This window comes from Hirundo rustica, chromosome 6 (assembly GCF_015227805.2).
Source record: "Hirundo rustica isolate bHirRus1 chromosome 6, bHirRus1.pri.v3, whole genome shotgun sequence".
Classification (NCBI taxonomy): Eukaryota; Metazoa; Chordata; class Aves; order Passeriformes; family Hirundinidae; genus Hirundo; species Hirundo rustica.
In genome coordinates, this window is record NC_053455.1 from 4,986,882 (window position 1) to 5,126,475 (window position 139,594).

Consider the following 139,594-nt stretch of genomic DNA (forward strand, 5'->3'; position numbering starts at 1 on the left):
GCCTCAGATTGTGCTAGGGGAGGTTTAGATTGGGTATTAGGGAAAAATTTATCCTCTGAAAGGGTTGTCAAGGCTGCCTGTGGAATTAGTGGTAGTGTCATGCCTGGAGGTTCTTTAGGAATGTGTGGATGTGGCACCTGGGGACATGATTTCGAGGTAGACTTGTCAGTGTCAGGTTTGTGGTTAGACTCTCTGCAGTCTTAGAGATCTTTTTTGACCTAAACAATTCCATATTACTGTGATGGGGAGCCGGTTTTAACCAAAAGCGTATTCTGTAAGGTCATTTCATAAAGTGATTAATAGCAACTTCACTCTAGTGCACAACCTTATGCAGCTGCTTTTCCCTGTGCTCTCCTCATCTTCACTTCTACCTTCAGCCTTGCGACAGAATTGGATTTGGTGGGGTCAGTGGTAGTGGCAAAGCCTCATGCCAGGGTGTTGTAGGTTGGTTTATTTCTGCCAAGGTGGGAGTTGCCTCCACAAAAGGCTGTGATACCTTTAGTCCCTATTGACATTCTTTAACTGCTCTGAGAGGAGTTACAGGCTGCAAGAGATGTTGGTCAAGCTGAAGGCTGATCACAGGAAGCACTGATCTGAAAGCTGGCTGAACCAAGCAATAGGTAAACTCTCTTAGCCACATCAATCCCAGCCTGTATTGGCCAAGCACATGAGAATGAAATGAACACAAAACACGTAGGAAATGGTGGGAAAGTGACTCATTTCCAAACAGATGCTTCTAGAATCAGGCATGTAACAATGAATGGAAGAAGTTGGTGTGCCAGCGTTATGATCCTGTGTTGTTTCAATTTATCATAGGGTTATTACAGTATTATTACAGTGCTATTTATATATATTTAAGAGTATTGCAATATTTTTTAAGAGGTTTTTTTGCATTCAGGCAAGGCTTTGCCCAGCTGCCTATGGGAGCAGAAGACGATAGAAAGAGCCAACGCATGAAGGAGACTTGATTTGCTGGAGTCCCTTTAGGTTCCCCCCTGCCATAATGCTGCAGTCCTCTACAATAATGCTGCAGCCCTCTACATAATGCTGCAGCATCCTGATAGCAGGATGAATGTGGGACACAACCCAGATGCTGGCAGCTGTGAGCTGACTCAAGCTGTACACGAGCCTTCCACATTGGGCTAGCACCGATGCTGGCAACTGAGCCACTGGCAATGTTGCCTTATCCAACTGCAGAACCCTTTTAGGGTCAAGATGGGGTGAGAGAGGGGGGTCAGTGGATCTCCCAGCTCCTGAGCACAAGGTGAGAAAAGAGAAATGCTGTTACCCACCAACTGCTTAAAGTGACACACCCTAACACAGGAAAGAGAGGGGCAAAGGCACAATTTTGAGATCAATCTACACAGCACTGTGAGGGGACCGTTCAAATTCAGGTCTCCAGCATGGAAAATGCCACAGCTTTTCCTGGTGCTAAAAACTCCAAACAAAACACAAAACCCAAACAGTAATGTTTGAATTTTCTCTGACTGGTGGCTGAGAGAAGCTGCTGTGCAGTGCTGGTGGTCTCCTCTCTGCACACTCCTCGTCTTTGCTCATCTCAGGGCTCCACAAAGCCAGGTGAGGGTTTGTTCCTGCTCTTGCCTGTACTGAGATCAAACAGCCTTGAGGTGCCCAGTGCTGTTAGCAGGAGAGCTGGTGAAAGTCACTGCAAACCATGCAGCCTTCTTCTCCAAGGCTTCAAAAATGCAAGGGCAGAAAGCTGTAGCCCAAGCTGGATTTCACCTGAGATCCTATTGTCACAGTCTTGCCCTGCAGGTTAGCAAAACCCACACAGACATCCAGGGACATTCTACACTGATTTCACTCCAAACTTTACCATTTTCTACAAGGAAAATTCTGATTTTTCCTTCTTCTTGGAAAAAGATGGATTCCCTTGGCTGATGGATTTGGCACAAATCTTCTCCTCACGTGGGAACGCTTCCAGGCAACCTGAAACTCTGGTGCCTACTGACAACCCTTTTTGTCCCACTGGATCACAGGAAGTACAGCGGAAAAGCAGCACCTTTCTCTCCTCTGGGAGGAGCTGGCTTCACAGCCCAACCCCCTTTTCCCTCAATACTGCAAAAATCAGGCAGTTCCCATGTGGCCAAATTGTGTTCCTACCCAAGTTTTGCAGTGGGATGCTTCAGGACATGTAGTCTTCCAAGGTGTCCTGCCCCTAGGAAGGGGGTTGGACTCTGCGAGGTGGCTGTGGAAGGTCAGTTGAAGAAATACTGTCAAATGATCTTAAGCTCCTTTAAAAAGGAAATGTGTGCTGTTCAGTGGCATTCTGTGGTTTAGAGCTAAGGAACCAAAGTACAACAGCTAAATGGGACTCTCCCTAACAGAAATGTGCAATATTTTAGCAGAAGAAAGATTTTTCATTTTGAGAATTATGTCTTCCAGAGAGAACTCTTATCATGACATATCCCTTGCTCAGTTTCAACTTGCTTTGATTGTTTTCTCCCTTCTTCCCTCTTCTGTGGCATGATGGCAACACAGCTGCTGGATGGGATGGAAATTGCTTGGTAGCCTCAGTGCTCCTGGTGAAATGCTTCCTTTAGGTTGGAAAGGGCTTTGCACTACAGCTGTGGTCCAGAGCATCAGCACCTGAGTTTAGCATTCTGCTCTGACTGTGGCCTTTGTAGAAAAATGTCACTCCTGAGCACTTGAGATTCATCTTCAGCCAGCCTCAGCCAGTGGCTTCCGAGGTCGGCTGCCCAGCTTTGCCAGCTGGCAATTTTCTCCTCTGAGCCTACATGTTTCTCCATGTCTCAGAGGCACGAGTGTTTCTAGACACACTCCAAAAGCAGCTCTGAGCTGGACACAGAGCCTACTACAGTATTCACCACTAAGCAAACACTGAGTGCAGGGCTGTAAGGCACTTAACTTTCAGTCAGACAGACATTAGGTTTATGAAATCTGGGCTGTGAAAACACTAGTGGTTTTCTAACAAAACCCCCAAGTTCATTGCCCAAGACTCCACCCTCTAAATCAGGATCTCTGCAGACCCAGTCCCAATTTTCCCACTGCCTCCACATACAGCAGTTTTGGCTGAACAAATGCAGTACTATTCCCCAGATTGGTGAGACAGCAGCTCCCCTCCTCTTTTCAGCTAAATTCCCATTGCCAGACAGGTTTTCAACCCCCTCCTTTGGCCAAAGCATCCACATGTATTTGTATTTTGTGACTTTGAAGAAAATGTAAAAGGACTTATTTTATTAACAGCCAACAGACACTTCAAAGCAAAAATGTAGTTGAGAAATTAATCATTCTGCACTTCCAAAGTGAGATTTATTATGACTCCTAAAATAAGTTTAAAATGAACCAAAAAGCTAAATGCATGAATCACTCTGTTAAAATAAAGTCATAACTTCAATGGAACATATGTGTACTGGTAAAATTAAATGCAAGGACATCTAATTTTCTTAATTTAAGATAATATTAAAGTAATGTGTTGTCCCTTAGCATCTCAATGACTCAGAGAAGGTGTTTCCCTTTAGCAGAAAAGGTTTTATTTGATAATACTTTTCCAGATTATTGAAAAGGATGTTTTTGGTTTTGTTTTTTTTTCTCACTCTTCCTTTTTTTGGTGTGTGTGGAGGGGTTGTCTAAAAAGCTAAATTAACTTCCTCTGAGAAAATGCCTACTTTCTGTATTTACCAGGGCAAAGAAAGCCATTGTCTGGGGAAAATGGGAATTTCAATTCAGGGACAGGGCATTAACCTTTGCTGAGCTGGATAATAAGTGGGACAGAGTTTCATCTAAGGGGTTATATTCACAGATTCTTGGTGGATTTTTTCCCATAGTTCTTATAAGGACACAGTTTGCCAAAAATTGGCAGGAAAATGTGGCCAGTTCCAGGTGCAGCTCCAAGAGTGTATTTTTTAATAACCATCACTGCCAGTGGCTGCTTTGGGAGCTGGTTCCCAGAAGCTCCTGGGAAGAGGATGAGATACACCCTGCTTGCTCCTGTGATCACAGGCTGTGAACAGACAGAACCCATTTCACAGGTAGGACTGTGACCAGAGGAGCTCCCTTAATAAGCCTTCCATGTTTTCTCAGCCCATTCTCTTGCTTGTGTGCCTGGCTGAGCAAGGATGCTGCTTTCCCAGCTGTGCCCACGCATTCTGCATTGGCCTCGCACCCCATCAGCTCCTTCTAAGTTATTCTCACTGTGTTGTAACTTTGTTTCCACTTATGAGTACATTCTGTGTTTTCCTCAAACTGTATAGAACCAAAAATCTCACTAGGCAGAACAGCTTTGCCTTTTTCCGAATTATTTGTACGCAAGATACGCTTCGCCCCAAGGGCTGGAAAGACTCAGCTCCCCCTAATTAACATTTGTCTAATGCACTAAAGTGTCTTGAAATACTTTTATTTTCTGTCCGCCTTGGCTTTAATTTCAAAAGCACAATATCCCTAACTACAAATAAATGACAGCTTAGCGCTGCAGGGATAAACTGCCTGGACAAAAATGCTGCAGCGATATGAAAGGGAAATTCAAACATCAACACCAACTCCTTAGACACTTTTGAAAGGGTTTCCTGTTTTGCCGATCCTTTAGGGCCAGGCGGTGAGTTCATGCAGAGCTTGCTCAGAGCTTACTGACACGAGCAGGCCAGCTCACGGTGGGGACAGCACGTATGCCAGTGGCACCTCACTGCTGCAGACAGCCAGCTGAGTTTACAGCAGAAACCCACCCCAAAACAGGCTTCTTGCTTCGAATCTCTCGCCGAAATTGCGCGAGAGCTTCAGTCACCTCAGCTTCCAGAAGATGGGGCTGTCCTTCCTCTCAGTATCATCCTGCCTGGTGGGATACTCACCTCACTCATTCTCACTCATCGTGCTCAGCAAAAAATTTAGAAGCACATAATTGTTTAGGTTGGAAAATACGTCTGAGATCATTGAGTCCAACTGTTATCCCAGCACTGTTAAGCCCACCACAAAACCATGTCCCTAAATGCCACACCCACACACCTTTTGAACACCTCCAGGGATAGTGACTCAATCACTGCCCTGAACAGCATGTTTCAATGCCTGACTACCCTTCTAGTGAAGAAATTTCACCTAATACTCAATCTAAAGCTCCTGTTACACAACTTGAGGCCATTTCCTCTGTTACTTGTTATGTGAGGGAAGACATTCACCTCACCTGGCTCCACCCTGCTGTCAGGGAGTTGTGGAGAGTGAGAAGGTGCCCCCTTGAGCCTCCTTTTCTTCAGGCTGAATCCCTCCAGCTCCCTCAGCTGCTTCTCATCAGACTTGTTCTCCAGACCCTTCCCCAGCTCCATTGCCCTTCCCTGGACAAACTCCAGCCCCTTAATATCTTTCTTGAAGTAAGAAGTTCAAAACTGAGCACAAGACTTGAGGGGTACTTTGGTACAGAGATTGTTTGCTCGTGATTGTCCTTTCCTAGCCCAAAAATCACTGTGTCATGTTTGCACATGTTGCTGCTCTGGAGCTGGGCTGAGGAAAGATGGTGGTGTCAGCCCAAAGAGAGATTAAATGATTGTGGAGGAATTTCTTTATCACCATCCTGTGTAAATAGAGATTAGAGACAGAATATTTTCCTTACAGCTGTGCTTCTGCAAACAGGAGGGAATACAGACCCAGGCAGTATGACAGAGCCAGCTTCAAGTGTGTTGTTGTGAATCCAAGAGGACATGGACTCATCATAGTACCCAGATAAAGTGAGAATGGCAGTGCCACTCTGCCTGTAGTGCCTTCCTCCATTGGCAGTGCCTTGGAGAGCAGCAAAGCACCGAGTTCACATGGCCAGGTTTGTGTTAGTCCTGGCTGAGCTTCAGTGACCTGCTCCTTGAAGGGAGGCAGGAAAAGGGAAAGGTCTCTGTAGGCAGTGGAGTTGCAGGATCCTGGATGAGGTTCCTAACATTTTTCTCCCTGGCAGTGTTCCAGGCCAGGCTGGATGGGGCTCTGAGCCTCCTGGTCTAATGGAAGGGGTCCCTGCTCATGGCAGGGGGATTTGAACAAAATGGTCTTGAAGGTCCCTTCCAAGCCAAAACATTCTATGATTCTATGACATACAGATGAGAGCAAGCAGGAGCTCAAGTTGGAAGTTCAGTATTTGAAGTGTTAGTTGTGATTGCTTTCTCAGATAAATTGCTTTCCTTTGGGGTGGGTGGCTAATTCTGTGCACCAAGCACTCAATTCTGATCAGAAGAGGTGAGCTGTGTGTGTTATGGGAGAGTATATAATGTAGCTTTCCATGTTCCAGTGGCTGCCCCCTTCCTTGCAAGCTGGCCTTGGAAAGCATAGAGGGCAGAGTAAAAATAAAATAGTATTCATCATTGGTAATGAAAAGTACTCCTACCCCAAAAGAGAGAGGAGTAACATTTTTCACAGTTCGAGGTGCGGGCATTCACCGGAGCAGGTCCTGCTGTGTGCTTGGATGGCACCCAGCCCACATCTCATTGCTGTTTACTCTGTAAATATTGATTTCCCAATGGGAACAACTGTTATGCAGTACAGCCAGAGTTAAACAACAGCTCTGGAAAAAAAAAAAAAAAGTCAGCCACATGCATGCCTCACTCCTGCAGCATTCCTGAGACAAGGCTGTATTTTTATCATCTGCAAAACCAGCTACATCTGCTGTGCTGAGCTATAACTGGAATCCTGACTCCCTCATTATGACCTCTGTCAGAGAAGCGAGCCAGCTTCTCTGGGGTATAATTTAAATTCTACCCGGTTCCATGGCTTTCCCAAGAAAAAGATAACACCCTGGTGCATGAAGTCAGATGAGAGACTAGCACGGCTCAGCTGCTGCAAGAGGACATGCTGTATGCACAACTTCATCTTTCCTAAAACTCCTTCCAGGCCACAGGTGTCCATTGCTGCTACGGATGAACCTTTTTGAAAGCCATCTCCCACATTTTAGCCTCCTCCTGCACACAGCAGCTTTGAAGCATGGAGCTTTCTCCCTCCACCTGCTTCCAGTGGCTATGGGTTTGCTGCTCTCTTGGGTGCTGAGCAAACGCTGCCCCTTTGCAGCACTGCAGCCACGCAGGCAAAGTGGGATCTCCTGCAGCGCTCCCAGCTTCCTGCAGGCCTGTCAGAAATGCCTGGATTCCTCCCTTGCATCTGCTGGAGCTCTTGTGCTGCAAAGCTGTTCCCAGAACACTCACAGGCCAGGCGGGATGCCCTGGCTGCCTCAGTTATCTGAGGTTTTGCTCAACTGGTCTGAAAAGCTTCAAAACTCCCAAGAGGAGGGCAAGGCTCCAAGTTGGACCTAAGCCCAAGTCCTCTGCATGCTGAATGAGGGATGCCTCACTCCACAGGGCAAAACTGCAGCAACTCCCCAAGGGTCCCTTCTTACCACCCATCATGGGAGGTTGTTCTCCTGCCAAGGTGTCCTAAAATCAATTATGAAGACAATATACCACTCTGGTGGCATTTTCTTTTTAGGAAGATCATCTCTGCACCCTCTGACTTCAAAGAAGAATTCCTGAAAACAGGGAAATAATGCCAACACCATCTTCGCTTTGCTCCGATGAGGACTCCTAGGAGGAGAAACGTCTCTCAGTTTTTTTGCATCTGTTAACAGGATTCAATTAAGCTGCCAGAAATGATAAGCATTTAGAGGGACATCGGCCATCACTCCACGCTACCAGACAAAATCTTTGTCATGTCAGCGGTCATAAATCATTGTGATTGTACTTGGGAAGTGTTAGACACTGTAACTCATCACCAGGGCCTGCTCAGCTTCCCTCAGGGCACTGTTTTACCTGGTCTGCCAAGGTAAATGCTTTGTGTTGTTGGGACGCAAGAAAGAAGTATTCGGCTGGTGTAGAAATTGTCTGTTTGCACTCAAAAAAAAAAAAAAAAAAAAAAAATCCTTCTAAAAAAGATTAAGGATTGCAAGAAGTAGGTTGGATAAAAATCAAACTTTCCATCCCTAGAGAAAAGTCAGGCTTTTTAAACACTTGGTTTGATACCAAATCAAGGCAATAAAAAGAGAAAATATTCCTATTTTTCACAGGACAGTATTTGTTGCAAAGTTCTGGGAACATTTAAGCCTCCCATCCCTGCTCAGTTTGCAGCATACAGATCACTGTGATGCTGGTCCCAAGGAGCTTTGGCCCCCGTTTTTCACCCAGGCTTAGATAATACCTCTCATAATGCACCCAGGACAGTGTTGTGATGGTAGATAAACACAGACCAAGGGGACATCTCTCTACACCCAGAGTGCCAGAAGATTTAAGTGCAGAGGCAATAGTGAATGGAGATGAACGGAGAGAAAACCACAAGAATACAGGAGAGTCCACTCCTCATGAAGGTCAAAGCCCTGGGTGCCAGACCCAGCTTCAATATCTGCAGCCATCACCAGGCAGGACTAAAAGAGGGTGATGAGGTATTAATGGGGAGAGTAAAAGGCAGCACAGGAGGAAATATGAAGGTGGTGGGATTGAAAGTGGAGCAAGATGATTATGATTGACCAAATCCATGCTTGGCCAGAACAGCATCTACCAGGCCATGGAGAGGAAGCTCTGGAGAGGCAGAAGACAGCTGTAGAGATATAAGTTGGGTGGGTAAATTGGTGGGGTGGGAAACATCACCTCTCCATGCCACTTTTGAGAATTTGTGCTCATGGTGAGGACGACACAGGCTCAGGTGTTGGCTTTGCTGCATGGACGGGCTGGCAAAGAGATGCTAAGAGGGGGAGAGACAGTGGCTTGGGCCAAGATGGGAAGCTTCACCAAGAGCTCTCTGATGTGGCGAGCCTCAGGTTTCCTCAGCATCCTCCTGGTGGGACTTGTCCACCACCTCTTGAATTTCCCAAATTGCCAGGCACTTTTCAAACTTCTGTCAGGAGACGCCAAGCTATGACCCACTCACAGGTGCTTTTTTTCCCCCTTAGTCTCCTAAGAGGTTGCAAATTGCTTCCTGAAGTCAGGCTCTTTCCTTGCACACTGGCAGGCCAAAACAGACCCCTGAGCTGATGGAGGCTCTGGAAAATGTTGTTTCACGCTCGGCTCTTTCAGCACCCTGCACCAGGCACAGGAGGCGGTTTGGTCCTTGTGCTTCATTTCAACACCACCAATATTGACCTTTTCTTTCCTTAATGAGAAGGGATTCAGGGAGGTAGGAGGGACAGGAAGGGAGGTTTGTTCTTTGTTCCTGCTTTGTGAGCCAAGCAGAGGAAAGAGACACTCAGGGTTCACTTGGAGGGATTTTCACCTTGATGTTGCTGGAAAATAGAAGTACTGGGAAGGAGGGTTTGCCTGCTTTCTGCACTCTGGGAATGGGTTTTGTCACAAGGAAGAGGAGAGGCCACATCGAAAATCAGCTGCTCTTTGGGGTTTTTTCCTCCTCAGTCTGCAGATCAAATAATGGGTGCTCAGCAATGGCAGGTTCAGAGTCCACTGCTCAGAGATCAGGGTAAAAAGAGCTTGATCCCTATGAACCGAAATGTCTATCCCTACCTACACTGCCCACATTCTTAAGATCTCACTGGGGTCTTTAGGAAGGGGATGATTTTGCAAATTTCTGTTTCTGGGGTTAGAATTGCTGCTGCAGGTGGGGGGAAAAAAGCCATGTCATGTCCTGAAAGCACAAAACCTCAATAAAAAGAGACAACTTCTCTTAGAAAGAAACAAATAAGAAACAAATAAAAAATTCATGATCTTGGGAACCTTAATTTACAATTTGTGAAGTCTGAGATTAACAGCACTTCACGTCCATGAAACTTGAACAGCTGTAAGTGATTTCCCTGGCTTCATTCAGCACCAAAAAAAGGAACAAGACCTAAATAAATAAATAAATAAATAAACTATTTGGCCTCCTCCTCATGTAAGTTCAGTCTCAGGTGGAACTCCCAGTGAGGATTTCTAAAGGAATTCCCAGTGAGGCAGGTAGGAAAGCCAAAGCACACATCCAGCCTTGAGCCAGTGATTTCCAACCCGTTTCACCAGTTGTGTGTGCCACAGGCAGTGCAGGATGAGGCTCTCAGCAGGTTCTGGCCCCTGCCCCATGGCAGCCAGTGGCTCTGGTGCCCTCCTTCCATCCTGCTCCTAATGGAAGTCATGACTCAGGCTTAATTAAGGAGCACACCTTCCTCAGAGTGCGAGCAAGCTCCGTGTCATCTTTGCTTTACCATGGCTGGTGATGCATCAGCCTCCAGGCTCAGCCAATATCAATTCTCTTATTTTGTAAACAGAATATAAAAATAATTTGCTTGAAAATTACCAACAGGTTAACAAGCTGCTGCTGTAACTTTGATGACTAACTCGACCTGATCTAACTCAGCTGTGCCAAAGTTCTCATTTGTATAATTTGACATTTTCCTACAGGTTCTGCACAAGGAAGATGGAGAGGAAATGGGTTTTCAGATGAAGCTGAAGGTTTGTTTGAGGTTTGTTTTGAGACTGTGCACTCGATGGGGTGTAAAGATTGTGCACATCATGTTAGAATAACATGCCTCAGACCTGTCTGGAAGGAGAAGCAGAAAGGGCTGATCAAGAAATCGGAGAGACATTTTTGCAAAGCTGGAGGCCTGCTTTTGCAAAGCACTGAATTCAGTAGCACACTCACAAAAAGAAATCTACATACAAGTTAAACACTTTTAAGATCTAAGTTGATTCCAGCCTGTTTTCAGCATGGAGGCATGTATAAGGTTTTGTATCAGAAAAAAAGCAGGATAAAAAATTAAAATGTGCATCTGTATTTCTAATGGCCTTCAGATTCTTTGTTTCTCTCCCAAGCTGATTTACTGTGTTACTGTGAATTCATTCAGCCTAAGAGGGTCAGCACTTCAGGAATAACAGATAGATAAGCCAAAAATGCCCAATCCAATGCCATCCATTTTCAGCATTAATTCAGAAGCAAGCTCACAGATTGGGCATGGGTGAGTAGATCCTGGTTGAAGCTAAAAGCAGCTAATTCACTGTATGAGCTCAGGGTACCTTTCACCACACTCTCCTCTGCATCACAAAAAGCTGTAATATTCAAGAAGATTTGCCCTCTGCCTTTCTCGTGGCTGAGTTCCTATATAAGATCAAGTTGTAAAGATACTTTTTGACCGTGCGGAGTGCATCTCTTTGCAGGGAAGGGAGAGAGGAGGCTGAGGAACAGCCCAGACACATGAACAAAGGGAACAAAAGGAACTATTCTGCAGGCAGAGGCTGCTGCATTCTTGAACACATTCACATGGATAAAGGAGATCAAATAGGAGCTTCCAAAGCTGCACGATGATAAGAGAAAAATATTACAGTGCTGTTCTGCAGGCTGAACTGTGCAGTGATTATACAGCAGTTTGTCCAACACAGCTCCCCAGGGCCAAAATGCAATCAGTAACCCTTCCCTTAGAATCCTGGCTTCTCTGCAGAGCCACAAGAGCATCTGATAAATCCCTGGCAGCCCCAGCCATGGCCGGCCTCGTGCAAAGACACGGTAAGTTGAATGTCCGGTTTGTGCGCTTTTCACACACAGCGGGGCTGAGCTGGAGGCACAGCACGGGGAGAGATGTCCACATCCCTCCTCTGACCCTCATCCACTCTTTGGACTTGGGCAGCACATCTAGTTGCAGTCCGAGTCCCGGGAGCTGCAGCTGCAGGAGGCATAGAGGGAACCAGGACTTTGTGCTGGACATCTGCACCCAGGGGAGGAGGTATGTCCCAAAGGAAAGGGGTGGGTATGGGAGAGAGGTGGAGCAGATGGAGTTGGGCAGTGGCTGTTTGATAGAAGAGCCCAAGCTGGGATGTAGGTGGGTGAACCACAGGTGGGGAGGGGGATGGAGATTCCCCTTCTATGCTTCAAAAGAAGGAACAAATTCATCCCTTCTTGGCTGACTAGAGCTTCAGTTAGAGGCAGTGCCCGGGCAGTACCTTGCTAGCAGCTCCAGCAAGCTGGAGCTGTGATTTTGAAGAGGAACACACAAGCAAATATTATCCAGAGCTTCTTCCAGACAGCTGTGGTTGCTGTGGAGTACAAAGAGCAAGCAAACGAGCAGTTTGTGTTGTAGCTCCATTAGGGCTTCGTGCCTGTGTTCTGGGGCTGGCAGGCTGCCCCTGGGCTGGGCCGGGAATGGAGAGGTGCGTCTCCCAGATCCCCTGTTTCTCTGCTAGGGCGTTTCCAAGCAGCTACAAATTGCACCACTTCTGACGCAGGACATCTCGTAACTGCACTGCCTGCCCCGCTCTGTCTCACTCTGAACTCCAGTGTTTATACCAAACCCCAGAAATGTGGCAGTGCTGTGAGAGGCTTGAAAGATGGATGATGTTAAACATCTCTAAAAGGAGTCCTGGACGTGGGGATGATTTCTGAGCCCATCCAAAGGAACCGCTTCACCTCCGCTTCCCGCCAGCAGAATCACTCAGGGCATCTGTGTTATAAACAGATGGACGGTAGCCCAATAAAAACAACGGCAGCTTTTATACACAGCCTCCAGTTCAAGCCCTTCCAGGAAAGACCGTTTCAAATAGCAAAGAAATACACATCAAAGCTGGCCCCCAGCATCTCCCAGGTTTGTTGGGGAGCCACAGCATCTTTGTGGTGGGTACTTCACAAGCAGTCACTCCCCAATCTTCTTCCAGGAGAGAACTGGGGAGAGCAGGCCCATTTGGGGCTATCAAGAATGTGCATGTTCAGCTCTGCATTTGCACCTGCTGAACTCAGGTGGGTGATGTGACATTCCTGGAGCATCCTCCCTAGGGAGTGTGTCAGGTATCACGTGGGGCTGTGCTCAGCTCTGGAAGCAATGGGTACCAAGAGCTCATAGGGAGAATGTGGGCCAAAAAAAGCCCAGCATCCTGTGGGACCCTTTAATCCAGGCTGGGTGGTGTGCCTGTAGGATGGTCAGCAGCTCTGATTGCAAAGACAGTCACTTGGAAAGAAATGGAGAAAGTCAAGCACCCTGTGCCAGAAAAGGTCCTTTGCATCCCAGGGAGGAGCTGGTTGTCTGGAGGGTCAGGTTGTCAGCTCCTGTTTTCCATGACAAGGTCATTAAGGATAGGGCAAAGGTGAATGGATACTCAGCTGCTGTCATCCCCTACAGTCATTGTCTGCAGTGACACCGAGTCAGAGGAAAATCTGGCCTTGGTTGCATCATCAGCACACGGTGCAGGACCTCCCAGACAGCCCTTCCTGGGGCCACTCCTTGTACCCAGGACTGGTTCTCTGGGTTACCACAGCTTTGCAGTGTCCCAGGTCCTGTCTTGGCTGATGAGCAAGGCCAAAGCCAAGAGCCCATGCATTTATCATGGAATCAGCCTAATCCCTTTTTCAGGAGAGAGGGAGGGAGAATGCAATCTTGTTCCAGCCAGGAGGGTTGGTGCCAACCTGTGCTGGGACAGGATGAATGGCTGGAAGTAGACAGGTCGTGGGAGCTCGAGAAAAATCCCTGGTGAGCCAGGAACAGCCCTGGCAGAGCCAGCACAGCAGGTAACGGGATGCAAGAGTCCATTGCCTGTGCTGAAATTCTAGAGAATGACCTTTCCACACTATTAGCATCTGGTGGGGCATGAATAACACCTACATCTTCCTTGGGCCAAAAAGATCTCACTGGCAAGGGCACTTTTGTCTTTCCACACAGGATCTTTGCTCCTGTAAAAAGCACAGCGTAAAATGTTGTCTGATGAACTGGTGTTACCATTTCAGTGAAAGCTTCGAGTGTTCTTGACTCAGTGTAAATAAATAATGTAGAAAGAATAATACAGAGCTAATAAAGCTATTATCTGAGAATATTGCAGCCTAATCTCCAGCTCAATGAAGATAATGAGTGTTGAATCATGCCTGTAGCATCCTAAGTAAGCGGCAGTGGTTTTGATACAGGATAGGAGTGGATTTTTGGTCTCAGCCTGTTGCTTGCCTAGAGATTTCTGGAGTGATCTGTGTGGGTCCCTTAGCTGCCTATGGTTCCACATTTCCTCCCGGTGGCAGAGCTGGCTCAGTCTCCCATCGCCTCCATCCCGGGCTGGCCCAGGCATCTGGCTGGCTTGGCCACAGCAGTGTGAGCAAGCAAGTGGCACACGGCTCTGGAGCAGGATGGGGGTGCCACCCCCAAAGACAATGCCAAGTCACAGCAGCCTCTGCTAGACCCGCCTGTGTGTCCCCAAACGGGATCAGCCTTCCCCATAGAACTGATGCCATGAGGAAGGGACTCCACCTGTATCCCACAGCTGTGCGGGCTGCAGCTGGGGCTTGGGAAGGACACTGGCCTTGGCTGTTCAGCCACAGTGAAACACCTTTCCCTCACTTGTAAAATCCTTTATCCTCGCAGAAAGTGCAAAGGGTTTGCAGGGGCCGGGCCCAGTGGTGCTTCGGAGCTTACATTGTCGCTGGCAGGGAGCAGATTGGGGCAGGAATGGGCTGCTGAATGCACAGCTTTGCAGCAAGCAGCCGTCCCAAAATAAAACAAAACACCCCCGGATAAGTTGAGGATACACAAAGGAACTGACAGCCTCTGAATCTGGCTCCACATCAAGGAGTCGTAACTTGAAAGCTTTATTTAGACTACTAAGAAAAACAGCTGCAGAAGAGTCCTGATGACGTGCTTTACAGGGGGATTTCTGCAAGGAGAGAAGCGCTGGACTCCTGCTGGACGTGGAGCACCTAGCCCTTTCAAAAAACCCAGCATCACACTGGAGGGCATCGCAGAAGGGCAGGATTTGTATTACCTGAAGAAAATAAAAACACTTCTGGAAAAAACAAACAAACAAACAAACAAACCACACAACAATTTAAAAAGAATACAAACCTACCTGGAGGAGAGTTTAGGGGAGTCGTGAGCGAGGGATGGGAGTCGGGGAGTGGATGCAGTGCTTGGCAAGCTTTTGGTTTGCCTCTCCTCCACACCAAGTCGAGATTCCCGGTGCTGGGCGGTGGCGGTGCTGGCGGGAGCAGCCCGTGCGCACGGACCTGTGCGGTGTTGGAGAAAAAATATTTGCAGCTGTCAAACAGGGCGAGCTTGTTACGGTACCCAGCAGGGCTCCATCGCCGAACCCCTTTCTGCACAGCCATAAAAAGAGGGGAGGGGGAGATAACTCCAAGGCGAGATTCTTGTGAGCTCATAAATCTCCGCGAGCTGTGTCCCGGGACTGATGAAATCGCCGGGAAGAAGCCCAGTGGCCTGGTTTCCGCAGCGCTGCCCTCCCTGCCTCCACTAGCGACGGTATCACCGGGAAAAAAATGGGAGCCAAGCTTTTGGGAGAGGGGTGGCTTTTTCCGAGCAACAGGGAAGCTGTTACAGCCCAAGGCTTTCTTAGGATGAAATGATTTAAACACCTCTCCGACATCCTGCTGATCTTTTGGAGGCGGGGAGCCTGATAGCTGAAACTCCTCGGGATGATAATTGTGGTGTATTTGTAGAATCAAAGGTTTCCCCTTGGAGCGGGGCCAGCAAGCTTTGGGAAGAAGAATGGATCCAATACAAAGGGGTTTTTTAAAAGCCCATTAAGTCGCCTAGGGGCTGAGCTCAGATTCCCACCGCCTCAGCAGTCAGGGCTGAGGGAACGAGGTTTCGTTCCCATCGGCTTTGCCCAAGTGGGAAAGATCTTCCCCATTCCTCCCTTTCCCAGGTCTCCACAGACAGGGGAATCACCCCTCTTACCGTGTCCCAAATACAATCTCTGCAGGGACTGAGATGTTGCAGATAGTGTGGAAAAGGCTGAACGGTGCATGCCCATCCCCTCCCAGTGACACTGCCCTGGGGGATGCTTGGGGCAGTCCTCAACATCCCCGGGTTGGCTCTGTCCTGCACTCAAGTCACCATCGCACTCCTTGCACAACCGCTCAACATCCCACATGAGGGATGAAAAGCCGAGCCTGATAGTGCCATCAGCATTTCACTCCTTGAGGGTTTCTGGAGGCAACAGACATCCCTAGGAGTCAGCTCTTACTCATGCCGCCCCCATGGAAAATATAAGAACAGGGTTGGCAATCCAGCTGTGACTAAGGAGGTTGCAACTGGGGAGGTCCCACTTGTTGTGAGCATGGTTTCCCTCTCTGCCAGTTAAGCAACACCCTTTTGTCACCAGTAATCCGAGGCAGTGAGGGCATTCTCAGGGTTCCATCCACCGCGGGGGCAGTGATACAGGGAGGCTGCTGTTCCTGCCACATCTCCTCATGCCCCCAGCTGCTCATCCCTGCACTCCCAGGGGCTCCTCCTGTGCCAGGGAGATGCTGCTCTCCCAAGGCTGCAACCTGAGTCTGAGACATATGAGCACCACCAGCCATGGGCAGCTTTTAGATACTGAGGAGATCCTGCCAGGATATCAGCCAGAGTCTTGTGCCTGGACCTAAAAGTGCAAGGCAGATGGAGAAGGAGAGGTTTGTGTGCTTGGGCAAAGAAAAGGCTTGAGCAGAGGAAAGAGGAGATCTTTCCTGCAGAATCCAACCCCATGCCAAGCCAGGAAAACTTTCCAGCAGGGCTGTTGCTGTGGGTACAGCCTGGATCAGCCAGAGGTGGCTGCAATATCTCCCCATCACAAACATTCCCAGCACAGGGGCTCTGACAGCTGATGGAGCCACAGCTGCATGGAGACCCTGGGGTGGAGCAACATCTGGGCAACAAGGAAAAGGGAATGCGAGCCTGCAGGAGTCCTCGCAGCAGAGAAACTGCAACCGGAGTGTAACCAGAAGCCCTCCAGGGAAAACCTGTAAGAAAATATAGCCAGTTAAGAGAGATGATCTCATGGTTCTGATGTCACCCCAGGAGTGCCCAGGGATGGAGCCGGGAGGCTGGAGCAGTACTGTGCTCGCTCCATCCATGCAGGTTGTGATCTCTTGGCAGGGATGCAACAGGACTCTGCTGCTCTGCTGACTCCAACATCGCTGTTCAAGTCCTGTAACAGATCTGTCCTGAATTCTGCTGATTAGAAAGAAATGCAGCACCAGGTCCTGTAAAAGCCACACTGATGCTCTGAAAGATACCAGGAGCATGTATGTCCAGTTACACAGCTGTCAGGGATGGGAGAAATTTTCCTGCCTGTGCTGGGCGCTGAGTCTTCACATTCCAGCCCGTGTGCTGGGAGGAACAAAACCTCTTAGCTCTGCAGTTACTGGAGACAGCAGGCACAAACTTTAAGTCATCTGGAGTCAGGCGCTGTAAAAATTTAATGATGCAGGACAAATCAGGGGGACCAAAATAGTGAGTGGGATGGAGAGGGTTTGGTGATTTATTGGACTCGGGGTATCTGTGAGCCATTCCCAGGTCGATCACAGACTCTAAGAGTGACCTTGGCTGAGTCACTTTGGACAAATTCTGCCAAGAATTGGCTTAGGCATCTTGCAAAAGTAAGACAGGTATATAATATTGAATCACGTCAAAAATCATGAGGATGAAGATATTCCAAATGCAGGTAGGCCTTTGATGAGGGCTCCTAATTCCTTTGGATAAGCTGCTTTCCTTAATGGATGGCAGAACTGCGTTGGGACCCACCTGCTCACCTAGGGGTTAACTGTTTCATGCTCCAGTAAGAGGCTGGAGGCTCATCCTGAGTGTAAGGTGACTGGGCACTTCCTCACTGGGGCTGCTACAGGTCTGGAGCAGAGGATGCTCCACTGATAAAACAACAGCCTCACTTGTCCCTCTGGTGTTGTAGCCCTGTGGATTTGTAGCCCACTCCCCCAAGCAATGGAGCCAGATCTGGCCAGGCCATTTCCACCTCCCTGTCTTCCCTTCCTGCAAAGCCGTAATCTGAGGTTTTAAATGGGATTTAAGTGATGCTCTGGCTTTTTGCTGGCCCCTCTGCAAAGGCAATAAATTCAACCCCTGCTAGATGTGAACAAATAAAAGCAGCTCTCCCTGTAGGCTATGTGTGCACACATCCCTGTTAAACCCTTCTCTGACAGCTCCAGCAACAGCTGGTAGAAATCTGCAGCAGTCTCTGGCCTGGAGAGGGAGGCACTGATTTAAACCCCTCTCCCATCCCTTCACTCCTCTTCCTCCTGCCTCACCTCTTCCCTGGATGCCACCCCTCATCTCACCTCCTTCCCTTCTCTCAGGAGATAAATAACTATGGATGTGAGGAAGAAATCAGGGGATTCACCTATAATCCATTGAGAATTTGCTCTGGGTTTTTTTGTTATTTTTGTTTGTTTGGTACCTTTTACATCAATTCAGTGCAACTCATCTCTGGGAATAGGGAAGAGAAAAGAGGCCCGGGCGAAGTTACAGATCCCTAATCAGGAATTGCTCATTTTCTAGTCGTGTTGGGGAGTCCAGGGGGGAAGAGATAGAGCCCTCCAGCCACTCTGAACAATACATGTTCATCCAGCATCCGAGGCTGGCACAAGGCTGTGGGTGAAGCCTGGCACTGGCAGGACAATCCAGAGAGGAAGATTGACCCTTGGCTTTGTGAGCAATCAGGAGCTGAGCGTCAGGAGTCTGCCAAAGACCCAGCAAGATGATCCAAACCAGGGCATGGCCACACCAGCAGCACCTCCCAGGAGACAGCCAGGAGAATGCATGGCAAGGGAAGCACAAGGGGCTTCAGGCAGCTGCAGGGACCAGAGGAGAGGGGAGGAAGGCAATGACAGGAGCATAGAGAGGGGTGGGGTGGAGGGTCCTGGCCAAGGCACTGAGATAATTTAGGGCTCCCCGCACCCCCAGCACACTTACAAGTTCTTCATATCTCTCTGCCACTCATCTGAGTCATCTGTTTCCCACAGGGCATGGTGATCTTTCAGGTGAAGCAGCCAGGAGAGGCTGGGCTCTCCCAGCATCTCCCAGGCGCAGAGTGGGTTTAGACAGGGCAGGGCTGGAGCAAGACTTTGTTATAGCTGTTTGCAATAAGTCTCACAATCTTCTCTCCAATGATTTTTTTATTTCTTAGAAAGACCGGCTCGGTGGGGCCCTGAGCAACCTGGTCTAGTGGAAGGTGTCCTTCCCCATGACAGGGGGGTTGGAACTAAATTATCTTTAAGATCCCTTCCCATTCTATGATTCTGTAATATGATCCCATGATTTTACCCTTCTCTGAACACACTGGAAAAGAATTCGGTTGCTCAGGCTCCCGATATCCCCACCTCCACCAAGGTACAACTCCCTGGTACGCCATAAGGCACTTATGTGCATGTGATTAAATGCCACTGAAGCGGATGGGAATTTGCTTACAAGCAAATTACAAATTCCTTACAAGCTTAAGGACTTTGCAGAATCAGGGCCTAAATCCACTGAGTCTTTGCTAACGCTCCCAGCCGGCTGAGCCCTGCCTTGGGAATGCATTTATTTTCCCTTTTGAGGCTGTGAAATGTTACTCCAAAGCTTTGCCTCCCCCTGCCAGCTGCAGGGAGCTGATTTAAATCCTGGGGTGAGATTGGGCTCCGCGCTCTCGGAGATAACATTGGTTTAGGGTGTGGTTTGTTTTCACACGGAACATCCCAGCCCAGATACAGAACCACTAAAGATCCTCTATGTACTCTAAAAACCTCCTATCAAAGAACAAAAAGCACGATGCTGTCTCCTACCTTTGAGCCCAAACCAGCCCTGATTGCTGTGATGGAAATCTTCCCGTAAGCTCCAATGGACTGGGATGGTGGTTTTGCTCTTCTGGTGCAAGTCTTTGGTTTAGACCAGAACAACAATTAAATAAAAGCTGTGGCCTGTTTTTCTGCTGAGCGTATCATCTGTGCAGCGTGAAAGACTATAACCTCGAGCGGGCTTTTTTTTTCCCTCCAAAATCAATTTTATTTAATTTTTGTGAGGGGATAGGTTCCATATTCCATTATTGTCAGCTGAATCAAGAGTGTCCTTTTAAGTTTCACTGGAACAGACACATAAAAACTCTCCCCCAGGGATAAGACAGTATTGATCTGACATGGATTGGTCTCAGAGAACATTTACTAGGGTCTAGAGAGCATCTAACCATGAACACTACCGAGTATATTCTTACAGATTTAGAACAAGGAACCCATTTTCTTTCCCTCAGCTCTGAGAAAGTCCTGGTTTAGTTTTTCATCCAATGAGCAAACCCTGCCAACCCCCTCCTGTTACAGGGCATGACAGGGATTTATTTTCCAAGCAGGCTTGGTACCCCTGCTCTCCCCTTCTCGGGGTCGGATGCTCATCAGTCTTACACGATGACTATTGCATGTGTCCTACTTATCCAGAGAGGCTCTGGGCAGCTGGTTATTGGGTTTTCCTGTCTGAATACAGGAGCTTAATTTAATAGGCGGCTGTTGGAAAAACAAGCAGGAAAGCAACACAATGGGGCTTGATAAGCAGCGTCCAAACAAGCTCCGAGGAGGCAATTACAAGAAGATGGCTGAGCCGTTTCGATGAGGAAGATGCAATTCCAGATGCCAACCATTAAGCACATACTTACCCAGGCTGGGAGCTTCCAGATCAAACCATCACTGCACGGTTAATGAAAGTCCTTGAGGAGGAGAAGAGTGGGAAAGCATTTTATGGAGGAAATAAAGATGATTGGAAGAGCGAAAGAAAAGCTGTGCTGGGTCAGAGGCAGGGACCATCCTGCCCAGCAACCTCTCATAGCCAATGGTGTATGATAAGCCAGGGGTATGAGAAGTGTTCAGGGATATTTTCCCATAAACTCTCCAAGCCCGCAGCAGGCTGCAGGCAGCTCCAGGACTTCCTGAGCCTGAGGCTTGTATAGAAATACTGTGTTGAATAGTCGTGGCCTAACCCTTTACCTCAGTGAAAAAGGCTCCCTATCTTTGATCACTAGTTCTTTGGTGAGAACAGAGGCCAGAGCTGCTCCCAGCATTCAAGAGGAGAGCAAACCAGGAATTTGTACAGCAGTTTTTCCTCTTACCTCATTGACTCCTATCCATCTATTTGCTTTCTTGGGTACTGCTCAGCAATGAGTTGATGCTTTCATCAAATTCCTTGTTATAACTCGGGATCCTTTTCCTGAGGGGTTGCAGTCAGTTCAGAGCCCTGTTGCCATGTGCATGATGTTAGGAGTGCTCCCTGTGAGGCTCATCACTCGCATTTTTCTCCACTGAATTTCATCTGTCATTTTGTCACTGAGCGTCCCGAGGTCCTGCTGCGGCTTGGTGCTGTCCTAGGGTGACTTCATGATGCTTGTATCCCCAATTGTCTGCTCTGTTTATGCTGGATATAAAGTGCTGCACCTTTAAGATTGGTTCTGAGAGCGAAGAGGGAAGAAGAAGCGTGGAGTTTGTTTGCAGAAACTGCACTCACTCCTCCACATCCTTCTCCTGGGCTGTGTTGTCTGCAGCACGGACAGCAGGAGAGAGTTCTCCTTGGCTTTTCAGTTAGTTTTTAACTTGCTGAAGCAGAGAAGTTCCCCAGACTGTGGTTTTTCTTTTTCTTGGAACTGATCAGTCCCGCTCTGGACTGAAAACCCAGAAGAACACTGGGAGCTCACACCTGTGGCCCACTGGGGCCAGGACATGGCATTTTCCAGTGCAGGAGGGACTGATGAGAGATTTGAGTGAGCTGAGCTACACCCCACAACAAGAACTTTCTGAACTGACCATCTCTTTACAACAGCGAGAAGTTTTATTTTTCAATATTATTCATTATTTATGCTCGTGAATACTTTACTCATTAAATAAACAGTTTTTTTCCACTTTTCTCCAAGGAAATATTTTCCAAAACCAGTTGAGGAAAGGGCTGCTTGAATCTCCTTTCCAGAAGGACCCTTTTAAAAGCTTCCTCCCAAATTTGCCCTAAACCAGAACAGCTGCCAGTGGCCTTTCCAAGCAGTTCAGTGTCACCAGAAATCCTCACCATGTCCCCCCTACCCACTCCCACTGATGAAGATGCTGAGCACAGATTGAGATCTCTGTGAAATTCCCCATCTCATAGCTCCAGTGCAGACTGAGCACCCCAGTCTGGCCTTTGTGGTTTCTGTCTATAAACCACTGAGGTTTTTTTCATGGCTCCTTACTCCCCTCAGGATGTTTTGATGAAGGATTTTGTCAGAGCCTTTAGGAAATCAATATCTCTTATACCTATTAGATCTCCGTTTTTCCACCACATATTTGGCTCCATCAAGGACTGCGGTAGATTTTGCCAGTTATAATTTCTCTTGCCAAAACCTGTGCCCCGTACAGATGTTTATCCTCTTTTCTCGCCAGTTTCACAACACCATCATTGGGTTTGCTGCTCCAGATAACCTGCCCTTGACACCATTTATCCCAAAACTGCCTCCGTGATTGTCGCCTCCCATTTGCTTCAACACCTGAGGGGCAAGAAATCAAGCAAGGCAGGGTGGAGACCAGCATGGCCGAGCAAAGACCTGCTCCTCAAACTGAGGAGTGAGAAGGAAATGCACAGCCAATGGAAGCAGGGACAGGTGACCTAGGAGAGTACAGGGATACGATTTTGGTGTTTAGGGATGGGTCAGGAAGGCTAAGGCACAGATGGAAAAGGCCAATGAGAACCTGATCTAGTGGAAGGTGTCCCTACCCATGGCACAGGGGTTGGAACATGAACTTGAAGGTCCCTTCCAATCCAAGCCCTCCTGTGATTCTATGATTTTACTCCATGTTTTGATATCAACTCCTCTAAGGATGCTCTTTCTTTACGTTCCCAACACTGGCTTTTCCTTTGCCTCTGTATCAATTTTTGTGCGGACTCCATATGAAACACAATCACAGTAAATCCCTTTCTGCCTTTCAGACCTTCCCATATAGTTGTTGCCAAAAAAGGCAAAAAAAACCCCAACCCCCCCCCAAAAAAACCCCACACCAAAAAAAAAAAAAAAAAAAAAAAGGCAAAAAACCAACACACCACAAGATGTAAATAGCTTGACCCCTTATCCAGAAAAAAAAAGTTTACTTAAGGTAAAATGTTCCACGCTATTAATTTGATCTGAGTTTTGATTCGCACCAAGAACACTAACTGCTCCTTCTGCCATCTCATGTAGCGAGGTTATTCCCATGCATGTGGGAATCCAACCGTGTATCCAATTGCTGCTCTGATTCACGTGAAATGGAGACCCCTGGAAAACCGATTTCTTAAATCCAAGCGGAGACTGCCGCATCTTGGGAGGCCTCCGCCGGGCAGCCGCGACGCACATCCCGCGTGTCCGTGTCACCCACGTCGCCAGACGGGTGAAACTTTATCTCCTCCGCCCGGCGGCAGCGGGACCCTCCCGCCTGCCCTCCGCCTCCTCCGCAGCGCCGGGACCCGCAGCGCACCCGGGTGCGGTGCCCTTGGTGCGGTACCCGCGGCGCCGTTCGCCCTTTGCAGCATCCTTAGTACGGAACCCTCGGTGCGGCACCCCCGGCGGACCCTCCGGCGGTACCCCCAGCTCGGCACCCCGGCGGCGGAGCCCCCGCCCCGCGCGTCACCACCAGTCCCGGCGGCGGGCGGGCGGTGACGCCAGCGCGCCGGCCCGGGCGGGGCGGGGCGGGCGCGGCCCATTGTGGGCAGGGGCCGGGCGGGCTCCGCGCCGCGCAGCGCAGCGCCGCGCCGGCAGGTACGGCGGGCGGACCGCGGGCAGCGAGCCCTCCGCCCCGGGCAGGAACGGCGGGCGGACCGCGGACAGCGAGCCCTCCGCCCCGGCAGGAACGGCGGGCGGACCGCGGACAGCGAGCCCTCCGCCCCGGGCAGGAACGGCGGCCGCGCTGCGGTGAGTCCTCCGAGCCCCTCGGCGCTCCTCCCCTTTGGGTTCGGGGGGCTTTTGGCGGAGTGTGCTGCCCTTCTCCCGTACCCCGCGGCCGAGCTGGGGAGGGGTTCGGGAGCGGCGGGGCGGGGGCCGGCGCTTTTCTGCCTTTTCCCCGCCGTGTGAGGGAGGCGAGCCCGCGTCCCACCCCGCCCCGGGCGCTGCGTGGAGCTGTTGCCCCGGGGGGAGCGCCGGGGCCCCGCGGTGCCAACCCTGCTGCCGGCGCCCCGCAGCGTGGCGTGTCCCCCGGAGCGTGGCGTGTCCCCCGGTCCCGGCGTGTCCCGGGCGGTGCCCAGCCCCGTGGGCGCCGGGCAGGGGGCGCCCACGCGGGGGCGTGGGATGCGGGATGCTGCTGCTGCGCTGCCTTCTCCATGGCAACGCCTCCGGAGGCTGCTGCAGCCCCGGCGCCGGCTGGCACGGCGGCTCCCACCCCTGCGGCGACTCCCACACCACCGATGTGACCCCCCCACCGATGGGGCTCCCGCGGGCTTTGGGGGGTCTCAGCCCCCTGAGTGCTTCCCCATAGGCGCAACAGTTTGAGGCTGCCCCATCGTCTGTGCGTGCCAAGCCTCTGGTGCTGGTGTCACACATTTTGCTGCAGGCGTGCTCTGGTCCAGCCGATGCTTTGATGTGGGAGCTGGGGTGGGAGTACGCTTTTGGCATGTGCCGGTGTTGGGCTGTGTGGCTTGGCTACAAGCAGGTGTGTTGCTCAGGCACCAGGTGGGGAGCTCGGGTCTGTCACTGGCTGCACCTGCCCAAAAATTCTGGGAGGGAGGATTCCGGTCAGGGGTCTACCAGGAGGAGGGACAATGCCCTTGCTGCGTGGAGCCTTGCGGGTTGGCACCCACTGCCTTTGGTGTGCGATGGCTGTGGTCAGATCCTGGTCTTTTGCTTGGCACAAATTCTTCAGTGTGAACGGTGGGGTGTCTTCCCTGGGGTCTGCAGCTCTCGTGGCTTTCACACCACACTGCCTCTTGCATTGGTGCTGGTGTGAGACAGTCTTTCTGTATCTTTAAGTGATCAAGGTTAATTTAAGGCAAAGACAGATGATAATAAAAGCCACGTGAACTGACAGGGCTGTGCTGCCAAACTGGGGGTCAGGGGAAACCAGGGGCAGGTGCAAGATCATGGGGTGCAGCCAAGTCCCCTTTTCCAGGTGGTGGGGAGCAGGCAGCCGATGGCACAGGCTGCCCTGGTGGTTTTGACCAAGCCTGAGCATTGCAGATGCCTGGCATTGTACAGCCAGCCAGCTTCTCCCAGCAGCACAGAGAGGGAGAAGCCGGCAGTTTCCTCTTTTTTCCCTCTCTAGAGGTTGATTGTGATACTGCGTACAAAATCAGGTGCTGGTGTATATTAATGCTTCTGTGGTGAACCGTGGTGCAACCTCGTTATCCTCCCTTGCCACAAACAATGTATTCCAAAGCTGTCTGCGTTCCCTGCCTGCCCCTCTTTGAGTCTCATTAGGAGCTGATGGGTCCTGCAGCATCTGGACCTTTTTCCACAAGCGCTGGAGTTTGTTTTGGCATTCATTTCCCCCCAGACTCTGCAGGTCAGACTTCCACCTTGCTGCTCCTGGATTAATGAGTGACTCGCCCCGCTCTCCTCATGGCCGTATGCCGGGACCTGCCCTTGCTCTGTCAGGAGCAGGAAGCAAAAGCCAAAGTCCACGCTCTCCGACCGCCCAACGTTGTGTGACACCGGGACAGGAGGAAGCAGTGACGCTTCCTGGCTCTGGCCAGTGCTCAGCTGGTGTGTGGCTGTGCCGGTGGTGCCCTGACACGGCCCTGGGATTTTTGGGTCCAGCCAGCCAGGCGTGCACCCTGCTCCGTGTACTGGCCTCTGCCCCAGGGAGGCAAACAGGATGGGTGAGGTGTAAAACCAGCGCTGAATCCGCTCCCCTGGGCTTGAAACGGAGTCAAACCGGTCTTGACCTGAGCTGGCTCCTTATCTGACCCTTTGTTTGTGGCAGGGGTGCAGGAGGGAGCAGGAAAGGGACAGCCATGGTGGGCTGGCTCCTCCGGTGAGGACAGGCAAGACCTGGGGACAGCCGGTCTAACTGGATCGTGTTTATCTCCCTTTGCTTCTGTGCTTTGTTTTGGTTCCTTCCTCCTCTTTTTCCCGCGCTGTCATGTCACCGCTGAGGAACCCAAGGCAATGGGGACACGGAGCTGTTGGGCAGCTGGGCTTCCCACAAATTCTGTTTGGGCTCCTCTCGCTCCATCTTCCTGCTCTGAGGTTCCCATGTGCTGACCATCCCTGCTGGGTCCATCCCTGAAGGCCTTTGGCTGGTGCACTTGGAGCAGCCCACCAGGTGCCCAGGTTGCAGACGTACCTGGTGCGTTTATAACCTGAATTGGCTGCGTGGGGATCCTGGCAGATGCACCGCCCAGAGCGGGTGGTCTGCCTGTCCTCCTCCTGCACAGACACCCACTGAGCCAGTCCTACACGGCCACTTTTATCTCTGAAGTATTAATAAATGAAGCCTGCCTATTTCTGTGAGCCCTTTTGAGAGGCTGGCGGGGCTGCCTCGAAGGCTTGCTCGGCACTGCAACTATTCAGAGCTTTTTTCCGCGTGTGCTCTAGCAGTCGATAAGCCAGGGCATCCAGCTGTCAGCTTTGGAGATTGCCAAAGCCTGCTCAACGACATTTCTGCAGGCTTCACTCACAAATGAGGATTTTGTTGGACGCTTTGGTTTCTGACTTGATGCTGGTAATTAAATATCTTAACTTGGCTTCAGAAGGCTGCCACTGCTGTGGAGTGACTGGTGAGGCCATGTGAAGCAGGATGTGCTTGTTCTGCTGGAATTGAGTGTGACCTAACTATGATTCTTCAACCTGCAATTTATTTTCTTATAAAAATATACTTTTTTTTTAATAAGTAAAACCCTTTTAAAGGGGAAGAAAACCCTTGTGGTTTACTGCTGTGCTGTTAAGCTTGCATGGACCTACTGGGACAGCTGTTTATTTGCAAGTCATGGCAGCCGAATGCCATAAAATTCAAATCATGTCCACATTGATTCCTCCCCCCCCCTTTTTAAGGTAATCATATATGTACTTTTCACTCATGCAGCACAACAGATGTCAGTGCCATGCTGAAAAAAAAGGAGCTGATCTGAGCAAAGGGCCGTAAATTGGGGCAGAAATACTGAATGCCTGATCCTGACTCGTGTGTTGGTTAATTTTGATGCTAAGTCACATAGATTTACTCGCTCTATGTGCTTACCATACTAGGGGATGAGAGAAACATCTAGTTAAGGGTTGGAAAGTCATTAAATATTCCAACAGAAGCTCTTCTGAGTATTGCATTAGTTCCCTCACCCTTCATGACATATTCTTTGCGCAACCTAATCTAGAGGAAGGGAGGTGGAACTTTAAGGTCCATCCTGATCCAAACCATTCTGTGATCCTGTGATTTCCAACTTTCTATTTAATGCAAAAATTAGAGGCTCCACAGCCCCTTGACAGAAGCATGTTGTAATTTGCTGCTTGCCTTTGATTCTTCTTTCCTTTCTTCCTTAATTGGGAGGAAAAGCTGTGCCGGTGCCTGCTTACCCTCCTGCCCTATCAGGAAACCATTTGCACTTGGTATCTTCTGTCCTTTTGCCATATCACAACATTCAGGATTACACTGAGGAATCAGGAGTTCTGGGGTAGCACAGAAAATCTCAGCTCAGTGAGTCATAAAGCTTTCAGATCTTTGTGGCCACTGAGAAGAAAACCAAAGGAGATGGAAATGAGAGAAGCGGCCTTGGCACACCATGAGAACGTGGTTAGTTGACTGAAGAGTTTCAGGATCTGAGCTGACAGCGCTTTGTTTCGTGATTGGTGTGGCCTGAACACCAGCCACCTGAGTGATAGCAAATTAAACAAATTAACACCTGAAGTTGTCTGAACATCTGGCCTGTGTTTTCCTCAAGGTGGGGTTGGCTGGGATCACTCCCAAGGACATCTGTCCCATGCTGTATCCAGGTCTGGAGCAAACTCCGTGCCCTCACATGAGTCTCTGATTATCCCATCCTGTTCGTGCTCCTTCCTGTGTTCACCCCCAGCCGTTTGGGGGCAGTTTATTGTGAATGCATTAAATGGAGGAGGTTTGTGCTGCCTGGAGCACCTGGGCGAGGAGGTTGCTCATGGTCCCTTCCTGAGTCAGCCAAACTGGATGGGGTGGCCCAGGCTGGAGACGCTCACTGGTGAGTCAGTGTGACCGTGACTCAGAAAGTTTCTCGATGTTCTGCTCCTCATGACTTGAGTTGCCTTGAGAAACTCTGTTCAAAACATTGCCTCGACCCACTGGAAGGGCGGTGTTGGACAGGCTCGTTCTCACCCACCAGCTCATCGTGCCAGTGCTGACGGGTGCTAATGTTGGTTGCTCTTCCAACCTCTTCTCCTCCCGCAGCACATGCCGCTTGCTCCGCTGCCGCTTGGATTTTTATTGTTTGTGTTTGGAGCTCACGTACAGACGCGGAGGAAGCGCAGCAGCGCGCCGTGGTGCCCTTGGTGTGAGAGCTGATGCGTGGCTGGCTGGAGACATCCTCTCTTTCCCAACCCAGCCAGCTCCCCGGCAGGGCCTGGCGGATGATTGAAGGGTTATTTGCCGTGCCAGACAAGTGGCTTCATGTTTCCCTTCTGCATTCCTGGGGCTGAGCACACTGCATAGCGATGTGCTGCTTACCTGAATCATGTCTCCTCCTTGCACGCAGCTCGCCTGGAAGTCGGGGCTCTCCCTGTCCTTCTCTGTCCCTGTGCCGCCGAGTGCTTTTATGAGAGGGAAATGAAATAAGGTGTGCAGGGCGTGGTGGAGTGTCCCACAGGAGTGTCCGGCTCTGTCTGCGGCAGTGAAGGCGGCCGTGCCTGCTTTAACCACACCTCCTGAAGGAATGGTTTTCGGAAGCTGAACCCAGTGACCCAATTACCGACCTCTGGGTTTGGACTGCTGCCAGGAATTCTGAGGCTGAGGCTCCTCATCCCCTTTTTGTGCAGGCCCCGGGTGGAAAGCAGCCGTGCCAGAGCTCAAAACAACTTGGCAACAGCCAGAGATCGGCGAGATAAAGACAGGGGAAGGACCACAGTTAATCCACCTGACCTGTGCCCATCCCTAGGAGAACACACTGGGATCTCCTGGTGTTCCTTGCTCCCTGCTGCTTGTCTTTCACATGGGGCTTTCATCCTGCTTCCCATGGTGATGGGCTGGGCTGCTGGCAGATCCTGTCCTGAGGCGGTGTGGCAGGAGGAAGCAATTCCAGAACTGTGCCATTCAGAGGCAGGCTCTGGGGGGTGGTGTGTGAAACGCCAGCAGCTGGGCTCCCTACCAATATGCAAAACTGAGCTGGGAGCTTGGCAGCGTTTGGGGAAGGCTCTGCAGGGTGTTGGTTCCTCCGATGCTCTGCAGGAGTGAGGATCAACTTGCATCCTCAGAGGTTGTAGGGTCGAGCATTTGGGGGCAGACTGTCACCAAGCAGGGAAGTCCTCACACTCTTTTTTTGGGTAGGAACACAAATGGTACGCAGGGGCTGTGCTCTGCACCTGGGAGCCAGCTTTGCACTGCTTGGGCTGGGAGGAGAGGACAGCACTTGTCATTAAAATAAATTAAAAAGAAAAAAAAACCCAAAAAACCCCACAAAAAACCAGGAGTATGAAAATGGGGGATGCAGAGGGGCATTGTTCAGAGGTCTGAGGTGTGAGAAGGAGAGTGCAGTGTGTTTACAGGGCGGTGTGGAAAGATGGTTTACATTGCTCAGGTGATTTTCTAGCAGTTCAGTGCCTGTTACAGGCAAACTCTGTTGGCAGGCTTTCCTCCCAGCTCCAGCAGGGAGGAGGAGGAGGATTGGGGAACAGTCCAGAGACCAATTCCCCCACCCCAAACAAGCAAGATTAATTGTTTGCTGTGGCATGGCCATGGGGTCAGTGCAGGGGGATGTTTGCTGGCTCAGATGGTTGTGTGACACAGAATTCAGTCCATGGTGGGTCTGCCCTGCTGCTGCTCCTGAGTGTTTCTTTGGTCCTGACCTTTCTGAGGCGGGTCTCTGGAGCTGCACATCCATCTGACTTTTACCTAGCCATGAGTTGCGGGGGTTTTTTTCTGAGTTCTTGTTCTTTGCTTGGCCTCAGCATCAACTTAATGAATGGTGCTTAGAAGAGCTGTGAACTCATGTCCAATCCTGGAGAGTGCGTCAGCTGTGGTCCGGTGCAGCTGTTTCCTTCAAGGATGCTTGTGTGGATGGAAGCAACTGTAAACCTGTTTATGTAAAGCTTTCCCTGCCGTGACTCCAGTCATCCTCTGTGTTCCTGTTGTTCCATGCTGCTGCTGCTGCTCCTGGAAACCACAGCACCCTCTTGCCAGAGCCGAGGGTGGGGGAGATGTGTCAGGGAAGGTGGATACCCTTGTCGTGCCTGGCTTCCACAGGCATCGCATGCAAAGGACGCTTGGTTGGCTGAGGTTTCCTTCCCTCTGCCCCCGAGGCACAAGGAGTGTCTTGGCTTGTGTGCCCAGCGCAGAGAAGAGAGGCTGCTCTGTGCCTTGATATCAGGGTAAGCCTTTAGGGTGCCTGGTGTTTTTCAGCTGCCCTGTCTGCCTTGGCACCTCTCTCCTTGCATATCCCATGCATCGCTTTCAGCTGCCGTGCCTCTGCAGAGGGACACTCGCCCGGCTTGCTCGTGGACAGCCTCGTGTTGAATCTCATCCTGCAACACAGGGAAAAAACCAGCCCCACGGTGCTGCCTCCTTTGGGTTTTCATCTTCCATCAAGTCCTGTGACAGGTGCAGGGCTCCTGCCCCGTGTCCCAAGCTCCACATAGGAGCCAGCAGGGTTAAGGCTGTCGGAGCGCTGGTGTTGTTTTGTGGTGCCGGGTGAGCGTGAGGCAGGAGAAAAGCTGAACTTGCAGATCTGTTCCTGGTAAGTCATGCCAAGGACTGTTTGAGCAGCGCTAATCCCAGGTGTCTCTGGAGCAACCTTGTTTACAGTGCCAGCGCTTCAAATGGGTGTTCTGACAGAAACTTTACGCAAGCCTTTTGCTTACCAAAGCAATCCGGGTCTTTCAGACCTCGGCGTGCCATCTCCTTGTCCCAGCGTTCTGGAGACACCCTGCAAAGAGACTGGAACCTTTTTGGGGATCACCTGGATCCATTTATGAGCTCCATCTATTTTTCTATGGGGAGTGCTGCTAGCAAATTGCATGTGAAATAGCTGGTGGCTCTGGAGCCACGAGGAATCCCTGCCCATTACACGGAGCAAAAAGATGTTGAGGAAAATTTTTGGAGCATGCTAAATACTGTAATCCCTACAGTCAGTCTGCTTTTGGGGCTGGGGCTGGAATTAAGCCTTTGTGCTCATCTTTTTTTCCCCATTTAGTTTTGTATTAAATGCTGCTCTGTCACTTACTGGGTTCAGCAGAATTTGTCAGTTCTTAATTGATGCAGTGGTGGTCATAGCTATGTTCAAACTGCAGTGATGTGTGACAGGCTGTGATTTGGGTTACCTAGTCATGAAATTGTGCCGTTCCCTTAGCTGGCACACTGGGAGTTACCTTACATCCAGGCTTTTCAAGCCACTCTATAGCGTGACAGCTTTCATCCTGAGAAAAAGAGAGCAAAGAGGGACTTTAGCCTCAAAATTCTCTGAATTGGTTTCCAAAGGATTGCTTGTAGTTGCATCACAGGAAGCTTTGTTGGTTTTGCTCTGGGGATGAGGCTGAACTAGGTGAGAGACGTGTGAGACAGTGGTGATGATGTGTCTCACAGCTGTAGCTCAGTTGCCTCATGTTCATGTTTTTATTTTACCTTTGCCTTGTGGTTTGGGCTGTGTTTTTCATTTTGCTGAAAGGCAGATTAAGACTGTGTTTTTGGGGTCTGGCATCCCCAGTATGCCATGGGGTGTGGGGTAATTAAGGAGGGACCCATCCCTGGGGATGGCAAGACCTGAGCTCCAGCTGTGGTGACGGGCTGTTACAGCGTGTTCTGAAATGTATGCCCTTACTCTGGGAAACTGACTCCAGGCAGCACAGAGTGAGGGCAAAAAGACCTGTGAAAAATGGGTGCTCATTTTTCCAGGGGGGGAAGAAAGCCAAGGAAAACAAATCCAACAGTCGCCTTGTCAGATATGTCACGGGAATGTCCTTATCCAGCCCCTGGGTTGGACTCAGTGCTGCTAATTACAGCTTTTCTTGCTGCTGAAGAGAAAAGTTTGAATCTGTTCACCCCGGGTTTCCCACAGCAGCATTTTGGAACAGCACCAACCCCGTATCTCAATGCCTGGAAGCCCTTGTCCAGTGCCAGAGACTGGGCTGCTGTTCACTCCAAGCCTTGGATTTATGAGCACCCATCGTGGCCGAAGGTCTGGGAAAAACACATCTCTGTCTCTCTGCACTATTCTGAACTCACCTGCTGCAGAAGGCCCTGGAAAGGTTCTCTGGAGCTCCAGGAATGTTGCTTTAAAGGTCTCAAACACAGGACTGCCATCCTTTCTGGTGCTGGCCGTATTTTTGGCTCTGTCCTGCCCAGGGATCCGCAGCTCAGCTCTCCCCTGGGTGCAGCGCTTCCCGGCTAGCAGAGCTGGCTGGCTTTCAGGAAAGTGAACGGGCCTGGGATGCCTGGGCACAGGGGGAGAAGGTTGTGGCCAATCGACCCTTTCATCGCCTGCCTCTACCTGTGCTGCCACTGCAGCTGCTCTGGAGCTGGGCTGTATCTGATTTGTAACACGCTGTATTTGGGGGACAGCTTTGTCTTCTTGTTTCTAAATTCTCCTGTAGCTCCAGGAGGGGAAACCATCCCCCGCCTTTCCATTTTGCACGTGGCTGTGTTTCTGTTGGAGTCCAGCATTAAGGAAGCCTGTGGGATGCTGCTGGTGGGGTAGTGGTGCTGTGAGCCGTGGCACACAGCTGGGCAGAGCAGCAGGGCAGGCTCTTATCTGAGCTTGTGGGACACTCAGAGCTTTCCCAGCACCAGCTCCAGGTCATGCAGTGCTCAATACAGATGGATGCTCACAGCTTGCCTGTGCTGGTCTAACCCCAAGCTTATTAAAAGCCCACAGGACCGTGTCTTCCCCTTCCTCCTCCCCCTGCTTCCTTCCCCCTCCCTTGGCTTTTCAACGCCAGGTTTTGAATAAATCATCTAGGATGTGATCACACAGGAAATTCGCCAATTTTTTTTTTTTTTTTTTTTTAACAGCCGAGTTCGGAAGTGAATTCAGCTCTCCAGGGTTTCAGTCCTGTGCTTTTTAATCACGAGGTTCCCCATCCTTTCTACTCTGTCACTTGTGACATGACGTCTCCTTGACCGTGTAAGCTTTTCCCCTGCTTCTGCCTGCCCAGAGAAACAATAGCTGCTGGAAGTGCTCTTCAGGAATGGCTGGGGATTGCCTGTGGAAAATGCAGATTTAATCTATGTTATGTCTTTTTGTTGTAATTTCGTTTACCGCTTGGTTATCCTTTTCCTTCAGAGAAAAGCAAAGCCCTTGTTCTTGCAGCAGAATTCACCGCTCGTGATGTGTTCCTCGCTGGAAGTAACACGCTCAAAATCCTGCATTCCTTTGTGCGCCTTAGCTTTATTTTCTTTTTCTTTGTGGGTGGGAGCTTAGGGGGTATAATGGGCAGATTAGCAACTGTATTTGTGGAGTAACCCATCTTTGTGCAGGTCTGGCTGGAAACCAATTAAGCTTGTCTTGATCTCTAAATGAGATTTTTGTCGAACGCCTCACCCAACCGCCTTCTGCATCCATTAATAGCAGGGTGGGATGGAAATAGCTGAACGAGTGAAGATCTGGTGTTGGATAAACACAGAGGCGTTGGCTGCGGGGAGGTTCCCGGGATGCGTGCGAACCGCTGCCGCCTCTTTGTGTGGTTGTTTTGTAGCTCTGCTTCTTGGGACCTGGGATTAGGAGTGTGTGACTGCAAGTGTGCAATCCCCTGTGGTAGCAGGAGTGGGGTTGGAGGGGAAAGCTGCTGGATGAAGAGGGAACATCCCATGGACTTCATTACTGTGCTGGCCCCCATTCCTGTGATGTCCCTGGGGTGAGAGCAAGGGTGTGTTTGGGAGCTCCTTGTGACTCTCAGCTGCAGTTCCCCCAAAGTGCCTTGGCCTGGTCCTATCTGTCTGGTCTTAGGCTGCTTTTTCATCCTGGAAAAACCCTGTGGCTTTCCAGGGGGACACACGACCTTGCCAGGCTGGGGGTGTTTGCTGCTGCTGTGATGGAAACCAGTCCGGGAACAGCGCTTGAGTGCGGCGTTTTTGAAGATAACCGATTAAGCAAAGATGCCTTTAATAAGCTGTGCCTTCGGGGAACCCTTCTATCTCTGTCCCAGACACTTTCTGCATCAAGATAAGGCTGCAGAGCAGCTGGATTTGTACTCTCCTTTGCGAGGTGTAGGAGGGGGCAGGGCGCTAGGATTTCTTCTAGGGTGCGAACATTCATTTTGATCACTTTTATTTGTAAAGTAGCTACAGATAAGCCGTGCACAGGTGATGCCTTCTTCCCTGCATGCCTGGCCTGGCTGTCACTGACAAATGATGGCGAGAGTGATCTCAGGGAAAGGGGGAAAATGCTGGGTGAACTTGCAGGGTGTAGCTGCTGCAGATGTGCTGTGCCATGCAGCAGACCACCCCTCTGCCTCTCCTAGGGGTGCACAAACCAGCTTTTTCCTGCATGCCTGGAATTTTGCTCTCCATCTCCCCACTCCCTAAATTCCAAAAGCGCTTGGATTATTCGTGGAAGTGCTGCTTTCTTATCTTCTTCCAGCGTAAAAGTGCCCAATAAGAAATGTGGGTCTAGAGACACGGAATGCTGCGCTGAAGCTCATGTGCCACATCAAGGAGGTCATGTTGTGGTCCTTGAGATCATGGCATGGCCAAACCCAGTCACTTTCTCTGCTGGGGGAATTTGGGTCAGCTTGGGAATCCTGAATCCACAAAGATTGGGATCTGGATGAAGCAAGTGCCTTCCAGGGTTCCATGACAACTGCAAAAACCTCAGAAAAATCTAAAACTGGGATGACTGGAGGATGGTTTCAGTGCTTGGGTGGGAGTTAAGCTGGAACAACCTCCAGGACTGGTGCTGTTCTGCTTTTTTGGGATGCTCTTGACTGAAAAGCTGAGTTTTGAGGCCAGTGAGACAGAAAAATACCTGGTGGCAGGGTGTCCCCCTGACTTCATCCTGCTGTCATGGGGCTGAGGCGGTTTGGTGCAGTGATCTGATGAGCCATGGCAGCCGTGCCCTGTGGAGATACCATCTCCTGGGAGAAAAATGTAAAAATAACCACGTCTTTGGCTGCGTCTTCGAGTTGCGTGAGACTGCAGCAAAGGAGGTGGGGGATGAAATTATATCCATGGAAATTAGGCAGGAGAAATGAGCCTTTTCCTGGGAGGCACATCTGAAGGAAAGGTCCTGAAGGCTGTGAGGGAAATATCCTCTCCCTCCTGTGCTGTGCTGGGGTGCAGGGGACACACTGGAGCTGGGCTCTGGGGTGATTTCAGAGGGTTCCCCATTGTTCCCTGCCATCGTCTTCCTCCCTGTGGGCTGAAGGAGGTGCAGCCCCTTATGGGTTCCTGCGCCTCATCCCATGCCGTGGCTCCAGGGTCTAGACAGGTGACACAAACCCTTGCCAGAGACTCTCTCCTGCCCAAGGCTTTGGAAACCTGTTGGACCCATTCTTCCAGCTCTTTGCTTTTCAGAGCTTTTACGGAGCAGGTCTGTTCCACCATGGGGGACCACTGAAGTGTGGAGCTAGGAATAAACCCGTGGGAGCTGGGACGGATGGCAGAGCGGCGCTCCTGGCGTAAGCAGGCTCAGCTAATTTAATCTGCGGTGGACGTGATCTCCTTTGTCTCCCAGTTGAGCTAAATACACCCTTCGGGTTGTGGTTATGGAGGCTAACTCCCTTTTTGATTATGGAAAACATAATACAGCTGGCTGTCTCCGGATGGAGCCGGGAGAAGAGCGGGATTGGGACATCCCATGGCTGAGACTCTCTTCTGCTTACCTGTATCTGGACCAGGGCCAAAGTGTGGGATGCTCAATGGGCAGCTCTGTGGAGGGCTCCAGCTGCAGAGTTTCGTGTGATGCAGGTTTTGGAAGCACGAGGAATTCCAGCGTAGCCATAAGCTTTCCATTGTCTGACAGGGTTTAAAGTTTAGTGGCTGAGCTGCACCTACCTGGGCATGGCTGGTGGGTTCAGGACAGAGAAAAGGTTCCTCTCCATCTTTGCATGATTCCTAGAAGCACCAGTTCCATATTTCTGGATGCAAAGGAAAATAAAAAAGCTGTTGGTCAGCTTGAGCAGCGGTTGGAAGAAGTTTTAGTCTTGGAAGGCAAAAGGGGAGTTAAAGGCCAGTGGTGAAATTTAATGTGTTAGTCCAAAGAATGCGTGTGCCTGGGGTTAGGCACACAAGCTTGTGTTGGGGGATGCCTGTGTGCACCCTGTCCTGTCTGTGTGGGTGCCCTGCCAGAGCTGCTGGGTGGGTCTTTGGTTGCTTTATCTCCTGAGGTTAGTCCTGTGTGGCAACATCTCAGACTCTTCTGCGTCTGGCCTCACAAGGGTCCTTGAAAGGCCAGATACTCACAACAGCAGGTAAAATGTGCTGCTGCATCCTCCCTGCCATGCTGGCCTCAAAGCCAATAGTAATTTAATTTTTTCAGCCCTCACTGCTGCTGGCTTCAGAGGAGGCAGGAAAGCAGTTTATCAGGAGAGCTTTAGTGAAATGTGGCTTCAGGGTCTCTAATATTGCAACTCCTGAGTTAAATACCTGGTGTCAGCCATGCAAATGCCTTGTGCAGGTATTTGCTGGAGTCTGGCAAAGCTGTATTTCCTCATTTGCTGTCCTGGTGTGTAACTAGCTTATCTCTGAGCAGCTGGATTTAACCCTCTTATCCACCTCCGTGCCAGCCCTTCACACTCTCCTCCTCCTCTGTCCCAGCATGCCAGGAAAAGCCTGGATGACTTCCATGGGAAATGCATGCTTGCCCTCCCTGGGATGATTACTTCTGTTATTTAAAAAGAAACAAAACAAAAAATGCACTAGCAAACTCCTGGATTGGGATAATTAAGCCAATTGAAGTGTTTAAGTAAATGTTTAATTAAAAAAAAACACGTATGTCTCACCATGGTTCCTAAAATAATGAGCTACTGACCTGCTTTATCCCTGATTTGGCTTACAAATAAGAGGTAAATTGTCACGGAAGCTTAGAATGTCCTGAGCTGGAAGGGACCCTTAAGGATCACTGAGTCCAGCCCTGCACAGGACTTCCCAAGAATCACATCATGTGCCTGAGAGTGTTTTCCAAATATTCCTTGAGTTCTGTCAGGTTTGGTGCTGTGACCACTGCCCTGGGGAGCTTGTTCAGTGCCCAACCACCCTCTGGGTGAAGAACCTTTCCCTAATATTCAGCCTAAGCCTCCCCTGACACAGCTTCATCCCGTTCCCTCAGGTTCTATCACAGGCCACCACAGGGAAGAGATTGGTGCCTGCCCCCAGTTTGAGATAAAAGTAGGGGAAATCAGCTTCACCCTTGAAAGATCAGCTCCTTGTCCTCCGTGGCAATGCCTGAGTTTGTTAGTTCAGGGAAGCAGAGAATTGCTCTCCAGGGGCCATGGCACTTTGTCCTTCCTTTCCTGGTGTCTCTGGAGCAGAGCAGCCCTCTACTACGAGGGCAGTTTTCAGCTCAGAAAGGTGAGATCTCACCTCCCTGCCCTTGCAGGGCCCCTAAGACAGGAGGATGCTGGGGAGTCAGGACCACATCCCGCCGGAGCTTGGGAAAGCCCTGAGCATTTCATTCTGCAGAGCCAGTGCGGTGGGAATGGCATCCCCACCGTGGTGGGTGAAGTGAATAGATGTGACGAGACACGTTTATTTATCAAACTACTGATCAGTGCCCAGGGAAAGGTGTGTTTGGGGGAAGGGGAGAGGCAGCGTGGCAGGGCGGAGGCGCCTGCCATCATCGGGGACCACAAACACAGCTGTGTGTGCCCTGGTAACTTGAACTCGCTGCTGCTGGGAGAGCCTGCCTCAGACTGCTGCCAGAGATGCTGCACTCGTTATTAAGCTGCTGGGGTAATTGTAGTTTGAGTGTTTCCAGCAGGGGAGTTGGCTGGAGGAGGAGGAGGAGGCATTCCTAGAAGCCCTCGGTGGGTACTGTCCTAGAGGCTCGGCGTCTTGGCTGGTGGCGTTCTAAAGTTCTCGGGTTGGTGCTGGTCTTCAAAGCTAGGAGGTAAATATGAAGACAAGGGAGCACAGACAGTGATTTAGAGCTGTGGAATGGAATTTTGAGCTGTGATGAGCTCAAAAGAGGCAGTTTGGGAGCTGGGGCCGCTGCTGGACCCATGGTGGAAGGGCAGTGCCTGACCCTGGTTTGGCTGGTGAGTGTGCAAGGGAGTGCTGCATGTGCATAAAAGCTGGGGAAATGTTTTGTGCTGGGGGGTGGGAATGTTCCTCTTGCCTTTTCATCAAGAAGCTATAAAATGGCATCCAGCAGCTCTTCAGCCCATGCCTGGAAGCCAAAACCCAGGTGTGTATGATCTGAACAAGGTGCGGGTACATCTGGATATTTATTTATATTTGAGCTACATTTGGCCACTGGAACAAACACTCGCAGAACGTGGCCTTAGCCTTGGCTCAGCATCCTGCATGCAGACCACAGGTAGCCCTGGAGGGAGTTTGAGCTGGATGAAAGCACAAAGTTAAGCCATCAGTAGCAAGAGAAGCAGATAAGATCAGCAAGCTGCGTGTTTGGGAGCCCCATACTCCAGGAGAAATCACTCTCAGGGCAAACACTTCTAATGTAGCTTCACAGGGTTGGGGGAGGACAATGCAGAAGAGATCCTAATGGACTTGTGCCACGTCTCACCAGGAGGACAGTCCCACAGTGAGGAGACCCTGGAGGGTTTGGGAAGCTTTTGGAGGCAGCAGCCTCTGTGTCCCATCCCACCTGGAGGCTGCAGCCCTGTCTGAGCCAGCAAGCAGGTGTGGATGGAGTTTGTGCAGCTGTGAAACTGAAGTCAAGCGGTGTTTTTCCCTATTTGCTTCCAAAATCATCCATTGGCTCTGCCTGCTGTGGGGCAGAGAGGTGGGGACCGGGTGAGATGTGACACAGATCTGCGCTGCCCTCTGCCAGCCCCCTAAAACCCTGTAAGAAATGTCTGCTCTGAAAAAAAGTGATTTCTTCTGGAATGTGGGACTGAAACGACTGCAGTGCAACCTCTCACTGCCGAGGAGAGTCCTCGTTTTGTCTTGTCCCGTCGATATGAATGAAGTAATTTATAAGGACGTTTTCCATGAATCAATAAATCCATGCTTGCTGCTGTGCCTGGGAGGTTTAATTTGCTCTAGATACTGCATGGAGTATCTCTGTCCTGAATTGCACTGCAAAGTTCTTCTCTTTGGGAGAGGATGAGGATACAGATGGATCCTCTGGGAGCGTGCTGCCAGCATCTGATGGTGCCTGATCCCTGTTAATTTTGCACCTCCTGGTGTGGCTAAAGAGTTCAGGCAGGGTGTAAGAGCAATAGTTTCCCTGTGTGTGGAATTTGAGGGCTTAGCTCGTTGTGCTCAGCGAAGTTTCCTGAAGTTACAGATCTTGGGGAAATAGAAGCCAAAATAAAAAAAAAAAAAAGGGAGGGGTGGGATCATTGCCCTTTGAAGGAGACCACAGTGAGGAAATCTGGGTTGCAGGTAGGTTTTCCTTCCACATCTCTGAGTAATGCTTCCTCTCAAGAGGAATTGAAAAATTCCCGTTGCTGTGTGCCACCTCCCTTTCCAAAAGCTGCTTTTAATGAGCCCCTTGGAAGCAATGCACATGTGCTTACAAAGCCTACCACTAGATCTGCCTGGAAAAAGAGTTCAGAAACACAGCTCTGCTACACACAGAGGAGTCAAAGGTAACCCCAAAGCCTCCAGTCCTGAGTTTGTTTCCCTTGCTTTGTCTGAGCACTGTGGTCTGGTGAGGCTGGAACTGTGGTCATGGATGGATGAGGGGACTTTGCTTTCTGCTCTGCACTGGAGGTTTGGAGTTGTTCCTTTCTTGATCTTGTGCGCAGCAGGTGTTTTGAAGGCCAGTTCTGATCTGGTGGGGCATGGATCAGCTGTCCCCGTGAGCACCTCTCCATCCCGCTCCACCTGCCTGGCTGAGCCCCCAGAGACCCCTCCACTTCTCCTCCAGAGCAGCTCCAAGATCATTTTATATCTCTTGTTGGTCAGAGCTCAAGCTGGGGAATCCAGAAACGTTCTCAGAGCCAGAACACGCCGTGGCAAGCGGGTGTGTGCCTGGTCTCTGCTTCTCATTTCCTTCGTCGCTGTGAGAGCAGTGGGGCTGCACATGGGGTTTCAGCGGGGTGTCCCCTCTTTTGTTCCTATATATGAGAAAAGCCTGTGCATGTGTTTATATTTAAAAACAGTATGTATATGTTTCAACGTGGCCGTTTGTGAGCTGTGCCCCTCGGGACTGGTCTGGTTGGACAAAGGAGGGATGTAGCTCACAGCTGCCTACCTGTTGCACTGGCAGCTGTGTGATGGTTCTGCTGGTCCAGCCGTTCTTGCACTTGGAAATAACAGGTGTTGGCAGGGAGTGATCCCAAACCTGCTCAGACCCAGCTAGGAGGGCTCCCTTTGAAGTGAGCAGGCTTTGGAATAAGCCTGGCAGTGGAGAGGCTCCCTTGCTGTTATTTGTATCACAGCCAAGGCAGGCCTTTCCATGAGTGCCCATCCTGCATTTTCCATGCCCCCTTTCCCAGGTGCTTGCTGGTGTGCTGGCATGAAACAGATGCAGCTTCTGGTGGCGGGGCTGGATGTTGGGCTTGTTGCCCATCCTCTGGGGCAGCAAACACGAGGTCAAACAATGGCTGTGCCAACGGCAAAGCGGAGCAGCCGTATAAAGCTGTCATTTTAAATAATTGCCGTAATGGTTTCTCCTTCCTTTCTTCCCCCCCTTCCCCACGTTCTTCCCCGTCACTGTCCGTCCCCACCCACAACCTGGGGGCTGCCTGGGTCCCTTCATGATTTATGTGGAAAGGGAAGCGTTACGTACGTAATTAAACCGTCGCCTTGCTGGATGGAAATGGGATTTGGTGCTTACCGCTGTGACTCCTTCTCATGCGTGAGGGTGAACTGATTGATTACTGAGGTTTGAGATTAAATATTCCCCTGAGCTCCCCTGGCATTTAGTGCGGTGGGGGGAGGGCAGAGGGAAGGGGTGGAGAGGAATTATGGTTTTCCTCCGAGGCAAGGAGAGTACGAGAATGTCTGCTGAGCACATCCCCTTGTGTCCTGGTCTGCAGCGTTGGCTGTAGCAGGCTCCTGGCACTGGTGTCTTGGGCACCAATAAAGCAGGTGCCTTATTCCATCTCCGCGATGGTGGATGGGCTGCTGGTGGGCTTTGCAGGTCCTCTCGCTGCTGCGTTGAGCATCCCGTTGCATCCCTGGATTCAGCTGCATCCCCACCTGCCCACACCTCATTCCTGGCTCACATCCCTCCCAGCCTGGCAGCGGGGCAGACCCACCTTTCTCCTTAGGAGAGCACCTTACTTGTTTATTTTCCTTTTAATCCGAAAACCCCTCTCTGTTTGGTTTCGATGGGAAGGGAGGAAAACCCCCACGTGGGTGGGTTGGAGACTCCGCTTCCCTTGAAGTCTAATTTTAGCTGGAGGCGACGGGATCCCTCCAGGGCATGGCAGAGATTTCCTATCAGCTGCCTAGACCTTAAGGAACAACACACACAAACAAAACCAGCACAGAAGCGCTTAGGGTTTATTTGGGTGAATTCTTTCAGAAAATGGGTGTGACTTATTTTTCTTTACTAGCAGCCCCTGCCCGCACGCACGCACGCTGGCTTTGTTCCGCTGCAGTCGGGTATTTCAGGTCTTCCAAGATTTAATCAGAATAATTAGTTACTGTCTGTTTGTACCTTCTGGTTCTGTTGCAGGGTTACCAAAGGGCGCATTTATCTTCCAAGGGGCTGCCTAAGTGTCGCTGAATCGTCAGAGCATCCCGTTTCCTCCAAGTTATCTGCCATGAGGTTTATGTAAGTAAACAAATTAATAAATAAATGAAAGCAGGGAGGGTGGGGATGGTGTTGGTGGATCCAGCTCGGGGTGGGGGGGGGTTGTACGGATTTTTCCTGATTGTCACGGGTTTAATTGTGAGTTGCCCGTGGTTCCCAGCCTGTCATGCGGTGATCAGAGGACTGAGTGTTTGGATTGGCGCTGGATGACCCAGCCAGTTTAATGAGGCTGCTCTCAGCCAAGCCTTCACCCCGCTAAACTGGCAGGAGCTGTGTTGCTCCCTGTCATTTCAGGAGCAGGGGGGAAAAAAAAGGCCTTACAGGAATGAAAGGCTTTTGCTTTTGCTCGTACAGTTACGGCTTTGACTCCTTAACCCAGTGGTATCCCTTATAAAAATCACAGCTCTGTCTGGAAATGAGTTGCCACTGTACGTTTGGCAGGATTGGGAATTAGCTGTTTTTCAGCCTGATTGGTTTGGGAAGGGGGACTGTTAATGCACACATCTCCCATCTCTAACACAGGAGATGAGGAAGAACGCAGGAAGTCACTGCAGGGGAGGGTGGGATGGCTGGGAAAGCTTGCAGGGAGAGCACTGAGGTGCTGAACCCAGCCCTGGTTTGTGCCTGGAGCTTGGGTGAATTGTGTGATTTTTTCCCTTCGGTGTTTGTCACCAAGAGCAGATGAGTGGCCCTGTTCTGTTGGCGGTGTGGGGCTGGACAATTTGCTGTTTTCCCCTTGGTTTCTCTCTTTTCCTGAGCTGTTGTGGTAGGGGTTGGGTTCTGAGGTGCTGCTTTATGCTACCTCATTTATCATGTCCAGTGTGCAAACCCTGGGAGTGAGGGTTTGGAGTGCATGCTGCTTCCCTGATGGGTTTAGATACTTTAAATCCAGAGGCAGCCTTTCCCATCAGTTCTCTGCTTTGCTGTGTGACAGGGAGCATAAATTTTTGAGGTTGGTATCTTTGTGATTAGCCCTTCGTGGGGATACAGATGTACAGCTGGGCTTTGTTTTCCTTCCCTGGGAGAAGCTCATGAAAGGGAAGGGGCCTGGAGGGGACAAGGTGGGACCAAAGGGATTGCAGGGCTTTGGTGGCTTCAGGGAAAATTGCTTGTGTGAAGGTTGAGGTTGAATCTTCTCTCTGCGTTTGTTGGGAAGAGTCAAGACGAGCCACAGTGACGTGTTATACTCTGCTATGGCAGACCTGAAGCTGGGCATGATCCCCACATCCTGTCCCAGCTCCAGAGTAACAGAGAGATGCTGGCAAATCCTCTGTCCCCACTGGGATATGTGGTGACTGTCACAACCAGCACCACGTTGCTGGTGGCCTTTGCTCCTTCTGCTCCGGTGTGTGTGGAGGTGGGAAAAGTCCTGCTTGATGGAAATACTCTTTAAGAAAGTCTGTCAGCCTGATTTTTTCCTTGATGTTTGCCCAGCTGGAAAGCTGGTCGCAGTTCAGACAACACCTCTGGCAGCACTGGGAATGTGTGATGTGCAGCTCAGCCATTGCTCCTGCCTGGCGAGGTCCCTCCAGCCACCGTGAGGGATGCTGGAGGGGTGGTAGGTCTCTAGTCCCCATCCTACTGGTGCCTGCTTCACTCAGCCTTTCACAGATCCGCTTGGTTTGGGCAGAGGGAGAGGTGGGGAGGAGGAGCAGAGCTGCTGGGAGTGGAGGAGAGTGAAAGCACGGAGGGGAAGGGAGATGACAGAGTGGTGGAGAGGGTGCTGGGAAGGAAAGGAGATGATGTGGCTCCTCTGCCTGATGCTTTAGAAGTTGCTTAGTTAAATTAAGTGCTCACTAGGGAGCCTCCTTTGGCTTTTAAATAGCTTTGGAGCCTGTGAGTGCTGTGTTGCTCTGTCTTTCTGCAGTGTGAGCCACCTCCTGTCCTCATCTCTCTTTGAAGAATATACCAGTTAAGTCGACCATAGGATGTGGGAGGGGAAGCTTGGTGGTCACCTGCTTCCTAAAAGCCCTTCAGCATTCTCTCCAAGTTGCTCATCATTCCAGACCATCCATCCTTTGTTTTTTTTTCCAGTCTGGACACTGCAAGCTTTGGTGATTGGGAGTGACCACACGTTCCCTCCCCTGCAGAGGCCATGGCATGCCAGGAGTTCTGGTGTTCATCACACAGCACTAGCTGGTCTGGGATGAGCTGGCTGGTCTTCCACCACCTCTCCTTGGGCATCTCACTTAAAGCAGAGGATGATGCCCCTTTGGCTTTCCTGTTCTTTTCCAGGGCTGTGTATTCCTTCTTTCTTCTCCAATAGAAAAACTGCTCCAAGAGCCTGAAGAATGATTTTGAGTACCTTATTTCCCTGGTTGTCCTTTGGTGCAGAGCTGGATGTTATTTGTGCACTTGATCATCCTGCTACCTGGAAAGGGAAATTCATAGTGCTTAGTTTTATTTAATTTCTCTAGAAGATGAAAGTATCTCAAGCTGTTTCCTTTTCTTTGTCTCCGGAGTAACACACTCAGTGACAGGGTGTGCCAAAGGCAGGCACAAATCCTGAGGATGGGGATGCAAACAATGTTTGGTCTCCAAAAAAACTCTGTCTCAGTCAAGGATGGGGAATATTCCCCACACCACAGCCACCTTGGGGGGTTCAGCTGTGTCCCACCATGGAAGCAGATCGTGGCCACCAGGTGCCTCTGAGATGTCCCCAGATGTGGGGCTCCCTCCCTGCTCTGGCCCTCCACCATGTGCCCACCAGCCACTTCCACACGTGGTGGGGGAAGGTTTGGGAGGAGCACACCCCGTTTTCCTCATAAAACTCCAAACGAGAGGCTTGGCCTGGTTTAGATTTTAAAAATAACTTGCACATTTGGAAGCTAAAGTTTCAGAAGGGCTCCAAACGGGATAATGGCTTTGATCGTGACAGTCCGAGATCAAGGGAGGGCTTTTTAGGTTTGCTGCATCAGCTGGAAAATATATCGTAGTGTCTAGACTTTATCATCCTCAAGAAAGGCTCTTGTTTAATTTTTTTTTTTTTTCCCTACTCTACAAAAGGTCTAATCCAAAGCCCATGTAGAGTTGATAGGAGGGGCTTTGATTGTGTCCATGTTGAAAGAGGTGGAGATGAGCATTGGAGTTTGAAGGACTCAGACCCTGCTTCACTGGCGCCGCTGTTTCCGCTGGGGCTGTTGGCGTGGATGGAAGTTGTGTCAGCAGTGGGATGGGGAGGCTGAGGATGAGGAGGCTGAGGATGGGCACCAGCTGTGTGCCAGTCCCCCCTCCCCAGAGCGGTCAGTTCCTGCAGCTGAGCACTGCTGAGACCTCAGTGCTCTCCCTTTGGCTGCTGTGCTTGTGCTCAGGATCTCCTACAACTCTCTCCTTTTGCTCTGTGTGATAACCATAAATATCCACGTTTGATGGTGTGTGGACAGAACTTCAGCATTTTTAGCTTGAATGCAGAAAATGCAGTTTTCTCTCCTTACCATTCCATAAGTGGGTTTAAAACTTACTTTTTATTATTTTACTGAATTCTTTTTTAATATTTTTCTTATTTTTTAATTCCAAAAGAGGGGCAGGGAAGGATCTTCCTAAGTTGCTTGGAATAAACTCAAAAGCCTGCAGAGAAGGTGAGGACATCTGGCCACATGTATTTATAGAATCACTAGACTTGGAAAAATCCTCCAAGATCATTGAGTCCAGCCTTTGATCAACCACCGCCTTGTCAACCAAACCATAGCACACACAGTTGTTTCTTGAACACCTCCAGGGACGGTGACTCCATCGCCGCCCTGGGTTCTCTGTCCAGTCCTTAACAGCCCTTTCAGTGAAGAAATTCTTCCTGATGTCCAACCTGAACCTCTCCTGACATAGACTGAGGCCATGTCCTTTTGTCCTGTCCATGCCCAGCACAGAGGGACTGACCCTTCCTGAAAGCCCACGTAGCAACCAAGCTCCTGTGTCACACTGGACTATGGCAGTTCTTTCTTTGAAGCACCGTGTTTTCTGTGCAGGGCTCTGGGGTGTGTTTTGGCAGGTGTTTCACTGGCAAAGTCACCAGCAGCCATCTCCTTGGTGCCTCTGCTGCAACACGCCACGATGCCACGCTCAGTGCCCGAGGCTTTGGAGGGCTCGCAGCCTAGTTATGAAAGCTTCATCTGGAAGCTTTGGGAAACATTTGGAAATGTTTTGGAAAACATTTGGATCGAGGATGCCATAGCTCTGCGCTTGGTTGCTTTACTTTGCTTTGTCCTTGAGTGAGAAAACTGCTGTTGGGTTTCTGTGTTTTGTTTTTTTTTTTTTTCTTTCCATCAATTATTCTTTCAGACAAACTTATTTCCAGGGATAAATCAGAGCAAATGCCAGTGTGAAAATAGTTTGTGGTGTAAAATAGTACTAAAGTTGTGCTGGAAGGGATCTTGAGAGGTTACCTTGTCCCCAAGGGTAGTTGAATACACTCACTGGTCTGGAAAGTGATTGTCTTTGCTGGGAGTTGTTTTGTCATAAATTATCTCAGGAGCAGAGGCAAAAATCTACCAAATAATGCTGTCAGTATGTGTGCACGAGCCTTCCTCAGTTTATTCAAATCATTTGCTGAATAAGTGATGAAAATTAATGCTGGGTTTGTTCCCAGAGCTATTCAAAGTAATATTCCAGAGTAACCTTTTCCACCTTGGCATTTGCCAATATACTGAAAGCTTTATGGATGAATTGCAGTTTGTATTTGACATGGAGCCATCCCTGTTTTGCCCCATTTCTGAGACAATCCAGTTCCCAGAAGTCCCACTGGGGTGAAGATCAGGTTTTTCTTTGTTTCTTGTGAATTAGTTGTGACTTTCCAGTTTTCCAGGTGGTCACCAGCCCTGTGGAAATCCACAGCAGCCTCTTCCCTTGACATCTGCAGGTTTAGATAAAGTTGTGAGATCCTGGGCAAGGATCACTAGAAATCCTCATCTGCTTTGAGACTGAGCCAAGTGATGACTTTGAGTTCATTTCTCCTGCATCTTCCTTTGTCCCAGCTTTGTGTCTTCAACGCTGAATCAAAAGTAAACTTACCCAAGAGCCCCTACTTTAATGTCCCCTACTTTAATGTCCCCACCTTTTAAAGGTGCTGCAGAGCTCCATGGGGATTTTTACCTTGCTTACAGCTCCCCACTTCAGTGATGGAAGGTTCTGAAAGAGTTTCACCTGGAGCCAGCTGGATGCCGGCTTGTTCTCCAGCCAGCTTTGCGCTGGTGTTGGAATCCACACAGCCCAGATGGTGACTGGTTTTCCTTCATCTGGTCCTCTTCCCAACCAGTTTACAGTAGGTGATAGGGGAATTCATCCATCTTTGGCTCTGGGGAAGGCTTGGCGAGCCCCCCTCAGCCCATCTGCATGTTTCAAGTGAAGATGACTGGCATCAGTGTTATTGTTTGGCCAAACGAACGCGGGGATATCACAGCTTAGATTTGTTACAGATGGGTTTCTGGATATAGTCTAAGGCATTCTGCCAGCCAGTTTTATATCTGTGTAAAAGTGATTGGCATCCCTATAAATAAAGCTGCTGCGGGATTATAAATCTAAATATACTTATTCATTAAATTATTTTTACATTTCCACTAGGTTGTCATCCTGGCTTATCATAAGCAAACCGTGCTCTCTGCCTGTGTGTTATCCACAGCTTCAGCACTGCAGCTTCTGAAGCTTGGAAATATTTTTTTCACTTGTGTGTGAGCTATCCATGTGTCCCTGTGCCATGGATCTCTTCACTTGGACTTCCTCACAGTCATCACTGGGAATGACCCTGTCCTGGAGATTGCTGTCGAAGTGGCAGTGGCTGTAAATACAGGAATGTGAGTTGTTCTTTTTTTTGGTTCACAAGTGATCATGACTTTGCTGGAGTATTTAGTACCTGTGACCTGGTAGATACTGTTTGCTTGGCTCCTTTGGTGCTGGGAAGGGCTCCTCCATAAACTTCTCCATCCGTGTCCTCGGGCAGGGAGTCTGGCAAAGTTTCTTCCTTCTGTGCCGCAGGCTGGGCTGCGTGGAAACAGGGGTCTTTTCGCCTGGTTTGACCATCCCTGCTGGTTGTTTTGGCTACAGGAGCAAGGGAAAAAGTCCCCCAGACCAGTTCCAGGTGCAGCTGTGAGCTGTGGAAGTGCTGGAGGGAGAGCCTGGGCAGGCACCAGCACAGCCGGGCAGCGATGCGGGCACTGGTAAATCTGGCTTGGTCTTTGAACAGGCTGATGAGAACACTGAGAGCTGCAGCCTCTGTTTTCTCTGGTTTTTGGTGGTTTTTTTTTTTTCCCCCCTTCTCCTTTCAAAGAGTTTGATTATTAATTCAGTAAATGGTGAAGCACAAGAAACATGTGCTTGCATGGCCAAGCATCAGCTGCCTCACTCTCCTCAGTAATAACGTGCTTTGTTGAAAGTTAACCCATGATTTCAGTTTAATTTCCTAATGAAGGGAAGCTTTAATGTCAGTCTGTCCATCTGCTCCTCCTCCCATCCCTGACAATTCACCAAGTCCATTCTTTCAGATTGGTTTTTCATCTCCAGTCTGTGGAGCTGCTGCAATTTTTGTCAAAACAGCCATCACGTTAGAAGGGCGTTGTGGAGGTTTTTTATTAAGGGAGGCAATGAAACCTCAGCCTGTACTAGACACCAGGGAATACACATAAATGTTATGAACATCCAGGCCATAAAGAGTGCTTTAGCTGGATTTGCCACGTTGTGAGACACCAGGGAGCCCACGCTGCAGGTCTCTGTGCAGACATGTAGGTGTTGCTGGGGGGATGTTCACCTCAGTGAATTCTCTGATGGCTAATAAGTGTAACTTCATCCTGCAGCCTCTCTCTAAAAATGGCTTGTGCTGCTGAGATTCACAGGAGGAAATCTTTCCATTCATGTTGGTATTCCTGGTGCTGCTCACCCCCTCAAATCCAGTTTTGGTAGCATTACAGGGTCAGCACTGTCTTGTAGGGTCTTCAGAAACTGGTACAACATTTGGATGTCTTGACCTTTTGCTGGAGCTGGTTGCCAGTCCATGTGCAGTTTGGCTCTGTGGAGACCATGCTGCTGGGATTCAACATCCTGGCTGTGGGCTGTGTCCTGGAGGCACCGGGGCTGGTTTGAGCAGAACAAATTTCACAAACTCAGAAGTCAAACAAAGCATTTTGCCTGGTGCTGATTGGGACAGATTGGCCAGAGCTGTGTGGCTGGTGCCAGCAAGCAGGGAGGTGGCTGCCTCTGGGAATGACATTCCCATGGTGCCTGTATCCTGCTGCAGACCCTAATGCAGTGATGTACCCCCTTCCTCCCTAAACCAGCACCAGCTCCTGGCTGGCACGTGTTACCCACGCTCTGGAGGTGCTGCTCTGGGTGCTCAGAGCATCTCTAAGGTAGTCTGGAGGTTATGGTGTGACCAGCTGGGCTCGGTGCTGCTGGTGGATGGGTGGATGTGAGATCATTTCATCACCTTGTCTCAGGGGAAAGGACAGACCCTGACAGACCAGCCAGCACCCACTTCCCTGCAGGGATGTGATGGGGTGCAAACAGGACTTGACATTCAGTGCGTTCTTGGTGAGCTGCCAAATGTTTGCATATCAGCCTGGCTTTTGCTGGTAGGTGTCAATGCTTCTTTCCAGGCCTGTTTTCCACCAAAACCTGAGTTCTTCACAGTGTTGAGGGTTTTTTTTCCCCCTCCTCTTTGTTTCCTTTCTCTTTTCTCCATTCAGTGCCTTAGTAAGAACACAGCTGAAGTCCTGGGAGCCCAAACTAAACCTGTCTATTACACATGACCCGATTAGACACCACTGTAATAAGCATTTGAATCTAAAGCTAGATTAGGCAGGGAGCAGTCTGAGGCTGGATTTGCATAGCACGAATTCCTTTTCCACAGGACGTGTTGGCTTGTTGGTAAATCTTCTGCAAGTGAATTTAGAAAGCTCTGGCGTGCCTCAAGTGCTCCTGTGGATGCATGGGTTGCTCTTTTCATGAGGCACTCAGCTGGGAAGAAAATGCCTGTGATTGCCTGGAAGATGCTTTTTCTCTCCTCTCTGCCTGCTCTCATGGCTCATGTTGCAGCCCATGGGGGTGGGTAGCTCTTGCCAGCTCTAAAAACCTCCATTAAGGGCATTTTGAAAGTTTTTGCCTGGAGAGGCACTTATTTCAGGGTGTTTTCTCTTCCTGTGACAACTCTGGAAGTAGTGGAGTAAATCTGGAATTTTCAGGTACCTAAATCCAATTTGCAGCTTCTTCAAGCTTTCACTTCAATGTTAAAGGTCTTGTGCTGGAAGATGATGCAAAGGTTTTGTATCCAAAAGCCATTTAACTTCCTTCCCCTGTGGACAGTCAGAAGATTGTGGATGATCTGAGGGTCAGTGTCTCTTTGCATTATGTCATTACCGTGTGTTTAGGCCATCCAGATTGCAGTGTTAATTTGGGGCAATGGGATGCAGAGGGCAGGCAAAGGAGGGAAAATGTTTTTCAATGTTTAGGGCAGTGTCTGGGCAGTGAAACTGCAGGCTCTCTGTTCTAGGAAAGGGTTTGAGATGGAGTCATGGGTTTCAATCTTGGGCCCCACTTTGTTATCCATGTCTGGGCTGTGTTGGAAGATCTGACATTCTGGTGAGTGCAGAGCTGCACCCCTGGGTGGCCTCCATCAGCCAACTCCGTTGCCACTTTAGCTGATAGAGGTGTTCCAGATGCTGCTGAAGGAATGGGAGGATGTTTCTGGGTGTTGGGGATGTATTTTCTCACTGCGGGCCAGTCGAATGCATTGCCCTGCAGCCATGAAAGGGGGGAAGCTTTGAAGGGATGCCACAAGCCACTGATCACCAGAGCACCTTGAAGCCTTGCCCAGGTGTGAAGAGCTCTGCAAGACCCAGCCAGCCCCAGGGCTCACCTCTTGACAGTGGAGCTCTCCATTGGCTTGGGCTGTGGGTGAACCGGGCTGGTGTTGATGGGGAGAGGTAAAAATGCCATCACTCCAAAGGCGTCCCCCAGATTTAAAACCTGAGCATGACTCCAGGTGCTCTGGAATAGCCTCTGCTCAGCTGGGGTCAGCTCTCCTGGCTGTGTCCCCTCCCAGCTCCTTGTGCCCCCCCAAGCCTCCTCGCTGGTGGGCTGAGGAGCAAAAAAGACCTTGGACTCAGAGCAAGCGCTGCGGGACAGGAACCAAAAACATCTCTGAACCAGCAACTCTGCAGCACAAACCCAAGGAAAATCAAGTGTTCCAGCCCCAGCCAGCTTGGAAAGGGGCAGGTTTGAGGAAGAAGCAGTGGGGTGGGAGCATCTTTGCAGAGAGCAGTGTGTGTTGGGGTTTGGTCCTGCACCCCAGCAGCAGTGGGTGACACGGTGGCTCTCTCTCTGAGCCCACCCTGTGGCTCTCTCTCTGAGCCCACCCTGTGGCTCTCTCTCTGAGCCCACCCTGTGACTCTCTCTCTGAGCCCACCCTGTGGCTCTCTCTCTGAGCCCACCCTGTGCCTGCAGTGGCCTCGGGGAAGGTTCATCTGCTCCTGCAGTGTGGTGAGTCCCAGATAGATCGACACCCAGTCTGCCCTGCTGCTGCAGGTGTGATTAAATTTAAAAAAAAAAAAAAAAAAAAAAAAATCAAACACAGTTATGATCTCTCAGGGTGTCTGAGCCTCTCAGGATCCCCTTGGGTCACTTTTTCAAAGCGGTTATTTGCGATTGCTAGGCTTTTTTTAATTTTTTTTTTTTTTTTTTAATGAAAAGGGAGGTACTTGTATAAATACCTACCTGGGTGGGAAGCTTGGGTTGCAGTTTGTGCTGGGTGCAGTGTGAAAACCTGCAAAGAAGGGAAATCCACTCCCATACATAGCCCTGGCAGGGCTGTGACCACAGTTGCTGTGATATTGCCCCTCCAGGGGGTTTCCTCTCCGAAATGTTTGCTCAAGTGGGGTGCAGAGGTTTGTTTTTTGAGCAGTATCTAGAGATGAAAGCAAGCAGGATGCCCGAAGCTCTAGAGATGCTGTGGATGCCCTGTTTGGACTCTAAACTCCCTGGGGAAAACCAGATTTGGTTAAATCGATGCAGAGAGGAAAAACTAACGGTGCTGTGCATGTACTCAGTGTGTTTAAATTCGGTTTGTATTGACGCTGCTGATGCTGATCCTTTCCCGGACTGAGCATTAAAATAACCTCTATTGATTTTTAAATGCACCCCCTTGGGACCTCCACTGGACTGACATTCCCCTCTGGATGCTCCAGCAGGGGAAGAGGAGCCTGCTTTTGGTCCATCCCCTCTGTCAGAGGCTGGATAATTAGGCAGTTAAAACCACGTGCCCCCATTAAGGCAAATCCTCTGAATTGCAGGTGCTGGATTTGAGCAGCTGTCCTGGAAAATCGAGTCCTGCTGCCCTGTGGCTCGGGATGGTGCAGACCCATCCCTGTCCAAGCAGGGCTTTTGCCATAAGCTACATTGTGTTGTAGCCACGTAAAATAAGTATAACCAAGCCTTCCAGTTAATCTCACTTGCTGTGCTTGCCCGATTTTCTTTCTTCTTTCGTTTAAATGCGGACAGTATTTCAGTGAAATGTGATAAAAGTCGCTGGGTTTTTATTCCGGGGCTGGGTGGGAGCTGTTGGGATCATGTTGTGCCTGGTGTGAGATCATGTACATTGTTTTTCGGTGTTCATCCGCTGGAGCACAGGGAGGTATTCGTGTCATACTGGGAGGAAAAGCAGCCAGCGGGCCTTTTCTGCCATTAGACATATTTATCAAGGAATTCTCAACCTCAGGTTTGTACTTTAGGGAGGGGAAATCACTCTGGATTAACATCAGAATTTAAAAACCTTTAAAAGGAGATCAGCATTGCAGATGGGTAGGCCAGCTGAGAGATCTGACAAGTGTGTTTTGTTTGCTCTGGGCACCTTCTGTACTTGGAGTTTAATGATATCTTGAAGTTTAATGGTATTTAGCCATCAGGGTCCCTGCTGGGAAGGACTCCCATTTACAGCAGCCTTCATCCAGTTTCCATTTTGAGAGAGAAAGAAAACCAGCTTGCTCCACACCACACAGTGCCTGAACACCTGTGGTTCCAGTAGCCTCACCTTAAGCGTGGATAATGCTAAAAAGCTCCAAACACCACCCAAAAAAACCCTCTCTGGGACTCAGCCAGTAGCTCCTTGTTGTGGTGGTGGCCCCATGGCAGATGTTGCTGTGCTGATGGACTGGAAGCATCTGCTGCCGAGCAACTCAGGAAACTCCACTTTGTGAAGCCAAATTAAGAGGCTTTAATAGAGGAAAGAAACCTGCCTGCCTTCAGCCGGTCTCACCCCGGGGATTAGTGCTGAAATGGGGAGCAGCAGAATGGAAAGCTCAGCAGTGAGGGTTTGCATCTGATAAATCACAGTCACAGCCCAAATATTCGTTGGAGGATGAAAAAAAAAAAAAAGAGGGAGGAATTAAAATAAAGGAAGGTTGTTGATTGAACTGTTGTTCTCCAGGAAAAGGCTAATTGGCAAACAAATATCCTCCTCCAGTGGGAAATGGCAGCTCCTCTCTGGCTTGCCAGGCTGCTGAGTTTGTATTAACAGCATTTGCATCGTCAAAGGGAGTAGTCAGAACCTGTGATATCTGGGCTGGGCTTTACAGCTGGTATTAGCACCTTCTGGAGGTGTGCTGTGCCTTGAAAGAGCAGTTTTCTCCCAGCTGGGGCCAAAACCAGCAGTGGAAAAGGAGTGGCACTGGATTGGTGCCAGTGCTAGGTGATAAGGATGGAGCCAGGATGGAAGAGGATGCTCAGTGAGGCTGTAGGAGCCCCCTGAGCTGCCCAGGGGATCTTGCATCCCTCTCTCTGCACTGGATTTGTCCTTGAGGGCTGCCTGGACAAGGCTTGGCATCACCCAGCCTGGACACTCCCAAAGGCTGCCGGGGAGACCGGGTTCAAATGGCACAGGACAAATCCTGGGAAGCTCTTCCCTGCAAGGCTTTCAGGAGAGCCTCGGGTGGGTGCTAATCCCTCCCTGCTCACAACCTCAGCTCTGAAAGGGCTTTGAGCCCCACCACAATGCAGCACTGACAGCTGCTGCCCCAAGACAAGAGCGGGGTGAGTGGAGCACTGGGACCCGCAGCCTTTCCTTTCTGCTGGGTTTTTTTTTAATCTGTGTTGCCTTTTAAAACTGGGCTGGCACGCAGGGAGGTCAGGGGAGGGCCCCAGCATCCTTCCTGGAGAGCCCTCCCTGCCAGCTCTGCCTCCCTCTGCCTTCCTGGAAAGTCTCTTGGGCTTGGATAAGTCCTGTGCATGGGTTTCAGGATGCAAATCATGGAGTACATTTAGGGGAGCGAGCTGTGACTTGAAAGCTGTTTCTTCCTCCCAACCTCAATGCCAACCCACCCCACTTTTTTGGTTTGATTCTGTGAAAAGAAGACCACGATCTGCCTGGTTTCTGGAAAAACGGGCTGTGTGTGTCTGTGAAATTGGGTCATTCAGCACCCTAGTGAATATCAAGAAATATATATATATTTATATAGGTTTGCAAACTGGGTCTTGTCTGTGGCTCCATGTTGTTGTTCTGTTTCCTGAAATAAATGGTATTTGCCCCAGCTGATGTGCTGGAGCTCCTCTAAGAAGTGGTCTGTAGTGGTTTGGAGGATCTGGTGCCGGTGCTGAGCTTGTTACTGATGAAATTTACCCTTTTAGTGGGGAACATGTGACCTCCAGTGTTACTGCGCTTCTCACCATCTAGATGGCTGGGAAACTTCCAGCAAGGTTTGGTTTTTAATCCTCAAAAGCTAAACAGAGTTTTGCTGCAGCAGCGCCTTTCCTGGTTGGATTAATACGTGCACTGAGCACCACAGGGGATCGATCAAGGGCTGCGTGGGGTTCCCTGGACCAGCTCCTGAGAGATGCTGCAAGCCCTCATCCTTCTCCTTGGATCCAAGCTTGTCTCCATGCCCTGGCATGAGCATCCTGCAGCACACCATCAGCCATGCCCTCCTCCAGATTTTTGCTGGCTTGCCGAAGCGAGCGGCGCTGCTCCGAGGATTGATTTCAGCTGGAGAGCGTTGAGACAGATCCCGTCTCACCCTGCTGTGCACCACGCTCTTCCCCCTGGAAAGTGGATTACAGAGTCAGCAGCGTGTGCTTCCCTTGGCAGGGACCTCCCTGGTGTGCTGGAGAGGCGACAGGCAAGTCAGGCCATGGAACTCTCACGGCACGCTGGAGGTTGTTCTCTTTTCCCTGAATAGCATCAACACCTCCAGGTGGGAGCCCCATGCAGACACAAACAAAAAAACCCGTCTCTCCCGGCACTTTTGATAGGTGTAAGTTTAAAGTGGGTAAAGGGAGGGCTTTTCTGGCATGCTACAAATTCGTTAAATGTGTCTTTCCCTCGCTGGCTCTGTAATAAACTTGGTCTAATTTTTCTTGCTGCGCACTGGATGTGGCCATCAAGCCCCCGAAGCCCGTCTGCCCTCGAGCTGAGCAGAATGTTTTCTTGCGAGGCAGCAGGCCCAGATGTCCGCTTCAGGATGTGACAAATGCCACAAGGAAAGAATAGAAAGAGGAGGTGACACATTTTAGGCAAGCAGTGGGTTTTTGACGATGCTGGCAGATGGAGTGAGCAGAGAGCCTGTGGCTGCTGCCATCTCCTCATGGCATCAGGGGCAGTGTGCTGGTGCCCTTCAGGTACCCAAGACAGGTATGGAGACAAAAACCATGCTTTTTGTTGGGTTCAGAGAGTATAATAGGGTTTCTGGGACGAGGAAGGAGGATCAGAGGTAATTCAGGATTTGTTGGGTGTATTTATAAATCCATGAAGCCCAAGTCTTTGAGATTTGCTTATGCTGAGAATCAGGGCTCTTGTGATGCACTGGTGATGAATCAGGCTCCTCCTGGCAGCTGCATCATGGAAGGGGTCCTGCTCCCATCCCTTTTGGGCTGCTGTTTTGAGAGTGGAGAAAAGGCAATCAATAGTTTAAAGCCTTTTAGCTGGATGTTTTGGGCTTTTTTCCTCCTCCTGACCATATGCACTGTTTTCCACCACACACAAACATTGCTCCCCTATACAGCCTGTGCCTGAAAAGAGGTTTACACTGGAGAAAGGAGGCTCTGGAAATCAGCATGAGTGTTTGTGGCCAAAAAATCATTCTGGTTGCTTTAAACAGGAGCAGCTGTGCTGTGGATACCAGCACCATGCTCAGCACGGTGGAGGTGCTGGTAATGAGCTCAGATCCTTTGAGCTTCTGTGTTGGAGGGAAGGTGATTCCTGCTCAGGGGGAGGCAATCCTGTTTCTGAGCATTGCATCCATGCAAGAGCTCAATGTCAAACCTTTTATTTTTAAAATTGAATAATGCTTAGACACCCCCCTCAGTAAAACGTGTTTCCATGCACCAGCTTAGGTGCAAATGTGAAATGGAGGAGCTTTTCTCTCTTGAGAGGGGTGTGCTGCTGCCTCTTGGATGGGCAGGGCACCATGAACACGCTTTGGAGGGCTCACAATCAGAACCAGACCCAAGAAGAGGTTGGGTTACTGTGTGGAGCCAAGGAAGGTGCTGCCTGTCTTGGGTCTGTAATGTGAAAAATTAAAACATGCCTGGGAAGGGCTTTGGTGCTTCTCAGGGAGTGCTGCAAATATGCAGGTGATCTGAAAAATGCCGTGGGAGAATCCAGTTTTTATTGCTGTGGAGGTCTGGATGTGGCTTACAGGGGAGGAAAAATCATCTAGAATTGCTTACTTTAAAAAAATAATGCAAGTTATCTTGTGCTGTGCCCTCTTCTGGGTGTTGAATTCACGGGGAGAAGCCCCGAGGGAGGATGAGCCTTGCTGAGTGGTAGGATGGGACAACTGCAGGGTGCAGTGTGTGGAATGCCAAATTCCTGCTTTCTAAGTGCTGAGAAAAGGAGTCCAGGACACCTGGCTCTAACAGCAATGATGTCTTCCTAAAGTCCTTGCCGAGGCCAAGTGCCTCCCAACCGTCACCGGCCAAGGAAGTCGCCTCGCAGTGATGGATGAGAGTTGGAATATTTCCATCGTTTGGGAGCATCCCAGGCTGTGCAGAAGCTCTTGCAGAGTAAAGGCAGGCAAAGCTGGACGTGGCCCAAGGTGCTGAAATTGGTGAGGACATGGTCAGTGAGCGCTGTTACCCTCGCACCAAACCCACTCCCTCCTTGTGCAACGCGCTGGAATAAAGCCCCACATTCAGACACAGAGAGAGAGAGAGAGCTCGGGATCTTGCATCCTCATTTTGGGAGGGGAGCCAGGAAAACAAGAAGCTCATATTCATGTTTGAGGGTTTAGCTGCTGGCTGCTGGGTGGGTGTGGAGGAGAGGCGGGTGTGAAGGGGAGCGTGCGCGCTCCTTTGCATGTGTTTGTGCCCTTGTTGGGTATTTTTAGGCTGCAGACCGCAATGCTGCAATACCGGCGCTGGCTCCCGACCAGCTGGTTGGGGCATCGGTCACAGACAGGCTTTGGCAGCTCCACGAGGTTTAATTTAGCTCTGCTGAGGAGGCTGTTGAATATGCGAGTGGTAATTGCTGCTCTCCTTTCCTTAAAGCGAAGGCGGAAGCGACACCGGGGTCCAATTTTCTCCTAATGACTGATTTCATTTAAGCACTGCTCAGGGCGATCTAGGCTTGATGCTTTTCTTTTTAGGGATAACTAAACTCCTATCTCTGTGTATCACTGAGCCGGGCCCGTCCTGGTGGCACACATGAGCTCAGCTCCTTCTCCTCCTCTTCAGTCTGGGTTTCCAGTTTGAGCCCGTCACACACGCATTTTCACCCTTGTTTCTGAGAAAACAGGTTTATTTGGGAATGATTCAGCCCTCTCAGTCCTGCCTTGAGATTTGGGCTTGGCTACAAGTTCCCTCAGTGACCCTTCCCAACCTATCTTCCCTGGCTCTGTTCATACAGGGGCAATTAAGCTTAATTTATTCTGGCCCGCTCAATAGTAGAGGCCAGAAGGCACCATCAGATCACAATCTGACTTAAATTTATTGATCTAATTAGCGGTCAAAGGTACAAGCAGGAGGTGGGAGCAGGACGCTTAACATATGATGTGGCATAGAACTTGTCCCTTCTGTTCTCCTTAACACAAGCCTCCAGATTGCCAGGGGCTGCTGCTTTTTCTTCTTGAATAACCAATTTCTGCAGAATTTGCAGGGGAGGAGGAGGAGGCTGTGTGGCTGGACTTTGTTCTGACGATGCAAGCTGCGCTGTCTGCAGCTCCCAAGGACCTGCCAGGGAGCTGTGTGTTGATTTTGATCCATCATGTCAATGAATATTCATCAGCCTTCTGAAGGTTTAATGCTATTTGCCTGGTAGCTAACATATTCTCTCCCTAACCTTTTTTTAGCCTTGGTTGTTAATAACCTACAGCCCACTCAGTCTACATTATAGGGTGGTTTGGTTTTTAAAATTGTTTATAGATGAAAATGAGGAACCTCAATAGCTCCAGAGCTGGAAGCAGCTCAGGAGTACCTTGTCTTGGTTGCTACACGGCTGTCTGCTTTAAACCCCAGAATAAAACCTTGCCTTTTGGTCTGTCATTCAGACTCCTCATAAAACATTGACAGGAGTGCGTATCTCTGAAGGGCAGGCGTTGTTCTGATAAAAGCTTTCCACACATTTCTGTAAGCCCAAGTCAGAGCTTGTATGTAGCAGCAGGACGAGGTTGACGCAGTGTTGAAAAGAGGATGGAAAATGCCCTGTGGAAGAGTTGGGTCTGTTTGCTCCAGACCAGCTCCTGGAGCAGGAGCAGGATCAGGGTCAGACTCTGCTTTGGGAACGGTGTGGCCGTACCCATGGACTTGGAATGACCAAGTGACCAAACTTTGTACATCTGAGGACTCAGTGTTGGTTGGGATAGAACTCTCGTGCCACCAACATCTCCCTTTGCACCCTGCTCATTGTGACTCTTTAAAACCCAAACCTGCAGTGTTTTCTTCGTGCTGGAGTGGACAGAAACCCATGTGCCTTTGGCTTTTTGTTTCCCTGCCTTCTTTAGGAGAGGAGCTCTGCAGCAGGTCCCCCAAGCCTGCTGACACCGAGGGGATGCCAGCAGGCAGCTAATGGATTTGCTGTGGTGCTGCCTGCCGGGGAGCCGTGATGAGAGAGCTTTCATGGCAGCTGAAATTCCTCCAGCGGCTGCATATTTCTACATCCGAGATGTAGAAATGTGAAATGAGATTTGGGGCCCTTCAGGAGGAGGGGGGGACTCTGCAGGCTGGGCAGAGAGCAGTTGCACAGCCTGGGATTATCCTGCGTGAAGATCCAATAGCTGTTTCCCATCGTCCGTGGTTCAGCGGATGATTACGCCATGTGCTAAAAACGTGCCGTCGAGATCATTTCAAGGGTCAAATCCTCTGTTAAAGAACTGTGGGTTCAGAGCCTGAATTTTCTGCAAGGTCCCTGCTTTCAGAGGGCAGTGTGTGCCATGCTGTGGTGGTGCAGGGCCTGACCTGGGGTCTGACCCCAGCCCTGGCTCTCCACAGGGCACAGCTGTTTATTCTGATGTATAAATCCATAGTTGGAGGCAATGGCAGGCTCCAGGGAGATCAGACACTCCTTTCTAAGCGCTGACCTTTTTTCCCCGAGTCTCTTCATAGCTTTGTTAATAAATCTGAGTCATCCATATTTCAACCTTGGCTGTTTGTCCAGTCTCTTAACATCTCAGTGTCTTGTTTCGCTGAGATAAAATATGTGGGTGTGTAACTTTGTAAGACAAATGTTTAGGCTTTCAAAAATTCCCTACTTTGCTGGTTGACTTTTCTCATTAGACTGTTTCTCCACACTCATTCCTCATAGGTGACCCTCCTCTTGTGTTGCTGACTTAAGAGTCCCGATTTTGGGGCAGCTTTTGCCTGGTCCTTGCTGTCATTCGGTTCCTGCCTTTTTGCTCCCAGCCAAAGTTTCAGAAATCAGCAAAACCCAAGCAGCCGCCGGGGCGAGCGATGCCCGACGTCAGCACTGCTTAGGAAAATCTGAGCTACCGGCACTGTGTGATTTTTATCAGCTGAAATCAGCGTCTTGTAAATATTTACTGGAGCTACAAGTAAGGTTTATCTAATTAAAGCCAAGCTAAACTTTCCATGAAAAAGAGCCGCCGTACCGGGGCTTGCTGGTGGATGTTTAGGGACACGTTTAAGAGCTGGGGGAAGCGTACAGGATATTTTTTCAGCTCTGCTGCTGTCTGTAGCTCGAGGCATGCCGAGCCGCATGAGGTCTCCAAGGACTGAATCGCCCATGGTGGGGACCTGGTGGGCCCAAGCATGTCCGGCTGTCCTGACAGCAGTCTTCTGAATTTTCCGTACCCCTGGCATGCGGGGATATGAGGTGTGGGTGGGAGGGGGGCTGGCCTGGCTGCCATGGCATTGGTGCAGATTTGCTGGGATTGGCAACAGCGGTGGGGCCTGGGACTCCTCATCCCACGGGGACAGTGGCGTGACCCCTGCCGCCGCCAGCCCTGGCACGAGGCAGAGCAAATCCATCTTTTTAATTCGCGCGGTCGTCAAGGTTGCCAGGACCGTAAACGTCAAATCTGAGCAGAAATATTTGGCACGAAAGCTGTCTCCGCTCTTCCCCTCCGTGCCGAGCGCGTGGGTGGCTCGGTTCCTCCTCCCACCGCGGGACGGGAGCGCAGCGCTGCGGGGCGGCTGCTCCAGCCTCCGCTCTTCTCTTCCCCGCAGGATCTAGTGCCCGGCAGGGAGGGACGCAGAGGACCGTGGCCATGGCCCCGAGGAAGAGGAGCAGCCGGGGGATCTCCTTCATCTTCTGCTGCTTCCGCAGCAGCGACCACCCCGAGATCACGTACCGGCTGCGCAATGACAGCAGCTTCGCCCTGCAGACCATGGAGCCCTCGCTGCCCATGCCGCCGGTGGAGGAGCTGGATGCCATGTTCACCGAGCTGGTGGTGAGTAGGAGGCTTCGTAATTTCGGTTTTAGTTTTGGGGTTTCTCCCTCTTTCCCCTCAACCCTCTTCTCTTTGCAGTCTCCCCAGCCTCGGTTTTGAGTTTTCAGGCAAACTTTGGCACGAAGGGAGGCTGCTGTTGCTGAAGGCTGGGCTCTGCTCCTCCCTCAAGTCCTGCCAGTTTGGGGTGGTCTCTCTTGTTAGAAACTCTTAATTTCTCTTTACAGCAGGGGTTTCCCCATAGGTGCAAAGTGACTTTGCTTGCTGGGCGCTTAGCTTCACAGAAGTTGTCAGGTGTGGGCTACACTGAGGTTTGGAAAGTCAGGATATTGTTTCTTTATCCCTTGGTTCCAACACTTGGAAAAAAAATATGGATTAAGAAAAAGAAAAATTGACAGCCAAAAAAAGCTTTGATTTCCTCTAAGCAAAAACATTTTGGTGTGGTATTTTGGATGGTGTTCTGCTTCGAGTTCATTCAGCTGTGAAACGAGGTTTTCCTACAGTGCTTGGATGCATAGAGGGAGCTGGGAATTGTGACACTGGTCAGTCACGTCTCAAGGCACAGCACATCCCATTAGATGCCAGGCAGCATGGACCTGTTGAGCCAGGCCTCTTGGTAAAGCTGCAGTTTGTATTGTCAAAGCTGGTTTTGCTAAGACATCCTTCTCCAAGGGCAGGATGTGGCAGACCAGGACACCAGCACAGCACGGTGTGGATGAGGTGTCCCTGTAGCAGGACACTTCTGGTCAGGTTGTGTTTGTTCAGGAGAAATGGCTGTCTCTGTCCCAATTTATTCTCCACCAGATCAGGTTTTCCTGGGGAAATCCTTTCCCATGGATCACTTTCCCCATGCCCCAGCCAAAGCCTTGCTGGGCTGAAGGGGACTCATTTGTTGGAGCCCCACCAAGCCTGTGCACCTCATCTCAGCCCAGGATTTTCAAAACATCTCTTCCAAACTCATCCAGATGCTCTGTGCAGTGGCAGTGCCACAGGGAACCTCTGTGTGTGCAGCAAGGCAGGAGCCAGCCCAGCCTGGGGTACGCCCTGGTGTGGCCCTTCTGCTCCCCAGTCCTTCTCCGTGCTGTTGAGATTTTTAGTGATTTTTCCCCAGCCAAGGGTGAGAAAAAGGCCCAGAGGCAGCTGCTGCTCCAGGGCCTGCTGGCAGCAGGAGCCACACTGGCTTCAGGGGACTGCATTCATGCAGGGAGGGGGACACTGTGTACCCACTGTGCTCCTGCACGAGCAGCTGCAACCCCCTGGCTCCCCAAAAAACCCATCAGGCAGGTCTCAACCCATGCCATACCTGGGTGGGAGGGAGGGAGAAGCCAAGCTCTGCCCTGTGGGCACAAGAAGGCAGATTCCCATTCAGTGGAGTGAAGTTGCAAATCCCCCCCGCCCCAACCCCGTCCATACAACGGCTCCTTCTTGCTCTCCGTAACCTGTTGGTGTCGGGTATTAAATTTCAGCATTAGTTAAATGGTTTGGAAAGTATCCCGCTGTTCCTGTACAAACCCACTGTGTAACATTTGGAAGAGAGACAGAGGAAGCACTCAGAGGTGCTGGGCTGATCTTTACGCCTGCGGGAGCCCGATGCCATCGTGCTCGGCCCTCCTGGGTGGGATGGCTTGTGCCTGCTCTGTGGGAATAAGGCCCCCTCAAAGTCCTTGACTGTCTCAGCCCATTGGGTTGAGGGAAGTTGAAGGGGTTGGAAGGGATCTGGAGGCTTTGCCAGCTGGAGTTGGTCCTTTGCCAAGTTTTCCCTTGCAGCCTAACCGTGACTTCTCTGCCCCACTTGTTTGCATCAGGGATCAGAGTGGGAGGTATGAAGGAGTTCAGGCCTGGGAGTGGGGGTATCTCTGGGGACATTGCAGGGTCCCTTGGCACGGACAATCCTCCTGCAGACACAAACAACAGAGTGGGATCCCTGCTCCACAGATCCCAGCCTGCTGCTTACATCCAGGGGTGAAGTCCCTTTCTTTTTGGAGCCATCCTGCCGAATGTTCCCTGAGCTTTGTGTGTTTTTGAGTGTGCCTTGTTGATCTGAAGCAGGAAACATCCCTAGTGTGAGAAATTGGTGACTGTCCCATGCCAGCAGCAGAGGATGAGGGCCTGAGCTGCAGAGGGACGTGGAGCAGCTGTGACTCCAAGGTCAGCTAAAGGCTTGGGCTGCTCTCCCAGTGTCTGTTTTCTGGCCTGTTTTGTGTTAGATGGACATACTGGATTTTAATTAGGATAGGTAAACAGAACAGATAAATAGTTAGGGGTTTGTTCTGTGTCTGTGCAAGTGTTCTTCACTTAGTTGCATTAGGAACAACAGGGAAATGGAATTTTTTTTTTCACCTGGGCACAAATCTCAGCAGTAAATGCCTGCTCTTCATCCCAGACTGCAGGGACGATGCTCCCTGTCCCAGCCAGCCATAATGCAGCAGGCAGGGGCTTTTCCCTGGCTGGGGGCAGATGCAGATGTTGTTGTTGTGGTCAATGACTGATCACTGCTTCCTCCCAGAGGAACCTTTTCCCTTTCTGTGCCTCTCCCCCGGCCGGGTCTGAATGGGTTTTGTTGGAGCATTGTTGGGATGTCGCTCAGGCAGGCACCGGCCCTGTCTGAAAGGCTTTTCTTTGTCCCCTGTCCTGCCGGGGCTCCGGCCAGGCTCAGCCACCCAGGGAGGAGCAGGTGCTGGCAGAGAGGCACAAACAAAAGCAGAGTATTTCAGCAGGATTGACCGATTTGCAGCTCCTTCGGCTGGGACTTTATGATTTTGTGCAACTTTCTGTGCATCAGCACCTCCGTGTCCTGGCTCGGCGGTGTTTGCTTCCTGTGGCTCGTGCCGAGGTGTGGCACCTGTCAGGCAGCACCCATTGGATTTGAGGAGTTTCAGGAGCCATCAGTCCTCCTGCAGGACACATCAGGAGGATCACTGTGCCCCAGAGAGGAGGAAATCGGGGCTTGCACGAACTGCCTGCGAACCGAGAGAACAAAGCTGTGCCATCTGCCACGGCTCCTTTCAAGAGGCTCCTGCGTATCCAGGCTAACAATACAGCGTCTCTTCAAAGGCTGAAATCTTGCTTGCACGCTCACAGAAAGCACTTGCAAAGCTCCACATAATGGTGCCATATGGTAGATCTTGCCATAACAATCCTCTCTGTTTTCCGCCAGCAGCGAGACTTTTCCAGCAGATGGGTGAACGGCTGATGTCCTTTATATCTGCTCAACACTCCTTGTCACTCCGAGCCTTGCACTGAAACGCTCTGTGTGTGGTGGGGTGCAGTGGGCTGCGGTGCCTTGGTTTGGAGAGGGCAGGAGGAGCATGACCAGGACCCCAGCATGACCCAGGACCCCTCACTGGCTCTCCTCACAGTAGGGTGGGTCACAGTGACCACCCCATCCCTGCAGGATGAGAGTGATGATGTGGTGGCTCCCCAGGTAGCTTAGGTGCTCAGAGGAGCTGCTGGCTTTGTTTCTCCCTGGAGCACAAGGTGCTGCCTCTCCCTGATCCCACACCCTGCTCCCAGCCTGCATCCCTGCCAGTGGAGGGATGGGATCAGAGGAGATGCTGCCCCAGACATTCCGCAACACTTGCCTTCCCCAGGCTTTGAGGAAATTCCATTTACTGCTCCCAATGGGGCTTGGCAGCCTTTTCACTCCTGACTTGGTGATGCAGAAGAAATTAGAGCTACCTCCATCCAGCCCTGCATCCTGCCTGGGATGTGCAGCAGCCCGTTTTTAGCCTGTGAAACCAGAGCAGGTAATAACCTTCCCTGGGTCCCATTGCCCAAACTCCAGCAGCTGACAAGTTTTTTGGGATTTGGAGAGGTGACACCAGGAGGTGAGTGGCTGGGCAGTGTCCCCAGACTCAAGATGGCTGCAGGCCTTTCCCCACTGATGTCACTGAGCTTTATGCCTTCCCCTCACATGGAAGGCGGCTGTATTCTCATCCCTGCTGCTTTATGAAGTAGTGGAAACTTGCGAGGCTGAGGAACAATAAAAAGGTCTCTGGCAGCCTGTAAGATTTATCACAGCATTTGGTTTTTTTTGCTGTACTTGGGGCAACTAATGCATTTCATCTGAGCTGCTCTCTGGGTGCTCTCAGGAGATAGTTAGGAGATGGTGTCCCTTGTCACAGACATTAAATCTGCTGCCTTTGAAATGCTTCGTGGTGGTCAGTGGCTCATGATGTGCAGTTCTGGGGCAGGATTCTCCGTGCATAACTGTCCCTTGGAGCTGTGCCTTGCCTCGTTCTTGGCATGCTGGGATGATGGCTGTTTTATATGCTGCTCGAACAGGGAGCATATAAACGTGAGGAGAACTTGGTGTTGTGATCAGTGTGAGCTCTGCTGTGTGTCAGTAGCAGCTCTGGGTTGGGAACTCGTTGCCAGAGATATCCAGTTGTACTTAGGAACTTCAGTAATGTGCTTGTCCCCCTGGTTTCTAATCCAATAAGGAGAAAGTATGAGGTTTTGGGCTTTGCAAAACAACACGGCTTTTAAGTAGCAGCTGAGGGATCAGCTGCAAAGCCAAGCTTTGCATTTCATGCTTGCAGGTCAGCTGTTGTATTTTGATGTCTGGTCCTTCCAGCATTAAGGACTTCAGGATTTTGAGAACCACTGAATAGTAAACAAAGCCATTTTCCCTATATCTGCAAAGAAAAGCATGTGATTGGTGTCTGGAAAAAGTTACAATTGCAATAGCCCTTGTGTCCTGGTCAAGCCACCCCTTTCTACAGAGTCCATCCAGAGCCAGATGCTGAGCATGGAGCTCCTGACCCCATCCCACTGCTGTCTCCCAAAACCAAGCTCCTTTGGCTTACGAATCACTTTTAAGAAGGCAAACCAAGTGATTGGTAATACCTGCTTTTAAATTCACTCTGCAGGGATCCATGTGCCATAGAGACACTTCTACCAGGCTGCCCACTTTCTGTTTTTCAGGTGTGAACAGTCTGGACCTGCCAGGCTCCCATCCCAGCCCACCGCTCACAGCACTTGTTTTCGTCACCTTGTGTTGTTAACAGCCTCCCTGATAATCTCTAAATGTACCTTTTGATAGGCAAGCAGCTGATAGAGAAATCATACACCTACTCGGTCAGAAAATAAGGGTCTTCTGCCTGCGTGTGTTCCCTGGACCTGAATGAACCAATCCACCGAGGAACGCTGTATTACAGCAGAAACAGCCCTGTAATTGCAGTATCTGTTACTGCTACAAACCAGCGTGGGGGCCTGCCCAAAAAACATGCAGCTCCCAACCCCTGATTTTACAAAGGAGCCACGTCACAGCAGGATGTGAATCTCAGCTGAAGGCAGAGAGCACGTAAGGAACCCCTTTGTTTCCAGGAGGAGCAGAAGCGAAGTGGAACAGTAATACAGCCTACCTGCTAAATGCTTTCCACTTTGCACTTTGTAAAAGAGGAGGCCACATCCCTGGGAGATGCCTGGGCAGCTCCTTTGGTAACGCATCGGTGCCCTGAATTGGGGCATTTGGGTTTTTGGCTTGCACTCGCTCCCAGTATTTCTGGCACGGGTCACCATGGAGGGTACCAGCCTCTTTGGATGGGGAATCTGCTCCAGCAGTGGTCTTCCTCCTGATTGCTCAGTGCTTGGGTGGTGCTGCTGGAGTTATGAGCAGGATTGGACAGCAGATGAGTTGTGCTCTATCACCATCCTGGGCCTGAAGCATTCCTGCTGGGAATAGCCTGTGCCTGCCTTGTATCCGTTTGCAGATACAAGTGGAAGCTCTCCGTGCTGCTGTAGTATCTCGTTGTTGGCAGTGTCCGGGTGTTCCTCAGCGTGGGAACATCACCAAGGTCAGCTTTTGGCAGCTGAAGCTTTCCCAGCCCTGCAGGGAGGATCCTGCCTGAGTGCCCAGCGATTCCCAGGAACTCCAGGGTTCAGATCAATACCGTTATTTACAGGGATCAGCTTCCCTGTCCCAGCCACACCCAGCAGTCTGATGCCTGCTTGCACGTGATGTCTTGCTGGGTGTCAGACCCTGAAATCATGGAAACCACAGAAAGGTTTGGGGTGGAAGGGACCTTAAAGATCATCCCATTCCAGCCCCCCTGCCATGGTCAGGGATGCTTTCCACCAGACCAGGTTGCTCCAAGCCTCATCCAGCCTTGGTCAGAAGTAACCTCCTCTCAGGGTGACCCTTCCTTGCACCTGAGTAAGTTCTTAAAAATGCCCTTAGGATGCCAGGTGTGACTAAAGCCAGGCCTGTGTGGGATGAGGACTTGTCCCATCCAAGCGTTCATTTCCATCCTCTGTTGCTCCACCAGCATCAGGCTGTAGCTGGCTCCTGCTTCCTGTGGCTGCATTCCTTAAGTCCCACAACCAGAGTGATACCTCTTGGGAAACTTCCAGGATCAAGCTGGTGTGGGGCTTTGTAGCCTCTAATTCCATCCAGCTCCTTTTTGAAACTGCTCCCAGAGCATTATCTGGGGAAACCTTGGCATGGTTTAACCCCAGACCAACCATCCAGTGTTCCTACCTGAGCGTCCCTGTCGGGCAGGGGACATCTGGAGCCACATGTGACCTGTTGGCTTGGTTTCCAGCTTGAGCAGCTCCCTGGGATGCCAGCAGCAGAAGCAGTGTAAAATCTGACTGAAAAGGGAGCTGCTGCTTTGGTTCTGTAAAGAGGTGAGAGGTCCACATCTGAAACCTTACTTATTTTCCAGCTCTATGCTTTATTATGGTAGGAGGTGCACCTACCAAAGGACAGCCACCCCCAGCTCTGGCTGGTTGGATTGAATCCATTTGAGCTGTCACAGTAGTAGATAATAGGCTGAGACATATTTTTTGTTGGTTTTTTTCGGGGTGTATGTACAACTGTGTGGAAAAAGGGCGCTGGTGATGCACCTGCGGGGCTTCTAGATCTGAGAGTGCTCTGCAGGGTGAAACTGTGCAGATCAATAACTCAGGCTGGAAAAGTACCCTGGGTTAATTAAAATGGGAGAAAGGTTTTCCAGATGAGGTCGGTGAAAAGGTCACAGGAGGCCGAGCTCAATAAATAACATAAAAAAAAGTGTATATGAGGTTTTATATATCTATATATAACAAAAAAGGAGAAACTAAGTGGATACCTCTCTTAAAATACACTAGTACTGAAATATGAGCAGCTTTGAAACCTTTAGCCAATAAAATAATTAATTGAATTAAAATATTAAAGCATTACATGCTGTCTGCCTCGGTTAGGTGTTTGAACTGATGGCAACATGAATCAATTGCAGCTGGAGTTTATTGGAGGGCTAAATCAGCTATTGATGGCCATAATCTTTCCTGCAGAAGAAGGGAGGAATATATATTTTATTTATGTCTGTCCAGTGTGTTCAGGTCAATAACTGAGCAGGGTGGATTGGGGTCTTTCTGAGACTAGGACGAAAAATTCATTGTGGGAGGAGGTTAAGTAGGCATGAGCACTTTGAAGTGCTCCTGTTATTCCTTGGTGCTGCTACTCATTCACTTAGCTGTAAGCAATTTCCTTTATTCAGGGAATTAATTACATGATAAAGGCAAAATGAATAATCTTCTATCTGTTACGCTTATTCATGAAGAAATATGAATAGTTTATTTTTGTTCACGTTCTGTAATTGCAGCTGCAGGTTGTCATGGAGAAATTAAAAAACACACAGTGATAATATTAGCAGGGGTTGGCTTGTCTGAGGAGTTGTTTTTAAGCTCTCAGGGTACTGCAGCTGAAAAGAAGTGTGCTGAGGAGGAGGCATTTTTATTACTGATAATAAAAACAAAAGTATTAAAAAAAAAAAAAACCCTGAGATAAATCTGCATACACTGAGAAGTGCAGTTGCCTAAATAAAGCTGCAGCTGGAGGAGCTCCTGCAGCGCAGGGTGGGTGTGGAGGCAGGGGGTTGTTGTAACAGCCACTGATTAATAAGGATTAATATGTCTTTTTTTTTTTTTTTTTTTCCAAGAAAACAGCTTAAAAAGAAAATAACGAGCTGGGTAGGGTGTGTTCTGAAGCAGGGGTTTGCTGGAGGCAGCAGGGCCGGCAGTGGAAGCAGCAGCTGCTGCTCCGGCCACGCCGGCCGGCAGCGGAAAAACACGAGATGAGGAACGGGGGGAAAATGCTGATTGCCATTTCCCCTGACACCACAGCGTTCTGGGATAAATCAAATTGATGAACTTGGAGAAGAATGCCTGGAAGAGAGTGAAAAAGTGATATGACCCCTGAGAAAGGAAGGCTGTACAGGCTTCAACAGGCCACTATTTATTGACTTTTTAATTCCCATGCTGGACCCCTTCAAGCCAAACGTTGCCAAAAAGTTCACACTTTGTTTCTTCCTTCTATTTTTTTCCAATGTTTTTGAACAGTCTTGGATCTCTCTCATGCTTCGTTTGATGAGGCAAGAGATCTCATCTTTGCATGCTATAGCCTCGCTTACAGAAATTTCTAAACTCCGTGCATCCATCCACCAGGAGTAAATTCACTTGCTGTTTATTGTGTTGGTCATTTATTGATCCAGGGACATCTTTCTCTGTGTATATACATATATATATATATATGCACACAGGTATGTGTAAGTAAATCCAGAGAGAGAGAAGTTGTGGATGCCTCATCCCTGGAAGTTTTAAAGCCAGGTTGGATTTGGAGCAGCTTGGTCTCGTGGGTGGCATCCCTGCTCACAGTGAATGGGTTGAAACTAGCTGATCTTCATGGTCCTGCCCAAAACAAGCTCTTCTATCATTCTGTAAACATATATATTTGTATATATATACAAATCCAGCACAAACCAGCAAATTTTAAATAATCATTATTTCAGTTATGGCAGCGGGTGATCCCAGGTCTCCTCCATGTACTACAGTTACACAATTTACCAGCCAGAAAGGTGTATTAAAAGGCTGTTGATTTAACAGTTTTCCATCTTCTTTTCTTACAACCTTTAAGGCTATTTTGGAGTTGGAGACCTCTCTACAGGAGCTGTTCCTTATTTAATCTCTGCTCCCCAGATGCTTCATGCAGAATGTTTGATGGCATGAAGGACCCGTGGGATGTAGGGGAAAAAACCCGCGCTGGTCATGCTGAGGTCATGTGGACAGGGGTGGGCAGCACTTGGGCTCACCCAGCTCCAGGAACCCATCCTGGAGGCCATTCCTCAAGTCAGGAGATTTGCAGCATCCTGCTGTCTCCCCTCCTGTTGTCCCCATGAAAGCCCGTGGCTCTCAGTCTGTGGAAGGTGCTCATTAAAACATGGCACGAGTGAAGTGGCAGGGACAGGAGTTCGTCTCACACAGGATTGTGCTGTGACTCGGAGGCTGGACTCGATGATCCTCCTGCTGGGAGGGTCGAACATTTCTTCCAGTGGCGTTTTGGCTTGACCTGGCTTTGCCTTCAGGGGACATTGGAGATGGTGGTACCTACCAACCAGAGAGGTGGTGACATTTCCCTCCTTTGGAGATACTCAAAAGACCATCTGTACATTGCAGTGGCCCTGCTTGACCAGGGGTTGGTTTGACCAGAGGTCTCACACCACAGGTTGCCAGCTCAGGCAGGTGCAGGCCGTGGGAACATCTGTCCCCGAGTGCTGCTGTGTGTCCTCCAAAAGCTGTGGACCTCTTGTTTGGCCCCCAGGGTTGTGCTCACCGTGTGCTGAGCTGAGCCACACGTTTCTGAGGGAGCTTTAGGAGAATGGTGTGAGATCTCATCTTCAGTGGAGCTCGTGCCGTGCCCAGAGGGAGGGGGTGAGGTTTGCTTGGCTGGAATGGAGAGCCGTCAGCAGAGCACACAGCACGGGAGTGCTGTACCTCCTGGAAATGGCAAAATACACACTGAAAATCAAAGCTCCTCTATGAGATTTTTTTTTTTTTTAAACCATATTCAGATGGAGATTTAATGTGGAAACGTGCTTCCTGATGTAAAGGTGAATAGTTTAGCTGTGCGGGATAAATATTTAAGAGCAGTGTATCTCTTTCCAGCAAAAACACTCTGGGCAGAGACTTCCTTTCAGAGGTAAAACGAGGCTGTTATTTTATGTGCCACTGACCTGATTCCAAAAAAGCATTAAAAACAGTGAAGCTGGCAGGCCCTGACACGGGAGGCAGCCAGGTGGAAGGGGCAGAGCTGTGAAAGGTGAGGCTGAAGCGAGGGGCGAGGGCTGCGAGGGTGATGGACACCCACCCCCTGGTTGTCTCCTCACTCTTCAGCAGCTGCCAGCATTGCTGTCCTGGGAGCGTGTGGATTGCAAATGGCCCATAAAATGAATTGCCAGTTAGAATCACCTAATTATCAAGCTCGTGATTATTAATTGAAGGCCCACATGGGTGTGAGTTTCTGCACGGCTTCTCTGCTGCGACTCGGGTGGGTTGTTAAAGGCTTTGTGGGAGCTGCATTTCTACAGTGGGCCATGAGCCCTCTCCCAGAAAACAGGTGTTGTTCCTGTCCTTTCTTGACCTTGTGGAGTTGGGAAGGGCAGTTTCTGAGCAGTGGGCCTAAGCAAAGGGCTGGAGGTGTCTGCTGGGATCCCCACACATAAAAAACCAGCAAAGACTTCACAGCTGAGTCACTGTTACGGCTCCGAATCGCAGTCGTTAGTCACTCTTTGATTATGAGGATTTTCATACTCACTGGGTGCCACGTAGTATTTATTTAAACACCTCTCCCAAGCATCCTGCAAGATATCATGAGGTAGGTGTTGTTGAGCGATGCAGGGCTGCGATGATTGAACGTGTTACAGCTGGGGCACGATGAAATGTGCTGTGTGAGATTTAGAAGCATTTCTGCACCTTTTTTGGATGTGTTTGCACGTTGTCATGTGCCAGCACCTACCTAATATGTTCTTCTGTTTTGTCCCTTCTTGCTCCTGCTTAGGCTTCAGCTTGATTTAGATTTTATTTTTTTCCTCTTGGTTAATAAATCTTCACATTTGCACAAGTTGTCTGTTTAGGGCATGGGCATTTTGAAAGGTTCAGTAAATATTTTTCTAAGGACCTAAGCGCAGATGTGCGTGGCTGGTGCTTTCATGCCCGATTATCAGGTTCACATGGCCAGAAAGTGGGGTCACAGTGGAGGCAGTTTCCCTCAAACCCTCACCACAGAGGTAAATATTCATGAAGAGACCCTTGTCCTCCTCCACACCCCCAGATTCACTTTTCCAGTGAGCTGAATTTCAGCCAGGTCCCTGTGTAGGTGTCATCCTGTTGGTCACCTTTAGACTTTCAAAAAAGTGTTCAAGGCCATGTTGCATGGGACCCTGAGCAACCTGGTTTAGAGGGTGGAGAATGTTGGAACTAGGTGATATTTAAGGTCTCTCCCAGCCCAGATGGTTCCGTGATTTCTGTGAACTGAGGCTGAAGCAGAGCTCGGGTGTTTGACTGGCTCATAGCCTGGGGAAGCGCAGTTTTGATTTTGAGGCACAGGAAGGGTGACAAGACTTGCCCGAGGCTGGGGTGGAGGTTGGTTGCTTGATACGAATCTCTGACCTCCCAAACTGTAAGGACATGGGAATCTTTGAGAATGGCACTCCTTGGAGCAGTCCCTAGCCCAGGTTCTCCTCCCTGGGGCCAGGAGGATGAGATGTGTCCTACACTGGGCTCAGGTTTTCTCAGTCCTCTCTTTTTCCCCAGTCTCTGTTGTACCAGAATGCTTTTTTCTGTTGTAAAGGTGTCCAGGTCTGCTTCCAGAACTCCACCAGCATCAGCTCTGTGCAGCGTGGTGGTTTGAAGATTTGGGGTGAAATGATCAGAGAAGAGGCAAAGCCTCCTCCATGAGTATGTAATAGAACAAGCTCTGCAACACCTTTTCCTTTTGAGGAGTAATTTCATCCAGAAGAGAAATCAGTACCTGCAGTGGATAGATAAGCCTTTCTGAGATGTTTTGGGACTGCTAGCAGCCCTCTGTCACAGGTTGTTGTGCTGGAGGGCCCCTAGGTTTGGGTTACAAGGTAGCTGAAAGCTCCCTTGCTTGGCTGCTGGGTGCAATATGAGCTTGAATTAGATCAGCCGAATTTCTTGGTGGCCTGTGGGCTTGCTGATGCAGGTACACATCTTTTGCCAGAGGCATCTTGCTCAGCCTTCCCCAGATGGGGCTTTGATTGGGGTACAGAAGCTGCCAGTTTTAGTTGCTAAATGTTATTGTTCAGGCAGGGAAGCTTCACCAGTTCTCCATGTGGGTTTTTTTTTGTTGTTGTTTTTTGTTTTGGTTGCTGGAATTAAATGTGTAATTTTTAATGGGGATCCTCTTACTTAAATCCACTGTCTGGGTGGGATGAGTTGGCTTTGAGGCCATGGCACAGCATTCCTGTGACCTTCTGCAGCCTCTCCAGTATCTCCCTGCTGCCCTCAAACCCCTCCAGCACGAGGGTCATCATCAGTGGTGGTGATTTGGAGACACCCATGGCTCTAAGATCGATGTTGGCTTGAGCAACGAGCCTCCCAGCACTGCCTGAATGTTTTATTTAGTTCCCTCATAAAAGCTTTGACCTACATCTAGCACCAGGAAGCGATGAGGCTTTGATAATACTCGGGCATCCCGGCGGAGGGCACGCTGCTAACCGAGCTTCCAGGTCGAAAATGGATGTGTACTCTAAAACATCAGATAAACCAATAAAGGCTTCAGTCAGTAAACAGCTTTATCTCTGCCAGGCAGTGCGTGATCCAGTTTTGATGGAGAGGGTGTACCCTCTTTATGAGCTGTAGTTATTAGGAAAAGAGCTTTCTATTTTTAGCTGTAGGAAAACAAAGCAAAAGCCAAAGCACCTACAGGTTGTGATGATACTAGGGTGTCAGCGATGGAAATGGGCTGGACCACTCGGGGTGAGGGGCTCCAGTGAAGCAGTGATGATAAAAAACAAAGGTCCTGTGTGAATTTTTCTTTGCGCTGTGTGTCTTAGGTGAGATTGCTCACCTGAAGCTGTCAGCGTGGGTCTTGTGGGCGGCCGTGATGGCTTCATGGGTGTCCTTTCCAAAACACTTACAGCCTTCAAAAGCAGTGGAGGAGATGTCTGGGAGGGACGAGGCAGGGAAGTTTGCAGCCCAGAGTCAGGAGAGGTCAGCAGGAGCAGGATGAGAGTTGGCATCATTGCCCTGGCAGATCGAGAGTCGCGGGGCGATGCTGTGGGGTGGCCGCAGTGCCGTGGTGTGGCCCCACACTGATTCACACTGCTTGTCTGGGGGGTTGTGTCTGTGCCATCAGCTCGCTGTGTACTCATGCTGCCTGTTTTGTGTTTCCCTTCCCCTTTGCAGGATGAACTCGACCTCACGGACAAGCACAGAGAGGCCATGTTCGCGCTGCCGGCCGAGAAGAAGTGGCAGATCTACTGCAGCAAGAAAAAAGTGAGAGCCTCACTGGGTGCTGAGCCTCTTCCCTCTCATCCAGCATGGGGAGGAGTTGGGGGGAAGGACACAGCTCTCTCGGGATGCCAGGTGGCGTTTGGGGTGTCACAGAAGTGTCCCTGTCCCTGGGAAAACAAGGTCTTTGGTGCCCAGCCCGTTCAGGCTGGAGGGGGTGTCCCCACAACCCCCACGGGTGTCCCCAGCCCCGTGCTCGTCCCTGCCAGCACATCAGGGCCACGTGGAACTCTGTGGGCACTGAAGTTGGCCTTGCAGGGGCGAGGGGCTGCTCCCCATCTCCTTAGAGCCCCTCTCAGTACCTAAAGGGGGCTCATAAAACAGATGAGGACAGAATTTATAATAGGGGCTGTTGCAGTAGGACCATGATTTTAAGCTGGAAGTTTATTTAGGTTAGATAAAAGGAAGAGGGTTTTTGCAGTGAGGGTGTTGTAACACTGGCACGGGTTGCCCAGAGAAGCTGTGGCTGCCCCATGCCTGGAAGTGTCCAAGGCCAGGTTGGATGGGGTTTGGAGCAACCTGGTGTGGTGACAGGTGTCCCTGATGGCAGCAGGGCCATTGGAACCAGCTGATCTTTAAGGTTCCTGCCAACCCAAACCATTCTAGGGTGCTGTGATCCCTGATTTGTCACTGTGCCCCTCAGCTGGCTGCAGGGGGTGGCTGGGCAGGGCTGGCACTCACTGGCCCCACTCACAGGCTGCTCCCTGCTGCAAATGCCTCTTTTCTCCTGCTGTAGCAATGGCACCGGATTTTCCATCCGCATTTTAGGCCAAGAGCAGGCTTACCTTGCTCATGTAGGATTAAGTTTTAAGCCTCTCATAAATACCCCTGAAATCCCCGTGTTATTGTTAGACAGAGGCCTGCCATGCCCGAGATTTAAATGGGAGGGGAGAAGGGATGTTAACAAATTGCAGGCACTGGTCTGGATCAACAAGAGAATGGGCAGGGGATGTTCACTCCTCACTCCCTGGTGGATAAGCAGAGCCTTGCCCTGGTGTGTCTGGATAATGGGGGAGTTAAATCAAGCAAAGCCGTGTAATGATTATTGTGAGTGGAGATTAGGTGCTATCTAATCTCCCGAGGAAGGGTTTAGATGGAGCTGATGGTGGCTCTTTCCCTTTCCAGAAGCTCCTTGCTCTCATGGTTTTTTAAGGGCTGTGCTGTGAAACTCCTTGCTCACGGGGGGAAGGAGCCACAGGAGTGCCTGTGGCATGCTCTGAGGTTCTGGGAGCAGGCACCCATCTGAGGCTGGATCCTGGCTGCTGCTCTCCTCCGGTCCTCATTCCTCTGGCTCTTCCCAGCCACTCCTTCCCTTGACTTGTGATGCCATCACTGAGCTGCAGAGCACATGAGCCCCTGCTTGCTCTGGTGGAGATGTGCCAGTGGAGACAAATGCTTTTCTCCTGCTTTTCAATTAAAAATGAGCAAGACCATATCAATGAAGGCTCCAGCCATGGAGGAAACGAGGAGTTACATGGGCTGGAGAACATTCTGTGCACAGCAGGCTCTAGGCTCTCCTGCCCTGTGTGATGATGACCGGTGAGCAGCAGGAACTGGTGGATATCCTGGCAGCTCGTGTTAAATCTTACTTGTGTTCCTGTGTATTTGAAGCCAGATCACCTACATGGTAGCCTGGCATCAAGGAGAGGGGCTGGACTCCTCCAGCTGAGAGCAGTGTCTGCTTTTTGGGCAGCAGAGCTGGCGTAGGGCATTGGTCCTCCCTCTCTGGCTTGGCTGCACTGTGAGTGGCAGCGATTTGGGAAGTGCAGGATGTGCCCAAAACCTGTGTTTAACAGCAAATTGTTGCTTGAGATGCTTGTAAGACCCAGTTTCACCTGGTGGGTCCCAGGGGGCTGGCAAAGGTGGACATTCAGTCTCAGGCAGCTGCCTGACTTACCAGCGATCCAAGTTTTTGCTCTTTTCTCTGCTGCCAGTTTTGGCTGGAGCTTCTGCTTTGCTGTCAGTGTCATATACCACACTCAGCTCTCCAGAGCACATCCAGATGTTGCTGGTTTATACATTCGTGTGACGGGCAAGATTTTGTAAAAGGGAACCAAAAATGAGACGTTTTTTGCTGGGTTGTCCTGGAAAGAGACGTGACAGCACCTGGCCTTGGCAGCGCCTGTTGAGAGGAAATAGGGGAAATCCAGCTATTCCCAGGCATGTTTCTTTCCCTGCAGCCCTGTATCCTGGTTTCTCTGCCCTGCTAGCAGCTGGTGTTCTCCCAGCTCACAGGACTGGCTTGGCAGGGTGGAGGCTTTGTCCTCCTTGATTCTCCATCCGTGGAGACAGCAGGTTTGATCCCATCCTTGGGGATTGCACTGCACAAACTCCTCGTGGTCCCACCCTTCCTGCATCACCCTGGGGCTGGCAGGTTCTGTCAGCAGCAACCCGAGGAGGAGCCGAGGTCTGCACAAAATCCAGCAGCCCTGCAGTGCTGGGCTCAGGAGAGATTTAAAGATTACTGGAGAGACCCTCTTGGAAGTCATCAGCCCCTCCACGGCTGGGATAAAGCAGGGAAATGCAAAGGCAGAGATGCATCACCAGTGGGATGAAATCTGCTTTCAGGAGTGGTATTTCTGGACCATGACTCGTTTCATACCTCATCCCAAAATATTTCGCTCCCTGCTGGCCCCGCTCTCCAGGAGAGGATATTGCTCGGAAGTGCAGGGAGGAAGCAGGAGGGTTTCCAGATTTCCAGATCTGCTGTTTCTTTGGCTGTGAGTTTGACTCAGTGGAAAAGGGGGACTCAGGATGGCTCTTTTTCCAGAGGCCACGCTCCAGAGGGAGTTAATGATTAACCCTTTGTGCACGTCTGCAGGACGTGTTTAACCGCAGGGGACTGTGCTCCTGACAGCCCATGCCCATCGTGTCAAGCTGTTAAAGCAGCTCCAAGGGTGCCTTTTATGAGCCTCAGAATATGGGCAGTACTGGGTGTTGGGGCAGAAGCTCAGAGTAAATAACCAGGTGGGAGGGATGGGTAGTGAAAACCAGCTCATGTGAATGCAGGGTCTGGCTCTGCCCCTCTCCCTTTGGGTCCAGCTGAGCATTTCTAAAGCTGGAGTAGATGAAAAACGACCTGCAGGGATGCCAAATGATGCTGAGCTCTGTGTAAGCTTTTGCTAAAAACCCGGTGGCATCACTAACCCTGGGTGCATCACTGAGTGGGGTGAAGCAAAGCTTGTATCTAAAATTTCCTCAGGGGTCAGATAAAAACCAGGGTCCTTTCGCATTAGGAAGAGGCAGCAGTGGTGATTTTTCAGGGGAAGTGTGTGATAAATAGGGAAATGAGTGATGTCTCTCCAATAATCCTCTATTTCCCAGCCAGCCAGCCTCTTTCCCCTCCAACTGCACCTTCCACCCACTCCCTCCAGAGAGCTTTGCTTTCCAGCTCGTTCTTCCACTTGTCCTGCTCAGCCCTGCAGCTCCTTCGTGGGGCTCGTGTTCCATTTCCTTCATTTAAAAAAAAAAAACCCACATCAATTCCCCATATTTTTGCTGCACTGGCAGAACTAAGAGCAGAAGCTGACAAAGGTGGCATGCAGGGGAGGGGAGGATAAAATAGCTCAGCGTTCTGCCATGCTCCAGGGTCAGCTGGGATGGATGAGAAGGATTTCATGGCCTCTGAGCATCCAGGTATACCTGCTGTTATTGCAGCAGCAGGTTGAAATACCACCCCAGGTGTCATTTGCTCAGCCTGACCGAGGGAAACGGGCTGCTTGCGTTGTTTTTCACCGGGAGATTGTTTGCAGTTTTTATCTTTCAAGGTAATTCCCCTTTTAGTTCCAATCACAACACACTTTTGTTTAAGTGAGGTTTTTTCCCGCTCTCCGGCCAAAAAGCGCATCTGTTAGCAATCTTTTTTGGGTTTTAAGGCGAAGCTTTTCAAACAATGAACCAGCTGACTACGAAAGGCATCTGGTCATGCTGTATTTGCTTGTGGGGAGCATAATTTTTAAACCCTGGGAAAAGAGCAGCAGGGCACGTGTGGATTTTGTGGAGGAGAGGGTCTAGGAAGTGTTAGCATATGGAAAACCAGAGCAGGCTGGGCTGGGCTGGTTCAGACCCTGAGATCCCAGCCTGGGGAGAGTCTGATGAAATTCCAGCTCTTTGCAGCGTGGCTCCTTTATTGAATCATTCAGGTGCTGTTCCAGGGATAGCTGGAGGGCTGTGGTGGGCCCAGACCTGCACCAGCACACGCCTGGCAAAGGCTGGGCCGGATTTAAACATCTCATACAGGCTGCAGACCCCTTGGCTCTAAAACCCATCCATGCCACAGCCTGCTTTCCTCTCTGACCTTGCAAACAGCATCCAGGTGGATCATCCAGAGCACTCAGGGAGGGAGGAGGTGCCAAAATGCAGTGAGCTGCCAGCTGCTGCCAGCTTTCCCTTGCTCTGCTGTTAGGGAGCAGCAAGGAGGGTTGGGGAACACTGTGCATAATAAAAGTTATGCCAGGACAATGTGTAAACATGAAGGGGGTGTTTGTGTTTTTGTTTTTGCAGCTGGTGCCAACCAAAGAGGGTTTTTTTAATCCCTTCTTGTGGCTTTCCTGGGGAGTTCTCCTGGGACAGCAGGTGGTGCCAAGAGGGAAGTGAACCACCAAAATCATAGAATTGTTAAGGTTGGAAAGAACTCTGAGGTCATTGAATCCAGCCATTAACCCAGTGCTGCCATGTTCACCCTTAAACCACGGCCCGAAGTGCCACATCCCCACTTTTCTGACCACCTCAGGGATGCTGATTCCACCACTCCCTGGGCAGCTTGTTCCAGTGCCTGACCACGTTTTCAGTGAAGAAATTTTTCCTAATATCCGATCTAAGCCTCCTGTGGCACAACCTGATGCCGATTCCTTTTGCCCTGTCCCTTGCTACCTTGGAGAAAAGCCACGGCTGTTGTCACTGAAGGGCTCTCTGGGGCTGCTGTGAGCCAGCCCTTTCCTTCCACCCTTGGAGGATGTAGCTTGGTGTGCTGGACGTCAGGTGCGTGAGGAACTCAGTCAGCAACCATCAGTTATCCCAAAGCAGCTCCAGATGCAATAATCCCAAAGCAGCACCATGGGCTGTGAGTGTAGGGAAGCAGGCTGCTGCATCAGGTGGGACATCACCTGCGGGCTGAGGATCTGAGAGATGGTGCCAGAAGGTTCTTTAGGAAGCAAAGCAGTTGTGACAAAGCACCTAGGAGCATCCCAGGTGTCCTTCTCCCCACCAGCACGGGGACATGCCGTGAGGCTGCACTGCTCCCACAGCAGCTGCATTCCTGTGGGTCACAGCAGCAGGAGCTCGTGGGGATGCACCTTCAGGTGCAAATAGGTTGAGACCAGCCTTGGGATTGCTTTGAGCCACCAGTGGCTGAGCCCCCAGCTCCTCTGTGCAGCGGTCGTTGGGAAGGGAAGGAATTCTGGCTGTGGGAGCTGCTGACGCTCCCAGGGGGAGGCAGGAAGGAAGCGTCAGGTTCATAACCAAGACGTGACAGGGGAGTGTGAAATCTCCCTGGGAAGAGCAAAGGGATGGCTGGAGCTGGCAGGCTGGTGACCTTCACTTGAGGAAGCTCCTGCTAATGAGGCACCTGGACTGGGCACCGCTTTCCCTGCGCTGCTGGGGAGGGGATGGAGCTCATTTATCACAACACCCCCTGCCACTGCCACCACGGAACAAAGGGGGAGGTGAACCACCAAAATCATAGAATTGTTAAGGCTGTTAAGACTGGAAGGACCTCTGAGGTCATTGAATCCAGCCATTAACCCAGTGCTGCCATGTTCACCCTTAAACCACGGCCCCGAGTGCCACTTCCCCACTTTTCTGAACGCCTCGGGGATGCTGATTCCAGCACTCCCTGTCGAGTGGCAGCACCCATCAGCACAGGACTCAGGGCTAAGGGACAGCACAGGCTGTGACGTGAGAGGGCGACAAGGTGACAGCAGGGCCGCAGCTGCTGGGATTTGTGGTGTTGCCAGGCCCCTGGAAAGAAGAAGCAGGTGAGGGGAGCAGGTGGAACAAAGCAGGGGATGGAGCAAGGTCTGCACAGCTTTGGCACGTCCTGATTTTTGCAGCTGAGCGCGTGTGTGGTGGCACACGGGGGCCTGGAGGACAGTGGGGGATGCTGATGTGCAATTAAAGCCATCAGTGAGTCTCTAACAGAGCAGCTCAGCCTGGGGTCCAGCAGGGTTCAGATCAGCCTTCACTCCTCAGCTGCTTGGGAGCACGCACAGCAAAGACTCAGAGAATAAGAAACTGGGAGATGTTCAGTGAAGCGCTGGAACATCCCGGAGATGCTCACGTTGGAGGTGCTCAGCTCTGTGTCTGGGCATCCCTCCCAAAAGGCAGGCTGCAAAACCCACATCCCCAAAACCCACCCTGAGTGCCGGGAAACCAATTTACACGCTCAACCTTTCAAACCCTGCTGCTGGAGGGGTCCCTCCCTCCTCCTGGCGCTGAGCAGAGCCTTGTGACTCACTTCCCTCCGGGCTGTCGCTTTGTCAGGAGATTTCTTTACCACCGGGAATACACCAAAGGACACTTATCAGTGTGCTGTAGACCATTAGCCCCAGTAATTACCACTGAGCAACATCCTGCAGCGAGCTGAGGGGAGGGAAGCCCGTGCCCTGATCTTTGCCTGCTTTATTGTGCAGTCCCCCTTTGCCTGGGAAGCTGCTTTCTGACCAGCCTGCCCAGCTGCTGGTCGGAATTAATGAGGTTCTGCTGCACTTAATTGAGAGAGCTCTCTAAATTGGGGGTTTCGGGGAGGAAATGCAAGAGCCCGAGGGAGCCAAGCAAAGGGAAATATTTATAATGCAGCACGTTAATTATAAATGAGCAGTTTAGCCAATTTTGTTGTTCAGCCTCCCCTCCACCCCCTGGAGACCTTTATTTGCTCCACCGCTCCTTTTCAACCCTAAATGAGCAGCAGGTCCACATCCCTGCCTGCCTCACAGGTGTTCCCAGCACGGGGGAAGCTCCTGGGATGTGGGATGAGCCAGCCCTGCTGCTTTCCCTCCCCATTCCTTGTCATGGACCTCACTCCCTGCCCAGGTCTCTTGGCTGGACACATCTGGGCACCTCTTGCTGCTGTGCCATGGTGGGGACCTTGCCTCCCTTCCCAGTTGGTGTCTCTGGTGGGAAAGAGATGCTCCTTATAAGAGGGGCAATGGGAAAAACCTTCTCTGACACCTCCAGGAGGTGACAGGACCATGTTGAAGGTCCCGTGAGTGTCCCAGCTCCGCTGTCCCCTGCAGTACATTTGCATGCTGGACTCTTAGGTGGGTCAGAAAAGCTGGGAAATTCAGAACGCCCACCAGCTTTGTGCAGAGCCTTCCCCTGGCAGGGCACAGGCAGCTCGGAGGAGGGGGTTGGCACCAGCGCCCAGGGCTCAGCCGAGGAGCTGAGAGCCCCGGTGGCCGTGTCAGACAGAATTGACAGAGAGCAGACAGGTGGCCTGAGCCTCAGCCCAGCTGCTTGGCACCTCTGAGGGACTGTGGGGTCAGGAAAAGTGTTAAAGGGCAGAGGTTTCCAGGCCTTTTGGCGCTCTCAAGCTTGTTTTGTCGCTACCTTGGGGCCAGGCGCAGCGAAAGGAAGGGTCAGGTCTGGAGGCATAGGCTGTTCTCTGCCCGGGGGCAAGCTGAGTCTCATCCAAATTACCTGTCCTTGACTCTGCTCGTCCTCATCTTGGCACGCTGCAGCTTGGGAAGTTTGGATGCACAAATGTTTTCCACATCTGCCTCTTGAGCCACGGTAAATATTTGGGGCTCTGCTCCTGGGGCTTGCTGGAAGCAGCCGCGGTCGTCTGCGTGCACAGACGTGGGGGCAGAGAGGAGGTCGTCCAGCTGCCACCATCCTAGGTGTTTGTGGTGTAGGATGAGGTTCACAAACGTCTCTGAAAGGTAGGGAAGGGGCAGAGCCGTGCAGCAAGATGATCAGAAGGTGGATAATGTTCAGGATTCGTGTAGCTATTTGTTGACTGACTCCAGCCTAGACCTGTGCGGCATTTCTGCTTTGAAATCCTCTTCTTCTTTTGATGTATATGTCCTCAGGAAGATAAAGTTGGGGGAAAGGTTGATTAGGAAGTATTCCCTCAAATTCTGCCTCCTTACTCCTCGCAGCCCCTGGGAGTGTGCAGCATCAGTTACCTGAGCTGGGCTCAGAGGTCCTTCAATCATGTCCTGCAAGAACAAGGTGGAATCTGAAAAGCCCTCATGAACCCTGCCAGATGCAGGGTGGCCAAAAATGGCTCTGCATCGTTCAGTGCCATAGATCATGGGGCCAGGGACACCTTTAAGAGGTGACATTGCCAGATGCATGTTCCCTCCCAGTGACTTATGAAGTCCCCAGAGGGACTGTTGTGCCTGGAGTCTCTCTTAGGATGTTGATGTGTTGGTAAGTCATGGTTCTGCTCCAGGAGTGCAGCCTAGATCATGTCACATTTAAACACTCTTCATTGCTTGTAAACATTTTCCCCCCTGAGCATATCCAAGGCTGTGCAGCCAAAGCTTCAAGGGCACTGTAAAGTCGAAACAAGAGAGATTTGGATGTAAAATTTCAGCGTGGTTTCCCTGATAATCACAAGGCTGATACAGTATCAGTGGGGCAGCGTTTGCTCGTAGGCAGGTGGTGTAATTGTATTTGAAGTATGGCAGTTCAATAAACCAGGTAATGTTCCCATGGCTGGAGTCAGCTCAGAATATAGAAAGTCACAGTTACATTAATATAAAGTAATGCGAGAGCTCAGGGGTGCTTCAGAAATGGTTGGTCACAAAGGGGACAGAGGGTGGATGGATGTTAATACTATTTCTACTAATCTGGCTTTGTTTCACATTTTTTTATCCCCTACCAGGACCAGGAAGAAAATAAAGGAGCCACCAGCTGGCCAGAGTTCTACATCGATCAGCTGAATTCGATGGCTGCTGTGAGTATTCCCCCGGAGCTCTGGTGCCTCTGAGCCCCGTGGGGGGCAGTGGGGACAGTCTGCCAGCGTTGTGCCTGAGAGGCTGGCAGCTGTTGGCAGAGGCAGTATCCTCTGTTAGACCAGCAGGTGCAGCTGCAGAACAGAGATGTTCCTGCAGCGCCCGGGGTGCCTCACATCATCACAGAACCACGGATGGCGCTTGGGTGGGAAGGGACCTTAAAGAACACCCAGTTCCACCCCCTTTCCACCAGACCAACTTGCTCCAAGCCCCATCCAGCCTGGCCTTGAACGCTTCCAGGGCTGGGGCAGAGGGATGAGCAGGGGCTGTGAGCCAGCAGGGAGTGTGCTTCTTTCCTCTGGGAAGGCAGGAACACCCAGTGCTGGCCATGGGCTGCCAGCCAGGCAGAGCCCTGAGCCTGAGCAGAGCTTGTGATCAAAGCCTGCCAGATGCCTGGAGGGTGGCTTTGATCTCCCTGACGTGCTGCTGAAGAGGAGCTGGGTTAAATGGAGGGGTCAGCACAGCTCCTCATATCTGCTGGGACCCTTTGTCTGCGCTTTGGATTAGCCTCAGCCAGGGCTGGCAGGGCTCACCCTGACACCTCTGGGGGCCCAGCGCTGTTGGGTGGTGCAGGAACCACTCAGGGAGCTGCCTTTAGCAGCCCAGGGAGTGGGCAGCCCTGGTGGAGGAGTCAAATCCCAGCTCCAGCCCCAGCTGGAGAGCAAAATCCAGTGTGGGAGATGCATCCCATGCACACAGCCACTGTCCCCAGCTGAGATGCACACTGGTGGGTTGCACTGGGAGACTTGGGAATCACAGGGTTGGCTGGTCACCATCCCCATGGCCTGCTCTGGATGATGTCCAATAGCCTGATGTCTTTTTTGGATGTCTTTTTTTTTTATATTGTGGTACCCCCAGGACTCAAGGTGAGGCCACACCAGAGCAGAGCAGAGCAGGAGTTGTCTGGGGGCTTGGAGACAGTGCCCTCACCCCTCTGTCCCCAGTCCAGGCTGGCTCCTTGCAGACCATGGGGTGTTTTTCCTCACTGCTCCTCTTCCCAGGTTCTGTGATCGCCATAAGGATTCTGGGCTTCCAGGATGGGTTTGGGGTCCCCACGGCTCGGCACAGTGAGTGGTGGGCACTGCCACTGCTCAGGCACACGGGGGGATTCCCCTGCTGATTCCTGCCTCCCTCCTTCCACAGAGAAAATCGCTGATCGCCTTGGAAAAGGAAGACGAGGAAGAGAGAAACAAAACAATCGAAAGTTTGAAGACTGCACTGCGGACAAAACCAATGAGGCAATTCCCTTCCCTTCCCTGGCTTTATTGCTGCGGTTTTGGCTTTGGATTTGAGTTCTCTGGTGGAGCAGGGGGTTAAATAGGAATATAAGTGGGAGCCGTACAGGGTGAGGGAAGAGAGGACTCTGAGGCACTAATTGGTTTTTTTTGTTGTTGTTTCACCAACTACTTTTTTTGTGTCGTATTTTGTCATTTTGTTCCTTTTCCTTGGTCCTTTCAGTGACCAAGAGCCACCAGGACCTCCCTGTCTGTTCAGGCAAATCAGGCACTTTTTTTATTTTTCCAAATTTTCCTTTGTACTGAACAGAAGGTAAAAATTCCTTAAAGACTGATTTTTTTTTTCCAAGAAAACAGCAGTTTTTATTGTTCAGCTAGGCCCTTTGTTTCAACTTCAACTCCTCTTGCACTGTATAAGGGAATAAAGTCACATGAATCTTCAGGCTTTTATGAAATGGAAAACGATTTTAGATGGGGAGGTTAAATGAGGTCTGGGACTCTTTCTGAGTATCTGTAGCTTTTCCTAATTTTGTTTTCTCTGGAGTCTGCATGCACGCTTCTGCAGCACTTAATGTGCCTCAGGTTGGCATCTTCTGATGGGAATATGTTCCATTAAGAAAAGCCTGACCTGTTTTGGCCATGGAAGGAACAAATTTACTGCTGCTTGCAAATACCTTTCCCTCTTGCACCTGTGGTGATGGTAAGACATTCCCAGGGCCTGGGGTGAGCACCTGATTTCTGTGACATCTGGACCTCATGGGTGCTGCAGTGAGCAGGGCTGGTGGCCAGCCATGAAACTCTACAAAATCCCTACAAGTGGGGTTTCAGTGGTTTTTTTGAGGGATGCAGCAGGCTCCGTAGAAAATTTTACCTGTTACTTTTGCACCCAGGGAAGTGAACACCAGCTTTCCAATTGACTTTGGCTGGAAAAAGAGCAGGCTTTGAAGCACAGAAAGGAGTTTTCCCCAAGCCTGCAATTACCCCTTTTGTTGCTGCCCATCAGCATGGCTTGTTTCGAATTAAAACCATCCCAGTGCTGGGATGTTCTTGGCTCGTTTGCTTCCCGAGCCCGTGCCTTTTGCCAAACCAGAGGACACCCAGCCTGGATGGCACTGGGCATGGGAGCCCTAAAATGCTTCAGCAGCGTGCAGTGTTGTGTCTGCCTGCTCTAGTGAGTCTGCCTGGGGCACTGCCCCGTGTCTGCTGCCTGCTTTCTGTTCCGTGGCGTTGTACGTCAGTGTAAAAATCAGAAATCCCGTGAAATCGGGGAGCTGTGCCTGAGGGAGGAGAAGGGTGTGGATGGTGAGGCAGGAGAGGTAGCAGAAGGCAGAAGGGGTGACACTGAGCTGTCTGCAGCTGATGAGGAGGTGACTTCAGGGCTTGGGATCTTCTTCCAGTTCAGAACTCGTCTCAAGACTCAGGCTGGTGTTTTTTTGCAGCATGACTGCAAACTTCCAACCTCCATCCCGGGACTTGTGCCGATGGCTGTGTTAGCTGGTTCTCTCTGAAATATCCTCACTCTGAAGAACCTTGTGCAGGTTTAATCAATTAAACTGATTTTTACAACCCCATCCCCATGTCTGGGCCACAGGAGTCCTTCGGGCTTTCCGGTATCCATGAAGAAGCGTACAGGGAGGTTCTAGGTTTACACCAACAGACAAATCAGCTCTGCTTGCGGGTAAGACGCACTCAGCGTTTTGTTTTAAAGTGAAAATCCCCTTTTTCTGTCAGGTTTGTGACCCGGTTCATCGACCTGGATGGCCTAACGTGTATCCTCAACTTTCTGAAAAGCATGGACTATGAGACAGCGGAGTCTCGAATACATACCTCGCTCATTGGCTGTATAAAAGCACTAATGAACAACTCCCTGGGCCGGGCCCACGTCCTGGCCCACCTGGAGAGCATTAACGTAATCGCTCAGAGTCTGAGCACGGAGAATATTAAGACAAAGGTGGCAGTGCTGGAAATCATGGGCGCCGTGTGCCTGGTTCCCGGGGGCCACAAAAAGGTACTGGAGGCGATGCTGCACTACCAGAAATACGCCAGCGAACGGACTCGTTTCCAGGTGGGTGGGTGTCCCCTCAGCCCTTGAAATTCACCATTCCTGTCCCTTTCTCCTCCTGAATATCCTAAGATGTTGATTTTTTTTTTTTTTTTTGTGTGTGTGTGTGTGTGTGTGTTAGGGAGTTACGGTTTTGTGTTTGGACTTGGTGTTCATTGTTTTTTATTTATGTTATAGTCTTAGGAGTCGTGAGCTCTAACTAGCGAGTTAGAAAATGGAGGTGTCTCTAACTCTTTCCAAGGTTAAGTGCTAATCACCTAATAATGAGATGACACCTATATTACTTATATTTTTGACCCAGTGATGACCACACAAGGCCCGCAATGTGGACCTTTTTCACCTAATTAAAAAAAAACACCTGAAACCATGAAGAAGGAGGTGAGGAGGAAGGACTTAGACAACGCCTAAGATCCTCCATCTTGCCCCATATATATTACTATATACAAAAATCTTAAATCTAAGATATGGCCGCTTGCAAATGTTTTGTTACGGCTTAAAAATCCGGAATTACCCCAGAACCGCGTCTGATGGGATCTGCAGCTGAGCGAAGAGGGAGGAAACAGTTATTTAAGGCGACACCCACCAAAAAAAAAAGAGGCTTGCTTGTGCAGGGTCGCTGGGATCACAGCTCTGCGAGGCTGCAGCATTCCTGGATGGGCTGGTGTTGGCCCAGATGGGTGCTGATGGTGCATCAGCAGCTCTGGGAGCATCACCAGGATTGTTCCTGCCTGCGTTCCCTTGGGCAGCACCGGGGCTGTCACGGGGCATTTAACTCACACCGTGTGTTTGGCAGACGCTGATCAACGACTTGGACAAGAGCACGGGTCGGTACCGAGACGAAGTGAGCCTCAAGACAGCCATCATGTCCTTCATCAACGCCGTCCTGAGTCAGGGGGCGGGCGTGGTGAGCGCCGGGGCGCTGGGACAGGGAGGCCCTGGGGTGTGCTTGGGGTGCTTTGATTTCAGCTTTGAGCCTTGTGAGGACACGCTGAGCCCACGACTGTCCCTTGCAGGAAAGCCTGGATTTCAGACTCCATCTGAGATACGAGTTCCTCATGCTGGGCATCCAGCCAGTCATTGATAAACTGAGGCAGCACGAAAATTCAACCCTCGACCGGTGAGTGGTGACCCCCCAGCACAGTTGGGGGTTTTGTCTGGTGCCCTTGCTTCAGGTGTTGGCCTTTGGGGAAATCACGTGGCTCTAGAGTCACACCTCTTCCAGAAATTCCTTGCTGTCTCCAGACAGGGAGAAAAAAATTCCGACACGGTTTTGCTGCATTCTGATGTAGGGTTGAGCTGGGGAGGGTGTGCCATCGGGGGTTCAGGGGATGCTGTCAGCCCTCATCCACCTCTTCTCATCCCAGAAAGACTCCTTGGACATCCTGTAGTGCCTAGGCTGAAGGACCAGTTGGTGCTTCCAGCCCTCACAGTGTCTGGTCCACTGACAGACCAGCTGCCTGTAATTTATTAGTTGTCACATTTGCATCTGCTTTTAACAGGTTGTTCTGGGTTGTTTTTTTTTTCCCCTTTCTTTCCTCAGGCACTTAGATTTCTTCGAAATGCTTAGAAATGAAGATGAACTGGAGTTTGCCAAAAGATTTGAGCTGGTGAGTACGAATGCTGCTGGTACAGGCACTGGCACTCAATGTCACAGTTTTAAAAGCACCTGGGACAAAGAGTGGTCTTCTGGATAAAACCTGGAGGCTGGAAATCTCTCCTGTTGCCCTGCTCTTTTGCAACACATGTCCTTAGAGCCTGCTTTAGCCCTTTTGTCCGCTGGCTGCCCAACAGCTCTGTTTGTCCCTCGCACTGGGGCCCATTTGTCTGTCAGTTCTGGGCTGGGGGTGACTCGTGGGGTCTGGAGCTGAGGCTCGGGGAACAGGCAGTGCAGTGGCCTGACTTTGCCTGGCTCCTGCCCACAGGTCCACATCGACACCAAAAGCGCGACCCAGATGTTCGAGCTGACGAGGAAGAGGCTGACGCACAGCGAGGCGTACCCGCACTTTATGTCCATCCTGCACCACTGTCTCCAGATGCCTTGTGAGTCCCAGGAGAGGCCAGGAAAGCCGTGGCTCGCTGGAGGCTTGGCAGCCCAGCTCTCCTGCCCAGCCGAGCCACGACCTCCCCTTTGCTGACGTCAGTCTCTCCCCTTCCTTCCCTGCAGATAAAAGAAGTGGCAACACTGTCCAGTACTGGCTGCTGCTCGACAGGATCGTGCAGCAGATCGTCATCCAGAGTGACAAAGGGCAGGACCCCGACGCCACTCCCCTGGAAAACTTCAACATTAAAAATGTTGTACGAATGTAAGCGCTCAGGTGTCGCTGTTCCTTGCTCGTGGCATCACAGCACACGGTGATGTTCCTGCTCCTCGGCTGGGCACAAGCATCCTTTGCCTTCCCAGGACTCACTCACCCCACCTTATCAATGAGGCCCATCCTTTTTGTTAGACAGCATTGGCAAGCAGTATTTGAGATTCAGGAGCTTTTGCCTGTTCCCTGGTAAATTTTACATAACACTGCTGAGGGGAGACACGGCAGAGCTGTCAGGTGTTCCAGTCTGGGAGCCTCAAATCCCGTTTCCTCAGTCGTGTTCCTCGCTGCTGATGGTCTCCTATTTGCTGTAGTAGGATTGTCTCACGTGCTGCATCTCTTTTCCTTTTAGGTTGGTCAATGAAAATGAAGTGAAACAGTGGAAAGAGCAAGCTGAGAAAATGAGAAAAGGTGAGCGATGGAGGAATACACAGTGTCAACTCTAACCTTGGCTAAACAGTTAACATTCATGTATTTATCTGTTGATTTATACAAGTATCTGCAGGCTTCCTTGAAAGGCTGGGATAGTATCATGCCATGGGGCTGACATGAGAAATGGGCAAAGCAAATAATATTTTTTCGTGGAGAGCCTCCAAATGGGGCACTAAAGGTGCAGCACAGGCTCCTTTTGTCAGCTGCAGCTTTTCTGCTGGGCAGTGTTTAGCCCCCCACTGGCTGCTGTTGGCCAAAGGAGAGTTTGTCACCTGAAGTGGTCTCCTGGGGCTGTTTCAGAGCACACAGAGCTGCAGCAGAAGCTGGAGAAGAAGGAGCGGGAGTGCGACGCCAAGGCCCAGGAGAAGGAGGAGATGATGCAGACGCTGAACAAGATGAAGGAGAAGCTGGAGAAGGAGTCCAGCGAGCACAAGCAGGTCAAGCAGCAAGTGGCAGATCTCACGGCACAGCTCCACGAGATGAGCAGGGTGAGACCTTAAACCTGCTGCCTGTTGTGGGCACAGTCCCTAACCCCTGCAAGTGCTGTGGGGTGAATTCAGGAGGCTGAGCTGCATGGGGGACTGAGAGGGAGGCTTGTTGGAAGAGCCACTGAGGTGTCTGTCCCTAGTGAAGGGCTGATTTTGCCTCTCGGCTGCGCTGAGCCTCAGTCAGGAGTGTTGAAGTCCTTGAATGCTTTCTTTGTTTCCTAATTTTTAACCAAATTAATTACAAATCAGCACGGGGGTATTTCTTAGGTGGTGTCCCCCAGCTCCATATGACCAGTCCCCATTCCTCTTTCTCTCCCAGAGGGCGATCTGTGCTGCCAGTCCTGGAGGACCTCCCATGCCACCAGGGGCACCTGGTGGCCCTTCACCTTCTCCAACTCCCGGGTCTCTTCTTCCCCCTCCACCACCCCCTCCGCTCCCAGGGGTGTGTCCCCCGCCGCCTCCCCCACCACCTCCTCCTGGTGGTCCCCCACCTCCCCCTGGCCCCCCACCCCTGGGTGGGATGATGCCTCCCCTTGGGCCACCTCTGGGCACGGCCTTCAAGAAGAAGAGCATCCCTCAGCCGACCAACGCCCTCAAGTCTTTCAACTGGTCCAAGCTCCCAGAGGTAAGCCGGGCAATAATTTGGGCAGGGAGGCTGGAGGTGCTGGATGCTGAGGTAAGGGCAGTGGGTGGGAGCCCCCCCAACCTGCAATGCCCCCACTGCCTTGCAGAACAAGCTGGCAGGCACCGTGTGGACCAACATAGACGACACAAAAGTGTTCAAAATCCTGGACCTTGAAGACCTGGAAAGGACGTTCTCTGCCTACCAAAGACAGCAGGTAACAGCTGGCCCGGGGTGGGCACACCTGGGCAAGGTGCCACCGTTATGGGATCCCAAAACACATCTCCCACCATTATCTCATGCCAAAGCCATGTTTGCCAGGTCAATTTCATCTGTTTTATCCCCTCATCCATGCGCCAGAGCCTTTGCGTCGTGGTGGCCGCTCATGGCTCACCGTGCCTGGTCCCACCCCTGCCCACACACCTGGCCACGTGCACCCTGAAGATGGATCACCAAAAAAAAACACACAGAAAAACAAACAAAAAAAGAGACAGGGAATGTTCTGAAAATAACCCCCAGATGTGGCCACGGTTGGGTAATATTTTTGGATTGCTCTTTAACAGCAACTGCTCCATGTGTCTGTATTGGGTGGAAAATTTCTATCCCTCTCTGGCCAAGAAGGACTAAGTCTTGCCCACATCTACCATGGGTGGGTCTCTTCTTTTATTTTTGTAGCGAGCTAAGAGCAAAATGCGAGCTTTGAACAAATATCCCAGACCAAAATAATGTCACTGCAGGCAAAAGGCTCCACTTTTTAATCTCCCGCTCAAGCACTATAGCCCCAGTTTGGAAGGCATCAAAGCACAGAAAGAAAATTAGACACTTATTTTACCCCAGGCAGGATGAAAATGGGTAAAACCAGTGAGTGTTTCAAGAAGGCAGTAGAAAAAGCAAGGAGAGAGGCTGAAAAGGGATGTTCACCTGCTGAGCACCTGGCTGTGTTCCTGGGAGGAGAGAGCAGCTCGTCTCCATTGTGCCAGGCTCAGTCAGAGGGACAGTGCTGGGAAGCAGTGGACCAGACCCATAAGCTCATTAGGCAGTGTGAGAATTTAATCTGTTCCAAACGCTAATTGAGGGAAAGATCAGGGTGGATTAGAGCAGGGCAAATATCAAGGGTAACCCACCAGAAGTACGTGCAGCCTGCCCCAGTGTTTTAGGAATAGGTGACCACAGCAATGTCTCTTTCCCCTGGCATTTTTTGAGCTTGACTCATGCCTACTGGAGGGCACATCTGAGGACAAGGGTTGGAAATGGAAGAGGAGCAAGAATAGAAACCTGAGTGTCAGCAGGACGGTTTGCCCTCGAGCCCGTGAGTCACCTGGTGTGATTCGGATTATTGCCAGGCAGGAATTTAAAAATAATTTGGCTTGGCTGAGGTCCTGCTGGGTGAAGTGGCTGGTTAGGTTTGGGGCCAGGAGGAAGAGGGAGATGGTGCAAGGAGAGCTGTGACATGTTTTTACACCCAGATGGGATGAGGACCAAGAGGGAGCTGAATGTAGGGCTGGGGTGGGACTGGCAGAAGATGCTGTGAGAGCATCTGCACGGCAGATGGGCAAGACGAAGCAAAATCCCACCTGGGAGATGCTGCTGGGGCTGGAGCTGGAGCTGCCCTTGGGGACATGATGCACAACTTCCTCGTGGTTCACCTTGTGGTTCATTTTGTGAGTGGAGCCATGGGACACATCTCCCTGGGCCTGAGGGGTGTGGTTGTCTAGCTGGAAGTCCCCAGGGCGCTCCCAGTGCTGGTCCCAGCATGGAGAGGGGGTGCATGGCTCTGCAGCCAGCAGCAGTGCAGGCACCACTGGCTGGGGTTAGCTGTGCTCCATGAGATCAGGAGAAGTGGAAGTGTTCCAGGCAGGATGGGGCTCTGAGCAGCCCGGTGGAGTGGAATGTTCCCTGCCCACGGCAGCGGGGTCGGACCAGAGGATTTTTAAAGTCCCTTCAGCCCAAGCCATTCTGTGATTCTGTAACACATGCACACCATGGGGCACTGTGTACATGGTGAGGGGCTGGGGGAGTGAACAGCCTGTCCCTCAGGCACCATGAACTAATGATGGTTTAATAACTCACAGCGTTTTCAAGCTCTAGCAAAACTTGGTTTCTGTCGTGAAAAAGCAAGGGAAGGAGCAGGGTTTTCCCCTCCCTGTTCCCTGTCTTGAGCCACTTGCTCAGTGATCATGCCTCTCACTAGTCCCCAGTCACAATATCCACAGGACATGGGGCATCAGGGGCTGCCTGTCTACCCATGCCCCCAGACAAACCAGGGCTCTGAAAACGCATGGTGAAGCAGTGCATCCCTGTGGCAGTGCCCCAGCAGGGCTTGGGGACAGCAGCAGAGGTGTGTGCAGTGCACAGAGCTCTCTGACCCCCCCAGGGTGGCTGCTGTGGGGCTGCCTTGGCTGGGATTTGTCTGGTTTTGCTGCCAGAATCCCTAAGTGCTGCACAGTCCCCAGGCTTAACGATGCACTTAATTTTAAGCATCTCTTCAAATGTTTTCCCCACATCACAGGCTGGGATGTAAATGCAGGCTATTAAGTGAGCTCTGCAGCTTTTGGGAAAGGCCCTTTCCATGTGGGGAGGACAGGAACCCTCTGGGCTTCCTGGGGCTCAGCCTGGGAGCATCCCTGCCCTCACAATGCATGAAGCTGTTTTGGGAGAGTCTGCATCCTCCCAGCTGAGGCTCTGTCCCCAAAGGTCTCAGCCGTGCAGCTGTTCAGAATACCAGCATTTACAGAGGCCAGCAGGAGTTTTTGGCTGAGGCATGAGAACTGGCAGTAGCTGTGTAAGGGTGTGCATGTAGTGGTGGAGAAAGGCAAGTCCAGGACCATCAGGGCTTCGACTACACAGGGCTTTGTGCCTCTGTCAGGGATGTCTTGAGAGTCATCGTGGGGGTAGAGGCTGGGAGTGGTGTTGATAAGCAGCAGTGGCACAGCCAGGCCAGTCCTGGCAGGTCCTGCAGCGGTGAGTGATGTAAAAGAGTCAGGGCCAAGTGGAAGATATATGTGTTGTTGAACCAGGGGCTTAGCAGCGAGCTGGGAAAGAATTCATCTCCCAAAAAAGGATGAAGGAAGTGAAGCCTTCAGCTCCTCCGTGCGAGGGAGAGTGACCTGCACGGGGGTCAGGGACAGCAGGGATGGGAATTATTTGTGGGGATGGTGAGAGCACATTTAAAACTTACACCATCCTGCAGCAGAGCCTGGATCACGTTTCCTGGCAAGGAAAGGGGCAGGGATGAGGCTGGTTTGAGGCAGAAAGGGAAGGTTTTTGTAGTGAACTTTTTCTCTACCTTAATGCCTGAGGAGCCCTCCCCCTCCTGGAGCAGGGGACTGCAAAGAAAGTCCCACCATGTCCTTCTCCCTCTCCAGCAGCCTGGGGCCAGTCTGAGCATCGTGGGGCAGGTCTGAGGGTTGAAATGGAAGGAAGAGCTGCTAATTAGAGACCAGTTAAACGAAGATAAAGGTACCCATTGCAGCTTGTGAGGGTGCTTTGTGCCTGTCCCACCAAGGAGACTGCTGGGAATAGATTGATGGGTGAAACATTGATCCTTAGCCTTAACTGAACCGGAGACTTCTTAGCCACCAGACTCCTGACCAGCACAGCTCAGCCAAGGGAATGAGGAAGGAAAACTCCTGTGTGTGTGTGCACGTGTGTGTGGTGCACCTGCCTCCAGTCCTGTGGGGGAGCCCAGCAGGACAGCCAGGCCTTGGCAGGGGCGTGGTGCTGCTGGACACTGGGGGAGCACTTGGCCAGACAGCCGAGCCCTGGAGAAGCAGGGAGGAAGAGGAGGAGGAGGAGGATGAGAACCCGAGGGGAAGCATGTTGATGTGGCAAATGATAAAGTTTTGCTGGGGCCAGGTTTGCTCCGGGATGCGCCTCTCGTCATTTCCACTTGAAAGCCCTGTGTTTCCTGGCATCTCAGCCCCTCAGGTGTGCAAGAAGCAGCAATTTTCCTCCTGGCACAGCAGGCTGAGCAGAGCTGTGCCTTTGGGCGGCTAGCAGGGCTTGGCCAGCATCCTCCCACCTCGTCCCGTGTCCCCTCCTCACCTCTGTGCGCAATGTCCCTCGGCATGATCCATTCAGGGAGCCTCCTCTTCCGCCACCTCTCCCCTTCTGCTCATCCTATATCCCACATTTTCACCTGCATCCCCCCCATTCCGGCAGTGGCACCCCCAGGTGCCTCCCCACGCTGCCAAACCCCCCCAGGTTGCACGTTTCCAATTCTCTGTGCTCCAGTTCCCTCTGGTTTTGCTGAGATCACTGAACTGCATGTGTTTTTCCTGCCTTTTTCCATGCTTCTGCTATGGCTGTAGGACTTCTTTGTGAATGGTAGCTCCAGACAGGTAAGTGAGCACCTGCAGGAGAGTGATGTGGGCAGGGGGAGCGTGGGGCTGGGGACAGGGACACAGTGGCTGCTTCTGAGGTTAATGTGTGACAGGCGGGGTTGAATCAGAGCTGCAAAGATCATCCAGGAGGAGCAGCTTGAAAGCTGATGCTGGGGAGGCTGGGGAGGCAGAGCCCACCCTCTCTGCTGTCTGGCCTGAGGTCAGAGCCAATGTCTGAGTCCAGGAGTTGGATTTTTAGGTGCAGCTGAACACAGAGAAGCTCCTGCCCCTCAGCAGTTTTTGTTTTCAAAAGATGGAAATTAACCCACGGGTCGAAGCTCTCTGCTTGGTCAGAGCAGACAAGGCACATGAGAGGGGCAGCTGCTGCTGGGTGACTTGGGCCCCATTTTCCATCACCTGCCTCTATTCCCGCTTCTCATATCTGCACGTTTTCTTCACTGAAACAAGAAAATGAGTAAAAAAATGTTAATTTTGGTGCTCACTCTCGGCCCTCGCAGTGGCCATGTGCCAGGTCTATGCTCGTGGATGTTTAGTGTGGATCTTTAACGTTCAGGACCTTGCAGCTCCAGATTGTGTTCCTTCCAGAAGGATTGAATAGCCAGCTTTTAATTGATTGCCCTTACTAAAATATGCAACATGGTAAATTAAAACCTGGGGCAACATGAACTCCTCAGGCAAAAAGAAAACCTCCTGCTAAGCTGCTGTCACGTAGATCTGCCCATTTGCCCACAGCCACAATATTGTTACTCCTCTGAAGGTAACGTGTTTAAGATGCAGGTGCTTATGCCACACCAATTCCCGCTTTCAAATCCCTTCTTTTGGGAGGATTGCACTGAAAAAAAAAGCTGCTGGTGGCTTGTAAAAAAAGCTGTATTGGTTAGCTGGCTCGGGAGGACTGGTGCAGGGAGGGTGATCACAGATGTTTGGAGCAGCGGTGAGCGGTGCTGAGTGTGTGCAGCAGCCCGTAATGAAACACTCCATGCGAGGCTTTAATGAAGTATCACAAGTATGTATGCTAAGAAAGCCCGCCTTTATTTATTCAGCAGCGCCCGTGTGTTTGCAGATTTTTTTAAATCTTCCCTGTCTGAGGAAATATTTACATTTCTAACCAGTGGCTTCAGAGCCGGCTCTGGTTTATGAAATGACTTGCTGTGTTTCGGTTACAGGCGAGGTTTTACCCGTAACCCCTGGTGACACTGCTGATTAATGGGGGCCCGCTGTGCATCACGCTGCTCTGTGCTGAGGGTTCTAAATGTCCTTGCTGCTCCATGGCTCTTCTCCAGGCTTTTCTTCTTATTATTTTCTTGTAGAAGGAAGACGCCATCGATGACACGTTGAGTTCCCGGCACAAAGTCAAGGAGCTTTCCGTCATAGACGGCCGGAGGGCTCAGAATTGCAACATCCTCCTCTCCAGGTATGGCTCATGCCTTGATGCCCTCTGGAGAGCATGGGGATGCTTAACAGCCTGCCCTGAGTTTGCTCCTCATCCCTGGAGCAGGGGGTTGATGACAGGAGCCAGCGCAGCAGGAGAGGCAGTGACACCTGACCCCGGCTATAGCCTTACATCCTCACGGTGGGGTGACCCGGAGAGGGCCAGTGCCATCAACTGGGAATGTGGCAATTTGGTGTCCCTGGAAAGCCCCCGAGGGGCTGGGACACCCAGAGAGCTTTCACAGAAGGTGGAAGGGGGTTGATTTCACCTCTTCTCTTTCTCAGCCTGGCTTTTGTTGGCTCTTTGCGGGTGGTTGAAGAGGGTCTCTCTGGGCTGGGGAAGCGCTGGGTATCAGCAGGGTGCAGGGAGCAGCAGTAATTCAGCCCCACATGGGAATTTTGGGTCCCTCTCTTACAGCTGCCTTGCTGATCTGACAGCCTCCCTCACACCCCTCATCAGGCAGGCTCGGAGCAGCTACCAGCAATTTAATCTGATCTCCAAACGGCTGCCAAAATTATAAAAACTATTTCAGCAAGATAAGCTACACCAATAGGACTGAATCCTGAGAAAAGGGAAACCAGGTTGCGGTGATCTGAAAGGATGAACCATCAGTGTTAGCTACTTGGAAAAAAAACACCCAAAGAGCAGCAAAAAACGCCACTGGTTTCTGATTCACCCAGCAAATAAAAAAAATAATAAAAATCCAACATCAGTAAAAAATATAAAAATATTCACTCCTCTGTCTGGAGGCACAGAAGCTTCTGTGCCACCCAGGACTGGCCAGGATGTAGCAGCACTGCTGCTAGGTTGGGTGAATTCAGTGTTTTCCCAGACTGTGGGTTCTGTCTGGTTCTTCCAAGTGGAGATGGTGCCTTGTCTGGGCAGCCCAGCTGATTTCCTTCCCTAGAAAGCTTCGAGAGGCTGATGTCTGCAAAAAAAACCCCAAAACCTCTGAGTGGGTAACTGAGCCCCTGATGCTTCTCCCAGAGGTGGTTGGCAGCCTGTGGGCAGTGAGAGCGATGAGTGCCACAGCATTTGGGGGTAAAACTGCCCTGGTTTTGGCTGGCTCTGCTCTGCGCTGCTCCTGGGGATTTTCGTGCTTCCTAGCAGTCCAAATAAAAAAGGATGATGATGAAAGCAGAGTTTAAAGCAGCAAGCAAATGAGTATGTCTGTGGCAGGCAGCTATTAGCAAGTAAAACGATGGGATTTGGGGCACTGGCTGAGCTGCTCCCGGCGTACGTAGGCTGAGCGTCGAGTGGGTTTAGGTGTGATTCAGCCAGAGGTTTAAGTGTATATTTGGAAGTCAAGAACACAAATAGCTCCTTCAGTGGGAAGGGGAGAGACCCAAGCAACTCAACTTCAAAGGCATCTTGCACATCTTACTGAGGGAAGGTCTCAATTTCATCTCACCAGCAAACCTTTCTCTTCCAAGAAGGCGATGGCTGGAAAGGAATTGCCAGTAACTAATCCCACAAAAAGGGCAGGACAGAGGTTGCTGCCTGCCTGCCTTTCCCTGTGGGCCAGTTCCTGGGGGAGAAGCAGGATCAGACTTGCCCTGCAAGGTGGTCCTCAGGCCTCTATATGGCTTTTCCCAGGCCCATCCTCATGCAGGGATGAGTGGCTTTGAAGTTGCAGTGACTTGCCTCAGTGCTGCTTTGGAAGTGCTTTGGAGCTCATCCCATGGTTCTCCAAGGACCACAACTGAGCTGCTCTCCCCAAAATCCCTTTGGGTGATTTGGTGCCAGGTGTCTCAGAGGTGGTGTAGGGATAAAGCCCACACATCCTTTTAGCATTCTCAAGTCCAGCTCCTGCATCTCCAGCAGACTCCATGTATCGCTGGGCAAACCCTTTTGCCTCTGCCCACCCCAGCTGCCCATCCCAAAGCTGGGCAGAGCAGTGGGTCCCTGGTCCCTGTGTTCCAAAGGGACTGGTCTGGCAGCTGGGCTGCTGCTGTCTTGCCTCGCTTGCATGGCCACCACGGGGCTGTGCAGACTTTCACATGCAAAAAGGACCTGCAGGCTTGGCCCCTGATTTAGCCCAGACGTTTGTGAGCTCACCAGGCATTGTCTGGCTCGCAGCGTGGAAAGATTACGGCCAGCGAGATATTTTATCTCTCTCTGTAGATTTATTTTTTTGCCTGTTTCCCTTGCTTTGGGAGAAATTGCTGCGCAGTGAGATCACTGGATTTTCCTCCAGCTTGTAATGCGGCGCAAGAACATTTTTAAGGCTTGCTTTCTCCTCCTGTTTTTTTGGAGAACGCTTTGCTGATGTCAGTGCCTTACCGTGTCTCCCTCTGTGAACCCACCAAGCCCTTGCTTCTGCTCCCTGCCTATGGGTGTGTATTTTTAGCCCTGCGTTCTGCCAGATGCAAACCCACCCCTCGCTCCATCGTTTCCCGGCCGTGCTGGCAGTTTGATTCCTCTCTCCCTCCCGCCGAGGCGACGTGAGGCAATTCTTTTTTTTTCGCCCCCCTCAAACGAACGTGGCTTTTCAGGGAGGGCGCGTCCCTTTCCCGGCGGGATTTTGCTTTTCCCCTTCACACTTCTCACGTCCTCGACAAAAGCCGCGCCGGGCGGCCCCGCGCTCGTCGGGCCGGGGAGCTGTCACCTCGCATCGCCGCGCCGCTGCCCCTAAATCCCTGTGACAGCAAGTCCTGTGACCCCGTTCCTCTCAGACGGCTCGCCTTCGACAGCTGCTGCCAACAATGATAATTATTGTGCTGGCAGATAAGCTCCTAGCTTTCACTGGCCCCTTTCCCATCAAGTTGTCTGAGAAGCTGTTTTCTTCTGGCGCCCCGCGCTTGCTCTCTGCTGATGCAGGGGCGGGCTCTTGTTCTTGGCGCTGGCTTGTGATGATTCCTGAGAAAAGTTGTTGGGCTTTTTTTTTTTTTTTTTTTTTTTTTTTTTTTCTCCCCAACCTTCTTCTTTTTAAATGCGTGTTTTGTTGTTGACTTTGCTTTCAATGAATAAGGGCTTTAAAAAAGTCACCCTCGTCTTCCCCCGCTCTCCTGGAGATGATCACAGCACTCTTCTGTGCTCTAGGTGTTCGCTGGGGATGAGCAGTAGCTGCCTGCCCACCCCCTTCTCCCAGGAGCATTTTTGCCTCCCAGGGATCCCCAAATGCCCAGATGTAGCCAATGTCTGCTTTTCATCAGGGTGGGGACCGGTGTTGGTGGTCTGAGCATTCCTGTTTCTGCTTGGGTGTGAAAGGAGTTCTCCTGCAGTTTTGTATCCCACCTCGGATCATGTCCCCATCCTGGCCACTGCCATTGTAAGGGACAGGTAGGGTGACCCCAGGATGTGGCTGCTTGTTCCTGCAAGCAGCAGAGGGGATATTTGCCAAGGATTCTGGATTTGTTCCTTGCATGATGACCCCAGCAAGTGTCTTGGCCGCTGCTCAGTGCAATCTTTGAGCTTCCTCCCCTGGCCGAGGTAGATTTTCATTCACTCCTTAATTAACCCTGAATTAACACACCCTCTCTGGGGTGCTCCCTTGAGGAGGGGGTGAGAGAGGACTGAGTGCAGGATGAGAAACATGGGCTCATAAGGAATGAAGATTTACTTACCAGGTCTGTAAGATGCACCTGTCTCAGTAAAGCTAATCCTAATCCTAATGCTTCACTTCCAGCTTTAAGCAAAACATCCCAAGATAAACCAAGCCCTTGCTACCCTGGCCTTAGAGGCCAGCACCCTTCCTCTGTTAGCCTTAGCTTCCAAAAGCCAACTCCACAGTCTCAGTCTTCTCCCTAAAGAGATGTGGGGCTGAAAAACACCCTCCTGGTTTAATTACTCAGAGTGATCAGGTCAGCTCCTGATCTTTGTTTTGATCTGCTGATCAGGTTGACTTCCAAGGTCTCACATCCTGCTGTAGGGTGTGTTTCTGGTTTCAGCTCATTCCTTTGTGCCACGTCCAGTGTTTCAGCATCCCTGGGCAGCACTGATCACCGATACTGGGGCCGTGGGGTTCCTCAAACAGGTCTTTTCAACTCTGTGGTTTTCCCCTGCGTGCAAGTACAGGGAATTACATTTTTTAAACTGGATCTGTTGCTGTGGCTTTAACCACGACTGCACGCCAGGCCAGAGAGAGGATGTAGGTAAATGGAGTTGCAGGAGCTTCTGGGCTTTCCCTTTATTTAATTTAGATTACTTTATAGACCGCAACGCAAAGACTAAGAAAAATATGTGTGGTTTTGCAATCAAAGTCCTTGCAAGGGAGCGGTTCCTTGCAGTCGAATTAAAGTGTAATTAATGGCTGCTCTGGCCCAAGGAGGAGCTGAGGGCGTCTTTCCATCTCTCTCTTGCCTCAGCTCAGCGTGGGCTGCTGGCAGAAAGATCCCTGCCAGGGAAGCCCAGCCTGGTGGTGCTCGCTGTGACACAGTGGTCTGTGGGTTTGGAAATCTCCAATTTGAGGCTGCATCTTCAATTCCTGTTAGGTGAAGTAGAGGAGAAAAAGGTGGAGGAGAGGACCAGCTTCTTACACTTCCAGCTTCTTACACTTTGAAGAGCATTGAATCCCCACCCCTCCAAAGAAAACCAAAATGTTGGGTTTCCTGGGATGCTGAACATCCTCTTGTCCAAATTTTGGATTTCTTTCTAATTTCTTCCTAGAGGAAGACGCCAGCTGAAGGTGGTCAGGAAAAGTGGGAGAGGCAAGGTTTGAATCCAAGAACAGCACTGGAAATTGGCCAGATTCTCTTCAAGGGTTGTGGCAGTGGGTTCAGGGGCAGTGCTGAGCTGCACTCCTGAGCCTGGCTGGGCTCTGTTGCCAGTGGGAATGTAACCTCACTGGCCCTGTGGCCTTTGGGGGTGTGCTGGAAATGCAGGAGCAGCATTGCTGTGGGCAGGAGTTACATCTGAAAGTTGGGTATTTAATGAACTGCTTCCAATCCTTACATAAAGTACTGTAAAACAGGGAAATGGGGAATGGCAGCTGCGGTGTGGGAAGAGGGAATTGCCTGGGGGGGTTTGGCCCCCTGTTTGCAGCAGGGCCAGGGCTGAGCACGGTCCTACCACGTCTCTCACACATCCTCCTTCCTCACATGCTGGATAGAGCTGTTTGTGATGCTGTTCATATTGCACGGGTGTGTAAGGAAACGCACCTGAGCCTTCCCCGATTGCTGGGCTGGGAGTAACTCTCCTTTCCCTCCACCTCCCAGGCTGAAGCTCTCGAATGAGGAGATCAAACGAGCGATTTTGACGATGGATGAGCAGGAGGACCTCCCAAAGGACATGCTGGAACAGGTGGGCAACGTGTCTCGTGCTCCTTTGTGGTTGCCGCATGCTGAGACAACGCTGTGCCAAGTGCTTGGGACCAAGCTGCTTTGAGTGTGCTGGGCCCCAAATTATTTACCAGCCACTTGTTGAAAAAGCACCCAGGTGGGCTGGAGCAGCAGGAAAGCAGCTCGGTTGTGGCGTCAGTGCTGGGAACAGCATGATCCCCATGTGCCATTCCTGTAGCCATGTCTGCCCTGGCACCCCAAGGTGGGGCCATTTCCCCTTTTTGGGGCTGCAGCTTGCAGTTTGTGCTCAGTGGTGGTTTATTTTTGAAAGGTTAGAGAGTGTTTGTGCAGTCCTCGAAAGGGGAATCCCTTTTTCACACCCTCTGAAAACCTTTGGAAGCATATTATTCACCTGTCCTTAAAGCTGAGCTGGTAATTGCACTTTGAGCAGAGATGTGGGAGGATTCATTGCACAAAATTTCCATCTGCTAATAAGTAGAGCTGCAGCAAATGGGAGTCCCTGACTGACATCTCCTCTGGCAGAGCTGATGGTGAAACCTCCTTGGAGCAGACTTAATTCATGTGTTGTAAAAGCTGAGTGATGGCAGGGCAGAGGCAGGAGCCGCTGACGTGATGGAGCAATGTGAGGAAGGTCACAGGGACAGCAGTAACACTTATTTCACAGGTGCCTTGGGGTCACTGTACATGCTGAAAAGCTGTCAGACTCAAGGAAATAAATCACTTTTTTTAACTCCTGAAAAAACGTCCGCGGACCTCATGTCCACTGCTGTGCTCTCTCGTGTTCAGCTGCTGAAGTTTGTTCCTGAAAAGGGAGACATTGACCTGCTGGAGGAGCACAAGCACGAGCTGGACCGCATGGCCAAGGCTGACCGGTTCCTCTTCGAAATGAGCAGGTGGGTGGCTCAGGGGACACATTTTGGCCAGTGGCTGCACAGGCTGATTGGGGGTGGCTGTTTTCATGGAGCCTGCTTGGGAAATAAGCCCTTCTCACTGTTTTTCACATCAAGAAATGAGTGGGCCAAGCAGACAGGAGGGCAAGCAAGGTGGTCCAAATTTCAAGGATCATTTGGTCCTAAAATCAAGGTTGTGCTCCCATACAAGCAGCAGCTGGTCAGAGCAGGGGAGAGGGATGGGGAAGATGGATTTTGTGGTGGTTCTGGTTGATGGTTGGACTAGATGATCCTGAGGGTCTCTTTGGACCTTGATGATTCTGTGATTCTGTAATATAACCTGGTCCAGTGGAAGGTGTCCCTACAGGGTAGAGGGGTTGCAGCTAAATGATCTTTTCAGTCCTTTCCAGCCCAAACCATTCTTTGATTCATTGTGGCCCAGGTGGGAAGTGCTGTTAAAATGATAACACAGTGCTCCTTTCCCTTTCATCCCAATGAATATCCAAGCCTGATGTATGTACATTTTGCCCTGCTGTGAAGATGAGTCCCACTTCTCACCTCAGGACTGACTCATCTCCAGGGCTCCTGAGACTGTATGAGACTGAAAGGAAATGTCATTTCTTCCTGCTCCTCGTAGCAATCATTTAAAACTTAGGAGTCTTCAGGGATGAATAACCGTATCTATTGCATGCACATCCTCTAGAGGTGCTGGGTTAAAATCTTGAAGCTCCTTATATAAATTGGACTGAGCACTGAGTGCTTTGAATTTCTTAGCTGAACTTCAAGCCGGTCACTTGTTGGCAAGGTCAGCGAGTTTTATAGTTGCACTGGGAGATCAGAAATAGAAATGCTCCCATGCTCCCTGAGAAGCGCACTGCTGAGCACCACAGTGATGTGCTGTGTGGCTGCTGAGTGTCAAAGGCAGGCAGGACGGAGCTGTGAACTCAGACCTGAACCCTCGGGGCTCAGCGATGCTCAGAATTAGCTTTTCTAGCACAGGTCACCTTCCTTCTTCACAGACCTCGCCTAAGTGTTGCTCCCATGCCTTCATCCTTTGGAAAGCTCAATGTGCTGACACAAAGGCTTTCCTTGATTTTCAGCACGGCTTTTTAATTTTGCCTTGTGGTCTGTAACCGAGTGTGATGTCTGTGTCACCTCTGATTAGTACGACAGCAAAGCTCATGGCCCTGTGTGTGAGCACGTCTCCCGTGGGTCCTTGGTCCGAGTGACTCAAATCAGACTGCCATGTGCGTACAAGTGAGATCTTGGTTAGCATAAACACAACTGACATGAGCAGAGCTATCCATTGACTTGCCCAGGGGAAGGGCTTTCCAGCCCAGTCCATCGTTCTGATGATCAGAAGGTCCAGTTCCTTTAGTTCTGGTCGTAGGTGAGCTCATCACAAAGCCGTGGGGAGCCCAGACCTCATCAGCACCTTTGCTTAGGAGTGCTTGTGAAAGAGCTGTTTGTTCATACCAATAGGATGTAAAAATCCACTTGTTGAACCTGCTGAGTTAAAGGGGATAGGCTTAAGCATGTGCTTAAGAACCCACAGGGATCCACCCCAGGACAGCTGTAGCTTCAGCTGTCATTTTTTCCCCATCCCAGCACAGTTTCAGGGAGAAAAGGGGTCATTATTTTTTAATCACCCTGGCTCAAGCATGCTTTGTAAGCACAGCTGTGAGCAGTGGAGCAGGCAAAGCTCAACCTGCACCTCCTCTTTGCTTTCCAGGATAAACCATTATCAGCAAAGGCTGCAGTCCCTCTACTTCAAGAAGAAGTTTGCAGAGAGAGTTGCAGAGGTCAAGCCCAAGGTGGAAGGCAAGTGACCAGACCTGCTAAGGGACTCTGTGCCAGCAGAGGGATCACTCCCAGGAAGAGCATCCTCTGTGCCAGGATGAGCCAAGGGGAAGGGGAAAGGGAAGGGGAAGGGGAAGGTGGTCACTCCTTGGGGGTACTGAAGGGGTTGCTGGTGGGCTGTTGTGGCAGGGGGTAATGTCCCACCCCTCTCTGCTTTCAGCCATCCGTGCTGGCTCCAAGGCAGTGCTGCAGAGCAGCAGCCTCCAGCAGCTCCTGGAGGTGGTCCTGGCCTTTGGGAACTACATGAACAAGGGCCAGAGGGGCAACGCCTTCGGGTTTAAGATCTCCAGCCTCAACAAGATTGCAGACACCAAGTCCAGCATTGACAAGTGAGCAGCCCCTGCCCTTATCCTTGGTGGCAGCCACGGGCCCCAGGGGTGGTGGGGGAATGCAGGGGTCATTAGCATTACCTCTGGGACATGGGTAGGTGGGAGCAGTCCCCTCCTCCTGCTGCCCAATTCAGCACATCCAGTGATGTGATCAGGAGCATTTTTTGAGCAGGACAGCTTTCAAGGGAAGCCAGGCTGCAGATCAGCACAGCAGTTGATGGGACCTTTCCTTCCTGGGCTGGCTAACCTGCAGCCGAGGCTGATTAGGAAGATCATATTCCAAATGCCTTTTAACCCCTTTGAAGATGCCAAGAGCCAGGAGCTTTTCTCCACAGGAACTCCCTCTGCCAGTCTCCCATGCTGATGCAGCCATTGCCTGGTTTGCTCTGCCCTGCTCAGCTCTGGTCACGGAGCAAGAGGAGCTGGGTCAGGTCTCAAACCTGCCTGATCTCATCCCTCAGTAAAGACAGCGGAGGACAAGAGCAGTGATGCTCAGGTCACCTCCCCTGCGTTCCTCCTGTGGAGAACCCTTGTTTGCAGGGACCAGGCTGCTCTGCCCTGTAGCTGGGCATGGGACAGACCCATCCCGTGTCCCCAGACAGGCATCAAGCAGCATCCTTGCAGAAATCCTCAAATAGTTCACTACTAGGGTTGGGGTTTAACCAAGGTCTTGACTGAACAATGAGCTGACCTCTCTGCTCCTCTCTCCTAGGAACATCACCCTGCTGCACTATCTCATCACTGTCGTGGAAAAGAAATATCCCAAAGTCCTCCACCTGCATGAGGAGCTGCGAGACATCCCGCAGGCAGCCAAAGTCAAGTAAGCAGGGGTTGAGGTGGCACTTAGGCAGCACTGGGAGCACCTCTCCCCTCATTTCAGCCTGCTTTTCCACGTCACCTCACCCCGGCTCACCCTCCTGGCCAGATCCTGGCCGCTGGGCTGTGTCCCATGCCGTGTCCACGCTGGCCCAGAGCAGCCCAGGACTCAGAAGCAAACATCACCTGGCAGCTTTAAATCACAGCCCTTGCAGCTAAGGCTCTAAACTTCTGAGCTTGGGGGAGGAGAGCTGCTTGGAGCAGCCGCTTCCTGTTGTTATCTCACCGCAAAAGCATTTAATTAATTTCTAATGGCGCATTAAGTAATCCGGGAGGAAGCGGTTGCGGTGTGGCTGCAGATAAAGGGCAGCTGTTTATCTTCATGTGCCAGGGAAGGCTCTGCCTGCAGCATGGGCACGACCAGGCAGCTGTGGGAGGGACTCACCTGCATCCAGGTCCTGCCTGCCCCGTGTTCTACCAACATGGAGTTTCTAGAGTTTGCTTTTTAACCCTGCCCAGTGACCTGTTGGGAACAGGCTGCCCCAGCTGAGCAAAGCCCTTCAACACAGCCTGAACCTTTTAAGTTCAGGAGGAATCTGCTGTTGCCCTGCAAAGCCCTCAAGTATGTGCTGAAGTACCTCTGAAATCAGTGAGGCTCTGTTTTGGTTTTAAACTCCATCAGGAGCTTGTGGGCTTTGATGCTTCAGGGATGTGAGCAGCAAAGGTCACACGTTTCTGCAGCCACTTGTGTTAGCTGTGGACATGAAAAGGGGCTGAAACTGCAACTCTTTAGAGAGTGTGCAGTTAGAACAGGTTACCCAGAGAAGCTGTGGATGGCCCCTCCCTGGCAGTGTTCCAGGCCAGGTTGGATGGGGCTTGGAGCAGCCTGGGATAGTGGAATGTGTCCCATGGCAGGAGGGTTGGGACTAGATGGACTTTGAGGTTACTTCCAACCCAAACCATTCCATGATGCTGTGAAATATACAGGGAGTTTACAGTGGCTCGGGGGTCTTCCAAGCTTCAAAGGTCTCTTGTAGCAGCAGTGGGGTCCCAGGGAAGATGTGTACTGGACAAAACAAGGATCTTCATGAATAAAATGTAAAATAATCATCAGCCACTGCGATTGAGCAAAGTGACAGGACAAATCTTGGAGTGCAGGGAAGAGTGTTCTTCGGCCAGAGCGTGGTTGGGCATTGAACAGGCTCCCCAGTGGTCACAGCACCAAGCCTGGCAGAGCTGCAGAAGCATTTGGACAACGCTCTCAGGCACAGGGTGGGATTCTTGTGGCTCTCCTGTGCAGGGCCAGGAGCTGGACTTGGAGATCCTTGGCAGTCCCATCCAACTCAGGATATTCCATGGTTCTGTGGGTGTGTGGTGCTCAGTTTGTAGGCTGTGGGCATGGCTGAGCAGGACATGCTCCATGCTGGTGGAGACTCTGGCTTTCCCATGCTCCTGATCTGCAGCTGTTGCACAGACACACGTATGGGAAAGAAAACGCCTGCACAGAGGGTTTCTTTACCCCCCTAAACTTTATCATTTCGCTCTAAACTGGACACCATATGTAACATTTGGGTTTGGTCCAATCTAGAGCGAAACCAAAAAGTTTCTAAAGCTCTGGAAAACCCTGAATTCCCCCCAGCCCTGCAGCTGTGAAGCAGAAATTGCCGCCTCTGTCAATCCCACCACTAGTAATGAACTGCTGGAGCACAGGGCTCCCAAAACTGCATTTTCCCAGACTAAACCTGCCAGGAATGCTTGCCCCGTGACCCAGCGTCAGCATTTCCAGGGACCCCAGCCCTCGCACAGACACCCCTGGAAAGGCATCAAGCCTGTGGTCACCGAGGCTTTGTGAGAAAGCTTCCCCTCAGACGTGGTGGTAGAAACCCGTAAGCACTTGAATTCGAAGCTCATCAGGGGCTTGAGCCTTGTGTAAACAAAGCCAGCGCCAGACGTGGTGATTTATTTTTATTTCTCTATATTTGGGCTGTCTCTCTTTGTGAAAGCCTCGCTGCTCCTCGGAAGGATGCTTTGCCTAGTGCTCACCCAAGCGTGGTACCCTGAAAAACTGTCCTCTGTTCCTTGGGACAATGATCCCATCCACTGCTGGACCTGGAGAGAAATCTCTGCCCAGCAAGGCCCTCTCCTGAGCCGTCCTTTCACTTGGAGGCTGCTGAGCTTGCTAAACCTGCGCAGTCCCCTTGATTAAAAATACAGAAAAGCGCTTTGCTTTGAACAAGCAGCTGCAGCCACTTTGAGATAGTCCCAGCTTAGATCAGGCTGTCAGCCTGATTTGCTGCCTGAGACACGCTGATCTGCAAAAAGGAGGCAATGTGGGCAGGGCTGGGGTCTTTTCAGTGGGAAAACCTTGGTCAAGTTGGTCGGAGAGCTGGAGATTATGCTGGGAAAAGCTGAAAATTAACATCCTGCTATTTCCAACAGCATGACCGAGCTGGAGAAAGAAATAAACACCCTGAGAAGCGGCCTGAGAGCGGTGGAGACTGTAAGTATTATTTAAATCAAATGTAGTCCAGCCTGGCTCTGAGCAGCATTGCATCCCTCCTTGGGGAGGCAGGCCAGGGAGCTCCCAGCAAAGCTGCTTCTATCTCATATCCTGGAGATCTGTTTGCCTTTCCTTCCTGCCCTGCACGTGTGCCTGTCCTCTCAGGGCTCTTCTGGCACTGAAGTTACCGTGTGTGTTTAGGCACCCGCATGGTTTATGTCTAATCCATCAAGGGAGGCTGAGTAAGCTTAGTGATGATGCCCAAGGAAGACCTGGGATGTGCAGAGGAGTCTCCCCTGGGCTATAAAACCACTGGGGGTTGGAGAAGCACTTCTGCAGCACAGCTGGAGGGGTGATGAAACGGTGGATGCATCCCAAAGGACTCACTGTCTCACTGAATTATCCTGCTTCCATAAGCTTTCCTGCAGGATTTGGCTTAAAAGCTTACTTCAGCAGTGTAATCCAGGGTGTCGTGCATGGCAGGGGGAGCAGCAATGGGGGTGCTGGCAGAACCCCTGGCACTGATTCATGCACGCTCCCAAAGACACTACCAAAGACCAGTGGTATTCGTGTCCCTCATCAGCCAGGGCCTGACCAGATTTACCATTTTTTTTTCCCCCCAAAGGAGCTGGACTTCCAGAAGTCTCAGGTTCAGCAAGCAGGTGACAAGTTTGTGTCTGTCGTCAGCCAGTTCATCACACTGGCCAGCTTCAGCTTCTCGGATGTCGAAGATCTCTTGATGGAAGCAAAAGAGCTGGTAAGGCCACCCTGTCCTTGAGATCTGAGCAGCTTTCCAGCCCCACCTCCTTCTCCTTGGCTCTACCCAGTTGGCATTGTCCTTCTGACCCGTGCTTGAGCATTATGATGGACCTCCCTGAGGCTATGGCTAACCCAGGCCACCCTTTTGGCCTCTTGATGGTAACCTGGCAGAGATATCCTCTGCAGTGGGTTAGGAGTGGTGACAAATGCTCTGCAAACTGTATCATCTTCTGCTGGCTTGGCTGGATCTGGAGGAGAAGGTCTGGTCGTGGACCCCAGCACCTGTGGAAGTCCACTCTGAAGCAATTTTCCGTGGTTGTTGGAAGGGATGGGCTCTGTGGATCGCTCCAGCTCTTTACTTTTTAAACTCATGTCCAGATTCAAGTTGTGTTCCTGTTTTCTCTTAGGAAATCAGAAATATCCCCGTTTTATAAACGTTATATCACATGAGGAGAGCATTTTCAGTGTTCCCTCCCCCATCGGCATCTCTTGTAACATGGCAGAGAATTGCAATATCTTGATTAAAATCAGCAAGATTAACCTCAATTATATTGACTTATATAGTGGCACTTCTCAGATTCCTCCCTGCATCGTGAAGCGTTAAGTCTCTTAAGTAAACAAAGAAATAAAAATGCACTAAATGTCTTTTGAAGAGCCTGGGGCACCCCTGCAAATAAAACTAAATCATACAGGCAGGCTTTAAAAATGTTCCTCTTGGTCTACCCTGCAATATCAAAGCAACTAATAAATCTGTTGGTGCTTTGATTTTGTTTTCCTTTTCTTTTTAGGCATGCTTATCTCCAGAATGTGCCTTCACAATTTTAGCAAACTCACTCTGCACAAAGAGTCTCCTTCAGACTGGAAGTGAGAACAAAGAGTGTCAGTCCCAAGGACAACTCGGGGGCTGCTTGGGGACTGGGGCACGTTGGCAGATCGTGGATGTCCTGTCCTGACCTCTTGCTACGGCCTCATTAGACTCCCTCACATTAATGGTGTGCAAACTGCACAAGAGGCCGGAAAACTCCCAATTTCCCTGCCCAGGGCTGTGCCTGAGCCTGGGCAGAAATCTCTTTTAGAAGTTTCACCAACACATTTGGTTTCAATAGCAGAGCATGTGGCAGTGATAAATAATACCCCAAAAATACTTCAAAGAAAAACTTAAAAGTGCAAGTTTCCCTTCCCCTGCCGTGTTTACTATTAGTTTTATGTCTTCAGTCCCACAGTATTTTGCTTCCTTGTTTTTACTGCTGCTTAGTTAATAAAGTGGAGCTGGGGCAGGGGAGGCTCAGCAGAGCCAGAGGCGAGATGGGGAGAGGGAGCTTGATAGTGATCCAGGTCTTGCAGAGCAACAGGTAACACATCAAGTGGTTTATTTCAGGTTTGAATCAAGGCTTGATGAGGCAGAGCCCTGCTGCGTGCTATGGCTGCTGGAACTGTTTCCCTCTGCTCCATCAGGTTGAAAGTTTCACCAGTCCAGTGGATTTATCCAAGACTGATGGACCTCTTGTCTTCTCTTTCCCAGTTTTCCAAGGCTGTGAAGCACTTTGGAGAAGACACAGACAAAATGCAGCCTGACGAATTCTTTGGCATCTTTGACCAGTTCCTTCAAGCTGTGACCGAGGCCAAGCAGGAGAACGAGAACATGAGGAAGAGGAAGGAGGAGGAGGAGCGCCGGGCACGCATGGAGGCACAGGTGAGCACACACCAGTGAGTACCCCCAGGCAACACCCCCAGGGCACCTGGGAGTGGCAACCGTGTTGTGATGTCCCCATGGTGGTCAGGGTGGCACGGGGAGCACTGAAGACTGGGAAGGGTGAAGGCTGACAGCCTGTGGTCTTAGACCCAATGGCTTTTCACTTTTGATTACTTGATTCATGACCTTGGGTTTGGTGGGCTCTTGCAGCTGAAATGTCTGTCGGCTGCTGTGACGCCCAGCCCATGGCTTGTATCACAGAATCTCAGAATCATAGAATGGTTTGGATTGGAAGTGACCTAGTTCTAGTTCCAACGCCCTCACTGTGCGCTTGGACGCCTTCCACTAGACAGGGTTGTTCCAAGCGCTGTCCAGCCTGTCCTTGGAGCAGTTCTGGGGATGTGGTCTATCAACAACCCTGACCACCTCATGTGCTAAGCACTGGGGTGGGAAACCACCCTTGTTGCACGAGTTTGGGGATCACCATGCATGTGTTGGGCTCCCCCACAACCACCTGCGTGAGACTGAGATGCCTTCTCTCCCCCGCCACCACAACCTGCAGCTGAAGGAGCAGCGGGAGCGGGAGCGCAAGGCGAGGAAGGCGAAGGAGACCGGGGAGGAGAGCGGCGAGTTCGATGACCTGGTGTCGGCCCTGCGCTCGGGAGAAGTCTTCGACAAGGACCTCACCAAGCTGAAGCGCAACCGCAAGCGCATCACCAACCAGCTGGCGGAGAGCGGCCGCGAGCGGCCCGTCACCAAGCTCAACTTCTGAGAAACAAACTGAACAGAGAAACCCAGCGAAAGACACACGGGTCAGTCTTTCTGAAGTGGCTGTGGTTTTTTTTGGTTTTGTCGTTTTCCTTTTCCTTTCCATGACGCTGCCTTGCGATTCGAGGCGGAACAGTGGCGCGCTCTTTGTCCCCGCGGGCGAGCGTGTGTGTGTATATACTGTGTATATAGTCGGGTCGGGGGGTGTGGGAGGAGCTGAGTGCCAGCACCGCCTCCTCCCCGCTCCAAAATGTAGTTCTCCCCATGCACAAGCACAATGCCGCGTCCGTGGAGCAAGAGAGGACCCAGCCCCAAGCCGCCGGTTGTCCCCGTGGTCCCAAAGCCAACGGGGAAGCTGCCTCCTGCTGCTCTCCTGCTCAGAACCCCCTCGGGCCATTTGCAGGGGACGCCTTGCACACAAGCCGAGCGGTTTAAAGGAGAAAAGATGAAAACAAAAGAGCAAAGTTGACTGAACTTTAATCCGTTGTTTGTTTGTTTGTTCGTTTTCTCTCATTGTTGTGATGATTCTGAGGAACTCGCAGATCCGTGCGTTCCTTCGCGCGGGTTCCCGAGCTCGGCGCCGCGGGCGCTCCCGGCGATGCTCTTCCCGTCATCCTTGGGAACTGCTCTTTTTCCTCCCGCTGCCACCTTGCTAAAGGACAGACTTTACCCCAAAGTGCTTCTCGCTGTAACGCCACACTGATGTATTTATACTTTTGCAACGTTTTCTGGCCCAAGACGGTGGGAAAGGTTCAGTTCTCGGAGGAGACGAAGAGCATAAACTTTTGCGTTGTAACTTTTGTTCTCGCTTTCTGTTCAATGGGACAAACTGTATCCTCTGTCAAGGTGGGTCAGGACCAAAGGTCTCTGAAATACAAAGGGGTTGGGGTAAAACCCACCAGCTTTCACCTGCCTTCTTTTCCTTTTTCTTTCTCGGACACACAGAAGCAGCAATGCCAAGAAACACTTGTCTCTTAGCCAGGTCCTTTTTTGACTGGTTTGCTGTTCATCGTCATTGCAAATTTGTAAGCAGAACTACCTGTCAAATGTCAGTCCAAAAAAGAAAAAAAAAATAAAAAAAAAGACAAAAAAAAAAACCAATAATAAAAGTAATTCAGAGCTCTCAGGGAGTAATAATTTAAGGGTTTAGAAAATTAAGAATTGGAGAATAAAAAATAACCACCATTAACATATTAACATTTCTATTCTTAAATTATGCTGAGTATATAGAGGACTGTTACTTTTTACTTTTATTTATTTGTGGTATGTTTTTTAAGAAAGCAAAACAAAACCTTTTTATACCACCAATACTTTTGTGATCTTTTTTTTTTTTGTTTGTTTGTTTGTTCTTCTTCCTGTGGAGAGATGAGTTTGTCCCTGTTGCACTAGATATTAACACTATTTGAAATAAGGTTGGTTGTTCTTTTTTTTTTTGTCAGATAATCGGTATTACTGGTGGGGTATGGGATGTCAGTTAACTATATGTACTGTATAGCAAAAGTGCTGTTTAAACTAATTTGTATAAAAAAAAAATATGGTTCTAAGCACCTGAAGGCCACGGGGTCTGCGTGCTGAGTGAAAGCTGTGAAATCTCTCTCAAAGCAGAGTTGTCAAGAGCTGTGGTTTTACCGTTTTGTTCTTTTCTTCATTGCAACGTTTAACGCACTGTAGATTTAAAAAAAAAAAAAAAAAAAAAAAAAAAAGAAGAAGAAAAAAAAGGAAAAAAGAAAAAAAAAAAAACACCTTTCTGAGTAGCATTTAAAGTGGTAATAAATAAAGCAGGTAAGTGCAAAAATAAAGTCCAGCACCTCATATCCAAGCAGCTGCAAAACCTGCAGATTATGTTCAAAGGTGGAGTTAAGCACTTTGCTTTAAGAAGGAGGGGGAAATAAAGACAAAAGGTAATGATAATACTATTCCTTAACTAAAGTGCCTCTATTTATATTTTTTATTTATGGCTGAAAAAAAATGGGGCTGATACAATTGAGGGAATGGACTATGGGGGGAATTGAAAATATATAAAACAAGAAGGAAAAAAAAAAAAGGTTTAAAAAAAAAAGTTTGGCTTCTGATGGTTTAAGGAATGGTTGGTCACACGTGTTTAATTGGACAGGTGGTGGGGGTCAGAAAGGGTGATCTCATTCTGGGGTCCCTGGGTGCCAGCACCCACCCCGGCTCCTGCCTCTGCAACCCCAGTGCCACATCAGGACCTTTCCTGACAGATTTCCTCTTGCCCTTCCAAACCTCTTGGGTTGTTTTCTTTTTTTAATTGTTTTACAACAGCCTGATTATCAGGCTGACATTGCCATTTCTTTGTTTTCTTTCAAAAAAAAATAGAAAAAAGAAAAAATATTATATCTCTATAAATAAATACAAAAGTTGTGTGCAGGTAATTCCATGTGCCATTGTTGAAAACTACTTTTAGACTGGTGCTGGTGTAAGTAGCCACTCTTTTCTCTTGGGTGTGTATTTTAAAGATGATTTTTTTTTTTTTTTTAATAACGCCAAAAACAAAACAACAACAAAAAAATCCATAATAATTTGTAAACAAAAGTTTATGTCTTGGACCATATTAGCTTTGTAGTGACTAAGGTAGTCTGTTAGGTGCAAAGATGTTAGTAGTTCTAGCTAGTGGGAAATGCTGTGTAATGTTATGAGACTGTACATTTTCTAAGATGGCAATATGCAATAAAGCAAAACGATTTCGGTGAGTGTACATGGCAGAGGCGTGAGTTATTTTTTAGGGGAAGAAAATGGGATAATTAGGAATTGAGGCAGGTGTTGAAAGAGAGGCTCTCTGAGGGTTGCTCTGTTTTGGGTGTGTTTGCAGGCATTGCTGGGGTCAGGTGATAACCCCTTCACCCTTTCTCTCAGTGCTGGGTTTTAGGAGGCTGGGGTTTTTCCACTCTGCTGGGTTTAAGGCAGTTGGGTTTTTCCATCCTCCAGGATTGCAGCATCCTCATTGTCACCCATGTGTGGGTTCTGAAATGCCTCCCAGTTGGTGAACCCGTTCATTTCTCCTCGTTTTGTTGTTGCTGATACCTGCTCCCACTTTGGTGGGAGTTTTTCCAGAAGCCCACTGGGGCTTCTCCAGGATCCTACATTGAGGCAGCAGCCAGTTTGGCATCATGGGATTGGATCCTGTCCCTTTTTCCAGGAGAAGTGCTGGCTGGGCTGGCCACTGTGCCTCTAGCAAGCTGGCCTAGTGATGTTTCCTTGGCAGTAGCCCAAACCCCTCCTGGCTTATTCCTGCTCACCTTTTCCTTTCCCACACACCTTTCCATCCAGGCTCCGTGTTACTCTATTGTGATTTTTGCAGCCCCCAAAGACACCCCCGGACCCCACTGCCTGTGCCACTGGGAGTGTCTGCACTGTGCTCTGACCCATGGGCTTCCCATTTTGGCTTGGGGCTGGCAGGGAGCACAGATTCCATCCCCAGCCCTGGCAGTCCTGGGCTGGTGATGCCATGGGAAAGCAGCCCAGGGCTGTGTGGTGATAGGACCCAAGGAAAACAGGAATGGCTCCAGCTGCTCTTCCCGTTGTAAATCCCCGTGTCCCCAGCGCAGGGCTGGTCTGGGTTCGTCCATAAATAGATGTGAACAAGCTGGCCAAGCCCCACAAACGGATGAAGACCTGAAATTCCAGTTGATGGCAGATTGCAGGTTTCCTGGGCCATTGTGTGACACAGGATGGTCCCCAGGATGGGGGCAGGGTGGCTGTGGGAGATGTGAGCCAGGTCAGGACACAGCTTTTTAATTCAACCAAGATACTTGATGGGGAAAAAAAAATCCTAGTAACTTTCAAATTTCCTCGACTTCAGACCCTTCCACATGGCTGGATTAGCAGCATTTATTGTTGAAGAAGATAAACTTTAGATACGATGTTTGTCACCTCAGAGGAAAGGGGACCAGGGTGGGCACTGTGCTGGACTGTGCTGTGTGAGCCCATGTCCATGGATGTCCTGGCTGGGCTTTCACCTGAAAAAAGGCTCCTGTGCCCCAAATCCTGGCTGTTCCCTGCGGTTACAGCCGTGAACCAACACAGCCCTGTGTGCCGGATGATCCAAACCTGCCCAGACCCGCCGGTGCCAGGGAAGCTGCCGGGCACGGCGCTCCTGGAGGAACTGTCCCGTGGGGCCACCTGGCTTGGTGGCACCCAACCTGCCGAGCCAGCCCGAGTGTGCCCCGCTCCCGGGAAAGCTGCGGAGCCAGGAGTGCCGGGTGTCACCTCCCGCACAGCCTGGGACCCTTTGGCACCGCGCCCCGGCTGGGAAAAGATGAGCCGAGGCGTTGTGGCAATGGCCTGATGCAGGCACGGCAGCATTGCAGCGCTGCATGCGCGGCTCGGCTCGGCTCAGCAAGCAGGGCAGGCACGGAGAGATGGGGAGACGGCACTGGCAGGAGGAGCCGGACTTCTGGAGTATTTATTTAATCCCAAAAAATGGGAGTGTGGGCCCAATGGTCCTGTCAGACTTTGATGTCCCTCGGGAAAGGGTAAGCAAAGCAGGGATGTTGCCAGTTCTGCTCCCGGCTGTGCAGTGGGACCTGTCCCCACTGCCACTGCCCCCGTGTCACACCTCAGGCAGATGCTCTGGGGTAAAACTGCGCTTTGCCACCATCACTGTCACAGGACCTGATCAAACCTGCAGTCCTTGTGCAGGGCCGGCACTGCTGGACTGCCACGGGAACAGGCACGAGTCTGAGGAGGAGCAACTGGGAGAACTGGAGGGGCTCAGCCTGGAGAAAAGGAGCTCAAGGGGAACCTTCTCACACTCTACAGCTCCCTGACAGGAGGGGACAGCCAGGTGGGGTTTGATCTCTTCTCCCAGGTAACAAACAACAGGACAAGAGAAAACAGCTTCAAGGTATTCCAGGGTTTAGATTGGATATTGACGTTCCTTGTCCAAAGAGTTACCAAACATTGGAACAGGCTGCTCAGGGTGGACTCACCACCCCTGGAGGTACCTAAAACCATGCAGATATTGCACCTGGGGACATGGTTATTGCTGAGATTGGCAGTGCTGGGGGGATGGCTGGATTCAATGATCTTAGAGATCTTTTCCAATCTAAATGATTCTGCGATTCCAAACAATTCTGCGGTTCTGTGATTCTCAACTCCCATCAAAGCTGGTCATTTCACCGGCCAGGTGGACACACTCTTCCAGCTTTGCTTCTGGGGGGAGACAGGCGAGGCCAAGAGGACACAAAGGTGATGGAGGCAGGAGGGAGGGGATGAGCCCCATCTCCACTGCATCTCCTGCAGCAAATCCTGCAGACATCTCTCCCTGGCATTGTTCAGGCTCCTCCAACAGACGCTCGTGGAAAGAAGAGTTCTCAGTTTGAATCAGGAGTGCCGTGACTTGAAACCTCTGAGCATTTTGTGTCATTTTTAGCCTTAAACCAGGCTTGATGAGAGAGTGCAGTTAAGCCAGGGAGAAATCCCGTGCTGCCGGGCGCCACCGGAGCCTCCGCAAAGGCTGAGCCAAGTGCCATCTGCTGGCACTTTTCAACTTCAGCATCTTAGAGCTGTCAAGTGCAAAATCGATTCCTCCTCGTTTTCCTCTGCGATCTCTACCGTGGTCTGAAAAGTTCTCGTGCTAAATTCTCTAGGTAAGTTTCCCCCAGCGTGGCTGAGGAGGGCTGACTTTAATTCTCTGCATTGCAATTCGAGTCAAATAGCCAAAGGTCACAGCCTGTGGCTTCTCTGTGACTTTTGGCAATGCCTGACCTTCAGGTTGATTGATCCACAGTGCATGCACGTGCAGGCACCAAAAATGCACGTGTGTGTAAGATAAACGAACTCAAATCAGCTTCACCGCTCATCTGAACTTAGTTCCATGGCTTTTGAAATTACCACAGAATGCCCCACTTCCCTAGGGTGTCCCCAGCTTGTCCCAGTGCCAGGGTCTGTGCTGGGAGCCTGTGTCTACCCAGATTTCCTTAAACCTTGAATTCACTCATGTCACACCACAAAGAACTTGAAATTAAGCTGGAGTTCCCCAGTTCTCAGAGCAATTCTGGGAAGGTAAGTCATTGAAATTGCCATTTTTCCATTACTCTCCTTACTGGCCCATATTCCACTATTTGATCACGTGCTCTCACTCAGAGGTGGCTCTGCAGGAGGGACAGGACTCACAGGCTTTGGTTTTGGGCAACGGCAAGGAGAGCTGCTCTAAACCAAGATTACCCTGGGCTCCACCACAGCCAGTCTGGAGGACACAGCTTTGTTCCTGCTGCCTAACCCCTGCCTTTGGCCTGCCAGGACACTGCTGTAAGCTGGGCTGGGACAGTGCCCCTGGCTTTACCTGGGCTTTGGGTGCTGAGGGGTTCCAGCAGCTTTTCCATCTGCTTGAATTTGTGCCTGTGTACTTTGACATGGCTTTACTTTGCCAGGCTCTGTGCAGAGCATCTCCTGGGCTCAAGGAAAAGTGAGGACATCCCAGTTTTGTGCTTTGCCCAGCTCCTGAGCATTGCCTAAAACCCTTTTCGCTATGAAATCAGTGAGAAGCACTCAGGCAAGACCTAGTTCCTGTGGCAAATCTCTCCAATTTAATAGCAGGAGGCGATCACCACTTGAGTTACATTTTCTGTAAAGACTCCACAATTCAGATGCTGTATTCAGAACTTGACATGACCTCAGGGATGCTATATTACCAAATGTTCTGTAAAATGCACCAGACTGAGCACAGAAGCCACAGGCACAGATCAGGCACAAGTGCTGCAGCACATCAGATTCCACTGGAAAAAAAAAAAATAAGTGACCTGGTTACTCAGAGCATTTTTTATCCCTGATGCTGAGATTAGTTCAGAGTATGTTGCTAAATCAGGTAAGCAAATTACATTTAAGGGGTCGTGAGGGAGTTGCTGGGAGGGCGAGATGAATTTCAGAGAAATTAATTTTGCTGATTTTGTCCACATCTACCCTGAGGGTAAGTGAGCCCTGGGGGTGTGTGTTAATTTGTGGGGCCCATCCAGAGGGGTTTTGAAGCACCAGCATCCTCCCAGCTGCTCTCTGATGCAGTGGGGTGCACTGGGCCAGCGTGGTGTTTTCCATAATCTCACATAGGAGCCAGCCTGGTGTCCGTGAACAGCCCAAACATGGGAACAATTTTCACCTGCTCTGAGTGTGAATCCCACAGTGAATCCCTCTGGCCAAGCCCCCAAGTGTTTAACCCAAAGTGTTTAAGCCTCTGCATCAGAGCTGCTGGCAGAAGCAGGAGGAGATATCCCTGCTGCCTTCAGCCAGACTTGCTCTGGCCCCTGGGAGAAACATGGGTGTTGCTCCAGATGTGCAAGGCTGATCAGCACCATTTCCATTCCCAATCTCACCCCAGGAACTGAGGAATATAATTTTCCTAAGTGATTTCCCTAAAGTCATCTCAGCTGCATCCTTCTGCTTTTCTTTATGGTGGCAAGGAGAAGCTGCTTCCCCGTGTCTGAAGGGAAAGCAAATGTGTGGAGCACTGCAGTTTGCAAACACCTTTAACTCTTCAGTGCACATAATGAAAGGCCCCTGAGCAAAGGCACAATGCTCTGATCTAAACAAAGCTTTTAAAAAAACTTTGTTACCTTTATGATTACCTTTCCATGCTCTCTTAGCTTCTGAACTATGCAAGAGATAAGACTAAAAATAAAGGTGAGAATAATGGATGTATAAAATGAAGGATCCCAAGAACTCGGAAATTGCTCCCCAGTTGGTTTTGTGGGCTTCTGGCAGTGCTTGCCTTTGTGAAACCAGTCGAACCTGGAGGAGCTCAGCGCCAGCAGGCCAAGAAATAACACAAATAAGCAATTCCTTCAGGGTGAATTTACTTCCTCGGCTGAATCACAGCTGGATCCTTCTCATCTCTTATGATCACCCCAGGAGCCTGTGGGCACATTGGTGTGCTCTGCCACCCAGTACAAACAGGCTCAGCAAACAGCCCCCCTTGCTACATTTCCTTCTGTCACAGCCTCTGGGGTCTTCCTGGCTGAGATCAGCCCAGCTCCCCAGACAGATTAGTGCAGGCCTTGGTGTTGTGCCCTGAGGTTTCTGCCTCTTTCACTTTGATTTCCCCTGTGACTCATCCATTTCATGCCACTGAGAGGGACTCACAGTCCGTCTCTCTCCACGTCACTTTTCCTCCTGCTTCTTGCAGTGGTGATTTTCTAGGAAAAAAAAAAAAAAATACCCAGAAACACTGAGCTGTTGCTCAAGCTCTTTGGCTGTGGTGATACTTCAGGAGTCAGGTAGTGGTCTGCCAGAAGCATGGCATTGAAAACCCATCACTCCTCTGCAAACTGGGACCAGCAGGAGGGCTGGCCATGCTATAGGAGAAGGACTGGCCTTGTCCTCTCACCGTCAGCCCCAGTGAAGCCACTGGGACTCACCCCATTGAAGCCACTGGGACTCACCCCACTGGTCATGGCAAGCCCAAGGCTTGCAGCAGCAAAGCAGCACTGTGCAGTCGGGCAGGAGGCCCCCCAAGACTGGATCTTATTGTGGGTTATTCCTCCTGGAGGACTCGGGACCTTTTCTTTCGAGCACTTTCTTTGTGGCTCTATAACGCTTTGCAAGCAGATCTGGATGTGCACCCATTTATTATTAATAATCGGAGTCACCATGTGAAAATACAAGAGCATCCAGAGTGCAGAGGCAGCTGTGCTGCTGAACAAAGCACTGAGCCAGCACCAGGACTGATCTCACCAGCCCTCCACGCTGCAGGTTTGCAGCTCTAGCCTTCATGCACAAAACACCACTTTTCTGATGTGCTTTCCAAATTATTCATCTCAGCCTGTACAACAAACTTCCCAAAGAGCAGCACGTGTTGAATCTGTGTTCCAAACTGGGTTTTGGTGAGGTGCTCTTTGGGCATCAGTCACAACCCCTGCCCCGAGTGCTCGCATTTGGGAGGCAGCAGCTCTGAGGGCAGTGGTTGATCTCATTAACAGAAAGAGGATTTTCTCAGGATCACCACCGGGACAGCTGAGCTGGCTGCTTAGATCTCTGCTGGCATCTGCTGGATACAGGAATCAACACCAGTGCTGAAAGAGAGGCAGCAGGGGGGTGTTTCGTACTCCTGAGCTCTCCCCGCTCTGGTGATGGATGGCAGCTCTTACAGCCCATCTGGCTGTCACTTATAAATACTGCTAATTGGACTGCTAATTGTTCACAGTTCGTAAGTCATGCACACAGCATTTGCTTTGAACGGAGGCTTCATCCACAGATTAGGAAGGGAGTGGAAAATAACTACTTGAATGAATCTGATGATTAAATCAGCAGGAAAACTACCACTGCATGCAGTTGGAGCAGTATTCTAAAATGCTTGTCATTCATCAAGACTTAATGTTTTCCTTCTAAGATATAATGCATTAGTTCAGTCGGTGGCATGCCATCATTGCCAAATAGTAAGGTGCTCTTAAACTGAGGGTTTAATTATGTTGGAAAATCAAGAGACTAAAGAGCCCAAAGACTCATTTTTAATTTGTCTTTGACTGAAGTTGTTTCCGGTATCCAGGGCTGAACTGCCCTGAAAATCACTTGAACTCCTCTTTCTCTTAAGCTGAATGTCCTGCACAGAATAACCCACATGATTTTTACTGTGCTAAAATATGTCCTTTGAGCAAATAATATTTGTGCAATTTGCTTTGTCCAAGCTCTTCTTAAAGGTGGAAAAAGGAAAGAGGCTGGAGGGTTGGAGCCTCAGAGCCAGTTTTGTAGCATCCAAAATATCAGTGTCTTCCTGCCTTCTGAGTTTTCCAGCCCAAAGAAGGGGGATCTCCAAGTGGGGTGACACCAGCACGGGCATGTGGGAGATGTGGGGGTGATGTCCCATAGTGGCTTGGCCAGGAGACACCTGCTGCAATGTCTTCTCACCCAAGAACAAGCAGCTGCAACCACCAGCAGAGTTTTCAGAGCTAGAGTAGAACAGTGGCTTAATCCACTGGTTTACTTCTCCCTGATGAACACATGGAGCCATTGTGAGGTGCAGGGACAGACCTTCTCACCCACTTTGGTGCTGGGTGGGAGGCAGCAACCTCCAGCAGAGCTGGGACACAGCAGCATTTCAAGCACTGTTTTTCAGGCAGCCTGCAGCCTTTGGTTTGTGTGTGTCTTTCGCTGCAGTTTATGGTTTATTTAAGACCAATTGGTTGGATTTTTTTAAAACATACTTTTAAAAACATGGGTGTAGAGACCTGTGTACCTGACTTGTTCAACAGTGCTGTGATATGAGGAGTGGCTGAGGGAGTGTTTAGCCAGGAGAAAAGAGGTTTGGAAGGGACCTCTCTACAACTACCTGAAAGGCGTTCTAGCCAGATGGGGCTGGTCTCCTCTCCCAGGTAACAAATAACAGGACCAGATGAAAATGCCTCAAGTCATACCACAAGAGATTTAAATTGGATATCAGGGAAAATCTTTACAGAAAATGTTGCCAAACCCGGGAACAGCCTGCCCAGAGAAGCGGTAAAGTCACAATCCCTGGAGGCATTTAAAAGATGTGTAGATGTGGCACTTAGGGACATGGGCTAGTGGTAGATTTCGCAGTGCTGGGACTTGATGACCCAGGAGGCCTTTTTCAACTGAAATGATCCTATGATTCTGTGATTATGAGGAGCACAGGCCAGGCACGGCTTTAAAACATGAGCTGGCTCTCTACTGGAGCTGCAGCAGGTCCATGTCAAAAAGGATCAGATCAAGAATCTCCCCTTGCTACAGCCCGAGTTAGCTTTTCACAGAAATGTGCCAGTTTGTGATGCCTCCAAGACCACAGCCAGCTGCCCTTGTTCAATTCCTCACATGCAAGACTAACATGCACCAGCCTGAGCTTGTTAAAAATATGTTGAAACCTGTGTTACAGCAGCTTCACCACCACTTTCCTAGAGAGCTGTGTCACTTCCAGGGCAGCTCCTCCAGTCCTGACATCCCCAGTCCTTCCCTTGCCATAACTGACTGCCACAGAGATGCTCCCCTGGCCTGTGGGACACTGGTCAGGACACCCAATCAGTAGAAAAGGAAACCAGTATGAAAAAAGAGGGAATCAGTGGTTGTTCAGTGCCTGAGTAAGCAGGGGTGGTGGGACAGAAGGGACCAGAGCCAATTATCCCCCAGCAATCTCCTTGTTACCACCTGCAGCTACCCAGGTGAGAGTTAAACCCAATCTCATCATTCACAACCACCCCTTTCCATCTACACTTAGCCACAGATTGCTGTGGAAGGGCAGGTGTGCCAGGAATTCATGTCCTGCCCTTCCAACAGGCCACTCGTGTTCACTCGCTGTCAAATGGCTCCTTTCTGCACAGCTTCTTTCTGAAACAGCAAGAACACACTGCCCAACCTGCAAAATCCAGTAGCTGAAGGGCAAATTAGCAGTGCTGAGTAGTCAAGGGTCAGTTCTTTTGCTCGTGGGCTTCAGGAGCATCAGAGAAGAAAGTTACAGCAATGCTTACAGCATGGAGACCAGCTGCATTAGAATTTCACAATTAGGTCTCTCCACTATCATTCATCTGGCAATTTTTTACAGGAGTTCCCTTCCCAAGGCTGGCCTGAAAATGATGCCGGGCTGAGACACTTTCATTTCCTGCATAAAAGACAATTTATTTCTTGTCTCACTTACAAAATAATGATACTGTGTTCACTTGAGTCACAAACAGCAGAAAAATCCGGTAAAACTGAAACACTGTATTTTTAAAGCCTGTACAAGGAAAAATACTGTCTCACACTTAACTCAAAGTTAAGACAAACAAAGGCCAAATCTTAATTTCCGATTCCAAATACTAATTTAAGGCTTTGGACCCTCGGAAAAAAAGATTACACTGATAAATTCATTCAAATTTATGCTGTGCCATCGCACTTCCATGGTGTTATTTTCCACTTTTTTTTTTTTTTTTTTTAAACAGTAAACAGCTGGTTTTTAAATATTGTATTCCAATGGATTGCTGCCATCAATACAACAGTATCTGTTCTGTGCACATACACATTTTCACATGCTGCAGAGCACACAGGGAGCACGTGGTATTGCTTTACCTCTCCTTTCAGACACTTCTCTCACACAGCTCCTCTAATTACAGCAAAACCTTTGGAGATGTGAGACACTTCGGATGAGCTCTAAAAGAAAACACACATCTTGTGCACACCACAGTTTACGCCCACACCCTTTTCAGTCTGTCTGAGGAACTCATGTTTCCCATATTCATAGTGTTTTGACTGTACCTGCAAAAAAAGAGAAAAGGCTGCTGAAATTCCAACACCTGAGTATGCCCTTCCTTTCCTTCTCTCCCAGTATCATACATCTTCTCTCTCACAATTACTTTTCTTGTTATGCTTCAGAGTTTAAATTTAAAAAAAATATATAAATAGATCACTTTTTCAGCCTGTCCTACAGTCTGTGACTTTATGACCGTTGGCACTTCCACACGTAACGGGTAAAAGCGACACTTTTCTGCCATAATGCGGTTTTCACAGTGTGGTGTTTTCAGAGTGGCTTCCAGCTGCCAGTGCACAGCTTTCAATTGCTTTTTTGGCACTTAACAAACAGCTCACACAGTCATTCAGTCAGCTTTGGTGTGTCAGCCTCTGAGCTTCACAGTGGCACTTTCTGCAGGTCCGGAGCAAACACTGTCCCGTTCCTGCAGCTGAGTTCTTGCGTTGGCTGGGCTCGGTGGCTGTCACCGATGCATCGGGCCTGCTGAGGAGGAAAGAGGATTTCCCTTCCCTGTGGAGCTCCTGATGCTCGCTGCCACCAAACCAGAGCTCACACAGCGGAGAAGAAACACAGTCCCATCACAGTTTCCTGGTAATCTGGCTGCACAGGGCTCCGAGCACCAGGGACTTTCTTCAAGGAGACGGCCCCGGGACCAGATGCCTCCATCCCGGCCCCCATCCCTTCAGAGGCTGGTGTCGATGGCGCCCGCTTTGGCCTTCAGGGTGGCCTCAGAGATGGTGTCCGGCTGCCCATCCCGACAGAAGAGCACGGCGGGAGTCTTGCAGGCCCACATGGCCACCTCTCCCCCGCTGGCCGGGCTGGAGGAGGACAGGGCGCTGCCCGGAGGGCCGCTGTGCCGATTGATGTAGCGTTCCCGGACGCGCTCAGCCCGGCTCCGGGGCTCCGGCTGGCGGCCCGGCACCGACAGGTAGGCCACCACGTTGTTCCTAGTCCTGTAGCCACCCTCCCGGCTGCGCCGCAGCAGCACCGAGATGTTGGGGTTACGGGCGGCGTAGATGAGCGGGTTGATGGCGCCGTTGGCCCAGGCCATCCCGCTGGCCACGGCGTCCATGGTGGGCGAGAAGGGCAGGCGGCCGGCGGCCGCGGCCAGCCCCAGGACGCAGTAGGGCCCCCAGCAGCAGATGATGGAGACGATCATGATGAGGACGGTGGTGGCCGTGCGCATCTCCCCGTAGGCGCGCAGCAGGTGCCCGTAGGTGCTGAGCGGCCGCACACGGCTCTCGGCCAGGCGCACGGCGCGGCAGATGTTGAAGTGGCAGAAGCACATGACGGCGAAGGGCAGCAGGTAGCAGAGCACGATGAGGGCGGCGCCGTAGGGCGGCCCGAGCCGCGAGGAGCCCCAGGGCAGCACGTAGACGCAGCGGTAGGCGCCGGGACGGGCTTCGCGCCGCCCCTCGCCCGCCAGCCCGTACCAGGGCCCGGCCAGCGCCAGGGCGGCCAGCCAGACCGCGGCCAGCAGCTGCGCGGCGCGGCGCCGGCCCATCTTGTGCCGGGGCTGCCGCACGATGGCACAGTAGCGGTCGAAAGAGAGCAGGGCCATGGTGAGCGTGGCGGCGATGCCCAGCCCGGCGTGGAGGGCGGCGCTGGCCAGGCACAGGCGCTGCCCGAAGAGCCAAGCGCCGGGCGGGCGGCTGAGCAGGCTGAGGAAGGCCAGCGGCAGGCAGAGCAGGGCGCCCAGCAGCTCCGACAGCGACAGCGACAGCACGAAGGCGTTGGTGACCGTGCGGAGCTGCCGGTGCCGGGCGATCACCAGCACCACCGCCCCGTTGCCCAGCGCCGACAGGGCGAAGATGAGCAGCAGCGCGGCCGCTTGCGAGGCCAGCGCCGCCGCCGACCAGCCCGCCGCGCCCGCCGCCGCCGCCCCGCCGCTCTCGTTGCCGCCGCCGCCGCGGGAGAGGTTTCCCGGCACGGCCGCCGCCGGCTCCATGCGCAGCCTCGTGGCCCGGCCCCGCCGCGGCTGCACGGCCCCGCCGCTCCCGGCTGCTGACGTCGCTCGGCCGCCGTTGCCCGGGGAACCGGCCCGGCCCGGCCCGGCCGGACCCGGGGGCGGCGGAGCGGAGCCCCTGCGGACGAGCAGTGGGGCCGAGGAACCGAGCCCCGCACCGGCGTCATCCCCGTGCCGGAGTCGGCGATGGGTCCCCACAGATGTGCTCCCCCGGCAGCTCCTCTCCCCGCACAGCTCCGCAGCCCATCGCGAAGGACCAGCTGCCCGCAGACACTCGGGTGGAGGCCGGGACCACCGCCCCAGCTTGAAGGATCATCAGTTGTAGGATTAGGGATCAGGACCCTTTCTCCTCACTCTCATCCATGCTATAGCTGTCTGTCCCTACCTGAGGAATTTCTTAGGGATGGGGGTAAAGAATGAAGGTAATGAAGGCTGCATCCCAATTAATGCCTGAAAAAACTCCAAACATCCTGTGCTGGGCTTCGTGACTTGCTGTCCTAAGTCTTTCCCAGGAGCTGGGCTGGGGGGCTGATCAGAAAGAAGATGCTCAGAAGATGAAAACACAAGGACGAGTGTGCTCCTGTAAGCACGGAGGATGTGCGTATCACTTGTTCTCCTGGACTTAGAAGGGGGTTCCAGGAAAGCTGGGAGCCAGAGCCCAGACACCACCCTAAAAAACCTCTATTGGCAGAACAGCAGTTGCATAAATCGGGGGATTTTTATTTCCTCCTGCTACAAAGTTATTTTCAAGCTGACAGAAGAAATTCCTCCCAGGCTTTTCTGTGCCAACCTTCTTCAAGTTCACCAGTATGACTTTCTCCCTTCTGCTGCATGAGCTTCCGTGAGATGATCATTCTCATTTTCAAGTCTCATTTTAACAAGTGCCAGTTCCTTCCATGAGTGCCTTCGCTTAACAAGCACCATTTTGTCCTGAGACACAGTGGAAGCGACAGGCCACCAGAGGTCTGAAGCTCTGCTCCTGCCACTGCAAATGCTTGGTTTTTCCCTGGAGGCAAATCTAGCACTGACTGCACTCTGCTGCACAAGCTGCCCCTGGACTGGGACAAAATCAGTAAATAATTAGCAGTCAAAGGTCATAATGGCTCAGACCTTCAAATACAGCTGCTCCTGTTGAAAGTTAACAACAGGGTATTTGCAGCCAGGGATCCAAGATAAGCAAGAGAGGAAGGCTCAGGGGAGCAGCACAGCATGGAAACAACAGGAACACAGGAAATTCTGATCAAATACCTGCATCCAGCCCTGGGATGGGAGAAATGAGTGAGGAAGGGGTTGTCTGGACAGACTGAGCAGGGAAGCTGGGGCATGAGACAGAATAGCACAGCTGGCTGAGCAGGAGACAAGAAGAGCAAGCAATTCAAACTCAGAGTCATGACATATTCAGCAGGACCCAGCAAATGAGCTCTGGGAATGAAAACAAGGAAAATGGTGGAGTTTTCAGCTGGCATTTAATAGAAATCTAATTTTGAAGTTCATTATTTGCAGACATAGAGAAGGCACATAAATTTGAAGGCAGCTCTCCAAGATCAGCCTCATTTTCTGTGAATTACTGGGAAGAAAAAGGAAAAGAAGAAAAATTCTACAGCTTCCCGGAGCAGTTTGTATATGCTAATCACAGCGCACTCAATATGCTAATCACAACAGGCCAACAAGCCTGTTACCCTGAAATGTGACAAATGCTGTCACACCACCCAAGGCTGTTCCTGTTGCAACGTGTGGAGAAGCAAAACAGAAATTCATGGTCAGGAGAAGCACAGCACCATCAGTGAGACCTTGCCACCACCCGTGGCTCGGGTCACTTGAAGAAGAAGCCGTGTTTCAGTGGGTCCTCTTCTTCCACAGTGAAGGTGGCTGTCCCAGTGTAAAAGGCTTCTCCTGAGACTTCCACAATGACAGCGTTGTAGTTCCCAAACTTGGCTTCCTGCAGAGGGATTGGGATGAGGATAGAGGCAACAGAAGGTTCTCCACTCTCCCAACCCCACAGAATTCCAGTGCTGCCTGGCATTAATGCAGACACCCCTCCCCAAGCGCTCTGCCCTGCCCTGGTACATCCCAAACCGTGCAGCAGCCACGCAACACAACAAGGTGCTAAAACCCTTCAAATGCCAGGTTTGTGGGAGGGCAAGACCCCCAGGCACCTCCCTCCTTCCCTACAGCCTTCCCCAGGCACAGAAAGGCTCAGTGCCCCACTGAGCACATTTCCAGCAGCCCTGGAGGCAGGGGGAAAGTCCAGCACAAGCCACTTGCCTTCACTGCCTTCCCAGTGAACAAGGAGCCTGTGGTGCTGCTCCGGAAGGTTCTGGTCTGGTCCAGCTGGATGAGTCCCTTATGGTACTGCAAGGCAATGCGAGCTGTCACCCCCGAACCGGTCGGACTTCGGTCAACCTACAGCAGAAGAGATGAACCAGCTCTAGATTTTGGGGTTTAATACAACATGAGATTGCTCCCCTTAGTTCTCTCTGCCACCTTTACACTGCACTCAGGGGAAACCCCTCCAACACAGGGTTTTGTAAAGAATCCAGACACATCATAAATGAGAAGGAAAAAGAAGCAGGTTTGGGGTGCTTCTGTGATGGGCTTTGGCACAGTTAGGGATGGATGATCTAATAAACACTGAGGCTATTTAGGAGCACTTGAAATCTTCCCAGCATCATCTCAATAGGAATGAGAGGGGCTGAGGCCACCTGCCCCATTCTCACACTTCAAGGCAAGACTGGTTCTCCTTCTGCTGAGGGGGCTCCTGGCCAGCCTGGTTTTTAAAATCTCCAAAAACCCAGTGCTGGCCAGCTTCTCAGGTGACCTGTCCCAGTGCTCCACACTCCTCACTGTTGGGAAGTCCAAAACTTCCCCTGCCATTTATGTGATACCTTACCTGACAAGAACAGAATTTTAACAGCCCATTTCTCTCCTGCAGATGTTCCTTGGATAAGGACTTTAAGGACATGAACTATGCTGGGATCCTGTCTCAGCCCCTGAACCCGCAGAAAATTCGCATCAACAGGTTTTGGGTATGAACCTTTCTAGAATGCACACCATCTAAAGGTGTGCAGAAGTATTTCTGCTATTAGAAGCAAAACCAGAACACGTGCATCGACACTCGGCTCTCCAGAGACATGACAGCAGCACAAGCAATCACTGCCCAAACTAAGAATCAGAACAGTCTCTCTTCTTTGCAGTGGATCTAAGGGACGAAGGGACAATTGTGGTGCCTCTTGTGCCTGAGAAGAGCCCGTACCTGTTCATCTGCAAACACACAGATGTTGGTGGTGGGCTCCTCGCTAAAGGCATCCTTCCCGTCTGTCAGTATGGTGCCGTAGAGGAAAGCCAGGTCTTCACTCTCAGGGTGATGAAGCTTGAACTGGGAACAGCACAGAGAGGGTCACAGATGCACACAACAGCAGCAATGTGTGCAGTGCAGCTTCTGTGAGAGACCAGAGAGGACAAGGCCACATTGCTGTGTTTCCACCTCTGCTTGGCAGGTAACAAAGAGAGAAGCAGGAAGGCTGCTTCTCACGTGCTTGTAAGGATTGAAATTCACCATGGGGCCAGGAGGATGGGACTCTCCCACCATCCTGAGCATCTCAGAGTGGTGCAGTCACCCCAAAGGAACATGCTGGGATACCACAGTGCTCATCCATACCTGCTTCTTCACCGCTTCTGTCACTGCACTCGCTGCACTGACAAGGTCTCTGGTCTTTGAAGAGCACACATCAAGGCCCAGCTGCTCAGCACTGAGGAAGGCATAGAAAGTGCCACCGTAGCCAATGTCAACCACCACCTTCCCATGGCCAGGGACATCAATGGCCAAGTCTGAGCACAGAAAGGGAAGAAAGAGAGAAGGCAAAACCGTGCTGAGCCATGGGCTTGCATACAGAGCGAAGGAACCCAGCTGCACGCGAGGGCAGTGGACAGGGATGATAACCCGAGTACTCCTATGGCACCTTATAGCATCCCTGCTGTCCTCCGAAGAACAGTGGAACTAGGGACATAATCGCCAGTGGCCCCTCGGCCATGCCACCAGCCCCCAACGCCGGCACGGCCACCACCACCCTCCCCAGAGCACCCAGCGGTCCCCACCGGTGGCGGCGGCGAAGGCGGGCACGCTGTGGAAGCGCACGGGGTTGCCGCTGCGGCGGCCGTCCCAGGGCACGAAGGCGGTGACGGGCCCGCAGGGGCAGCGCAGGCGGACGGCGGTCTCGGGCCGGGTGGGCTCCGGCACCAGCCCGTAGTCGAGGGCGAAGCGGCCGAGGGCGATCACGGCGTGGCCGCACATGGCGCTGTAGCCGGCGCAGTGCAGGAACAGAGCCGCCAGGTGCGCTCCGTCCGCGGCCGCCCCGCCGCGCACCACCACGGCCCCGTACATGCCGGCGTGGCCGCGCGGCTCGTGCATCAGCGCCCGCCGCACGTGGTCCTGCCCGGCCGCCAGCTCCCGCCGCAGCGACAGCAGCGACAGCCCCGCCGCCGCCGCCCGCTCCGCCGACTCCAGCCGCGGGATGATGCGCAGCGGCTCGCCGCCAGTGTGCATCTCCACCGTCTGCAGCACCGCGCCCGAGGGCGAGTGCGGCGGCAGCGCCCGTCCCGCTCCGCCGCCGTCACCGCCGCCCAGCGCCGCCATCGCGCCCGCACCGGCACCGCGACGGCCGCACCCACGGCAGGCCACGCCCACGAACGAGAGACCGCGCCCCTTTCGGGCTTCCCCGGCCTGCGGCCACGCCCAGGCCACGCCCATCCAGTTGAACTCCCGCCCATAACCACGCCCACAGCGGCAACCACGCCCCATCGGCACCGCCCCCCGCGTGTTCCCGCGGTCCCGGGAGGAGCCGACCCGCGGCGGAAGCGGAAGTGCCGCGGCGGAAGTGCCGGGGCCGCGGTTGCCGGGTTACCGCGATGTTCCGCGCCGGTAGGACGGGCCGGGATGGGGCACCGGGACGGGGCTGGCAGTGAGGGTGGGGGGGGTGGATGGGGTTGAGGGTGTTGTCAGCGGCTGGAGGAGGCCGGGACTGGCGTTTGGTTCCTCTCCCGGTAACGCGGCCCGCCTCTCCCCGCAGCTGTGGACATCCAGCCCGCCTGCCTCGGGCTGTACTGCGGCAGGACCGTGCTGTCGGTGAACGGCTCCGTGGAGACCTACGGGGACTGCGGGGTAAGTGCGAGGCTCGGCCGGTGCGGCATGGCTCAAGCGGGTCCCCCCGGGAGCGGCGGTCCGGCCCCGGCCCCAACCCCGACAGGAGCTGCACCGACACACTTCCCCAAGGAGGTGCTGGAGGATCGGAGCTGAACCCCAGCTGTCTGGAGGGGCTGGAAAAGCTGGAACGGAACGGGATGGTTGTGGAGAGCTGTGCTGAAAAAAGTCACCGTGCACGCCGGTTTTATTGGAGTGCTAAAGGGAGAGCGAGATCCGGGAAAGGTGGGATGAAAGGGAAGCAAGAAACTGGGGGACGGTGCTTGTGAGCAGCCTGGTGAGGGAGCTGAGATGAAAGGGAGTGGTGTGACAGCAGGAGAGGAAAATGGAGGCTTGCATGAAGGCTTTTAATCGTGCTCCATCTTTATTTATATTAAAAAAAAAAGAGCCAGAGAGAGCAAATGTAAGTTGAGAAATTACTGGGGTTATTGTTTCAGCTCTTTAAAAATCTGATCTGTCTGCCCCATATGGCTTCAAGCTGTTTTTCCATTAACTGCAGTGATTTGCTGTTGGTGGTGGGGTTCTCAATACAACCTCTGCTCTCTGTAGGTGTGTCCTAGAGGCCAAAGAACCGATGACAACAAAATCTGCCGGGAATGTGTGGGATCTCCAGACCGCTATGACTGGCTGTACCTCGGCTTCATGGCCATGTTGCCCCTGGTTTTACACTGGTTCTTTATTGAGTGGTATTCTGGGAAGAAGAGGTTTGTGTACCCTTTCTCTAGATGGGCTGTTTAAAACTGGAAATATTTTGTCCACAAGTGATCAATCTGAGATGCTGAACTGAGCTGTCCAGCAGTTCTTAGAATCCTGGACTGGTTTGGGGGAACCTTAAAGATCATCCAGTTCCAATTCTCTCTCTTGGGTGGGGACACCTTCCAGTAGACCACATTGCTCAGAGCCCCATCCATCCTTGTTGATTGAGCTGATATGGTTGCAGAGAAGTTTAGAGCAGCTGTAGGAGGGTTTATTTACAAATGTAAGCGTCCTGTAGGACACCCTTTCCAGTCACTGCCCCCAGGACATGGTCTGTACCTCTTTAATGTGGTGGTGCACAGTGCATCTGGCAGTTTGGGCTGGATTTGGTTTCCCAGCAGACAGATGCAGCAGGTTGTGTCATCCCCTCTCTCCTGGGTCAGTGTCACCAGGGCTGCACAAGTGCAATGAGAGGATGGGTTTGAGTTTTCTCTTTAGGAGTATGTATTCTGGGTTTGGGTCTTGATAGCAGAGCTGCTGTGGCCTTTACATCGGAGAAGTAAAAGAGCTTTAAATCCACAGCTGCATGTGGTCATTAGGTGTTGAGACTGGAGTTTTTTAAGAAGTGGTTGATGGCTCTGGAGTGTACTGAACTGTCCCTGTCCATGGCAGGGGGTTGGAACTGGATAAAGTCCCTTCTATCCCAAATCATTCTGTGATTCTATGAAAAGACAGGGGGCTGGGAATGTTTAATATATAAATATTTACCATCTTCACTGAGGACTTGCAGCTTTGGAAATTCTGCTTATATCACAGGTGGCAATGTCACCCCTTCTGAGATGTGTGGTGTGTTACTGCTCTTTATTTTTTTACACGTTAAATCATCTGTCAAAGAGTTTCCACATGAGTGGATTTTAACTGCAGAAGGCTCTGCCCTCCCCTGCCCAGGCCTCCTCTTTCCAGTGGGTGTTGGGGTTTGCCAGGAGCTGGTGCTGCCTTGGGAAGGCTGACCTGCAACAGAGATTGGAAAGGGCTGGAGAATAAAGTAGATATTTATTAAGAGGCCTTTAAGGGAACACCTTGGGCAGGATCAGAGCCTGGCCAGGGCTACACCCAAGATGGACTTAAAATGGTCACAAAATGGACAAACGGTCACAAGGTCTCACATTTTATAATTTTGGTCCGTTTTCATATTGGGGTTAATTGTCCAATTACAGCTTCAGATGATGAGGTCCCATCCTTCTCGATTCTCTCTTCAGCCCAGTTGTTTATGCTTCTGGGCCTGAAAGCTGTCCTTGGTTTTCAGCAGGAAAAGGATTTGTTTTGTCTCCCTGCTCTGTGCCGAGATCTGAGTGACACTGAATGTGAGCTCAGAGCTGCACCCCTGGGCAGCACAGAACCTGAAAAGCATGAAAGCTAAAACTGAAGGCATCATTTCCCCCCTTCAGAGGCTAAAGCTCCAGGCATCCCTGGCAGCGTGGCAGTGACGGTGTGTGTTGTCCCGCAGCTCCAGCGCGCTGCTGCAGCACGTGACGGCGCTGCTGGAGTGCAGCGTGGCAGCCGTGGTGACGCTGCTGCTCAGCGACCCCGTGGGCTCCCTGCGCATCCGCTCCTGCAGGGTGAAGAAGCTCTCGGACTGGTACACGATGCTCTACAACCCCAGCCCCGACTACATCACCACGGTGCACTGCACCCACGAGGCCGTGTACCCCCTGTGAGTGTGAAGGGTTCGTGCTCCTGCCTGCCCCTGCCCTTTGTACAGCTGGGGTTCTGTTTCGTCCCTGCCTCTCCTCGAAGCTGCCAGAGGTGTCCAGGTAGAGCTGGGATCAGTGACAATCAATCAGTCCCCTGAATCTTTTGTGCGTTGAGCTGTTTTACACGGGTTTAGCAACACTTAATGACTTCCTGAGTAGTCAAAGAAAGTGGCATAGCCCAGGCTATCACACAATCAGTTTAGTTGGAAAAGACCTTTGGGAGCATTGAGTCCAAGCTATGACCCAACACCACTGAGTGCCAATGCTAGTCTTCCCTTAAACATCTCCAGGGATGGTGACTCCATCACCTCCCTGGGCAGCCCATTCCAGTGTCTGATCACCCTTTCTGTGAAGAAATCCCTCCTGATTGTCCAACTTGAACCTCCCCATGTGCAGCTTGAGACTGTGTCCTCTCATCTTGTCACTAGGTAGCTTAAAACTTCTCTTTTTTCATTTTGCTTTCCTTTTCTTGGAAAGGAAGCATCTTGACTGTTTCCCCTAAGGAAAAGTGACCCCATCATTCTGTGTTTACACCTTTTGCCTATAAAGTCTTTAAAGTTCACTCCCCAAATTAGAGTTCACTAACCCCAAATTCCTTGGTTGTGACCCAAATCTCCATGAGAAAACTGCACATTTTAAGGATTTTTTTTTTTCCTCCAGGTACACCATCGTGTTTATCTATTATGCCTTCTGTCTCGTGCTGATGATGCTGCTTCGGCCTCTCCTGGTTAAGAAGATTGCCTGTGGTTTGGGAAGGTCTGACCGATTTAAAAGCATTTATGCAGCGCTCTACTTCTTCCCCATCCTCACCGTGCTGCAGGCCGTGGGAGGAGGCCTCCTCTGTGAGTTCTCTCCTAAAAACACTCCTGAACGCACCTATAAATGCACACTGAGAAAAGACTTAAGGGAGGGAAGGAAGGGACACTTTTTGTTTTGGGGATAAGGATATTGTTTGGGGTTATTTTGAGGAGTTTCACCTGAAAGGGTTGCTTGTTCGGAGCTCTGTCCTCACCAGGCTCTGTGACCACGACACACAAAGCAGCCACATGCAGACAAGAGGTGTCGCAGAGCAGAGGTTCCTCTGTCCAGCTCAAGGCTGAGACAGGGCGGAGGGAGAGCCTCTTTGTTTTGTTTCTTACTTTTTATACATTTGTGGGTCTAGCAGAAGATTGGCTTCTGGGGTTTTTTCACCTTTCAGCCAAGTGGCTAGCCCAACTGTCAGTTACAATTGTTTTCAGGTTAGAAATATGCAAACAAAGGACAGAGAATGAAAAACAAAGGATTTGTTTATGTTACATATGTGGGAAAAAGGTAGAACTGCTTTTAATATTGTACAGTAACTAAAAAGATCTGACTCCATTTTATGAAAAATCAAAAGGCTATAAAAAAACTCAGAAAAACCAGGGTAACAAGGCTCCTGACCAACACTGCTTTGCCTCAGCCAGTGTTGCTAGAGACTGTCCATTTCCCAAAAAATGAATAGAAGGGGTGTGAGAGGAAAGTACGTCAGAGTGAGCTAGAGCCACTTTTTGCTAAGGCAGAGTTTGTCTGATTTCGGAGATGGATTTCAGTGTAAATTTGGGGAGATTGGCTATTTTTGGTTTAGCTTCCAGCGTTCTTGTCACATTTGGAGAGGTGCCACAAAATCTCCACTCAGCCTGACTACTTTCCTCCTCATTAGGTGCCTGTTTCAATTTGTGCTGTAAGTGTTGAATAACTCCACTGAGAAACAGCAGAAAACCTCAGGGGGAGCAGCTGAAGGGTTGTGCTTGGCTGACCCTCACTGCTGTGCTTGTGTGGTGCCATGCTAAGAGGCAGCCAGGGGAGCTCAGTTTGCTTCACACCTGTGGGAAAACTCACTGCTGAAGGATAAGCTGTGCCATTTTTTGCCTGTTAACGTGTTGCGTGTTTGCCTTTAGATTATGCCTTCCCATACATCATCCTGGTGCTCTCCTTGGTTACACTGGCTGTGTACATGTCTGCTTCTGAAGTGGAGGTGGGTAAACATGTTTCCTGTGTTAAAACTCAAAGAGTAAAAAAGACTTGAGTGAGCACAGACCACTTTGTCTCTTGCCTTTTCTCAGTGGTGTATTTTACATTTAAGCCTCTTCCTTTATCCCTTCCCCTCTTGGCTGGAGGAGTCTCGTGTGAGAATTCCCTCAGATGGTGCACTGAGACACTGGGTGTGCTGGAAGGGCTCAAACCCAGGAGGCTTCACATGGTTTTTTGTGTCACACCTCTTAAATTCCAGGTGCTGGGTAACAGGCTGGATGCTAACAGGATGTTGTGTTTATTTTGCAAGTTTTTCAAGGATCTGCTCGTGAGGAAGAAAAGGCTCGTTGTCCTCTTCAGCCACTGGTTACTTCATGCCTATGGAATCATCTCCATTTCCAAACTGGATAAGCTTGAGCAGGACCTGCCTTTGCTTGCCTTGGTACCTGCCCCTGCTCTCTTCTACTTGATGACAGCAAAGTACACAGAGCCCTCACGCATCCTCTCCGAAGGCGGGAATGGACACTGAAAGGAGCCTGTGCCAACAACTCTGTCCCAGTGGTCTGGATGAAGCAATTTTAGTGCTTGTCACGCTTTGGAAACTTCTGTTTTCATAAAGAAGTTGTTTGTGTGCCAGACTTCTGGTGAAGCACCTCTGGGGGAGACTGTATAATATTAAAAAGCTGCACTTTTTATTCATCCTAAGTATCTGGTATAGATCAAAAGCAATGTCTTTTTATGTATTTATCACTGTGAATCTGTATAAAAAGCTTGTGACACATCCTAAGTACAATGGTTTGCTTCTATATTGTTCATTTCCTAACACGGTATTTGAATAAAACAATAGAGCCTGGTTTTCAATAGACTTTAATTTAAAAAAAAAACAAAAAATAGAGCTTGAATATACCAGAGAACTTGATTTTTTTGATCACATACTCTAGCTTCTATCCCCCACCAGTGGAAACAGACTGCCTTCTTCCTAACATCAAAAGATAAAACATGGGCATGATTCCTCATGATGTTTGAGCCTGACTGCTGGAGAAGAAATGCACTGTAAAAGGAGAAGAAATGTGCTGTAAAATTCTCTGTAAGGTAGAGTTTATACTCTGTGTTCTTCAATTATGGAGACCTTCTTGGAGAGCATTAAATAGATCAGGTTAAAGATTTTCTTTTCTTGGTAGTTGGGTTTGTATTGGTCACCAAAACTTGAAAGGCCAAAACCAGAACCAAGAGTAAGAAGATCCTCTCAAATTACATGGATCATTGGCTGTAACAGTGCATATTTCTATATGTCTGTGATAATAATGCTTTTCTCATTCTATACCTGCCAACACTGCCAAGGACAGAGTCTGCCAGCAGCTCAGAGGCTTTGAAAGGTGTCACCTCAGCCAGGCTGCCTCGAGCTGTCACTCTCCTCCACAGGTTTATTTTTGTCACATCCGACACACCCTCATAGCTTTATGTGGTTTTATTATTTTAATGTGAAATGCCACTTGACAGGTTCACTGCACCTAAATTTGTGTGCAAACAAACTCACCCTTGCATGGAGAGGCGAGGTTTTATTTAGGGATTAAGGAAGTAACTGATCTTCTTCAATCAAACACTGTCTCTACTGCTGTGTACAGTGTCTAATTTGGAGACACAGTGATCTAGAGGAGAGTTCTGAAAGTATGGCATTAAAATTCGTGTTAAAATACCCCATCTAAGGACTTTACTCTTTCATGTATATTTCTGTGTGGACTATGTGTATTTCATTTAAATGTTGTGCTAGATCTTGTCTTTAAAAAGAAAAGTAACAAGTCCCAGGTAAAGAGTACATATTTTGCTAGGTCTGGAAAGCTGTGATGATTTTGAAAGCAGAATGAGGGATTCTATGAAAAACAAAGTTTATAGGAAGGCAGTGCACCCCATGGACCTTGCCTGGCACCCCAACCACCGACCTTTCTGCTGGGCTGCAGTGCTGAAACCTGGAATGTGAAATACAAATTAATAAAGTAATTTATCATCTTCTCTCAGTAACATTAGAGAATTTTGTGTGTGTGTATATATATATATATGTAAAATGGCAGCCACAGAAACAGCAGTACAAATTGCTCACATGAAAATTCTAAAGAACATAGACATTAATTAACCACGTAGTCCTGCAGCGATAACCACCCAGCCACAAGCTGCAGGAGCTGGGGTCTGTTAGTTTTATTTATCCTTTGTGGGAAAATAAACACACAGTTCTGGGGAGATCACTGATGCTCAGACTGTTTTACAGCCCCCTCACTGCTATTAGCACAGCTCTTCAGGAAGTGGAAGTTAAGGATGATTAAGGAACGCCTTAAAGCATTTCTGGTTTTTCCAAGAAATGTCCTCAACCTGCAGCAGGAGGATTGAACACACTGCTTGTGTTTTACAGATTCAGAGAATCACAGAACAGTTTGGATTGAAAGGGACTAAAAAAACCATCCAGTTCCAAGCCCCTGCCATGGGCAGGGACACCTTCCACTATCCCAGGTTGCTCCAAGCTCCATCCAGCCTGGCCTGGAACACTGCCAGGGAGGGGGGCATCCACAGCTTCTCTGGGCACCCTGTGCCACCCTCACCACCCTCAAAGGGAAGAATTCATTCCTAACCTTAATCCAATCTAAACCTCCTCTCTTTCAGTTTGAAGCCATTCCCCCTCGTTCCATCGCTGCAGTGCCTAATGAAACCAGCTAAGAATTAATATATTGTGGGATTCAGAAGGAAAAAAAGTGTGGAAAAATAAAAAAAGTACAGTGTATCTCACAGTGATCAGCCATTCAGGATTCTTTGACAACCAGAGTATCCAGTGCTTCCAGCTTGTATTGTAGCCTGCTATATAAACCACTGATCTTTTCCTCTCATTACTGATTTGCACTGTGTTCAGTATTCCCCACTCATTTTCCAGAAATTCATGCAGTGACACAGAGTAATTTTTTCCTTAAAATGAAAAAAAACCCTCACAAAATGTTAAGAAACTTGTTTTGCTTATGTTTTCCCAGCTTGACTGGCCACCAGACCTGTAGCTCTGCAGGAACTTTTTCAAATACTCAATCCTTGCATTAAAAAAAAAAAACCCTAAAGTTTGCTTTTCTGACAGGATAACTGGTGAAAAAAACTTACTTGATAATTCATTTGAATTCCTGTTAAAAATTAGTGCCACACCCAATTGGAAAAATATTACAAGGCTGATGAATTGAATGAGAACAGCAAGAACATTATGAGGTACAGATTTTAAAAAAAGCTTGAGTATCAAATCAACAAAAGGAATAATATCAGAAAAAAAGGTTTTTATAGCCAAGATTTTATACATTCCAGGAAAACACAGATTTAATAATTTGCCTCATATGACTTCAAAGATGGCAGTGCCTTATTTGCAAAATGCAATTTTGTCTCTTACATGGTAAGTGAAATGGATTTATGCAAACCAGTACACCAGAAAATTTAAGTTCATTTTTTGAATAAAGATCTCCTCTGACCATCCCTTCAGAAGATTTACAATAGAGTTAGAAGTTAAAATGGGGTAGATTGCTGTGCCAAAAAAAAAAAAAAAAAAAAAAAGACTGAAAGACATTCTTAAAAATATCATCTTAGAAAGAAAAAAAAAGTCCTTTTTTTTTTGTTTTGAGGTAGTTATTAACATGTTACCATGAAGCACTATCACGTCATTCAGGCTTTTGCCTATTGCTGGCTTGAGTTTGCTGCAAAAATATCTTCTTTTATTATTGCTCTATGAAAAAAATAATTACAACTGAATATTACCAGAGTTTTCTAAATATTTTCCAAAGAGTTTCACTATTTCTAGAGAGATTAAAATGAGCTTTAGCTTATGGAAATACAAAAGTTAATGTATTCCTCTGACATTAAAAAGGCAGTTTTTCTTTTAACAACATTGTCAGGGGCTCCTTTTGCAGGAGTTGAAATTCCCCAGCATTCAGGTGGTTTTAGAGTCTTTTTTTGCCCTCTGCAAAGCTCTGTGCCAAACCAAAGGAAGAGATGGAGTCTTCAGGTTTAGATTTTTCAAGGTTGCATACTTCGTTTATTAGTTCTTATCTTACAATTTTCTTAGTCCAACAAGATGTTTGCTGCGGCTCGGACTTCCCACGTCTCCCCCCGAGCTGGGTTGTCCTTATCTTTTATACTAATTGCTACGTATTTCTTGTTTACTATTTCTTACCAATGTCTATCACTATTACTAAAAAGGTCATCTTTACTCTGACCCAATCCTCACTAACTACTTTGTGCCAACATCACTGCAGAAATGGAGTGAGGGAACAAGAAGGAAGAAGAAGGAGACAACGCCCCAAATTCTCCATCTTGCCCCATTCACTTCAATGCCAAAAATCCCAAACCCACTGTTTTTTCACCCTGTGATATACTAAACTACTATTTTTCACACTCTTGTGGCCTGCAATGCTTCCTGCAGTGCAAGAAGCCTCTCTGTCCCATGGACTGAAATCAAATCCAGTGTCTCTCTGAGCCCTGGGCTCTGGGCTGGGGTCCCAGACCCCCCTGCCCAGGTCTCTGATCCTCCAGGGCAACCAAAGGAATGCCCTGGACTCCAACACAACATCAACCATTTCACCCCCTTGGACAAATTTTAGGAGTTACCAAAATCAGCTCAAGCCCCTCGCGTCTGTGGCACCAAATAAAACGGGGGAGAGCAGCCAGGGCAGCACAGGTCGTGCTCAAGCAGGGAAATTCCTCCTCCTTTGCTCCCACGAAGTTGTGTTGACTCAATAAAGTTGGATCAGCTCTACCCAGCTCAATTCCACCTTGAGAGAAACCTCGGTTTCCAGTGAGATGTGATCAGACAGAGCTGACAGCCAAGGGCTTGTGAGATGTGCAGAACAATTTCAGAGTGGAAATTCCACATTTCACAGGCGTGCTCCACGCCTCACCTGCATCCCAGCCCCCCTCCTGTGCCAGGGAAGCCTTTTCCTACAATCCCTGGCTGAAAGCACCAGACACACGATATTGATTGTGCCTCAGGCAGGTGCCTTGATCTCGGATCCTCCTCTTGGTTTCCTTCCAAACTTCATCTCTCTTTTCTGCCAAGCAGAGAAAGGGTTTTCAGGCAGTGTAAAGACTTGAACATCAGACTTAACGCTGTTATGAAGAAAAGCAGGGTCTAGCAGTAACTGATTGGCTTCACTGGTCTCCCTTCATTTTATTTTATTTTTTTTTTTTTTTAATTTTTGTATACTTCTCTTTTGTTTCTCTCTGGGTTTCTTCCAAAGTTAGCCTGCTTAGGTTTAATTCTTCTTCTTTTTACAGTAGAAGAAAGAATGCTGAAAGCAATCTCAAAAGGTCATCTTAGTCCATCTCTGCTGTACAGCAGAATCAATTAGACCTAAGTACCCCTGACAGATGTTTGGTTTGTCCTTAAAAACCCTGGTGGCAGAAATACTCTGGCTCTGCAAAATTCA

At 50.5% G+C, this 139,594-nt stretch overlaps 4 protein-coding genes across 7 annotated transcripts; 2 read left to right on the forward strand and 2 right to left on the reverse strand.

Annotated features, from left to right (window-relative positions):
• Window positions 1–23,442: 23,442 nt before the first annotated feature.
• On the forward strand, window positions 23,443–113,086 carry DAAM1 (dishevelled associated activator of morphogenesis 1). 4 transcript variants are annotated; one of them, XM_040067060.1, is made up of 27 exons: window positions 23,443–23,525; window positions 41,459–41,557; window positions 60,122–60,345; window positions 73,531–73,620; window positions 82,463–82,534; window positions 83,736–83,830; window positions 85,559–85,892; window positions 86,683–86,793; window positions 86,903–87,006; window positions 87,430–87,496; window positions 87,812–87,929; window positions 88,054–88,192; window positions 88,551–88,609; window positions 88,931–89,118; window positions 89,438–89,743; window positions 89,850–89,957; window positions 94,051–94,080; window positions 95,394–95,497; window positions 100,672–100,756; window positions 101,542–101,648; window positions 103,378–103,466; window positions 103,666–103,834; window positions 104,547–104,654; window positions 107,090–107,150; window positions 107,776–107,907; window positions 109,432–109,602; window positions 110,165–113,086. In XM_040067060.1, the coding sequence occupies exons 3-27, from the start codon at window positions 60,163–60,165 to the stop codon at window positions 110,372–110,374; spliced, it is 3,240 nt and encodes a 1,079-aa protein (XP_039922994.1). In that variant the 5' UTR covers window positions 23,443–23,525; window positions 41,459–41,557; window positions 60,122–60,162; the 3' UTR covers window positions 110,375–113,086. The 4 variants fall into 4 exon arrangements, with proteins under 4 accessions (XP_039922994.1, XP_039922997.1, XP_039922995.1 ...); XM_040067063.1 differs by lacking the exon at window positions 94,051–94,080; XM_040067061.2 differs by lacking the exons at window positions 23,443–23,525; window positions 41,459–41,557 and adding an exon at window positions 47,256–47,319.
• A 9,286-nt stretch (window positions 113,087–122,372) lies between these two features.
• Window positions 122,373–124,499, reverse strand: GPR135 (G protein-coupled receptor 135). Its single transcript, XM_040068230.1, has one exon. The coding sequence runs from the start codon at window positions 124,497–124,499 to the stop codon at window positions 123,234–123,236; it is 1,266 nt and encodes a 421-aa protein (XP_039924164.1). The 3' UTR covers window positions 122,373–123,233.
• A 1,467-nt stretch (window positions 124,500–125,966) lies between these two features.
• L3HYPDH (trans-L-3-hydroxyproline dehydratase) lies at window positions 125,967–129,150 on the reverse strand. Its single transcript, XM_040067769.1, has 5 exons — window positions 128,613–129,150; window positions 128,176–128,345; window positions 127,771–127,893; window positions 126,783–126,920; window positions 125,967–126,456 (listed from the first exon to the last, which is right to left on the reverse strand). The coding sequence occupies exons 1-5, from the start codon at window positions 129,148–129,150 to the stop codon at window positions 126,331–126,333; spliced, it is 1,095 nt and encodes a 364-aa protein (XP_039923703.1). The 3' UTR covers window positions 125,967–126,330.
• Window positions 129,151–129,353: 203 nt separating this feature from the next.
• On the forward strand, window positions 129,354–136,166 carry JKAMP (JNK1/MAPK8 associated membrane protein). Its single transcript, XM_040068626.2, has 7 exons — window positions 129,354–129,435; window positions 129,584–129,675; window positions 130,264–130,418; window positions 131,918–132,124; window positions 132,825–133,006; window positions 134,084–134,160; window positions 134,467–136,166. The coding sequence occupies exons 1-7, from the start codon at window positions 129,423–129,425 to the stop codon at window positions 134,683–134,685; spliced, it is 945 nt and encodes a 314-aa protein (XP_039924560.1). The 5' UTR covers window positions 129,354–129,422; the 3' UTR covers window positions 134,686–136,166.
• Window positions 136,167–139,594: the final 3,428 nt, after the last annotated feature.

Excerpts from the sequence above, each read along its gene's own strand:
- DAAM1 (XM_040067060.1), top strand. The coding sequence starts at position 60,163 with ATGGCCCCGAGGAAGAGGAGCAGCCGGGGGATCTCCTTCATCTTCTGC. Across the intron at positions 60,346-73,530 it reads CCATGTTCACCGAGCTGGTG|GATGAACTCGACCTCACGGA; the intron begins GTGAGTAGGAGG and ends TCCCCTTTGCAG. Across the intron at positions 89,119-89,437 it reads AGCTCCACGAGATGAGCAGG|AGGGCGATCTGTGCTGCCAG; the intron begins GTGAGACCTTAA and ends TTTCTCTCCCAG.
- GPR135 (XM_040068230.1), bottom strand. The coding sequence starts at position 124,499 with ATGGAGCCGGCGGCGGCCGTGCCGGGAAACCTCTCCCGCGGCGGCGGC.
- L3HYPDH (XM_040067769.1), bottom strand. The coding sequence starts at position 129,150 with ATGGCGGCGCTGGGCGGCGGTGACGGCGGCGGAGCGGGACGGGCGCTG. Across the intron at positions 126,921-127,770 it reads GTGTGTTTGCAGATGAACAG|GTTGACCGAAGTCCGACCGG; the intron begins GTACGGGCTCTT and ends CTTCTGCTGTAG. Across the intron at positions 126,457-126,782 it reads TCACTGGGAAGGCAGTGAAG|GAAGCCAAGTTTGGGAACTA; the intron begins GCAAGTGGCTTG and ends ATCCCTCTGCAG.
- JKAMP (XM_040068626.2), top strand. Across the intron at positions 129,676-130,263 it reads AGACCTACGGGGACTGCGGG|GTGTGTCCTAGAGGCCAAAG; the intron begins GTAAGTGCGAGG and ends TGCTCTCTGTAG. Across the intron at positions 133,007-134,083 it reads CGTGGGAGGAGGCCTCCTCT|ATTATGCCTTCCCATACATC; the intron begins GTGAGTTCTCTC and ends GTTTGCCTTTAG.